The 136,672-nt window shown below is 50.9% G+C and overlaps 32 protein-coding genes across 32 annotated transcripts in view; 17 read left to right on the top strand and 15 right to left on the bottom strand.

Moving 5' to 3' along the window:
• Window positions 1-1,218, bottom strand: part of Triagg1_5090 (uncharacterized protein) — a gene marked incomplete at both ends in the record, with an annotated part of 1,728 nt that extends 510 nt beyond the window's left edge. The window contains 4 exons of the mRNA XM_062899566.1: window positions 1-99; window positions 196-483; window positions 553-866; window positions 1,026-1,218. The exon at window positions 1-99 is cut by the window's left edge and continues 510 nt beyond it. Coding sequence (XP_062755915.1) covers window positions 1-99; window positions 196-483; window positions 553-866; window positions 1,026-1,218 — 894 coding nt within the window. The remainder of the gene's footprint in view (window positions 100-195; window positions 484-552; window positions 867-1,025) is intronic.
• A 3,592-nt stretch (window positions 1,219-4,810) lies between these two features.
• On the top strand, window positions 4,811-5,807 carry Triagg1_5089 (uncharacterized protein; the record flags this gene model as incomplete). The annotated part of the gene is made up of 3 exons (XM_062899565.1): window positions 4,811-4,981; window positions 5,085-5,258; window positions 5,316-5,807. The coding sequence occupies 3 exons, from the start codon at window positions 4,811-4,813 to the stop codon at window positions 5,805-5,807; spliced, it is 837 nt and encodes a 278-aa protein (XP_062755914.1).
• A 907-nt stretch (window positions 5,808-6,714) lies between these two features.
• Triagg1_5088 (uncharacterized protein) lies at window positions 6,715-8,362 on the bottom strand (the record flags this gene model as incomplete). The annotated part of the gene is made up of 7 exons (XM_062899563.1): window positions 6,715-6,961; window positions 7,019-7,486; window positions 7,546-7,683; window positions 7,747-7,834; window positions 7,899-8,015; window positions 8,092-8,167; window positions 8,351-8,362. The coding sequence occupies 7 exons, from the start codon at window positions 8,360-8,362 to the stop codon at window positions 6,715-6,717; spliced, it is 1,146 nt and encodes a 381-aa protein (XP_062755913.1).
• Window positions 8,363-10,645: 2,283 nt separating this feature from the next.
• On the top strand, window positions 10,646-11,672 carry Triagg1_5087 (uncharacterized protein; the record flags this gene model as incomplete). The annotated part of the gene is made up of 2 exons (XM_062899562.1): window positions 10,646-10,714; window positions 10,776-11,672. The coding sequence occupies 2 exons, from the start codon at window positions 10,646-10,648 to the stop codon at window positions 11,670-11,672; spliced, it is 966 nt and encodes a 321-aa protein (XP_062755912.1).
• Window positions 11,673-11,817: 145 nt separating this feature from the next.
• Window positions 11,818-12,847, bottom strand: Triagg1_5086 (uncharacterized protein; the record flags this gene model as incomplete). The annotated part of the gene is made up of 2 exons (XM_062899561.1): window positions 11,818-12,730; window positions 12,792-12,847. The coding sequence occupies 2 exons, from the start codon at window positions 12,845-12,847 to the stop codon at window positions 11,818-11,820; spliced, it is 969 nt and encodes a 322-aa protein (XP_062755911.1).
• A 59-nt stretch (window positions 12,848-12,906) lies between these two features.
• Triagg1_5085 (uncharacterized protein) lies at window positions 12,907-15,383 on the top strand (the record flags this gene model as incomplete). The annotated part of the gene is made up of 7 exons (XM_062899560.1): window positions 12,907-13,151; window positions 13,201-13,260; window positions 13,337-13,854; window positions 13,919-14,310; window positions 14,368-14,461; window positions 14,521-15,158; window positions 15,231-15,383. The coding sequence occupies 7 exons, from the start codon at window positions 12,907-12,909 to the stop codon at window positions 15,381-15,383; spliced, it is 2,100 nt and encodes a 699-aa protein (XP_062755910.1).
• A 668-nt stretch (window positions 15,384-16,051) lies between these two features.
• Triagg1_5084 (uncharacterized protein) lies at window positions 16,052-18,388 on the bottom strand (the record flags this gene model as incomplete). The annotated part of the gene is made up of 3 exons (XM_062899559.1): window positions 16,052-16,392; window positions 16,472-18,082; window positions 18,130-18,388. 3 exons carry the CDS (start codon window positions 18,386-18,388, stop codon window positions 16,052-16,054), a joined length of 2,211 nt encoding a protein of 736 aa, XP_062755909.1.
• Window positions 18,389-20,164: 1,776 nt separating this feature from the next.
• Window positions 20,165-21,482, top strand: Triagg1_5083 (uncharacterized protein; the record flags this gene model as incomplete). The annotated part of the gene is made up of 4 exons (XM_062899558.1): window positions 20,165-20,236; window positions 20,335-20,401; window positions 20,466-20,475; window positions 20,543-21,482. 4 exons carry the CDS (start codon window positions 20,165-20,167, stop codon window positions 21,480-21,482), a joined length of 1,089 nt encoding a protein of 362 aa, XP_062755908.1.
• Window positions 21,483-22,094: 612 nt separating this feature from the next.
• Triagg1_5082 (uncharacterized protein) lies at window positions 22,095-23,872 on the top strand (the record flags this gene model as incomplete). The annotated part of the gene is made up of 5 exons (XM_062899557.1): window positions 22,095-22,188; window positions 22,238-22,457; window positions 22,537-22,652; window positions 22,719-23,341; window positions 23,462-23,872. 5 exons carry the CDS (start codon window positions 22,095-22,097, stop codon window positions 23,870-23,872), a joined length of 1,464 nt encoding a protein of 487 aa, XP_062755907.1.
• A 245-nt stretch (window positions 23,873-24,117) lies between these two features.
• Window positions 24,118-25,749, bottom strand: Triagg1_5081 (uncharacterized protein; the record flags this gene model as incomplete). The annotated part of the gene is made up of 1 exon (XM_062899556.1): window positions 24,118-25,749. One exon carries the CDS (start codon window positions 25,747-25,749, stop codon window positions 24,118-24,120), a length of 1,632 nt encoding a protein of 543 aa, XP_062755906.1.
• A 194-nt stretch (window positions 25,750-25,943) lies between these two features.
• On the top strand, window positions 25,944-27,599 carry Triagg1_5080 (uncharacterized protein; the record flags this gene model as incomplete). The annotated part of the gene is made up of 3 exons (XM_062899555.1): window positions 25,944-25,957; window positions 26,027-26,204; window positions 26,259-27,599. 3 exons carry the CDS (start codon window positions 25,944-25,946, stop codon window positions 27,597-27,599), a joined length of 1,533 nt encoding a protein of 510 aa, XP_062755905.1.
• Window positions 27,600-33,304: 5,705 nt separating this feature from the next.
• On the top strand, window positions 33,305-35,747 carry Triagg1_5079 (uncharacterized protein; the record flags this gene model as incomplete). The annotated part of the gene is made up of 3 exons (XM_062899554.1): window positions 33,305-33,519; window positions 33,600-34,940; window positions 35,000-35,747. 3 exons carry the CDS (start codon window positions 33,305-33,307, stop codon window positions 35,745-35,747), a joined length of 2,304 nt encoding a protein of 767 aa, XP_062755904.1.
• An 8,266-nt stretch (window positions 35,748-44,013) lies between these two features.
• Triagg1_5078 (uncharacterized protein) lies at window positions 44,014-45,912 on the bottom strand (the record flags this gene model as incomplete). The annotated part of the gene is made up of 3 exons (XM_062899552.1): window positions 44,014-44,530; window positions 44,588-45,334; window positions 45,584-45,912. The coding sequence occupies 3 exons, from the start codon at window positions 45,910-45,912 to the stop codon at window positions 44,014-44,016; spliced, it is 1,593 nt and encodes a 530-aa protein (XP_062755903.1).
• Window positions 45,913-47,048: 1,136 nt separating this feature from the next.
• On the top strand, window positions 47,049-50,910 carry Triagg1_5077 (uncharacterized protein; the record flags this gene model as incomplete). The annotated part of the gene is made up of 4 exons (XM_062899551.1): window positions 47,049-47,902; window positions 47,971-48,623; window positions 48,680-49,345; window positions 49,406-50,910. 4 exons carry the CDS (start codon window positions 47,049-47,051, stop codon window positions 50,908-50,910), a joined length of 3,678 nt encoding a protein of 1,225 aa, XP_062755902.1.
• Window positions 50,911-52,602: 1,692 nt separating this feature from the next.
• On the top strand, window positions 52,603-56,618 carry Triagg1_5076 (uncharacterized protein; the record flags this gene model as incomplete). The annotated part of the gene is made up of 5 exons (XM_062899550.1): window positions 52,603-53,579; window positions 53,644-54,185; window positions 54,248-54,907; window positions 54,970-55,101; window positions 55,156-56,618. The coding sequence occupies 5 exons, from the start codon at window positions 52,603-52,605 to the stop codon at window positions 56,616-56,618; spliced, it is 3,774 nt and encodes a 1,257-aa protein (XP_062755901.1).
• A 1,083-nt stretch (window positions 56,619-57,701) lies between these two features.
• On the top strand, window positions 57,702-59,058 carry Triagg1_5075 (uncharacterized protein; the record flags this gene model as incomplete). The annotated part of the gene is made up of 3 exons (XM_062899549.1): window positions 57,702-57,861; window positions 58,484-58,677; window positions 58,825-59,058. 3 exons carry the CDS (start codon window positions 57,702-57,704, stop codon window positions 59,056-59,058), a joined length of 588 nt encoding a protein of 195 aa, XP_062755900.1.
• Window positions 59,059-69,911: 10,853 nt separating this feature from the next.
• On the bottom strand, window positions 69,912-70,766 carry Triagg1_5074 (transcriptional regulator family: C2H2 zinc finger; the record flags this gene model as incomplete). Its single annotated transcript, XM_062899548.1, has 1 exon — window positions 69,912-70,766. One exon carries the CDS (start codon window positions 70,764-70,766, stop codon window positions 69,912-69,914), a length of 855 nt encoding a protein of 284 aa, XP_062755899.1.
• Window positions 70,767-83,753: 12,987 nt separating this feature from the next.
• Triagg1_5073 (transcriptional regulator family: Fungal Specific TF) lies at window positions 83,754-86,829 on the top strand (the record flags this gene model as incomplete). Its single annotated transcript, XM_062899547.1, has 5 exons — window positions 83,754-84,219; window positions 84,284-84,749; window positions 84,820-85,381; window positions 85,638-85,843; window positions 85,905-86,829. 5 exons carry the CDS (start codon window positions 83,754-83,756, stop codon window positions 86,827-86,829), a joined length of 2,625 nt encoding a protein of 874 aa, XP_062755898.1.
• A 4,600-nt stretch (window positions 86,830-91,429) lies between these two features.
• On the top strand, window positions 91,430-91,951 carry Triagg1_5072 (uncharacterized protein; the record flags this gene model as incomplete). Its single annotated transcript, XM_062899546.1, has 1 exon — window positions 91,430-91,951. The coding sequence occupies one exon, from the start codon at window positions 91,430-91,432 to the stop codon at window positions 91,949-91,951; it is 522 nt and encodes a 173-aa protein (XP_062755897.1).
• A 2,735-nt stretch (window positions 91,952-94,686) lies between these two features.
• Window positions 94,687-97,060, bottom strand: Triagg1_5071 (uncharacterized protein; the record flags this gene model as incomplete). The annotated part of the gene is made up of 3 exons (XM_062899545.1): window positions 94,687-96,374; window positions 96,468-96,962; window positions 97,021-97,060. 3 exons carry the CDS (start codon window positions 97,058-97,060, stop codon window positions 94,687-94,689), a joined length of 2,223 nt encoding a protein of 740 aa, XP_062755896.1.
• A 1,295-nt stretch (window positions 97,061-98,355) lies between these two features.
• On the top strand, window positions 98,356-100,486 carry Triagg1_5070 (uncharacterized protein; the record flags this gene model as incomplete). Its single annotated transcript, XM_062899544.1, has 2 exons — window positions 98,356-98,620; window positions 98,808-100,486. The coding sequence occupies 2 exons, from the start codon at window positions 98,356-98,358 to the stop codon at window positions 100,484-100,486; spliced, it is 1,944 nt and encodes a 647-aa protein (XP_062755895.1).
• A 278-nt stretch (window positions 100,487-100,764) lies between these two features.
• Triagg1_5069 (uncharacterized protein) lies at window positions 100,765-103,378 on the bottom strand (the record flags this gene model as incomplete). Its single annotated transcript, XM_062899543.1, has 3 exons — window positions 100,765-101,481; window positions 101,556-102,952; window positions 103,279-103,378. 3 exons carry the CDS (start codon window positions 103,376-103,378, stop codon window positions 100,765-100,767), a joined length of 2,214 nt encoding a protein of 737 aa, XP_062755894.1.
• A 1,346-nt stretch (window positions 103,379-104,724) lies between these two features.
• On the bottom strand, window positions 104,725-106,243 carry Triagg1_5068 (uncharacterized protein; the record flags this gene model as incomplete). The annotated part of the gene is made up of 3 exons (XM_062899541.1): window positions 104,725-105,547; window positions 105,626-105,931; window positions 105,996-106,243. 3 exons carry the CDS (start codon window positions 106,241-106,243, stop codon window positions 104,725-104,727), a joined length of 1,377 nt encoding a protein of 458 aa, XP_062755893.1.
• A 454-nt stretch (window positions 106,244-106,697) lies between these two features.
• On the bottom strand, window positions 106,698-107,688 carry Triagg1_5067 (uncharacterized protein; the record flags this gene model as incomplete). Its single annotated transcript, XM_062899540.1, has 3 exons — window positions 106,698-107,123; window positions 107,183-107,392; window positions 107,473-107,688. 3 exons carry the CDS (start codon window positions 107,686-107,688, stop codon window positions 106,698-106,700), a joined length of 852 nt encoding a protein of 283 aa, XP_062755892.1.
• A 495-nt stretch (window positions 107,689-108,183) lies between these two features.
• Triagg1_5066 (uncharacterized protein) lies at window positions 108,184-109,619 on the top strand (the record flags this gene model as incomplete). Its single annotated transcript, XM_062899539.1, has 2 exons — window positions 108,184-109,027; window positions 109,099-109,619. 2 exons carry the CDS (start codon window positions 108,184-108,186, stop codon window positions 109,617-109,619), a joined length of 1,365 nt encoding a protein of 454 aa, XP_062755891.1.
• Window positions 109,620-110,281: 662 nt separating this feature from the next.
• Window positions 110,282-114,034, top strand: Triagg1_5065 (uncharacterized protein; the record flags this gene model as incomplete). The annotated part of the gene is made up of 5 exons (XM_062899538.1): window positions 110,282-111,741; window positions 112,228-112,489; window positions 112,550-112,606; window positions 112,662-113,381; window positions 113,447-114,034. The coding sequence occupies 5 exons, from the start codon at window positions 110,282-110,284 to the stop codon at window positions 114,032-114,034; spliced, it is 3,087 nt and encodes a 1,028-aa protein (XP_062755890.1).
• Window positions 114,035-114,352: 318 nt separating this feature from the next.
• On the bottom strand, window positions 114,353-115,325 carry Triagg1_5064 (uncharacterized protein; the record flags this gene model as incomplete). The annotated part of the gene is made up of 2 exons (XM_062899537.1): window positions 114,353-115,056; window positions 115,229-115,325. The coding sequence occupies 2 exons, from the start codon at window positions 115,323-115,325 to the stop codon at window positions 114,353-114,355; spliced, it is 801 nt and encodes a 266-aa protein (XP_062755889.1).
• Window positions 115,326-117,556: 2,231 nt separating this feature from the next.
• Triagg1_5063 (uncharacterized protein) lies at window positions 117,557-118,682 on the top strand (the record flags this gene model as incomplete). The annotated part of the gene is made up of 2 exons (XM_062899536.1): window positions 117,557-118,130; window positions 118,198-118,682. 2 exons carry the CDS (start codon window positions 117,557-117,559, stop codon window positions 118,680-118,682), a joined length of 1,059 nt encoding a protein of 352 aa, XP_062755888.1.
• A 374-nt stretch (window positions 118,683-119,056) lies between these two features.
• Triagg1_5062 (uncharacterized protein) lies at window positions 119,057-120,229 on the bottom strand (the record flags this gene model as incomplete). The annotated part of the gene is made up of 3 exons (XM_062899535.1): window positions 119,057-119,812; window positions 119,891-120,076; window positions 120,164-120,229. The coding sequence occupies 3 exons, from the start codon at window positions 120,227-120,229 to the stop codon at window positions 119,057-119,059; spliced, it is 1,008 nt and encodes a 335-aa protein (XP_062755887.1).
• A 511-nt stretch (window positions 120,230-120,740) lies between these two features.
• On the top strand, window positions 120,741-121,336 carry Triagg1_5061 (uncharacterized protein; the record flags this gene model as incomplete). Its single annotated transcript, XM_062899534.1, has 2 exons — window positions 120,741-120,813; window positions 120,888-121,336. The coding sequence occupies 2 exons, from the start codon at window positions 120,741-120,743 to the stop codon at window positions 121,334-121,336; spliced, it is 522 nt and encodes a 173-aa protein (XP_062755886.1).
• A 794-nt stretch (window positions 121,337-122,130) lies between these two features.
• On the bottom strand, window positions 122,131-123,121 carry Triagg1_5060 (uncharacterized protein; the record flags this gene model as incomplete). Its single annotated transcript, XM_062899533.1, has 2 exons — window positions 122,131-122,448; window positions 122,552-123,121. The coding sequence occupies 2 exons, from the start codon at window positions 123,119-123,121 to the stop codon at window positions 122,131-122,133; spliced, it is 888 nt and encodes a 295-aa protein (XP_062755885.1).
• Window positions 123,122-131,040: 7,919 nt separating this feature from the next.
• On the bottom strand, window positions 131,041-132,286 carry Triagg1_5059 (uncharacterized protein; the record flags this gene model as incomplete). Its single annotated transcript, XM_062899532.1, has 3 exons — window positions 131,041-131,108; window positions 131,175-131,482; window positions 131,547-132,286. The coding sequence occupies 3 exons, from the start codon at window positions 132,284-132,286 to the stop codon at window positions 131,041-131,043; spliced, it is 1,116 nt and encodes a 371-aa protein (XP_062755884.1).
• Between the last annotated feature and the right edge of the window lie 4,386 nt (window positions 132,287-136,672).

Genomic DNA, 136,672 nt, shown 5'->3' with positions numbered 1-136,672 from the left:
GTAGAAGACGTGGCGTGCCACAAACCATGACACCATGAAGAGGGCAAAGACGTAGTCGCACAGCGTGGTGTAGCCGCAGTACTTGAGACACTTGGCCACCTAGATCATTTGTTGGGGTCAGCCATCACATCAAGAATCCCGAAAGCCTACAACCGAGGGCGGTCAGAAGAAAACGAGAGAGAGAAAAAGCCTTACAGGGAGGAACAGATCCACCACGTCCATGATGACCAAGATGAACATTCCAACGCGGGTGTGGTGGTAGCAGTAGCACGACGAAATCAGCGCCGTGGTGATGATGTGGTGGCTAAACATTTGCCAGTGGTCCTTTCGTCGATCCTCAATGTTGATGACAATAATCTGTTGCAGCCAAAACGCCCATTGAGCAATCATGTACCACTTCATGAGGCCACCCATCTCCCGGTTCGGCCAGTCGGTCCACAGCTCCCTCATGTTGAGCCAGGCGGGAGAGTTGTAGTACAGATACTAAGTAACGGCCAGTCAGTGAATTTGCGTCCTCTGCTTGGGACATGAATGTGTTTCAGAAGCACATACCACGCCCGTCGGCCAAAAGACGAGATAGTAGACCAGCAGCCAGGCCTGCTCCGTGAATCGGGTCAAGTCCTTCTTCTTGTTGATTTCGAAGAGTCGGCCAAACGGCGCCAGGATGTAGTCCATGGTGCCGGCTCGGAGGCCTGTGAAGAGGACAATGAAGAAGGCAATCAAACAGACATCGTCAAATCCGGCAGCATATTTGCCCGTCCTTGCGTTGTAGTACGAGAGATGGAAGAACTTGGTCGTGTGTACTCTGGCCTTGGGAATGCAGGCATGGGCCAGGAAGAGAAGAGCGAGCAGGTTGAGTGACAAGCCTAGGTAGTCGCGGCAAAGATTAGCAAGGTTTCACGCTGTGGCTGCTTAAAAAGAAGAAGCATAACTATCGCATTTATGCCAATGTTGCGACAGATGCCATGTTTCTACCGACGAGGGGACGTAACAACTTCAAATGGAAAGCAGCAAAAACAACGTACCAACCTGGTTCTCGACGAACCAGCGAGCGAGGGGCTTCCAGAGCCCTTCGTCCTTGCGCTTCAGGCGACGGACCAGCACGACGTTGCTGCCAGAGGTTTGCATGTACCGTGGCCCGCTGGTGGCCGGTCGAGAGCTCTTGGAGGAGCCGGCGACAGTCTTTTCGTCCGCCACGAAGCCGTGCGAGTCGCCCATGGTTGTCGAGAGCTGTTTGAGCAAAGCAGCGGTCGTGAACGAAACGAGGCACTTCGACTCGGTTTTTTTGGTAAAAAAAGGGATGAGACTTTGCGGAGGTGGTTAGCACAAAGACAAGAACGAGACAAGAACAAGCAATAATAGAATAGTATGAGTGGGTGGTGGGATGTCTCACTATCGCCGATGATTGGACCACTTGCTTTCGACCTCTTTTTTTTTTTCCAGGTTCCCGTCTTTTTTTCCCTCTTGCCCACGGCGTGCGGAGTGGCGCCCCCCAAGCTGCAGATTACAGCAGACTAGCTCCCCGAGGAAGAAGAGCTGCCGAGGAGGAGATGAAAAAGCGCTCTGCCAAGCTTCCGGGTCAATTGCTTGCAGATGGAGAGCTGTTCCACTTTGGAGGTTGGAGGGGAAGAGGGATTGGGAGCGTTTAAAGGGCGTATCGAGGCTGGTACACGCAAACTGCGTGGGGACGGGGCGGGACAAGGACAAGGGGAAAATGGACTGGACATGAGAAGAAAATGAAAAAGAAAAAACCTGGAAGAGCAAGCGAGGGATCAGCAGCAAGATGGACGCACTGCTTCAGCATGCGACTCAGTTGCATTGGGTGCTAAGCCTCGTACGGGGGGGCACAGGTACGGCACTGTACAGTGCAGTGCAGCGCAGCCGGTCGCCGCGGGCACACGGCCGGGAGAGAAGCTGTTGTGTGTGTGTCTTTGATTGATCCAATGGATGTTTACCTATTAATAGCTGGCATTACTCAGTTGCAAGCTGTGTGTGCTTGGTCGGTACCATGTATGCTTGGTATTACATATTGAGTGCTACATGTACTCAACTGCTCTGTGGGATTCCCACCTCACTCACTCACACAAGGCGAGCATGGACGGGCGAGTGCCTTTAGATAGACAGACTGACTGACCGACAAAACAGCCAAGCGGCAGCAGCGGCTTGTCAGGTGTCTGTCTGAGTACATGTAGGTACTCGTACAGCCTGCGTCTTGCAAAAGGTGAGCAGTCAACTGTACCTAGGAGGTAGGAAACTCGGCTGCCTCCCCCCGCGCACATCAAACAGAGATGGCTGGGATCAATTGCTCTGAGCCCTGGCCCGAGCTTTTCAACTTTTTGTCTCAAGCCCCGGCTCGAGTGACGTTTCAACGCTCTGCTCGTCCCACTCACTCACTATTGATTGATAGCTGGAGAACTCCCATAATATCCAATGACACAGCACTGGAGAGGGGGTTTAAGAATAGGCACTTGTCCTTGTTCTTTTGTACATTGTATGGATCATCTTGAATCAATTCATCCATGACGACTTGCAAGCGGTGAGAAGGAAGAGGCACGCACATGTACGAGCCGTGGATTGCTACAATACAGTGTGCATTCGCCCGCATTGGGCTCAACTAACCGTGCTAGCACCAATTGAACCCACTGCGGCGCACTTGCGCTACTACAGTCCCCGCTAGCGGCCTAGCAGCCACTGCTAAGGATTTGATGTGCTGAGGCGCTCGCTTGGGCCCCTGGCCTCAACAAATTGATTAGGTAGTTCGTGACGGAATGAATCTTGGGGGAAGCATTGAGTCCCAATCTCCTCAACTTTGCTAAACTACATGCACATGTACATGTAGATGCAGGGAGCAGTGGCTCCGCAGCTCCCCGCCTGTGCGACCTGCTTGGACTTGTGCTCAACTTGAACTATCATTGCCACCCATTCGTTTAACAAAAGACACCGAGGTGTTACTGCAGCTTTTTCCGTCCGAACAGCAACATGGTGTGCGCCACGATGGACAGCAACACACGTGGGCCGAGCAATAGGCTGTAGGATCTGGACTAAAGGCCAACCCTTGCTTGTTTCTTGGCCCATCCCATCCTACCCAGAGCCAGAGCATGCCAAAAGAGCAGCGCAGGTTTCGAGTCGGGGATGGATTTAGCGGCCACCTACCTGTCCAGGCAAGCTGAGCAGTGAATGGAGGTGTCGTACTCTCCAAAGTGAGGATAACGTCAGCTGTCATGGCGCTGCTGAAGCTGAAGCTGGGCATGGACATGTACAGGTATGCAGCAATTTTTCTCTTCTCTTGTAGTTGTAACGAGTATACTCGTTCAAGAAATATTGGGCCAAGAACAGTAACTGTCCTCTGGCCATTTGCAAGTAGAGTGCCATCCTCGCGATCCTCTTCACTTCCCCTCAATACAGTAACCGATTCAAGACTCTGCAGCCTATAACAATTCCGCAAAGGTCTTGTGATCGTATTCATAGCAATGGTCTCATACAAGTCTTTCTAACCAATAGTGCACCCAAAGATGCAAGCAAACAAACACAATTGGCATCTCAGTCGATAGTGTTGGACGAAGAATCTAATCTCAGATCGAGTGGGGGCGGGAGATTCAAGGCGTGGCGTCATGAGCAATTGGTGGACCCTCGACAGAGGCAGCAACCAAGCTTGTTTTGCCATGTTGTATAATTCTCATCAAGAGAGATGACGAGAGTTGATCTTGCCTAGGTAAAGTCAGCTATATGCAGGCCGCCAGTAGCAAGGAACAGCAGACGTAATAAGACGCAACATAGCAAAAGAAAAAAAACCCCCCCAACATGCATGTCGACAGTAACAGCAGTTGCTCGTCAAAGAGACATTTTACGCTCACCAGCTGATCGATTTTTCTCAGTCAACCCCAGCCGCAGGCAGACAGGGATCCCAGCCAAGGCCAATCACGGGGGCGCTTGTCACAACACCCTCTACAGCCGTCCCGTCGCTTGCCGGTTCTAGGCCTGGCTGTCTCTGAACCGTCAAGACAGAAATGGCCTCTTGTGCCTGTTGAAAAGAACGAGACTCTTTCCCAGTTGTGGGGGAGGAAATTCGAGCTGTAACCTCTTCCAATACGCCCTGGCCACTGTAGCAAGAACACCGCGGAGCCTAACTCTCAAAGAGATCAGATATTACTGACAGTCTCTTGCTCGGTGCCTCACTTATTCTCGTGCCTGATACAAATGCTAGTCAAGGTACTAAGCCAAGAGGCGGGGAACAAGCACATTCAATATTTGCACAACCCAGATGGATATGGATACAAAATCATCTAAAAGCTCCAGCTCCCTTGCTGCAAGTTTAGCGCTGCCGGACCGGTGCTGCTCCGTAAAATGCTCCATCCTGTAGTCCCGTCTTGCATGCTCGCGCCAAACAGGGCTCATCTGTTATTGCTCTGTGTTGCTGCTTGTGCCTGTAATTGTACTATTTTGAACGGTGGCAATAAGTGGCTTTTGGAGAAACCACAGCTTCTAGAGCTCTTCCTAGTACTCTTTAAGCTGCCATAACCAAGCCGGAGCTCTCGTTCGGGACCCTGTGCACAGCCACTCTCGCAATTCACCGTAATAGGCACCACTCGAGCTGGCCCCGCTCACCAGCCACGCCGCCCCCTCCTGACCCAGTAATTTATCGTCTACATCATCCTTTCCGCCACAGCGATCGCCTTTGTCCCTTTGATCTTTACGCTTCCCTTCCACCTCAAGCCCATCCGCAAATCCAACCACCACAACAACCCCGTCTCACTTCCCATCGCGACAGAGAAGAAATAAGAGAGAGACTGCGCGAAAAGGAAAACCAATCATGGCGTCCACCGCAAAATACCAGCCGGCTCCCCAGCAGGAACCCGACGACGACTACACGCAAGCTCCGCCCGCCTATGGCACCTCGGCGGCGGCGTCGTCGTCGCGCAACGATCCCGGCTTGTTCGCAGAGCCGCGCAGCAGCGACGACAACATTCCCGACGACTTCAAGGTAAGCTCTGGATGGAGCCTCCTCGTGCGCTCCTTTTGATACTCAAAATCTGGCGTCTGTACCTTCGTTAAATGGCCCCCCTGCTGACGTCACTTTACAACAGTTTGGAGGCTCCGTCGCCGAAGCCACGGTCGATATTCGCAACCAGTTCGTCCGCAAGGTCTACAGCATCCTCACCGTTCAGCTCATCGCCACCGCGGCCTTGAGCTCCATCAGCTTCTTCAGCAATGGATACAAGGCGTGGATCCAGAGCCATCCCGGTCTTGTCTGGGCATCTGTATGTCACCACCCATCTTTGTCCGCGAGAACTTGCTAGCTAACAGCATCTCTCCAGCTCTTCGGCGCCATGATCTTCATGGGTCTCACCTACTGGAAGCGCAAATCATACCCGACCAACCTTCTCTTCCTCTCCCTCTTCACCCTCACCGAAGCCTACTCCATCTCCGTCATCGTCTCTTTCTACCAGACCTCCATCGTCCTCAACGCCACCATCCTCACCGCGGGCATCTTCGTCTTCCTCACAGTCTTCGCCTGCCAGTCCAAGTACGACTTCACCTCATGGATGCCCTACCTCTTCGGCGCTCTGTGGGGCCTCGTCCTCTTCGGATTCATGGCCATGTTCCTTCCGTATAGCTCTACCGGCGAGCTCATCTACGGAGGCCTCGCCGCCCTCATCTTCAGCGGCTACATCCTCGTCGACACCCAGATGATCATGCGCCACCACCATGTTGAGGAGGAGATTGCCGCCGCAATCAGCCTCTACCTCGACATCATCAACCTTTTCCTCGCCATCCTGCGCATCCTCAACAGCCAGTCTAACAACTAAATGGCCAACGAGAATGAGTCGCACCGGTTGATACAGCCAACCGCCGTGGCACTACTTGTTCTTCGTACAGGGGCTTCAAGATTGTCATCATGGGCTCTGCCCTTTTATTTTTATTTTCCTTCTTCTTCTTCTTTCGCACTTTTGTAGGATAATGGGATAAAGCGGGTGGGACGCGGATAGGGCAGTTTGCTTTGGTTTTTCCTTGTTGCTTTTTCTTGCTATTTTTTCCCCCATTGTATCACTTGCATGGATTCCTTATTTCTCAATGCTCGTCTCCTTTGTGTTGAAACGCCAACGTACCAAAACAAAGGAAGAAAATAAAATTAGCTTGTCATAAAAAGAGATGGCCAATCCGCCTCATATCCTCTCTCGTGTCAAAGTCCGTCAAGGTTGTGAATGTATTTGATATCTGCATTAGAAGTCCACTACAGTAGCTAGAAAAAATAATAAGGACAGTTTAAAAAAACAGGGAGACCATTTGACAACAGATGGCTACTCTTGCGGCTAAAAAACAAGATATTATTATGCTGAGTAGCCGCATTGCTTTCCCACCTTTGCCGATCCGAGGCTTTCTCTCTTCGTCGGGGTATACGTCGTTTTGGTCCAACGGCATTCCCACCCTCTCCATGTATTCCACCATGAGGACTCCCTCCCCTTCGCCAGCCTCCACCGTTCCATCTCCGCACCAACAACCCCTGCGTCACTTCCGCGAGTTGTCGTAGGTTGCAATAAAATAAGTAAAGAAAAAACAGGGAGAAAATCAAACTCGATTCTGTAACGGCCGGGGGAATTGTTCTGATCTTCAGTGTAGGAGAGGTAAAACCCAACGCCGGCAGCGATAAATAGACCAACGTCGCAATTTACTTTTATAATGCCGAAGAAAGCCCTAGTAGTGATTTGAGATGATTTACTCCTCGCCGCCGTTGTTGCTGGTGTCCAGGGCGGGGGATGCCTGGGTCGTCTCGCGCTGCATGCGAGCCTCTATCTCGCGGAGCTGAGACTCGCGCGCCAGCAGCTCCTGTCGCTTCTCGTTGATCTCGCGCTGGACCTTGAGCTCGATCTCGCGGAGCTTCTCCTCCTCTCGTCGGAGCTGTTCCTCCTTGAGGCGGACAGACTGAGAAGCCAGGTCCTCGGGGTTCATGGAGGCATCGAGACTTTACACACAAATTAGTTGACTGTCATAACAAAGCAGGATCAAGTAGTATACTTACCCAGAGGCACCACCATCCACACTCTTAGACAGCTTCTCGGTACGGTAGTTCTCATACAAGAAATCGTGGGTGATTTCTTTCAGGTCAGCCAGGTGGCTGTGGAGGAGGGCTGATCGGATAGCCAAGAAGTCTGAGTGGCGAGGGTTCTCGACCTCGACAACACCCCACGGGTACTGGCGAGCGCGGACCTTGCGGCCACTAATCTCAACCACATCCTCCGAGCCAACAATGGCAAAGGGCATGAGTCCTCTGAGTTCTGCGTTTTCTTCGACGGTGTCCTCGTCGTCTTCCTCAATGTCGTAGGGGAAGTTATAAACGGGGATTCTATAGTGCTCAATGTCCTCCATGACCAGCTTCTTTGACTCGGCAAGCTCCTGGGGGGTCAGGGTGTCGGCTCGGCCAATAACGGGGATGACGTTGACACGGGGTGCAAGGCGCTTCATCAGTTCGATATCGAGCTCTCGGAGGCTTGTGGAGACGCGTCAGTACCAAAGGAGTAGCTCCATGGGCAGGAGAAGAAGGCTTACCCGTGACCGGTAGGGGTGATGAAGTAAAGCATGGCGTGGACACGGTTGTCCCTGAAGCGAGGGTTACGCTTGATACGAGACTCTTCGGCCAGGATATCGTCATATTGTCTCTCGAGGTAGCCGACGATTTCTGAGAAGCTATACGCGGCAGTTTAGCATGCGACAGGGCACAGACGAAGGAGCAGTCAATGCGGGGCTAACCTGGCCTCGTTGTCAATCTGGTCGCCAAATCCGGGGGTGTCGACAATGGTCAGCGAGATTCGGGTGCCTTCCTCGTCGAGTTCAAGCTCTAATCAGGTGGTGAGTGGATGTCAAAAGACGGATTGGGGCGTTTGCGGCTCGCCATCACGTACCAACGGTAAGGGGCTTGATCTTGACGCCCTCCTCAATGTGCGCGTTGGTAGCATCGTCGGCTTCCTTGTGCTCGAGGACAGACTTGCCGCAGAGGGTGTTGACAAAGGTGGTCCGGCCTGCAGCGACAATTGTGAGTATCAAGTTTTTATTTGGTTTGGAATTGCAGCGCAGTTGGAGAGGGCAGCGGCATACCAGTTCCCGAAGCACCACACACCATCAGGCAGAACTGAATGCCTTTCTTGACATTCTTCTTTCGGCGGATAACCTTCTGCACAGTCCAGAACAGTTAGTTTTTTTTGTCTCGCGTTTCAAACATGACAGGGCGTGGCTAGGCTTAGGGGCCAGAAAATCAAGAGGGAAATGGCATGTTTTTTAGGGAGTCGTGCATCATCGTCGTCGAATTGACACGTCCCAGAGAAGTGCGGGAAACGGATACGGAGGGGGCACGTACGGAGGACATCATGGAAGGCGACTGGTATGAGGATTAGCCCTAAAGACGGCGGTTCGAGGGTGCGTGAGCGAGAGCGAGAGCGAGGAGACGAGGAGACAGAGTTCGGCCAAGACGAAGCTCTTGATGGAGGAGAGAAGAAATCAAATTGGTCGCGGTGATAAGAGGCCAGGAGAAGTTCGGGTGCTAAAGGAGAAGATGAAGTACGGAGTAGGTAGGCGTCGTACTGGCAATTTGCTTCTTTCAGGGGCCACCAGCGCCAGCCTAGGCCTAGAAGAGCCAGACCGCCCCTGCCCCGGCTGTAGCTCCCCCTAAGTGAACCTGGTGCTACTCGACGGAGCTAAGCTAAATCATGCAATCCCAAAACGCCTGGTACCTGCAACGGATCAATTGTTTGCTGCAGTGTCCGTGCGCGCATCTCAATGGCAGAGGTACTGCGACTGGAGATGGATTTCCACCGGAAATTCGTCGGCAAACACAAGCATGGTGCCGCATGTACCCAAGGTTATTTTCGTTTGACCCTCCAGTCCAGCCAGTGAAGCAGAGCAGAGCAGCGCAGCAATACGAGCGTTGGTGGCACCTCGTGAAAACGTGATGGACGCTCCATACAGGTAGCTTTGAAGCCCTCGAATGTGGCCGAGAATGTGAACGAGGCTGACTTCTGGGGGAAATGATATTCAAATTTAATCCGTAATAAGAGAAGAAGCTACCCCTCACTTTGACGTTTGTTTTCTGCCAATGTAGGCATACGAGTATAAACGTGAACCCAAGATTCTGCCTTGTTACAAGTCCTACATGATGATACCCCAGATCCCCTGTCCAGTGGTGCAAAAACGTCCTCTGCCATTGTCCAATCTGACGTGCTGCACTTTGTTCTGACGACGTGTACTTTTCTTGAGCCTCGTATTACAGTTACCTACAGCACGGTACCCAACCATGATTCCAGGAAGATGCCAGATAGAGGTGATGTCGATGGCCAATAGTGCTCCATCACACTACAGTGAGGGAGTGTAGACGGTACTCAATGTTGACTCTATAGTAGTTCTTCAAACACTCGCTCCCATCACCGTCTTCTCTTACCTACTAGGTAGTAGTCTTACTGCCTTATCATTATTCACTATCTACCATTGTACAACACGGGATGCTGCATTGCCAACTTGGGTGCATGTACATGGCAAACTCCCCCATTATGTACCTGAATCATGACATCCTGCTATCTAAATGCATATTCACCATGCTCGCGCATGCTGACGGCAGATGCCAGACGGCAGGATATCAAGGTACATGAGATGTAGAGTAGAGTATTAGTAGAGACTCCAATGACTGCAAGGTGCAGCAGAGTGCATCGCATCTCGGCTTCAGTTGCCCTCGCCTCTGATTCTCCCAGCAACGTTGATAGGGGCAACGGCAACTCAGTTATAGCGCTGTCCCGCTACAAGGCAGCGGCCCCACGGCAAGCTTGAGACGCCAGATGCTGGGTCGCCTCCGCATTAAAGCGCCGGTTTAAAGCAACCACACCCTGTATCATCCATTCCACTCCCTGTCCACCACAGTTGGCAGTGCCCAAACACGGTATTTGACACATTGCAGCCTTTTTGGATCAAATCATCAACTATCGGCGTGCTGTTAAATGCAGCTCAACGGCTCAGGGCTCAAGACACCGCGTCCTTCTTGTTACATATTAATTCACCCCCTTGCTCTCTTTTGTTTTGCTGGTCCAGAAACCCCATGATCACTGCGCCAAAACGGGATAGCTGGCGGGACCCAGTCGCAGCCCACAGATTACCGAGCATCGCCATCAACTTCTAGACATCGATAGTTCGCGGCTCTCATCGCAAACGCCTTTTATTCCCAGGCCAGACACTGGACGCCGCTTCTTTCCTTTCAGTCTTGGTGATACTGGAACTCATCCAGGTGCCTCGTTTCGTCTTGTTGGTTCCATCTCTGCTTTCCTACTAGGCTCGGTGTGAAGCCGCCTCGCCGCCATGAATGTACGGCCACCTATAGAGTCGTCGTCTCCCACGGCGGTCCTGTCCGTGGCGTTCAACAAAGACTCGAGCTGCTTTTCCGTGGGCTTGGAATCAGGGATATGTGGTAGGTATCCCGCGAGAGATTGCTCGACCAAGCTCTTGACGGCTGGCTAATAACGAGGGTGCTCATGATAGTCTTTCATACTAAGTCATGTCTGCTCAAGGCATCAAGAGGTTGGTTCTTCATTTCTCAAGTCGAGATATGCCAGCAACGGACATGGTAGCTGACAGCTGATAAGACTTTAACGGTGGCATCGGCCTTGTTCGAATGATGGGCACAACAAATTACCTCGCCCTAGCTGGCGGCGGAAAATCACCCAAGTTCGCCATCAACAAGGTACCATCATTTATTTACCCTGGACCGATGATGGACAAATCATTGATTCGTATACATCTAGGCTATCATATGGGACGACATGAAGGGCAAAGTTGCTTTGGAAATCTCAGCCCTCACTCCCATTCGCGGCATGCAGCTAAGTAGAGATCGAATCGTCGTGGTGCTCCAGAACAGCGTCCGCGTCTACTCGTTCTCCAAGCCTCCCGAGCTGCTTCATGTGTACGAGACGGCCGACAATTTGCTCGGCCTATGCTGTCTCTCAGACAAGAAGCTTGCGTTCCCGGGCCGCACAACGGGACAGATCCAGATCGTCGAGATTGCCACTGGTAATGTCAGTATCATCCCGGCTCACTCGTCCGCCCTCAAGGCCATCCAGTTAAGCACCGATGGCGAACTTCTGGCAAGTGCTAGCGAAACGGGAACACTTATTCGCGTTTATGCTACTAGCAGCTGTGCCAGATTAGCAGAGCTCCGCAGAGGCATTGATCCGGCCACCATCTATTCCCTCGCCTTCTCGCCATCTGGATCACTGCTGGCCTGTACCTCTGACAAGTCTACGCTGCACATCTTCGACGTGCCTAACCCTAAGCGGCCGAATGCTCATCGTAGTCCACAGCCTGGTAATGCTGCTCAAGAGGCAGATGCTGGCAAATGGGGCATCCTCAGCAAAATCCCCCTTATGCCACGAGTCTTTTCCGATGTCTATTCCTTTGCTTCTGCACCCTTTGAGGCTGGAAACGAGTCCATGATTGGCGGCATCTCGTTCTCTGAGGGCACCGTCCTTGGTACAACAAGACCACCCAAAGGCGTTATTGGATGGATCAGCGAGGACAGCCTTGCCGTTATTGGCGCAGGCCAGGACGCAAGGTGGGAGAAGTTTACACTAGTTGATGGTGAGGACGGAAAGCGTCACTGCGTTCGTGAGGGCTGGAAGCGATATCTGGGAAACTCGTCATGAGGGATAACAAAGGGACTATACAGGGAAGATGATTCATTTCAGATGCAGCGAGGGCTTTTTGGGCGTTTCTTGGGTGGTTAATGCTGTTTAAACGAAGACGTGGGAATAATTCTATTTGGGTATTCATAGCTTGTCGGACCTAGTACTAATTCTGACGACGCCGAGGAGATCGGCTTCTACTCTTGCGCTGCGGCCTTCTCCTACTATCGTCGTCGTCGTCTTGTTCTCTCCGCCTCCTGTGTCTCTCGCGGTCATCGTCCCTTCTATGGGACCTCCTGTCGTCGTGTTCAGGTTTCTTCTCCCGCCGTCTTTCCCGTTCCCGTTCCCGTGAGCCCCCTCGGGGCGAGTCTCTGTGCCTCCTGTGACGCTCTCTGGAATCGTCTCGATGTCGGTATCGCCTTGACTCGCCATCTGACGGTCGCTTTTCTTTCTCTCCCGAGGCTTCATCCCGCCGCGATCTTTCGCGCCGACCATCATCTTCCTTATCTCGTCTTGACTTGTGATGTCTGTGATGCCTATGACTGTCCGACTTCTCTTTCCTGTCAGCTCTTCGCCGAGCCTCCTCCACCTCTTTCTTCTTCTCGTCAATCAAAAATCCCTTCATGGGATCATCGTCGTCATGGTCCCTCATTAGAAGAGCCAGCTCTCTCTCCTCGGGCAGCATCGGTCTCTGGATCTCTTCCGGGATGCTCTCGTCGTCGGACACGGCCTTGCCTTCCCTACGCTGGATGTCCTCCCAGCCGATTTTGAATTCATCTTGGTCTTCGTCGTCTCGTGCTTGGTATCGGGCGTGGTCGACCCGTAGTAATCTTCCGCCCACCTCGGTGCCGCCTAGGTTGTCCACTGCGAGGTCGGTGCTCCTTTGGTCTTCGTATTTCAGCCAGCCGAAGCCCTTTGATTTGCCCGTCTCCTTGTCGCGCACGAGTTTTAGAAAGACTGGCTCGCCGAATTGGGAGAAGATTGTGATGATGTCTCCTTCTGAGAGTTCGTATGGGAGGCCACCAAAGTAGACGAAAGCGGTGTCACGGTAGTCGACATGCCAGGACGCGTCTGGTGAACTTGCGGCAGGTCAGCCCGCCGGCTCAAAGATTGTTAAAGCATCAATGCAGTATGACTTACATTCCGTTTTCGATTTCTTTTTTATTTAGCGCTTGGATGGCGCGGATCTGGTTCATGTTGCTCTGTTCGGATGGCGGATCTTGCTGAGGAGCCGAGTCTGTGCTGTCTTGTCGAGATGCGAACCTTGAAAGATGATGCAAGGCTGAGCAGCTGCTTCAATTATTCGTACAAGGCTGTATGCGCACTGAGCTCCGGTGCAGTTGTAGTGACCAGTTACCCACTAAACGAGCTCCCACAGCACTGGACCGTAGCGCTGCGCTGCCTGGTTCTGGTTCGTCTCTCCCAGCCGACGATTACCCAGCCCGACCCCAATGCAGTGACCCTTGTTCCAATCGGGTTGATGAAGGAAATGCTTCTGCTGTAGCTATCTCGCCTCCAAGGCCTATGGCTTCCCAATCCTAATCCTCAGACCAGAGCTTGACGACACCCGCGGCGATTCCCCCGCAGGCGCAGCGCCTCTTCCCGCCACGTCGCATCGTTGTTGGCATCTTTGACCAAGATGCTCCGCCATCCCTAGGACCTTGCAACATCCCACCTTGATACAGCTACGACTCGAAGCGCGCAGCGTTTCCCCCCTATAAGAACCCGGCGACCTCACCTCATCAACGCGTGCGTTTCGGACGATTACAGCCTTATTTGCAAGGGCATATCTGGTTTTTAGCGACGCTGCCACCTCGGAGGTGCGGAGACGGCGACCATGGCAAACAGGATATCACAGTATACCATGACATCAAGGGACGGCGACAGTCAGAATGGCGAGCCCAAGAGGAACTTGTGGACTTCAATGCTAGAGTCAGTGGCCAGCGGCAAGAGATTACCGGAAAAGAACCTTTTGGTCTTGGGTATGGAGGCATCCTCGTGGCTGGAACATTTCCACCTTGTCGGCGGGATTCACTGACCGTTTCCCCTTCAGGAGGCACTCCGGAATCGCAACGGGAGTTTCTGGACTCGCTGTCAGGATCCGAACCGAGGCGCAACTTTGACCGGCAAAAGATTCCCCCGATTGCGAACAACTACGCCCTGGGCTATACTTATTATGATGTTCTCGACGCGGATCAAGATGGTTAGCAACCCCTCGAAGCGTTGGAGCTGCGGTATTGGCATTGGTGACTGATTGGTACAAATAGACACACTTGCTCGAGTTTCCCTCTATCTCCTTTCCCAGCCCTCGGGCGAGTTTTCGTCGCTCATCGCTCCCTTGCTTACGCCCGAGACGATACCAAACACTGCACTGGTAATACTGTTGGACTGGTCGCACCCGCATTTGTGGCTGCGTCAGATCTGGACATGGCTGCAGGTGTTCCAGGAAGTCCTAGAGCACATAAGCAGAGATGTGCAAACAGAGATGGAGGAGGTCATGAACAATTGGAAAGAGAGGGGAAGGGGAGGCTCGTCGGTCAACCTGGACGGCACTCCATCCGCCACCGTCGCCAATGGCGATAGCAATGGTTCATTACCGCTTGGGCCGGGCGAATGGACTGAGCCTCTTGGGCTGCCGTTGTGTGTTGTGTGTCAAAACGTGAGTTTGATTCCATCATCTGTTTTGCGCTCTCACGATTTCCTGACATATTTGTAGTCGCAAAAGATCGACTTTTTAGAGAAGAGCAAAGGGTGGAAAGAACCGGACTTTGACGGAGTGCTACAGAATTTGCGAACAGTCCTGCTGAGACGTAAGACCATTAACCTTTCTCTATTGAACATGATCTTGCGGCTGCTAATCATTGCTTAGACGGCGCTTCACTCATATACACATCACAAAGCGCCGCATCTCAACTCCCCATTCTTATACACTCAACTCTCGGCATCACTTCTCTTTTGAAACGCCAACCCCTGAAACACAACGTCATCGACCGAGATAAGATTGTCGTCCCCCCGAACTGGGATTCTTGGGGCAAGATTAGAGTTCTGGGCGGCTCGTTCGACACGGAAAAGGTGTCGCAGTACTGGTCCGAGGACATCAAGATTCCCCTCGGCGCCCCTCCCCCAACCCTAGCCCTGCCCGACCCCGAAGACGACGACGACAACGGCTCGAACCAGCTACCTCAAGTCGAGAGCGCCATCGCGCTCTACGAAGACTGGTGCAGAGATCCGAATAGTGGAGGACTCGCCCTCGTGGAGAGCGCCATGAACGACGGCACGGAGGTGGCTGTCGAAAGTGAAGACACGCAGGACTTTCTCGAACGACAGCTCAAGATTCTGGAGGCGTACAAGTCAAAAGCGCCGGAGAAATCGACGGACAGTGCCGCCTCTAGCTCGACGAGGAGAATCGACTATGATGAAAAGACTGTCAATGAGCATATCGGTCCCGTGCAGTTCAATATGGGCGGCATTCAAGTTGACGCTGACGATATGCTGCAGCGCCTTAAGGTATGGTTCATCCTCTTTTAACAAGAAAGAATAAAGACGAAGAGAAGAACTTGTAGCTAACATCCTGCACAGGACCGCAATGCACACATCGCGGCTGACGTTCCCTCCGTCGAGCCAGAAGGCGCAGTCAGCAACATGGCCAAGGACTTTGACAATGAACAGCTACATGATTTCTTCTCGGGCCTGATGAACAGGACGGCCGGGGCCGCTGACGGAGGGCGCTGATGAGTGATGGAGGTGTTTGTTATGGGGGGTATTTTTTTGTTGGTTGATGTTGTTTCGACTGACTGGCTGAGAATTATCGTCATTCTGATTAAGCAGGCGGCAGTTAGTTTTCTATGAGCGCACATTTGGAGACGATAGGAAATGAAGTATGGCTTATGTTAGTTCCTTTTTTTTTTCATCCGGGGGGAAGGGGGCTTGGAAAAATTAATTGGTCAAAGGGAGGAATAATCCGGGGGGGAGGGTAACACTCAGGGGTGTTTGGTTGGGGGCGTGAGGAGGCATCCAATCCGCTTGTAGAATAGATACCCTTGATGAGGATGAAAGAAAGAAAAAAAGGACATGAAATCACACTTTGTCAGATCGAACGTGTTTTGTATGTAGCTAGAAGTATACATACGTACACTTTCATGAATATCTGGTGACAAGACATGAAAAGGGATAAATCTCTATATATGACGGTGGTTCCCTAAACCTCTCTCCTGTCCCTTCGAGCCAGAAAAGCAAGACCATTCAAGCTAATCCTTTCAAAACCACCGAAAAGAAGAAACAAAATGGAAAAGGCCATAAATTGAAAACTCCCCAACCCAATCCGAAAAGAATTCCATTTCCGTAACCACAACACTTTTTTAAACAAAACGAAAAAAAAGGGGGGGGGGGGGGAAGGGTTTTTACGCTTTTTGCCTCGTCGCCTTGTACCTCACATCCACGGTCCTCGCCTCCAACCCCAGCCCTAATCTCGCCACGACAACGCCTCCCAGCAGGCCCGGGAACAGCCACGGGTGCTGCAGCATCTCCGCCTCAAAGGCGTTGATGGTTTCTCGCGCGAGGCCGGTGAACTTCTCGTCTCCCAGGAGCTCGCCGAGCCGGAACAGGTTGGAGACTGAAACGCCGTTGGTGGAAGGGAGGGACGTGTCCATGCCGTCTTTGAGGCGGAGGATGGTGTGGGGAGAGGACAGGGTGGTCGAGTAGAAGGCTCCAGCGGTATCGTAGAAGAGGGCGATTTGGGATTCTTTGGAATGGAAGTTAGTGAATTGAGGATATAGAGTACCTAGTAAAAGGTGGAAATGGAACAAGAAGAAACAACTTACTCTGCAGGTTGTCGGCAAATTCAACATAGCTTTCGTCCCCTGTAGCATCAAAGAGGTCCAAAACACCATGAATTAGGTACGCATAGTCGTCCGCAAAGCCCTCAGTGTCCCGTCCCTCGCTCCATATCCGGTACAGGGCTTTGTTCTTCTCATCCCACAGCTTCTCCTTGACAAAAGATACGCACGCCTTGGCCGCGGCCATATACTTTATGCTCTTCTCCGGATTTAGCACCTTGAGAGATGTTGCCGTCCGCGCCAAAGCCGATACTACTAATCCGTTCCACCCAGCAACGATTTTATCATCCACATCTGGGTGCGGCCGCTCTCTCTCTCGCCTCTTCTTGAGAGCCTCCCTAGCGGTCTGGATGTTCTTCTTCACCGTGGCGACGGGAACATTGAACTGCTTGCTCAGCTCATCGGGCGTCTTCCTGATCCTCAAAATGTTTTGGTTAATAAAGTCATCGTTCGGGTCGTGATCTTCGTCCACGTTTCCATCTTCCTGCACGTCCCAATAGGCCTCAACCATGGGACTAATATGGCTATCATCAGCACCGACTACAGAAGCAAACTCGCGCCGCGTCCACAGATAGTATGCGCCCTCCCTCTTGTCACCATCTCCTCGTTTCGCGTACGAGTCGGCAGCCTCGGATGAGGCAAAGCCACCGGTTGGAAGCGCAATGGGCGGGGATGTTAGATAGTCGGCAAGCTCAACGACGACATCGTAAAATTCGCTGTCCTCCCCCCCACCACTCTTTTTCCACGCCTCCAGGTACAACTGGAGAAGTGATGCATTATCGACGACCATCTTTTCAAAGTTGGGAATGCTCCAATCGGGTGTCACGGAGCACCGGGCAAATCCAGTGGCCCCAATGTGGTCATGAAGCGCCCCATCACGGATCTTGCGCAGAGTATCTAGAGCCATGTCCAGCGCATGTTTACACTCGGCATCTCCAACGACATCCTGCACCGGAGAGGGGAAGTTGACCAGGTTCAGCAAAAAGGCCAGCTTGGGGGGCGTCAGGAACTTCGGAGCCAGCCCAAACCCCCCGTATACTGGATCAAAGGTTCCCGCAATGTGCGTATAGGCCTCTTCGAGTTGATCGAGATCCAGCTCGCTGGACACGGCCGTGCTGTCGGTCGCTTTGGCAGCGGGTTGGTTGGGCACTGGAGCACCCCATCCAGCGGGAGCTATCGGCTGTGGAGCCGTAATGCTTCGTTTCCCAAGAGTGCCCTCGGCCGCAAATTCACGCAGTTGACCAATGACCTCGGTTGCCTCTTTACGGCATCTGGCCTGCTGATCCTTCCAGATGTTGCGCACCTTTTTCAGAATAACTAAAAAGTCCAGGGGCTCATCGCCGTGGTCCTCGGCGGCCCTCCTTGCCACGCTGGGGCCGGGCCAATACGTGCCCCCAAAGACGGGCTCCAGTTCAGGAGTGAGGAAGAGGTTGAGGGGCCAGCCTCCAGAGTTGCTCACGGCCTGGACGTAGTTCATGTAGATGGTGTCGATATCAGGGCGTACTTCGCGGTCAACGATGATGGGAACAAAGGAGTGGTTCAGGACGGCAGCGCAATCGGAATTCGAAAAGGACTCGAGGGCCATGAGGCGAGAGACTGGGACAGAGTCAGCGGAATCCAACGGGCCACAAAGACGAACTCACAGTGGCAGGCCCTGTATCCAATGTGCAGGAAGATGAGCTTGTTCTCCCTCCTCGCCCTCTCGACGGCCTCGTTGCCCAGCAGTTGCCAGGCCACGAGACTGTCTGCATAGGCCTCGACAAACGGCGACTTGCCATCCTTTGCGCGGTTCTGGAGGGGCAGCAGCTGGGCTTCTATGCTGCTGCTGCTGCTGTCGCCCCTGTCCGATGGTGGCGAGGACTTCATGGCAACGGCAGACGCCGTCAGCTCGGAGACGACCATGGCGAAGTCAAGTCGAGATTCTTGTTGTTTGATGGATCCGTCAGCTCCCCCGCCAAACACTAGAAGCTGCTTATTGTTTCGTCACCAGCCGAGGAAGAAGAGCGGCGGCGGCGTTGATATTCTATGCCAGAGTATTAGTTGGTATTTTTGACGTTGCGGCTCTCGACGCTTCACATGCATGAGAGAAGCAGGCGGCCGTACCTTGGCAGATAAGGCGTTGCGTCTTATCGCGCGTTAATCGGAAAAGACTGGAGGACTCGCAAATGTTCGGGAATCGGGAGGCGACGGTGTAACCAAAAAGCTGAAGTGCAGTGCAATGGATGCTGTGGGCAATGACGGAACAATAGCAATAGGTGGCTGCTGTAGCTTAGGCCGGTCGCTAAAACTGATGGAATAGAAAAGAGCTGGGCGAATGAACCCCGCCGAGGGGCTGACAAGTTTGGATGGCTTGGATACCCTAGACCGGATCCGGGAGAAGTGATGCGACGGGCGAGTTGAATGTAGATGGGATGAAACTGCACGGTTGATGCTGTTAAACTTAAGATGAAGCTGGATTGTGATGCTGTCGAGATGTGAGATTGTGGAAGCAATAGATGTGCTTTGTGGGTGCAAATTGTTGAGAAGATGATGGCGTTGACCCAAGTTGATGATGTCTCCAACAGCAAGTTGCTCTTGCCGCTTTTCTACTGTTGAAGCTTTTTTATGACAGCCGAGAGCGACGTTATCAAAGCTAAGAATATATACTTTCGCAGACTGGGATTGGATGGACCATGGGATTCTCGGTATATCGACGTTTTATTGGAGATGCCGTTTTCGGATGCGACTGCAGTAGTCCTACATGCTCGTGTCAAACGCCGTTGAACCTTGCGCCAGCTTTAGCTTACGCCAGCTGAATGTGGACTTGAGTCGTGAGGCTCTGCGCTGCCTGTTTTTGTTGTTGGTCGAATACATGTATTGTCTGTGACAGATTGTTTCGCATTTATAATGCGCACTTTGGGTGTCACAGCGTCGTTGCTTGACTGCACAAGGCGTCTCGGCGTGACTCAAAGAAGGGCATTGAAGACTGGGGTTTAATTGTTTCGATGATTGTTAATGAGTAACACCACCACCAGTTCGTCGCGCCATTACATCATCGGTGATGGCACAAGATAAGATTTAGAGGAACCACGGCATAGTAATGTATCTTGACAGCATGCATGTTCTCTGCTGGTGCATTATTGTGAGCAAAATTGAATAGTACAGATATGTTAAGTGAACAGATGGCATGCTTTATATCTGTGCTAATACGGGTATCCAGTTGTATTGATATCAATTATAGAAACCCAACACGTTTGACGATGCAGCTCCAAGTCCAAGGTTCCATTCCGAGGCACGCTCTTATCCATGGCAGCACGTCGCAGTGGCTGCAGCGCCTCCACGCGACCGGCCACAGCAAACTCGCCTCACTAGCACGACATTCAACGCCCCTGACGGCAATGGCCAGCAGGCACAGTCAGGCGTTCCTACAGCGCATGTGGGAGTGATGGAGGGGCTGCCTGGCGCTAATGCAGCCTTGACTCGGCACGCTGAGCCGCGTAACTCTTACTTTTACGGCGCCTCGGAGCTTCCAGGTCTTCTGATTCTGATTCGGAGCTCCATGTCCAGTTCATCCATGCCATGCCATGACCACGGTACAGCCACACCAAGCTTCATCTTCATCTTCCCTTCATCTTCCCATCTTATCTTTTATCATTCCGGGGCCCAACTTGCGTCCACACTCACCTGGGCGATATCGACATGGCAGAGCCGCAGTACACTGTCTTCATCAGGGTCCCCGTCCCTCGTCGGGGCTTCGTTGATCCACCTGCCGTACGTTGATGTGCCCATCCATGTCTCCCTTTATCTATCCAATAGCGCCATCCGCAGCAGTGACAACATTGACCTGCTAACATTGAACTCCCGCCTAGGTCAGTTGGGACACCGCCAAAGACGACGCTTTGTGGAAGATTCTCTCTCAGCACGGTGAAATAGACTGTATGATGCGACCCTCTGCGGAAACTGATGGACGAGAGAGCTTGAATTGCTAACCGATGCGCAGGGAACCTAGTGTATGCTGCGCCAGATGCCCTGCCGATCCTTTCCCCTGAGATGCCGACTGACCATTTACATCTCCAGAGCCGACCGATTCGAAGTCCCCGTCGAGTTTCTAGTCCAGCAGGTGGCCTACCTGAACGAACGACACCAATCGCACACTCTTGCCCAGGTTCGAAAAGCTGCCGCCGCGGCCAAGGGCTCAGCGGCGCAGTCACCCATACCTGGAGCCGATCTAGCTGGTGCAGGACATCTGAGGACGCCGTCGGCCTTGTCTATCCGTCGCGATGTGTCCATGCTACGGAATGAGAGCGGTAGCGCTGGGCCTGCCATGAATGCGCCGGCTCGTCCGGCCATGTCTCGCAACACCTCGGCGACGACGACGGTCATGAGGGATGGCGGCGGCGCTTCACCCAGGATTGGCAACAGACCCAATCCCCGAGGCGCTGGGCAATCTGGGGGGATACGACTATCATCACTGCCCACGCCGTCGCCGGTGCCGACCCCAAGATCTCCAAAGCTACCCGGGGCTGAAATCAACAGGATTGATTCACCTGGCCCGGCCGAGACGAGCTCGACAACCTCATCCGACGACGAATCGCTGCCTGTCCAGTCCCGCATCATCCGTCGACCGCCACGACCTCAACAACAAGACTCATCTCTTGGCTATCATGCGGATGAGGACGATGAGTCGGAACCTGCGTTTCAACCGTACAATGCGCCGTCTGCTGACGCATCGGCGCACGACCTGTCATCTACATTGAAGTTGAGGAACCAAGAGGGCCGCAATCAATCGAGGCGGACTACAAAGCCATTTGCAAAGGAGCTCCATCACTCGCAGACCTCTGACTCGTCAGCGAGCTCCCCTGCCGTGGTGGTGCGGCCAGGCAAGTCGCGAGAGCGCAACAGCGCAGGCCCCTCGTCTCCTCGCCGCAACACAGAGACTCGGAGCTCTCAAGAAAACAGCGAGGGCACGCCTAGCATCAGCAGCAGCTTCAGTGACTTGGACGGTATAGTTTTCTGAGATGTTAAGACATTGTACATTTCCCATGCTGACATGCTCGTCGATACAGATGCATCAGTTACACGCTCTGCCATGGAGGAAGTTCTGGCTAGTCGAATGGGTAGCACAAGTCGCTTTAGCTTTTCATTTCGACGTTGATGGGAGTTGGAACATTCCGACGTTGTTTATACCTGCTGTTTGGCTTCTTCTAAATGATTATTTTGCAAATGATTTCTAGTCTGGGCGGCGGTTTGGCGTTATATGGTTGCAAGATGGAAACTTGACGACATTCTAATGACATATATTGACAAATACAGTTTGTTTGTTCGCTCGCAGCAATGCGGCGAACTCTTTTGAGACACTAGGAATCTTTTTAATTACCTACCGAGCTCTATATACTTTCCCAAGTAGAGTAGCCAAGATACTTTTTATTCAACTTGTGTTGCTGTTGGATACCTACTTGTAATTTTACCACAATGGATCTTTACGCTGCCCTTTGAGGCATGTTTGTCCACCAGGTATTCATGTTTGTAATTGCTACTCGCACCTCTTCATTCTTCAATAGACAGAGTCCGCAAGTATTCAGTGCCAATGTTGCGGTCAGAGGTGCATCAGTAACTCAGTTGCGAGCACATGCCCTCGCTCTTATCGGCGGATGCGCGCAGCTGGCATGCGGCTATTCGCATCGAGTGCTTCAAGGGCTTCTACAGGAGTCTGAATGCTTCCGGTGCGTTTACAAGCTACATGGTGTTGGGGCAAATAAAATTCTCCATCAGCACGCCGCCTACCTCCTCCTCTTTTAAGCATCGTGGTGGCTCCCAACTTCCACATCTTGCACATCTCCATCAACAACAGAGCACCAAAGAACTTTCTTCTCTACTCCACATCAAGCAGATGGAAGAGCCAGAATCTTCTCATCGTCGTTGCCATGTTTCGTCGTCTGTGGTCCGGTCTCCCAAAGGATGCCTCTTTTCCGACCGATCTCAAAGGACTCGGGTTTGTCTCTTCACACTTTCTACTTGCACCTCTCTGAAACACAATTTTTGCTTATTTCTAACCTGCTGTCTTGAAATAGATACTTTGTCAACGATCAAGATGAAATCAGGTCCATCGAGGATCCTGATAACTACTTCAGATTCTTTATTGATAAAAACCCTCGGATTTGCGCTCGTCAGCGATTCGCATTCAACCGTGAGTAGGAATCACACATTTGACAACAAGCCTCTCCATTCCGTATATCTAACAGATAATTTACAGATGCCATGGAATCTGTAATCCACGAACGTCTAGAGAAAGAAGGCCTTCAGAAACTCCTCCTCCCTCTAGGAACATCCATCACCGAGCCTCACATGCCCATCTTTGTCACCCCAAACCTAGATACGAAACCTCGCATCGTCGTCATATTCGGTGAAGCTACGCAAGAACTAGGTCTCGTGGCCGGTCGTGTCGCCAATGGAGCTGGAGGCATCAATGAAGGAAGCATGGTCTCTGTGGTTCGTGCTCTAGCATCGCAGCGTTCGTCTCCGGATGATGCCTCTCCGCCAGGTATCGTGCTGGCAAACATGGGTGAGACGTACTTCTGGCCTCAGGGAAACCGTGCGATTACGGTTCTTGCGAGCTCGTTTCTGCCGCTGCCTAGCCTGCTGCATAAAGGCGTACGACATGTGCCGGCGCTCAACGACATTCCCGGCAATGAGGGTCCGGTGCAGCATGTCAAGTACATATTCGGCGAGGTGCTTCGCTCCATGGCAAATGACAAGGCATTGTTGGATGTTATAGCCATTGGAGATAGCTGTGAAATCGTCGAAAAGGTCTTGGATGGCCAAGAAGCCTGGGATACTTGGGGCAAGAGACTTAATTCCATGACCCTGTTGGGCCCGGTATGCGAAGCGGAGGGTTTGACAAACGCATCATTCAAAGACTTCATGGCAAAGGTTTGGCGATGAATCCTCTTCCATCAATCATAAGAATCTGTTGTCCTGCTAACATGGCACATTTAGCGAGCCCGTGGCTATCTCGTTTGTCCAGAATCCCTCGGTACTCCTCTGGCTCCCCCTGAAGGTAATTCAGAGCTTAGCATTCCGCCCCTGGGATTTCCGTGCATCTCTTCGTCCGAGCCAATGCATGCCGAGACTATTCTTATTCGAGCGCGATCTCATATCTTTGCGCATATTCAAGAAGTAGCTATGGATGTGGGCTATGAGAATCCAGCCATCACACCAGTGGATTGTCCACCACCGGCTATGACTGAGCAGCACTGGGATGATTTGCCCGAGGAGGATAAACCTGAGGTGACCAAGCTTGACCCGGCAGAGTTCAAGGCGCAGGTGAAGCAGGCTAAGCGCTGGAGAAAGTTTCAGGAGACCGGAAAGGCACCGGATACTGATTCGGAGTCGGAGTCGGAGGACTAATAGACGGGTGTTTGTTTTGCTGGGAACGTCGGCTTGGGAATTTGATGGCCCAGATAGTTTTAAAATGTGATGGGCAGACTTTGGAGCGGACATCGTCATAGAGATCAAGATCAAAGGAAATCAATTCTTTGCCGTTTCTGCTAGCTTATACTAATACATGGGATCCTGCGGCGTCCCCTATCGGACAATGCGTTTAATACAACGGGGCAAATAACCAACCAATAACTATAGCCTACTTGATACACTTATACCTTGAAAAACGACACAATGCCGGGCTTTGGCGCCTGAACATCCTCCAGCAACTCCCGCGTCCGCTTGACGCGGTCTTGAATCACCACCTCCTCAGCTTCCCAGCGGCCTTCCGTCGCTTGCGATGATCCGCTCCAGAAGGAGAACATGGATGTCTGAGATCCTGTCGCCTTCTTTTCCTTCTCCTCCTTTGCCAATCTTGATACCATGATGGACCAGTTACCCAATCCAGTAGACAGACAATTTCTGCACGTTGATTTCGTCTCGCGGGCGTCCTGGGGTAGCTTGGAATCTCGGAGTTGCTCCTCTGCCAAGTCCACTCCGTCTCTTGTCCATGCCAAGCCCTCATCTCTCGATCCCGTAGCGTAGAGAATCTCTCCGATGTAAAGATTTAGGGCGGCTTCCTGGCAGCGTTCTAGGGTGCTTCGCCAGGGAGGTTGTGTGCCGTCGGGAGGAGGTGGAGGATAGTCTGGTGGGGCGAAGAATTTGACTATCTGCTGAGTGAAGGATTCGACTTTGGGTTTAGAAGCTGTTGTGCGAGGGGGGTCGTCAGATAGAGAGCGGCGAGCTTTGAGGATGGAGAGGTAGATTGGTAGGGCGGAGGAGATGTCCCCCTTGCGAGCTATGTGGTTGGCCGTGGCTGTCAGGGCATCGAGGACGTTCATTGATGGTGGTCCGGCGCGCTCCTTGAGAGTCAGGGTCCTTGGGTCGTAGGGCGTTTTCTTTGGGTCGACGTCGGAGGTTGCTTCTGCGAGTGCTAGCTTGTAGAGAGATTCGGCACCATCAGAATTGCCCTTGAATTCCATGAAACTGGCGTATTCCAGGCACGCTTCCATCTTCTGGCGCGAGGTCAGGCCTCTGGTCGCAAGGATTTTGGTGTACCAGTTGTCGGCGGACGGATAGGCGGTTTCGCAGTCTTCCTCGCGGGGGGCTGACGGGTTGCCTGGCGGGATTGGGGTCGGGTGAGGATTCGACGGGCCGATGACGAATTCGGGGGGCGTTACGATGTTGCGTGTTATGTCTCTCTGCCAGCCGTCGACGTGCTCTGCGGCTTTGGCTGCCAACATGATGGCCTCGAAATATCCTCTTCGCCATTCCTCGGATTTCGCTGAAATGTCGCAGGCAATAAACTCTCCGGGCACCTCCAGCAGCGGGTCGACCACATCCGAGAGCTTGATTACGTCCTGTCCGCCAGTCTTGACGTCTTCCAACCGAATGACGACTCCTCGCGCCAGCTCCAGCGCCCTCGCCCAGTTGATCTCGCCATTCTTTGGATCCTTGAAGCCGTTTGCGTCCCGGAGAAACTTCCTCGTCAAGTAATGCCACTCGTGCGGCGTCGGAAACTCTCGCTCTACAATCTCCTCATTGACTGCAAAGAAGATGGTCAAGACGCATATGGCGGCTCCCCACAGCGTGAGAGTGTAGCGCACAACGAGCTTCGCCTCATGTTTCCACCATCTCTGTCGTTCGGATGTGAAGCGTCGTACTGAATTGGGACTTGATCTGGGGATGAAGAGGAATGGCAGGATGGGTCGTGATCGGGACTGGTTCGCAAAGCTCCGGAGGCATCGCGGGCGGGAACCTGCGGGGTGCAGGAGGATCCTCCGGGATATTAATCTTGGGGCCATGGCGGCGCTGGCCTGGGAGAGCCGGAGTCCCGGGCTGGGCGAATCGATTCAATGGCGGAGGAATAATCTTGTGTCGTCGAGATCGATGCAATTTAGAGGGTCGCATCGTCATCGTATCTTTTGCATCCCACCTTCGATAAGCCCGGCTAATGACTAAGCAGCTATCAAGCCCGCTAAAATTCCTGCACAATTCAATGGCACCATCGCAGTAACTCATGTAGCCAATCGCTTCTCTTTGGATGAAACTTATAAGGAATTTACATGATGTGATGATCAGCATGTCTTCTTTCTTATCAGAGACGATCTCCAATTCCCGGTTTCAGCTGCTCGCAACTGCGGCTGTGTCCGGTGCAGCAGTTGCGGGATTGATACTGGGGTTTCAGGCATTGGAACGAGAAGAGCGGCTTTCAGAGCTCAAAAACTCCATTCCGTTGCTGTCAACCGACAGAGGAAGAGTAAATGAGTCCTCAGCTTTTTACAATCAACTTGGAGGCTAACAATCTCTTTAGTTGAACAGCTTCGGTGCCTCATCAGAGTCAGGCCTGGATCTTGAAGATGTTCGCAACATAGCCCTGGCTAAGCGTGCGCAAGCTGGAGACTTTGACGAGGAACTTATTCTGGAGCAGCTTGCGCGCAACCAGGTCTTTCTTACACCAGAAGGCCTACAGAAGCTGCGGGACTCGTTTGTTATAATAGTTGGCTGTGGAGGCGTCGGTTCACATTGCGCTGCTACCTTGGCTCGGTCAGGTGTCTCCAAGATTCGACTCATTGACTTTGACCAAGTTACTCTCAGCTCATTGAACCGACATGCCGTTGCAACTCTGGCAGATGTTGGCACTCCCAAGGTGCAATGTCTGTTTCGGAGACTAATTGCCATCGCGCCCTGGATCAAGTTCGACCTCTGTCAAGAGAAGTTTGATGAATCTGTTGCCGAAACTATGTTAGCGCCCTGGAAAGAAGATGGCCGTAAGCCAGACTTTATCATCGACGCCATCGACAACATCGATACAAAGGTTGCTCTGTTAAAGTACTGCTATGACAACAACTTACCCGTCATCAGCTCAATGGGCGCAGGCTGTAAAGGAGACCCTACCAAAATAGTCATCGGTGATATTGGAACGAGTAAAGATGACGGACTATCACGAGCTACGAGACGACGACTTAAACTTCTCGGAATCACCAGCGGCATCCCGGTCGTGTATTCTACTGAGCAATCTGGAGAGGGAAAGGCTGAGCTGCTTCCTCTACCTGAAGAGGAGTTTCAGAAAGGCTCGGTCGGCGACCTTGGCGTCATGGCAAATTTTCGAGTACGAATTCTCCCCGTCCTCGGAACTATGCCAGCCATCTTTGGGTTGACGGCGGCCAACCATGTTATTCTCAAACTAACCGGATATCCCATCTCATACGTGCCCGGCAAGGCGCGAGAACGAATGTATGAAGGTATTCTGACGTATGTTCAGGGCTCGGAAGAAAAGCTCGCTCGAATGTTCGTCCCCGGCATCACAGGTCTCAAGACGCCTCTCACGCTGGGCGACGTGGCATTTATGACCGAAGAATTGTATCGTGGTCGCAGTATTCTAAGCGGAATTCCAACGAAGCTGGTACTCATTAGGTGGAGGAAGCCAGAGACGTGTAGTATGACGGTTATTGGAGAAGGCAAGGACGAACAAAAGTGTTCGACGATCAGGCTCAGAGACTTGGCGTGTATGACGAAAGAAGAGGCCACGAGGCATGAAAAGGAAATCTTCAAGGCAGACAAGCCCCTCGAGGAACTTTATGATGAAGAGACCATCAGGCGTGTTGAGGAACGAATGGCAGAAGCGGAAAACTATGAGTGGTTCCGCAGATAGAATGGGAATATCAACATTCTTGCAATTGCCTCTTCCGTGCAAACACCGAACATTCGATGTAAGGCTTTGTAATTCTATGGGTATAGAGGGGCAGTTGGGAGTCTCAGGAAGGCACCTCCAGAAAGGCACCTCCGTGAAGACACCCCCGCGAAGGAAACCTATACTAAGGACCTTTCAGTAAGGCAATAAGATCACATGAACTATTATTCCGCTGTTTTGTGGCGGTGAGGGCGTGAATACGCCTTCTGACCCCATATCTTTACAGACTCGGCGGCAGCATCGGTAAAGCCGTCTTAGATGTCATTCGTCACCTCTTGCACTTGTAAAACCCGAATCAAATGTTGGCAATTAACATCGATTCTTCACCGGTTGGCCACTTGCACTGTAATACGTGGGCCTCTTGTATTCGCGGGTATGCACGGAGTAGGTCTATGAGGATAAAGTGGTGAGATACAACATGCAGGGGGTATCCTAGACCTGAGAGACCCATGTTACCACATGATGTAACCCACGAGGTGCGACACCTCATCCAAGACTTCATTGACGCCTCACCTATAAATGAGATGAAGGCATTCGGTGCGTCTTATTTGTTAACTTCTTGCCAGACACGTTGTGTAATACGTAAGGAAGAGAAAGACAGCAGGCTCATAATGAAACAGGGTCATAATGAAACAGGGTCAGCATGGTACCAGAGCACTTCGCATAAAAGTATGCAATAAATCTGCATGAATTTTATCTTCAGGATGGTCACATTCAGAGAAGTCAGGCCATACGCCAACGAATGAAGTCTTTCTTCGATTGGTGCTTAATTCGAAGGCCGGTGACAGGATGCTCAGTAGCAAAGAGAAGGAGCGTGGTGTAGGATTAAGCCATCACGCAGGTCACAGATTAATGAACGAGTCTGCTCCAATAATGAGCTCAAGAGTGAATCCTGTTCAAAGCCGTCGACGTAATACATAGAGTCGCCAGCTGTAGTTTGAGCTTTACCTGTTCCTTTTTCTTTGCTTTTTTTATTTGTGTGACTATTACGACTTTAGCTCACTGCCTGCTTTGCAAGGATAAGAGCCTGCGTTGAAGGCGCCAAGATTTAAGGAGGGTTTCCTTGCTTTTTCTCTCTCCTCGTTTACGTTTATTGCGCCTTAAATAGGGAGGCACTCCTTGCTTGCCCTCCCTTCGCTTCATCAGACGGCATCTTGATTTGTTGCCTTATTTTAATGAGTTTTGCAGAGGGAAATAAGTACATTATTTGCTATCGTTTACTCCGTGTTCAATAATACGAGTACGGATAGGCGGAGTATCGTGAGACAAAGTTTGCCTTGATGCATTCCGCTTCGTGTAATTGCATCACAAGCGCGGTTCATAGTGGCTGCCTTGTAAAAGGGTTATTTATCTGAGCGTCAATAGGCGTTCAAATTGAAGGCAGAAGAAAATAAATAGATAACTATTGACTCTCGACCTGCAGTGTACATGAACTATTTGCGCCACCACATGCACGAAAAGTTTGCATATCCATGTTCACGGCAGAGCACCAATACACACCATCTTCTATTGAAAAACACGTGATATTAGAGAAATCAATCTGTTAATCACAACATTCATGTATAGCAGTTTAGATGCCTTGAGACATAATCACAATGGTAGAGTGATAGTGGCGATGTCAGTGGGCAACTAACGTGAACACCACGTTGTCGTCAGGCAGGATTGGATCACTTTGCCCCCTTTTCATCCAGTTAGCCTTTTCAGCCTTATTCTTTTATGTTTGTTTATAGTTCAATGTGGCCTCATTCTGAATCATTGGCCAGATGACTTTTGTAGGATTTAGCGTACGATGTTGATCATGACCTAGGAATGCCCAAAATCCGACGGCTATATAGTGATAAGGAAAGCTTCTATCTAATTGGCAAAGTAGAAACTGGGGTGCCCTGAAACATGTTGATCATTCATTTGATTATGGCGAAATTGGGGAAGAAAAAAGTGAGGCGAGAATGCTAGGCCGATTGACTTCAGCCTGGATATATGATTGGCGCTGTTGACGTTCTTTCTCAATGGATCTGCACTCTGCACATTGTTAAAATCAACTAACCAAACTAGGAAATCGTCATTGCAGTCAAGTATGTACTGTACGGAGTAGAAGCATTTATATTGTCAAGTTGTTAAACAATAGACGCTGTTACAGTTATCACATCTGCTCTTTAGAACTCTCGTAAACTTTCAAAACAAAAGAAAAAGATGGGAAAGGTTGGAAACGTAGACAGGTCGATAAAAAACTTGAATCCTAGCAACGTATAAAACTTTTGATGGAGACTATTGTGCATATGATTCGAAGTTGTCTCATTATTGTTAGAATTGCTCGTGCATACTGATTTGGTCATGGCTGTAAGAGGTACCCTTAATACACCTCACCGTAGGAAGTGGGTAGGCCCCACTTCTGACTTCAGTGTTCTAGCATAGAGTGGAGATGTACATTATAGTAAAAGGGGTGATGATGGTGCCATAAGAACACAGAGCAACCTGGAAGCGTAAACTGACGATGTTAGTAAGAGCAAAGAAATACGTGCATACTTAAGTACAGGTATGTGCCTGGCGTGTATCGCTGCTGTGAGTCTATTACTGGCTCTCTTGGCGCTGCAAGGGGCTTTGATTCACCATGGCTACGTGTAGGTTAGCCTGGCTGCCACGACTACAGGCTGCTGTTAATAATAAAAACTTACATGTACATAGCTTGATAGATACCACATGGACATACCACCTCGAATTATTTCAAATGCTGCTCCGTAGAAATACGAGAGCCGTAGCTTGGCGGGAAAAAAAAAGAGTCATACGCGGTTTTGTCACCGACCTACCTAATCTCTTGAGGCAGTAATGCATACCTACACAAGAGATGAGGCCCAAAGTGCGAAGCACTCCATATAATACTTCTTTTCATGATAACTGCCCAAAGTCATGCCTTTCAAATGCCCAATCAATTGATTTTGAACTGGGTAGGCAGATATCAGCTGGGTGAAAGCCTAACATGATTTATGTGGTTTAGGCTTCATTTCCAGTAGGTAGCAGGCTCAAAGCTCAGCGCGGCAAGCCAATTAGACGCCCAAAGAGAAACACACAGAGCTCATAAGAATGAGGGATCTTCAACTGCTGCCCGAGCGAGAAGAATGACCAACATGAGGGAAGCAATAACAGCCACTTGTTTTCACAGAGATTTCTCCCTGATTTGACCACAGAGTGTATGGTGTCTGTCGGGCCTTGGCACATAGTCCAAGATGGAACTACCCTACCCCTTGAAGTAAGGCGAACAGATCTAGGCCAGAGATTGCCGAACTGCTCTTTCGTCATTGATGTCTAAGGCGTCTGAGACCGCAATCTCGGGTTGGTGAGACAAAGAAGTATACCTGTTTACGGTTAATCTCGGTCTCAATTTTTCGAAAATGACTTACCTCAAGCGCTAACATCATCGTCACGCGCTTTGTGGAATCCTCCCTACCGCACAAAGCAACACAAGTAAAGCAAGGCACCATGACATTGCCTGCTTCTTGACGCTTCGAATCACCGTCTCGACGCCGATTAGTTTCGAGAGACAAGGCAGAACCTCGCGTATCATGTCCATTTAGACGGCAACACATGGACAGAGAGGCGTCATGTTACCCAAGGTCTCTGGAAGCAACACTGGAGCGCTGTGCAACAGAATTATATAACGTTGCATAGGATGAGGCTCTCGATGCCAGCAAATGCCTGCTTCGCGGATAGTATATTAGCGTTAATCCTGACGGTATCTTCTCAGATCAGCTCTCGCGAGTAAACAACCCATGTGATTACAATTGAGACCATGAAGCTTCACGATTGGTAGACGCGGATAAGAGCGTCGATGGCTGCCTGCTTTGAGGTGAATAGTTGAGAGCTGTTGTCACCCTTTTACAGCAGGCGGCCAACCGGGTCTTTCTGAAGAAATGGGGTGTGATTAATGTTCCCGTATAATAAGGGGGCTGGCTCGGGTGTAATTGGAACTTGTGTAAGGTAGTTGGTGTAGGCAGTGTGTCTTGAGTGGTGATTTGCGGAATGGATCCCAATGACACGGACGAGGCTTTTTTTTTTTTTTGGAGACATGAGATAAACGTGAATACATTTGGACAGAAAAAAAAAATACATGAAACTTCAGGCAGGGCCTTTCGGCGAAGGAAATGAGGCTCTGTAGGATTGCGAACTGGCACCCGAGGCAAATTGTTGTGGTTGGCCATCCACGGAGAAGCTTTCTACTATCATGGGCTGAAAAGCGGCGGGTTTACTAAACCCGTAGCCAGCCTCGTCACTGGGATGGATTCCTACGAAATGAATATCAGAAATCAGTTGACGGAAATAGAACATTAGGTTGACGAATTATGCTGTCATCTGCCTGAATTATAAGAGACGGAGGCTACATGTACGTTTGAAGTTGTTTATGTGCTTCTACACGCAAGTATGCGCTGTACGGCGCTGCGGCCCTGGAACACGAGTAATTCGAATACAGGGTCAGGTAAATTCATTTTCTGTGACATCACCACCGCATAAGACAGGCTCGAAATGTTATCATACAACTGAAGCTTGTTCAAGACGCCATGTTGAATGGCTTTTTAAAAAGATTTCCCTCAAAGGGGCATCTGTAGTATATGGTAAATATCCACGCCGGCTCTGAAGCATCCATTCATTCAAGGCCGCGCACCGCGACCAAGCCGCGCCCCGCCGCCTCGAACAAGGACCTTAGGTTGCACACCTCCCGTAGCATGGAACCTGGCAAATTGATGTCCATGGGGCTGGACTGAGGCTCGTAGTGCAGCCCGATGACTTTTCCGAGACAGCCCGGGTTACAAATTACTTATTCATAGCCTTAGTATATATAGTCCCTTAACCTCCTTGTCCCGTCATCATCGAATTACTCGTCAAGCTGGACCTCACTCTCGCCCTCAGTCTTTAAAGATGCTATACACTTTAATTTCGTGAGACTCGCAAAACTCTCTACACTGGCCCATGTCGCTAAAATTCTTTTTTACTGTTCAATTATTATTATTATTACTATGATTACCACTTTTCTTTATCTTTACCATCTCTCCAGCCCATCTGAGAGCTCATCGCCAAATAGTAGCTATTCTAGCGACTTCCCAAAGCTGTGCCCAATCAGCCCTGACAGGTTAGTGTGGAATGGACGGGAATAGTACTTGGCCAATTTTCAGCCGCATCATTCAAGGCAACTGGTTCGCGCCCCAAATTCTCATGTACAGTATTGATGTAGTGGGTACGGAGTACAAGGAGCCCTGCAGCTCAGGCCTTGTGTTCTGCAGCCACCCCCCAAATCAATTCAATTCAGGGTGGGAGTGTACTCCGTGCATTACTAAGAAATGTGGAGTGTCATCTTTCATATTCATCGCATCGCCGCTTTTTGGGCAATGCTTCGCTTCCATTCCGTTTTCTTCTGCGGGCATAAACATCTCAGGGTCGCTCCAGGCCGCGCAAACCATTGCAAATGCTGCATCTTCATTATGCCGTCAACTAATTCATGGCTGCTAGATCCGGTTCTCGCTCTCTGTCCCTGAGTGGCTGTTCGCTCCAGTTTCCCGCATCTGCCACGTCCCACCAGCATTCAGCCTTGCCATCAGGCTAGCCCCCAAATCTACTCGCACCGGGGTATGAATCTGTTTAGCTGCGTTGAGGCTCATCTCCGCCAATCAACAGACACCATGTCGTCGGTGCAACCTGATATCTCAAAGAAATTCGTCAACTATTTGCGGAATTCTCAGCAGCTGAGTTGCCCCATCTGCCAAGTGGACGTCAAACCGCCCACGCTCAATGGGTTCAAGCACCATGTCCAAAGCAGCGCCGAGAAGCACCCCACGGAGGAGAAGGCCATTCTAGACGCCTTCGAGCGGATGAAGCTCAGCTCATCCAAACCTCAGTGAGTGACCCCCGCCCGGACATGTGACTGCCTTGCCTTTGTTGCCTTGTGTGTTACCTTTGTCTGACGTGTGCACAAAGACCTCAGCCTACATCTGCCACAGAACAAGATCAGAGTAAACGGTCAAAGAAAAGATCCGCCTTTGATCAATCAGACGACCAACAGAATCCAGAGCGTACTTCTTTGAATGCAAAGGAGAGCTCGGATAATGGGGGTCGCAATAAGAAGGTTTGCTCGCCCAGTAGCTCTCCCCCGCCCTCTACAAGCACGCCAAATAGGCGAGGGCGAGGCAGGCAGCAAGCCGACGGCAACAAAGAGTTTGATCGCGGACCCAAAGGTTCAAGTACGCGTCAGCTCTGGAGCCCGGGCAACGGTGGTCCTCAACGACCTTCACCTCTCAAGACACAAACCCTCGGCCAGCGATCCAGGCCGTTGTCGCATGCCAAACCAAGCCAGCATAGAATGGAAGAGCCCGATCCGGAACCCGGCCCAGTGGCTGAGGCTGAGCCAGATGATTCCTATACCGAGGATCCTTCGGTGTCCCAGCTGATCCGGCAACCCGAAACCAGGCCGATATCGCAAGAACAGCTCGTTGCTGAAGTCAAAGGCATCTACGCCGGACTCGTCATGGTAGAAAGCAAGTGTATCGAGGTTGATAATGCTCAATCGGCGAACAAGGACTCACCCCAGCAACTTAACAACGAGCAGTGGCAGGCACTTATCGCTCTGCATCGTACGCTGCTTCACGAGCATCATGACTTTTTCCTGGCCAGTCAGCATCCCTCTGCTAGCCCGGCACTTCGACGGCTGGCCTCTAAGTACGCCATGCCGGCCAGAATGTGGAGGCACGGCATACATTCGTTCCTTGAACTCTTGAGACACAGGTTGCCTCAATCTCTGGAGCACATGCTCACTTTTATATACATTGCGTACAGTATGATGGCCCTTCTCTACGAGACTGTACCTGCATTCGAAGATACTTGGATTGAGTGTCTCGGAGACCTGGGCAGATACCGCATGGCAATTGAAGACGACGACATTCGAGACCGAGAAACTTGGACTGCTGTTTCTCGATACTGGTATTCAAAGGCATCGGATAAGCTACCGACCACTGGTCGACTCTACCATCACCTAGCTATTCTGGCGCGTCCCAACGCGCTTCAGCAGACATATTACTATACAAAGTCTCTTTGTGTCCCTATCCCATTCTTAAGTGCCAGGGAGAGTGTCATGACACTGTTTGACCCAGTCCTGAGTCAGGGACCCCCCCGGCTAGAGGCGATTGACCTCGCCTTTGTCCGCATACTCGCTATTTTCTTTTCTGGCAAGGAGAAAGACCTGCTAGGCTTTTCCGCCAGGCAGTTTCTGAGTCTTTTGGATGGACACATTGCTCGAATTACAAAAAGTTGGCTAGAAGCTGGGTAAGAATATCTCATCTTTGCATTCATCTAGTTGTGAATCACGGCTTACAAGTTTATAGATACTATATGGGCATATCGATTACCTGCTCTCTCCTTGGCTTCGGTAACGATTCCAATGTCCTGAAACATGTCATTGTCCCCAAGCGGTCCGATGACATGGACACTGCTGGAGAAATCGTTACTCAGGCGCCGATTCCGGCAGACACTTTTTACCAATCGCTCTCTTTGGCTGTACAAACACTGGAGATAGTAATTCAGCGATGGGGAGATATGAATATACTGCCATTTCTCCACACACAAATGGTGTTTATACACCATTTGTCTAAATTTCCGGCTGCGATGAGATTCATCGAGCATAAGTACCCCTGGAAGCTGGTTGCGACGATGCTCAACTACTTGAAGCAGTCCTGCAAGTTTGAACCTCGCATGGACAGTGCGGAATTCCCTGGAGCAGAAAACCAAGATCATTACCGACCACTCCCAGAAGATTACGCCATGCGTGGCCTGATCTACACTGAGGAGTACTTTCCCCTAAACTGGTTCTCCGGCGAGGCCGTTGAAGAAGATGAAAAATACTTTGAGCAGGCGTCCATGGTGGATGCTCGAAAGGAGAGAATTCTGTGGATTGGACGACAAATCTCTTCTTTTGGCCAGTGGCTTCTGTGGGATGAGGCCAACTCCCAGTTTACCGTGGCAGATGAATATGATGTTGACTTTACAGCCAAAACTCCCGAAGTCGGTGCCCGCGAGATTGTAACTCTCGGAGCCGGTTCACATAGCTTAGATGCTCCTTATCGAGCAAATTGAACCTTCAATTCAACATTCATAAGGTGCATACATGGGCGTTGGTGGCTTTTTGATTTTGAAAGGAGAGGTGCCCCGGGCACAGACGTAAAAAGCACATGACATAACTGGGCTTTTTTTCTTGTAATAATATTTTCATGCGTTTCTTTATTTTGTTTTACAGTGCACATTTTTGTTTCTTTTGTTTTACTACCGTGTACACTCGTCAACTCATTCTCAACAATGAGTATAATTACAACAAATGGACTAGGATAATCAAGAAATGAAAATAAACATAAGAGACTTTATAATTGCAGTGGCTATTTGTAGAATAGAGGTTTATTCTGGGGATTCAATCTCTTGTTTTTTTTTATAATAAATTGTATTTGTCTTTCTTACTAATATAAATATATAATTAGAAACTACATGGGGTTGATACTGGGAATTATATTGGGATACATTATTAATGGATAACATGTCCATATACAGATATAAGCACATTGAGATGGGGACACATCAAGTTGACGAACCAGTTTAGATAAGCACTATGAGATACAAACATGTTTAGATGCAGCCCAGGTCAATATGAGAAACGTAAGAATGTAAGTGGTGGGCTTCTATATACGAATTGCCAACTTCCGAAACTGCGGCTCAAAACATGGCGACGAACCGGTGGCTGCGGGCGGCTCTTCCCGCCTGCATGAAGGTCCGTGCTCACGTGCATGCCGGGCGCTTGTTCGAAGCCGGGCAAAACAGGCCGAGGATGGACTCGAAACCGGGCAAACCTGCCAAGAACGGTGTATGATCCAGACGGCTAGAGCAGATTGCACGTGGTTAAGGCGTGGCTATGGAGGAACCATTAGGGGAAGAAAGCGGTTGAAATTACTAATAGGTACCTAGGTACGGATTGTTGAAAGTGGGAATATTCTAGAATGAGTTATAGAGACTCTTCTTTTATTCTTAGACGATTACTCATACTCAGCTCATACATTGCGGGTGGAAAAATGATATCTGTTTATATTGATACACCTGTCTATATATTGGTTCACACACTTATATACTGGTACACACACGTATATATGTATATACATGCCATATATGTATATACGTGCGTAAATGTGCCTAGTATATATGAGAGATAAAGCGGCAGATACATATATCGTAGCTCCTTAAGGTTGATGGAGGGGAGGTGATGTATGCCTAGGTAAACACATGTCCGTCATGACATCATGGAAGCAACTGCGTTGTAATGTGTCTGCACCGAAAGGCGTCAGGTTGTCTATCACATGGACCCCCTTGTGATTCCACACACAATTACATATAAATTGTATAAGCACTTCCGCAGCTCCCATAGACTTGCCTGATATGCTCTCACCATCACAACATTTTGCTGTGAAAGTACAGTCCGATAGAGACCGTGTGCACTTACGTTTCAGTCACAGTTGAGTCGTTCCTTAGCAAGGCTCCCATGTCCAACCCGAAGAAAGCGCGCAGTTACTCAGTTACTCAACCCTTGCTAGTGGAGGGGTAAACTACCTAATAGAGAACGTACCTATATCCCCGCTCACTATAACATGCTTTACATTAATAAAGGGGCTACTCGCAAGGCAGCAGGCAAATTTAGGCAAACCTTTGTATATTAAGAGCCTGCACGACATCGCGTATGGCCTAATATAGATAGTCGGACAAAGGGACACAGGAATATGCTGATGAACGATGATTGGATTGTATCGGGATAGAAATTGCGTGATACATCAAAGCAAAAGACTCACCGCAGCAAGGGAATTTTCGGGCGAGGGGTCAAGCGGTCGGTGTGTCTTGGGCATGCTGGCAGCCTTGAGGGCATCAACAATGTCGGATCTACGTATTTAACTGGCGAGTAGGAGGCCGCATCTGAGGAGCGTTCGTCATAACACTTATGTTCATGCATGGACGGAGGTATAACAACTGACAGAAAAAAATGGGTCAAGAAGGCTGCGTGGGGGAATTTGTAGAGCCTGTGATAACACAATGCCCTGTTCTCCCGGGTTCCCCCATGTTCAAAACATGTAAGGCAGTCAGTGCCTTAGATGCACGTTGCTATATAATTGTGCTCGGTATTCGGAAATAACCGAGTTGGAACGTATGGAAGGCGTTTGATGCAGCCGTATTTGGGAACTCCGTCAACTGCAGCTGCAAGTCATCGCAAATAACAACCTATTCTCGTTTCACATCACGCAATGCTGCAGTTGTGACACTTGAACTGGGGCAATAATTGGCCCAAGCTTTCGGACGCGGATGCAGTGAGGCTCATCTGTCCTGCAAAACACGGACTCTGTAGCCTAGGTAGGAATCCTGTTGAGGGAACATCTTTTCTCTTATAACATACACCCCGCAACCATCTACTTTGTTTAGCTTGGTACTTTTCTTGATGCCATTAGCAAGTTGATGACGATCAGTACCAAGCTAACAAAATAGATGCTTGCGGGGTGTACTTGGAGCTCTCATAGAGGTTGCAAGAAACTCCGCCGTTCTGCCTATCACTTATAATTTTTACAGTGGTAGATCGGCGGTGTTTTTCTTAACCCTCTTGACTATCCCTTTGAGTGCCATAAGGTGCGCTCTATGTACCTTTAATACCTAAAACCAATCAGATAAACAGAAAGGAGAAAATCTCTACCCAGAGCAGAAAAAAGCGGATACGGTACGCAGAGCGCACCTTACGGCACTCAAAGGGATGTGTGCACACTAATCCAAATGTGGTCCAAGTGTTGAGAAGGGACCGATCTCTACGAATTCCTTGTCCTGGGGATTGTCCATAGCTCCACTTATGCGGTTGCCTTTTCTTAGCCTGCATATGCAATGAGTGGAGCATTTACCCTCATCTTTCGACTTCTACAAGTATGTTAGAATATTCCCAGAATTTGACCTGTCCTTTTGCAATACGCCCAACGTTCTCGTATCAGGGCAAAGTTCTACAAATGTTGCCTAACCGAGCTTCGTGCGGGGCTGAGGGGTTCTTTTTTCAATCACCCAGAACTTCTCCAGAACATTCCGTTCCATATTCTTCACATTCTAGTACTGTTCTTTGGTTTTTCCCAACTCCGTCTCCTCGCTAAGGAGTGTCTTGTATTCACTGGGACCCTGATATTACTGTAGTTATCCGCTTTATTGCTTCCACAAGCGCTGGTATGCAAGGAGCCGTACGTATTAGTGCCATGACTTGTAGCACCATACGGAGTACCCGGATGGCCTCCTCTCGTGAGCTGAACTACTGTAAGACGGGGAAATCATCTCACTTAGAGCTCTACCAGTAGCAAGGTCCATCCACTCCCCCGTTCCGCCACTATCCTGGCACTAGTAGGTCTCCAGGCAGCTGCAGCAGCTCCATATCCTTGGCCTTGAATGTTTGACCCTAAAATGGCTGGAAGCCTCATTAGCATCCTAGAGCTGAAGTTATTGGGGGGGAGGGGTTTAGCGACACCGAACGACGGTGTCTATTTGTTAATTTGGAGAGCTGGGCTTGTCCAACATAGATGCGTTCGGTAAACAACTTTCGGATCTGTTATACATGTATTCAGCTGGACATAGGCCTCCTACGTCATATATTGATCTAGAACGGACAAACTTCCGCATCACTTTTGCGGCTGAGCCGGAGGAGTGATGGCAAAGAGTCAATAAGCGGCGATATCTAAACAAGGCCGCTAGGTGTCACTGACGCTCGGGTACGGAGCATTGACATGGGGTATGCCTAAATACTACTGCAAGCTATGTCAACGCGAATTCTGTGGAATGCTCCACCATCATCGGGTCTCCAATCTACTGATGCACAGGCCCTTTTGTTGCCTCGCAGGAGCCTTGAACTTTCGTTTACGGCCGGCTTATTCCTTACTTCAAAACCCGCCGACGAGGATCCTGAGTAATGGCCCAGAGCAAAATTTGCTCATCTCTCGCCACTCAGCATCACCTCGGCGTATTTTTTCGTGTTGCCTTATTCAGGGTGAGAGGGTCGGCCAATTTTTCTTCATGGGAGTCGTAACCCTGGGGCTGAGTTCTTCGGGCCTCCAATAACCTTCAAATCGGCCCCAAGGACGAAAAGATGCCTTTTCTACACCCAATGTTCTCTGATTATTTCCTCCTTAGGCATTCATTCTACGGTCATGCGATCCAGATGACCTGCGGGTGATCTGGTAGCTAGTAGGTAGATCAGCCTTTTCTTAGGGCGCGGGTGTGTGTTCCGCGACGTGTCAGAAATGTAGGAGTGTCGGATGTGGTACTCAAGTGTCCGTATCACATATTAAGGTAGGGAGTAGCAGCGTAGAAAGCACATGTAACAAAATTAATATATATTACTACGTGTAGGGGGGTAAGACAAGGCTGCTAAGCTATGGCCACTTATGTTGCATATCAAGAACAGAATGACCACCAACAACTTGCTGACTCCATCGCTAGACAACGTCAGCCTCATCCATGGGAACAATCCATCATCCTTTGAACTCTTGAACAATTCCCCAACGTAATTATGCATCCACATACCTCTGGTTAGTGGATTTCATCATACAAACTGTAGCTGGTTAAGCTTCTGCAGCGGCGTATCGATGCCTCTATTTGGTCAAGTAGTAAATCAGTAAAATGGCTGCCTATGGAAGGCAACCAAACTAAGAACTTCATCCTTGATGAAGATCAGACTTGATAGAGCTACAGCTATTTAGCGGTGAGAAGCCTAGAGATGGAGAAGGGCTAACGGGCGTAAGCTGAAATCGCCACTAGCATACCCAGGACTTTTCCAGGTGAGATACTTTTCATGCCCAACCATCAGCCCAATCCATCAACTAAGCCATTGGTAAAAAGAAGGAAAAAACACTCCTTCTTTTTGGCTCTGAACGTATGTCCTGTAATGTTAGTCTAGTCTTGATCAAATTGAATGGTGGTCTATTTGAAGGAATCAGGGAGCAAGATGAAAAAGTGTTTTATCAGATCAGCTTAAATCGTGATGAGTTACACCCGTAAACTCTGCGCGTAGAAACTCTTGTTGAGTAGAAAAAGACAACAACTTTATGCTAATAACACGTGATAGAGAGAATGGAAAAGATCAACTAAACGTGACAGCAGTGTAGTATTTTAAAAGATTGTATTACTACCTACATCTCCTCCTAATATGAGAATAAATAAAGCTATGTTTATATAGCTTGGTGGCTTTATAATACATATAAAGTGCTCTTGTTTTATTTTTCGATTGTTTGGGCTATACTATCGGCTCAGAAATGTTTTATCTTCAGAGTTAAATACCTGATACACTCTTATATAACAAGTATTATTGTAGACTCAGAGTCGCTTAGATCGTGACTGATGGTGATTCAGCGTCTCCCAGTATCATCATTCTGTAGAAACGAATCCAGATATTTCTTTGGAAGAATGTCCACATATATCGAGTCTTACATGTGTCTCGATATATTGGAACTCAGATCATCGATGATATATTTTCAAATTACGATTGAACCTAGTGCTGTTATAGGTATTATGCTAACATCAACAAACGAACATACGTTGAAGCCGTCCAGACCAGATGTATACACCATTTCAATCTAACAAAATGCGACCCTATGTGACATTAATCAACATCCTACGCACGACCAACCTTCTATGTTGTTTTCATGTATGGCTAGGCTATAAGATTTTATCTCTTTTTCGATGAATCTCTTGATACTCCGTTTCCAGAACGGCGCTCCAGTCAGCATCTACATCCATTCTATATCGTGTACCCATTATGACCTACGACTACCACATTTCTTTTTATTTCCTTCTTTTTTCCGTTTACCATAATCTGGCTGCCAGTACTCTTCATGTACTCCAAATCCTTTATCCACTGAGAGCTTTTGTACATGTAGCCACTCATCCGGTAGACAACGAGCTCCCAATTGGTAGAGATATCGCATCAGCTCCGCATCTCCATCAAATGCATAACCAATCTATAACGATTGAACACGTATGTGTCTCCAAATCATCTTTGCCATCAAATTAGAGGTCCGGAACTATAGCATAAACACCGAAAATATGTAGGATACTTTCGGGGAGTATCCGATGGCACTTCAAGGCAACCGCATGATACTGATCCGAATGCGAAACCTTGCATGTTGAAGTGCCATCCGACGAGGCAACTGGACCAGAGCGGGGAGTCGGGTGATCACGAATATATATGTACTGTATGTTTCGGTAATGCTGGCTAGTCTACTGCGGTCCAATGCAAGAAGGCAATAGTTACATCATTTCTATGTAAGGATGTCAAAGGCTGGCATCGAAGAGAAAGTTACAGGTCACAATGCCAATGCTTGGGCCTTGACGCTTCTGTTTGAAACGACACGCCTCATCACATGTGGAAGAAGCTGCAAATGCAACATTCAGGTGAAGTGTTACAAGCGGCTTGTTCGCGTGAAGGATTGGACAAGACATGACCGAAAAGGAGAGGACGCGGGCGCAGCAAATGCAACAGCGGCTCGTTGGGGGCGGGCTTGAGCCCAGCGCGTGATAGGGTTTTGGCACCTACATTGGCTTGTGGAAGTAGGCAAGGAAGCCTATGATTTTGAGGTTCAGGCGCCGGGGAGTTATCACATATAAAAAATTGAGAATTAGTTCAAAAGTGGCAGCTGCAGGGGAAAGGTCTAGACCATTGCCGCAAGCTGATCTGCATCTTCACCGCAATGTGCCAGACAAGAAGGGATGCTGGGTTGGATGAGATGGCCTTTTACGCGCCTGACGGAAGTAATTGAAGGCGGATTCGAACAATGATCTAATTGGAGAGCAAGTGGACTAAGCTCCAAGTTTTACGGAGCACTAGAGCAGCTACTGCAATCATGCAGCTGCTGTATTGGCCGCTGTGCACGGTGAATCAAGCCTTTATAGAAAAATGTTGGATAGAGTAGGTATGAATAGGAACGTTTTTAAATGATGAAATATGGAGTAGAACAAGAGAAGTATATTTGATATTCACATATATGGACAATATCAAAGTTCTTCCCAAGCGCTCGATGTAGCATATCAACATCTCGAGAACATAGATCTCTAGAGGGCATAATGTAGATTGGTCCGAAATAAGCTATGCAAATGACTTGACCACGCAATTCTCCCTCGTGTATGGGAATGTTGAATTTAAGTGAAGTCCGGCAAATTTCCAATCCTAATGATTGCAGTCTTAGAATTGTTTACTAAAGTACGGAGAGATACACAAGAGGCCAGATAGTTTCTTCCTAAGACAAAAGAATTGTTATGGATGAATTCGCCAATGGATTAAGTCTCTTCATATTTCGGGTTTCTAGAGAAGAACTACGACGTAGATCTTTTTGCTTGCCTGCTCGAAACTTCTAGACACTCAGAGGCCCAGTAGCTACCATTTCTGCCCGATCAGCCAACCCCCGGATCATTGATGACATCAAACAGATAGGCTGTAGTATTTCGTTATATTCCCGTGACCATTCCGTTTCGATTGACATTGGTATGTAGATTTCGAAGAATTATTCTCCTATGTTTCTAAGATCTTTTCTTTTTCTTTTCACTTTGCGACCGAGCTGTTAGACAGGTGGCATGATAGACAGGCACTACTCTGACTAGTTTCTTACTGCATTTACCGTTGCCCACATACAACTCAAGATTTTAGCGGCATTGCTAAACCTGATAATAGAGTCCATCTAATAAAGATTGCTCTTTTTCATTGTACAGCGAGGGGCAGTATGGCTTTCTAGATAGGATTCTTAGGCAAAAAGGAATAATGGATTCTTATGGTTCATACCTTGAGTCATGATCTGGTTTGCTATTGGCCAGGTAATCGCCAAATGTAAGAGAAGTAATTATAACATGCCACCGGAAATGGAAATGATACATTCAAGAAAGTTCTCCAGATACAGAAGTATACTCCAAATTTCATCCTCAATTGCAATACAACGTGAGACGCAATCCTGATATCTCTGCTAACTGTCACATACTGAAACTTCTTTAGCATTTAGCTATAATTTCAATGTAAAAACTTCACTATTCATACTTATGTGAGAGTGATCTCTAAATTTTGTATCGCATATCCGGTTGTCATAATAATTACCGCGAAGAGCATTGTCGTTGATAATATGAATTCCTCCATGGTAGTAAAGAAACGTTCGCATTGAGGCAGATAAAACATGTTTCCCCTTCTTTATCTATAACTGAGCATGTGGAAATTTTCTTTAAAAACAACCCTTGTCTAAATAAGGGCTCGGGCAAATTGTAACACTTCGCATCTGATCATTCTTATATTCTGAATTCTGTACCGCTATATATCTATCCATCATAGTATTCGTCTCTCATCAAAGTGTTCATCTCTCACATGGTACATGCCACTTGGCGGTGGCAATTTCGGCCCGAGGACCTTTTTCATGCTCCTCCGCATATCCTTTACAATATTTCTACGTGTATAAGCTCCTTTTATGCTGGGTGTCACATCCTCAACCTTTTGTTGTGAGTTTATGTTCTCTGGCATGTCTTCTTCCCATTCGTCTCCCAAATCTTCCCCTGGTTGTAATCTTGTAACGTTAGCCTCAAACTGATTTATCAGGACCTCCATGGAAGCCGGGTGAATCAAGCCAAGAGGCTGGACAGGAATTGCGTGGCTAATTTCGTATGCGCGGCCGTAGTGGATACGAGCAGTGTTGGATAGAGCCAAAGAGGGATGATCGGGCTTCATCCGCACTGGAGACAGGATAACTTTCGTCTCATTGGGTGCAAGCGGTGGAGGGGATTTTTCAGAGCTGAGGACACCATGAAGTTCTTGATCTGACTGATTTCCACACCCCTGTTTCATATATCTTTGTCTTCAGTTAGCCGTAAGCACCTCGAACAGAAATCTACCTGGCTTCACTCACGTATGAATGCCCAGACATAAGCAACATTTGTTATCTTCACGGACCACAACAAATCGTTGGATCATGATGGGGCCGCCAACGTCCAAATAATATTGTTGCGAAATATCCCAACCTGAAAAATCCCAGTCTTCCTGGATAGGAACGTCTATTGTTATATCCTCCAATACTATCCACTTCTCTGCTGAAAACTCTGTACTTGTTGAATGAGGAAGCTTCTTGAGTTGTTTTTTCCATGGAATTACCTTGAGGTTCGCCGAATTCTCGTCTTGTTTCAACCCAAAGTAATATTCTTTGTGGCAAGCTCGAAAATGTTGCGTTGCCCAATAATCTTGCAAAATGCGAGAATTTTGACCACAAAGCAGACACTGCACACTCTTCCTATCACCTGGTATATCTCTGCAGTAGCGAGTCATTCTGTCAAGGGGGAGCTGCCGTATCTGGGTGAGGCGCTTGATCATGTCTTCGAGCTGCTCTCTGTCCGCGACGGCTTTCAACTTCGGGATTGGTGCCAATGGGAGATTTCCAAAGTCAACCTTTCGAAAAGCACGCTTGTTTTCGAAAGATAGACGAGAGGTGATTTGCGCAGCGAAAATCTGCCCTGGCCTGAAAAATGAGATTGGTTTTTTTTGCATTTCAAATTCTTTGATCCAGACTTGATCCAATGCAGTTGCTGTGCTATATATACTTCCGAAGGTTCGGATGTCCTTCCATTGGGTAGGCCGGCCCATCCTAGGACGTAGCTCGACGCTGCACCTGGCGTCATACCCAGTTCTGTATGTAGCATATGATCAGCTATTATCAATTAAGATGGCCACATGTAGTCTCGCCTACTCACTTATAGTAACAAGCAAGAGAGACGAGGCAATTTATAGAAGCAAGCATCCCGCATAACGAATCATGTAATTGTCTAACCTACATCATCATTAGCCCGAGAATACCTTTCAAGCCTGAGTCTTTATAGTAGCTCTCGCCTTTACGGGCATTTGGGTGGCCCACCTGCCCTTTATAAGCATGTCTTTGATCGGGTTTCCAGAACCTCCAGGTTTCAAGCTGCTGCTATACGCAGAGTGGCTATCCAAGAACGATCCGATTAATTCCCTCGTAGAGTTGACGGTGAATAGAAGAGCATTCACTGTGGCTTGAGAAAGCTGGTTGGATGCGCGTAGATCATTCACCTGGAGGAGAACTCGATGGACGACATCCAGTTCTGTAATAAGTGTGCGATACTCCTCAGCGGCACCTTTACTCTCGGAGAGCATCTTACTTAGCTGGTACGCCAGTTGCGCGACAGCAATAAAATCACCAAGAGAAAAGCCTAAAGACATTGTGGACTTGGTGCGCCTTTCAATCGTAAATTGATGAAGGTGTTAGTAACAATGCTGCGAAGTAGCCAACTGCGGCAAATGCCTAGGCTCTATACAATCCAATGGTACTGAGAGGTAAAAAGAACTGGTCTGCTCCAGACGCGCCGCCAACACGATTGCTTCGCGCGATAAAACTGCGGCTGTGCATGCATGCGCAAGGTACAAGTGCTCAATAGCATCCACGTATCCATACATGTAGCAGAGACATGACTGGGAGTTACATTAACACAAGAAAGTCGGGTACCAACAACGCGAGAGCCTACTTGTAAGCCTAAGACTTCTGGCCAAGAGCCGCAGCACACTGCATGTAGCTTGCCCAAAACGGACAATCCCAGCCTCACGAACACTTCTGCTCCCACCTCGAAACTCGGAAAACTGGCCTATATACTTCTGAGCTCTGAGATGAATTTTAGAGAAAGAAAGATCATATATAAAGTTGTTGCTAGTTCTGAGGATCACGACAATTCAAGCGCTGTTCAAACTGATTAGATTCCAACTTCGTGGCTCTTTGTGTACGTTATCATCAACATGAATGATACAACAGACCGTGAATGCTACACAAGCCTCAATCGGGAATGGCAGTGCATGCATGCTGCATTAGTAGGTAGTATTCGGAGTGGCTGTACATGTTTTCATCACCAACATGCTCCAAAGGCACTTCTTCCATCCTGTTCATCCATCAACCTCCTCAATCTGTTGTTTCCCGTCAATTCTTGGAGCACCATTTGTCTTGTCATCTTATTATACATGCGTTGGCTTCACGAACAATGACCTAGGCCGTGATTGACGAGTCGTCCGAGAACGCGACCCCTCGTGACCAGTTACCGAGGCCAGTTATCGAGGCCAAACCGTGACAATCGTTTCTAGATACCTGAGCACAACAAAAAGATCCCCCCCAAAAAATCCACAGTCATCTGTGTCTCGCTGTATCGAAAGCGACTTGACTTATCGACCCTCCTACCTATACACAATTTATGAGACGCACCTCACGAGAATCATCTTTCACCTTCTCTATGTTGGCGATCCATCTATACCTGCATTACAAGGAGAAAAGGCTACCAGTATAGGCATTTTCTCGACACCAGCGAACCCGAACGATGGAACAGCAGTTGGATTGGCAAGAGGGGGGGTCCCAGGGACCCACGACCCTGGACCTTGATCTGACACACATGGGATGTCAATTCGAGGAAACAGATATTGAGGGTAACACCAGTTCCAGCGAGTTGGCACATACGACGCCGCCAAACTATGCCCAAATGGAAGACAGCGAGTCTCGCGTTCAAATCGCCGACGGGTCGGTCGTGGAGATGTCATCGAGCCCCGAGTTACCAATAGATTCCTCTAGTGAAGGCGAGGGGGGAGCGAACACTTCTGCTAAAGAGCTTGAACTTCTCAAAGTTGACCGCGATTGGACTGTGCCAAAACCAAGTGACCCTTGGAGTCACCTTACGCCATGGCATCCGGAGTCTCTCAAGCATTTCCAGAAGTTGTACCGCCATTTGCCTTCAGCCCAAGTTCCCTCTAACAGCTCCGCGGATGCCGCAGGGATCGCCGCTACTCAGAGCGATTCTGGATATGCGTCTATTCCAAAGGATGCTCCGGGAGCTACCCCAAAGCTTCAGACGGAAGTGGCTGTTCTAGAATCTCGCAATATTCCATCAGCAGCGAGTATATCGGAACCCATCATTTTTCAGAGAGCCGAGGATACTGGGGAAAGTCAAACAGCTTACTCAGACCAAAATTCCGAGGATGCTAGGAGGGCTAAAGAGTACATTTGGGAGTTCACAAAATACCTTTACCAACGAATTGATCGGCAGCTCACATCGATGAATCTTGAGAAGGCGATCAAGGTGCTTCCAAAACTGTTGGGAGCATATGCTAAAAAGATGGGCCAGACGTCGCTCATACAAATAAATAGAGACATAATGTACTCTGTGTACAAACACCGAAAGTGAGGAATTGGAAATCTTTAATAATTCATCTCAGTTCTCAGACAGAGCTAACGCACAACTCACATAGACTGATACCCCAGTTGTTGAAGATCATCTATGAAGATGACCAAGCAGTGATACGAGAGCCTGACACGGAACTGATGTCAACAAATGATAAAATAGATCTACTCTGGAGCAAAGGATCCGACACAGACAACCCTTCAGATCCCGAAGGAGATCTGGATCTGGTTGCTAGAATTGACGACGATGATGACAGCGACAACAACGACTATCCACCAGAGGGCGACTTCTCCCAATACCGCGATGCGATTATTGAACACCCCTCCTTTGAATGGCTCATACAAAGGCTCTCCATTGTGCTGAGTATCTCTCCAACAGACTCATACGCCATGATGGCTATTAGTCAGCGTATTGAAGAAGCTCTGCATGATGATGATAGGATAAGCAGAACACGCGCGTTGAAGCCGTTCACGGTGATGTTCGAGGTCAACTGCGACATTCTTACATTTGTACGAGAGCAACAATATCATGAGCTTGCTGCCGACGTGATACCAAATGTGGTAGCTTTGACAGGGACTAACGCTACCAACGTACAAATTGCATCACCTGAACAATATCTTCGAAAGGTATGGCCAACTATAGGGTGTCATCTTTTGGAAACTACTCAGGGAGCGCTACGAGTGTATGATCCCGCTTTACCATTTCAAAACTCAGTAGCATGTGAGTGAATTCATACCCAGGAAGATGACGTAGCAATGTATTGACGGCGACTTTAGACACATACGCAGATCGCACAAAGATAAAGGTTTCAATTGGGGAAAGAAACTTCAGGGTTGAAACAGTCGGCACAGCTCATTCTATCGCAGAAATCGCAGAGCAGATTGGGTGGCTAGCAGCAACTCTTAGGTCCGGGGATAGCCATCCCCATATCTCGCTTTGTCGCCCGGAAATCATCGGCTTCAACGTCAAAAACAACCGGAATATGCATGCCGAGGAAGATGAGCTTGGAAAAACTTTTGTTTGTAAAGTGGAAGTTTTTATTGACGAGATTGTGCCCAACTTGCCGAGCGTCGACGGCCAATGCTGGATGGCAATGTTCAACAACCCAGTTATTGTAAAAGGCTATCCGATAAATCCAAGAGAAGGTTCTATGCCTATAACCGGATTGGAAATGGCTTGGGAAGATATGATAGCCTTCACGCATACCCCACACCACGCGATTGTTGGGGGGAAGATCGTGATGAAAGGGTTCTCGGAGGCATTAATCCCGACCGGAGTTCATGGAGATATCATCTCTTGGCACTACTTTGTTGACGAATCTGGTGCTCGTTTCCCATATGGAGATCCTCGTATACAGCAAGGGATGTTCGTTCCCTCAGATCAGCTCGGGGGTACATGTCGCCACGTTATCGGATGGTGTGCGAATGCGCAGAATAACATAGGTAAGTCATAACTTCGAAGGAATACATGAGCATTTTTTAACGTGTATTACAATATCCAAGGGTCCCCCAATGGAAATTATGACATTAAGGGATCCGGTCTTTCATCAGGCGGCGGAGGCCTTACCTGGGAGGGGCTTGATATCAATGTGGGTGTCCAAAACTGCGCAACGGTCACTTCGACCTTGAGGAGAGGCATGAAAGACATGCCGATCTGCGAGCCCTCACCGCTTTATCGATCCCTTGTTGAGCATGTCGGGCAGCATTATTTCATGTTGTACGATGTTGAAGAAAGACGTGGTTACTTGTCTAACGGTCTACCCGTACTCCTTCACCTCGTCCTCGCTTCCCTACGATGGGGGGAAAAATATAATTCGCATGACTTTTATACAGATGCTATCGAGCGACTTAAAAAGATACCTCTTTCTACCCAAGGCACACAGGCGGCAAAACAAATTCTATACGATAGTGCCAACTGGGTCATCAAGCTTCACTTGGACGATATAGACGACTCTACCACGAAAGATATTAATCATCTCTTGAAAGATAGAGTGAAGAGTATTTGTCACCTCTTAGAGGCGGCCATCGAGAAAGCGAATAAGGCGATTACTCAAGGTGCCTTGAAAGGTACGCCAAAGAATCTCTTAGGCGGATTCGACTTCATGGATATAGCGGTATGCAGACCATTGAAGCCCATCACAGAAAAGCTTCAAATTGCGAACCACGGCACTGGGTGGACAGATCTTGCCGACTGTCTTGGAGCACTTCCTCTTTTTGGTAACAACTTTGGAGATTTAATTAAACCAGAAGCAGGGAGTGTTGCAAAATCCTGCAATCAATGTGGATCTGAACCCAATTTACCGTCTGGGAAGAATTACGTGGCAGTATGTGTCGATGTCCTGAAAGAGATTCGCGAAAGGAATAATGGGTGCAAGAATACGACTCCGTGGCCGCTCATAGACGGCCTCCGCTGTCATATTGACAAAACTGATTTCGAACCCTGTCGGTGCATCAGCTCTAATAGGCCAGGCAGTAGCCATGATCGGGTTCAAGTGCTCTCATCCAAAGACAGCTTCCTGGATACAGCATCGGCCAATCCAAATGATATTGACAGTAACGGTGCGGTCATATTCGGCCACAAACCGATTGTCCACAAACGGAATAAGAACGGAGGCAATATATTCACCCGAAGTAGCCGGAAGACTACGACCATGAAGAAAGGCTGTTCTCCTGGCGACAGCATCCAATTGCAGGTAATGAATACAGCGGTCGGGGTGCCTTCGTTATCCGCAACAGAAGATGGGAATTCCGAGGCAAATGAGAACCAGTTGTCCGACACCGTGAGCTCTGCTACCCCCGATACTTTCACATCGTCAGGAGCCAGTGGAGTGGACTCAAATAATACTACTATGGAGCAGCAAAGTCAAACCTCAAACGCTGGGCCTCCAAAGCCAAAACCCGCTGTTGCGACACCACAAATTGCATCAGTTGCACCACCAATAATGTCTCTGAAAGGATATGGTAGGAAATTAAGAGACATCTGCCGAAGAGCTTGGGAGAAAAAATAAAACTACGTAAAGAGAAGGGGGTATCCGGATGGAAATAGTTTCTCTTTCTTTGACGACATTTTACGACAACGAATTATTCTATTATCGCAGCTGCTGTTTAAGTATAGTCTAATGAATAGGCTTTGTTTCTCCGAGTGCTTACTAGGCACATTCAATGATAAAATTATTCTTTTCCTCCCTCCTTCGTAGGATCAAGTCGGCTTGTAGCACATACTCTCTTTGCCAAATCGTCGATCGATATACACGTTAATACAACAGAAATAGTGCACTACGTACTAATCTAAATTTAATATATTTCCACATGTAGATAGAGTTAGAAACGAAGCTAAAGCCGGATTAGAGCTCAAAAATACAAAAATCTTCGATGCTTATGAATAAAATAGGCCACACGGTGTATACGACTTCACATTGACCAGCGACAGAGTGTTAAATTGGACGAAAGAGTACGCTAACAGCTCATTACTTTAACACTTGAAGACCATATCCTATTTCAATTCCAAAAAGGATGTAGCAATTTCATCAGCTACCATTTGAGATTGGGCTGCCATCGTCCGTTGATCATACCGATTATAAGTATTCTCACTCCCAAGTTTTCTGACGTTAAAAGGGCTATACTATATGTACACTTACTGGACATGTCGCCACCCAAAGTTCTTTACTTTTTCCACGCAATTTTAGAGCTAGTACGGCCGCCGTGTGTACATGTGGTGTCGGAACTTTCGAACCAATAGATCCAAACAATATTGCATACAGCTCAATCAGCTGAATGGGCGGTGCAGTGGCTATGCACCAAACTATCGACAATTCATTTTCAAAGACATCCTCTTCAATCTTCATTTAAAGAATGTTCACATTTCCACCATTTCGTTTTTCATATTCATGCTTTTCTGGGATCTATAATACGCATTCTGCCGCCAGCAGCATTCTTAAAGCCTACATCTACCTAATTGCTGTAAATTTAAAATTCCGATCACAGCTTTGCAACCATGCGGAGGGCGTTGTTGTAGCGATGGACAACGTTTCATACCATTGCCAAATAATCCCAGAAGCTTGACGAATCAATAGCCACCTGCTCTTCTCAACTATGCACGCCCCTGATAAACATTCGATGTCGAGCAGACAGAGGGAAAAGAGTAGAATCACGGGGCTGCATTCAGAAGGGGTTGGGCTTGATGGAGATGCGGTGCAACATCAAAATCCGCCTAACTCAGCTGTCGAATCTATTGAATATTTAGCTGGCACGAATGATAACGAAACATTGCCCCCGCTACAAGTATTCCCACCACGGCAGCAAGACGCAGACAGAGGTAAATTAACACCCACCAAAAGTTGCTTTTCTCACATGTCTTGCCAAAAGCTTATACGTTTGTAGGACAATCTTCAATTCTTAATATTGAGCAGAGGCGAGGGGAATTATCGCAATGGCCAGCGGACCACACACGGTTTCTTACAGCTCCGGGTGTGCAGAGTGCTTCGGGATATCCATCAGCGACAAATTCATCGAGTCAAAGGGATAACTTGCGGAAAGTAAGAAGACAGAGATCTCAGCTGGACTACAGTTTTCCTGCAGTCGCAGAGGAGGAGTCATCGGAGAGGTCGTTTGATCCTTGGTCCCTTGATTCGATTGACTTGGTACTAGCATCGCAACGAACGCAAAGGTTACAAGAGAGCCGTATTAGGCCGCCGATTTCGATGGGAACCCCCCTTAATGAGGAATACGAGGGTTGGAGTGGCGGTGGTGCTTCTCAGAATTCATCGCAACAGGATGGATATCGCTACGTGGAGAGGATGGAGAAGCGCCTCCGCGGAATACACCAACAGAGCCCGGATATATCAGCTGCGGTGAACCATACCGACGACGACGATGATGATTCCGTATCCCGAAACTCGTCTGCAAATTCAACAGTGGGAGAGTTGGTTTCGATAAATGAAGACACGCAGAGACGGAAATCGCTATCTGATATAACATTAGACTCGGAGGGCGCTGATACAACAAAAACAACCCGAAGTATCATTAGCTCTTCAACCCAGAGTACCAACAGGACCCTTTGGAGTGGCATCTCTGCCGGTGGTTACAGTGCAACAAGCACGTTTAGCATGCGCAGCAATAAAGGACATCAGCTTGGCTCGCCATTTACTACCGTACCTGACCACATTAGCCGTACCAACAGCTACGTTGGAGGTGGCAGCGGAAGTGGGCTTTCTGGGCCGATATCTCAGATTGGTAGTCGTGGATTTGTCCAGGGTCAAAGACTGAGAGGAAACCCCTTCAAGAGAATGCCCGACTCTCGTAGAGTACAAAATGACTATAATTATGCACGACCAAGTCAGAATACCGAAAAGAAAGCGGCGACCGGGCAGCTACTGGATATCACTAACAAAGGAAATATGACACGAATCCCTTCCGTCCGGGAAACGGAAGACACAGAAAGATTATACCCCAGTGATTATCGAAGCATACTAGGCACGGAAATAACGCAGTTGTATATCTTGCATTTTACAAAACATCTCTACAACCGACTGGAACAGCAACCATTTACAGAGGACAGCCTAGATGCCATAACGCGGTTGCTTCCAGAGCTACTAGTGGCATTCGCTCTGAAACTTGGCCAGACGTCACAATTACAAATCAAACGAGACGCAATGTATTTTATCTATACACATCGAAAGTAGGTCACGCTGAATGCCTCTATCCAAGTCGCTCCTTTCAGGTACACTAACGCAATCTTCCAGGCCGGTAATTCGATCAATAAGAGATCTTTTTAATTCCAACGATTCATCGCTCGAAAAGCTTTTGGTCGGCAATTTAGCTACCGAAGACGAAGATGAATTCTTAGCAGCAGACCTTGTCCGATATCTTGACACAGTCACAAAAGATCCGGCTTTTGAATGGCTTGTCGGAAAACTTGGCACTGAGTTGGATTTAACTGGAGTAGACTCTTCCGCTATGAAACTAATATCCAGTCACATTAAAGATCGTCTACCACCAATTCGAAATATTAGCAGGCATTCTCCGTCAAAGCCATACAGGGTTACGTTTCAGGTTGAGTGCGATATTCTTGGGTTTATACAGGAACAAGCATACGAAGGCAGTGCTGCTGAGGTACTGCCAAAAGTGATAACTCTAACTGGGTTTGTTCAAGACGTTCAAGCAACAACCTGCGAGCAGTATCTCATCCAGACGTGGCCAGTGGTAGGATGCAATCTGCTGCGGACTATCCAAGGCGCACTACGGGAGGGAAATGCCTCTGAGCCGTTTCGATCTTCGTGCAAATGTAGGTACTTCCGTTATGCTAAACGAACGGCGATTTCAGGCCAATTTTTAATAGAACATTAGGCAAGTTCGAGGATCGCACAGAGATCAAAGTCTCTGTAGGTCGATATATGGAAGTCGAGGCAGTGGGAACAATCCACTCTATCGCAGAAATCGGCGAGCAGATCGGATGGTTAGCAACGACATTCAGATCACAGTTGCAAGATTCACAGATCTTGTTTTGTCATCCCGAAATTACCGACTTCCGTGCTACTGATAGCGCACAGTCGCAGTCAATGGAAAACGAGATTGAGCAATCTTTCGTCTGTCGAATAAGTGTTGCCACAGACCAGATGAGGGCTAATTTGCCTGGTTTCAACGGCCAATGTTGGCAACAAATGTTCAACAACCCAGTAGTCGTCACGGGCTATCCAATAAAGCCTAGAAAAGATATCGACACAGGTGTTGGTCTAGAATTACCTTTTGACATGATGACAACCTTGGCAGACGCCCGATATTTAACAACATTCGAAGACAGGACTTTGGTGAAAGGATTTTCGACAGTGTTGATCCCAACCGCGATATACGGGAGTATCATCTTGTGGCATTTACTTGCAAACGAGTCTGGTGCTCGAATCTCATATCAAGATCCCCGCATAGAGCAGGCAATATTGATTGAACATGACAATTTTAATGGCGCGCGTCACATCTTGGGATGGTGCATGAACGCTCAAAATAACATAGGTAGGATAAAGATCATTCCAAGTGTATGAGAGACTAACTTCTAACATGTGGTATAATTTCAGGGTCGCTAAACGCAAGTTACGATATTACGTGGTCCGGCCTCTCCCATGGTCGAGCGGCCCTTACCTGCGAAGGAGTCGAGCTCAGCGTGGGCGCTGGCAATTACTTCAAGGTTGGAACAAACTTCAAGAGAGGTAAACGGGACAGATCAATCTGCAGTTTTGTCTCAGATGGTTATGTATCCGTAGTTGAACATATTGGTCAACACCATGTCGTGTTGTACGACGTTGATGAGAAACGCGCGTGCCTTTCTGATGGTCTGCCCGTGCTTCTTCATCTCGTCCGCACCTCTCTGAGAAGAGATGAGAAAGAGGATCCGGAATGCCTCTATATGAATCACATCGAAAGGTTGAATGAGCCGCCTTCGTCAGTTCAAGGTACTATTGCAGCAAAGGCAGTCTTATTCGACAGCGAGAACCGTCTATCCGCTTTGCGCTTGATTGACACCAAGGTTACTGAACAAATGATTGAGAGAATCATGGATGATAAAACTGTCAATGAGACTGTTAGGATAAAAGAGGAAACATATTACCGCTTCGAAAACAGGGTAGAGGAAATATGCCTTCTCCTTGAGAAGACCATTGACCAAACCACCAAGGCGATTAAAGAGGGCATTTTAAGAAACACACCGAAGAACATGCTAAACGGATTCGACTTTATGGGAGTAGCTACTCGTTCGAAACTCCGACATATAACAACTAAGATACCAATATCGGCCTACAGTTGTGGGTGGACGGATCTCGTGGATTCCATTGAAGCAATTACGCTTTTCGGCAACAACTTTGGAGAGCTTATCAGACCAAGAGGTGACGATCCCCCAAACCGATGCGATGGATGCGGGTACGAAGCCAGCCTACCCTCCGGGGAAAATCGCTTAGCAGTGTGTGTTGATATTTTGGAGAACATCATCGAAATGAATGGCAATAAAGATAAGACGGGCTGGAGACTGACAGACGACATCTACTGGCATTTAAACGAACCAGCTTTCAGACTCTGTTGCACCAACCTCAACGGACGGCGCGCCAATACACACACTAGTAGTGACCGGATTCAAATACTCTCTTCTAAGGATATCCGCCACTATCCTGAGTATCTCATTCCAACGAATGCTGTGGCAAACGGTGCGGTCATGTTCGGCCATGGAAGGCCACGGCTCGTCCCCATGAGCCGCAATATCAAGGCGCATCAGAAGGATTCACCATCAGGCAAACTACCTCAATCGACAACAGCTTTTAGAACCTCTGTATCATCTGTGGTTCAAGATGAGAGTTCTGAGTCAAGTGACAACCAGCTGTTTGATAGCGTGAGCTCTACTAACCCCTATTCCGCTTCGTCAAAAACAAACGGATCGGGCTTAAACAGTAATCGCAATCTGTCTGACACCATGAGCCCTATCACTCCTGATACATCCACTTCATTAGCAAGCGACGAACTAGTCTTGGGCAACACCGCTGCTGACCAGCAGAGCCCTGTCCTGGGCGTCGCACCTAAACCTCCAGAGATTATCGCAGAGATTATTGCTATCTCACGGATTCCATCAAATACACCACCGACACCCTCCCCTCAGAAGCCTTTCAGAAAGATAAAAGGCATTTGCTCTAGGGCTTGGACGAAACTAAATCCTCGGAAGAATGGCCGAGCAGAAAGTTAGCAATTAGTGATGAAGTTGAGATAGTGTTCCAGCCTTAACTCACGGTCCCTTTTGCATATTTTCATGTCCCGGAGATCAGTCACCAAAAGGCTGAGAAATAAAGGACAATACAACTGGTTTGTGGCTTGGGTAACGAGCATAGGTGACAATCCTGTTGCACAATTACATAGGGGCATTGCTTCTTACTTGTCTGGATACCTCCAGTGGTCAGCTTCCCGTCACCACTGGCCCTGCTGAGACCGAGACTATCTCGTCTACTCTAGTCCTCCAGCTGAGGCCTCTGGCCGTTCTTCCCCTGCCACCACTAGCGCTCCTTAGTATGGAATCTCTACCATCTTCACCATCGCAGTCCGGGCTATCACTCAGTGCCCTCCTGAGGTTACCAACTACCCCACTCGTCCTAAGACCGTGATCCGCAGATGCATGTCATGTATTCAAGAATTTCCTATTGTACGACCTGGAGAAGGCGCTGTTTACCGCTATCTCAGCGTTATAAGACGCCTCTACTTCGGTATCAACGACGATAGGCTCTCGGTTTTCGGGCATCAGCCAGCCACGACAAAATCCCGAGGCCTCTCAAATCCATCGTGGAGCTGTCACGTATTTGACGCTTCGGCAACTCTTTGGCCTAATATTGTAGCCAAACTTGAGGCGATTATATATGAGCCAAAGCCTCTGGTATACGGTGGCTTCCAAAAACCAAGCGTCGTTCTGTGGCCGGTGGGTAGTAAGGCTCAAGAGGAAAAGATTTAAGAGGTGAAGATTTATTTTCCTTTAGAGTCTCACAAGAAGCACCAGCGCTCGGAAGGCCAACTAGTAACGTCTAAAAATAAGAGGCAAAATGTTTTGATCAAACCTCGGGCTTCAAGCGAATTCTTCGAGCAGTCTCAGTGTAAGCGGGACCGTCCCGTCCAGCCACTAACGCTCTTTCTTTGGCAAATCTTCAACGCGGTGACTGTCGTAAGACATATTAACCTATATAAATCTTTCTCACCATATAGTGGTAGAATTATGATATCACCAGTACGTTGCAAGGAGGAGACTTAACGGGCAAGGGCATCGAACGGGACCGACGAGTTCGACATGTACGAGGTTGTCATTTTATATGCTGTCACAACAGCTATGGGCACGATTCCCGTCTCGTTGTTAACAGTCACCATGGCAGCTGGCACCAAGGAGGTGCTAGAAAGACATGTCATTGTTCGTAATCTATCTAGCCTGGAGGCTTTGGATGAAGTGACAGGTAAGCGTCATGTTTTGACTCTCAGATTTTGCCGCAGACACACCATTAGTTTTTAATAGGCATCTGCTCTCGCAAGAACGGAACAATTACTTAGGGTCGAATAATTGCATGCACAACATGGCATCCGGGGCATGGTACCTATTCTGTCGAAATGACAAATGAAGTGACCGACCCAACCGTCGGCTAAGTATCATTCAGTACCATGCAACCGAGAAGCGTAACCGAAATCGAAAAAGCAGTCATCAGAAGAACAGATTTATCATCTTGAAGAGGTAGCCAAGAAGTTCTTTAGATCAAGCCTCTGAACAGCGTCAGCTTAGACAACATGGAAGCTTTAGCAACTCAAGCCCTTTGTGTCCTCGCAGTCGCTCATAACCTTAATAGCCGATCAGTCTCGGCGTCCGATTTTACAGAAGAAGTCTCCCGCCCTCGCGAACGCTTCGAGTCCAGTCTTGCCTTCTACAGCCTTCACAGGAATATACGATCTCCCCGTCCTGAGTCCAAACACATCGTCCTCCCATGACTGCTGACGGTGTCAATGACAGTCCTTGAGCGTGCGGACATTGGCATCGCTATAGGTCAAGCTCAGAGGTCACCAAATAATCATCTAACATCGTCCTAGCCGGCGACAACTTCATTTTGGTCCTAATTGCCATTGAAGAAGGCCGCCGGATATTCGAAAACATCCGGAACTTCGTCCTTCATGTCCTAGCAGCCAACCTCGGTTTCATCTCCCCTCTCACACGCCTGGCTTTCGACATACAACACAAACGTCTCCGTGTTTCTATTAATCCCGTCAAATTCATCTCGGCACCGGTGCCTTTAGCGAGAAGGGTCTTGCATTTGAAACTGCCGTCCCAGACATTCTCAACCGCCCTCCCCAAAAACATAACGTTCACCCCCTGCCTTGCCACAGATCAACACCGTAACTGAAACCCCGGATACCAACCGTTTGCCACACAGCTCCGCTATGGCATCTTCACTCCCGAGTTTATGCTCGTCTTCGGCATCCTCGTGGCCGGTTGCGTGCTTGGCTCTTTCACCCCGCCATCTTCGGCTTTGGCGACGGCAATTGGGCCTCAGACGGCAACAACGCCTGTTCGCCCTCATGCCACGACGCCTTCTATGCCCACGGCCTACACCGCAATGACGTGGATCTCCCTGCTCTTCTCGCGGGAACTGAAAGACTTCCGCTGACCCTCTTTCGATATGCACAAGGGGGTCGGCCCGTGGGGGGATCATCTGTGGGGAAATTGGTTTCTATTCTTTGCCATCACGGCTGTCTTCTTCATGGTATTCCCGACGCTGTACGTCCCGCGGCTGAACACAATCGTCTTCATGCATACGGGGATTGGCTAGGAGTGGGGATTTGTGTTTGTTGCTGTCATGTCATTGCGTTTGTTGTCGGAGCCGAAGCCTAGAAGTGGGCAAAGAGATTCTATTTGCGGAAGTCACAGGGATCAGCTTCGACAAATGGAGACGCAGTTATGTGAGGGTTGGTTCTTATTCATTTGTTTAAGAGCATTTTTGCGACAAAGTGCAACGTTGTATTGCCCAGTAAATTTGTTCCCTTTGTCCTATGCGGCGGATAAGCTACACATAATATGTAGAAGTTGTGAACCATCATTGGACGTGTGTATCAGGAATCTTCTTGGCACAATGGCGAGACTCTTTTCCCTGTTTCCGGCTGCTGTACACGTTGTGCCAGTCAAGAAAGGCATTGGCCAGATCCCAGGAGCGGCCATCTTTCCAGAGTCTTTCGTAAAAACCCCATCGATAGTCCCCAGAGCTGCATCTCGACCTAGATCTGACTACATGGGTCGGATCCTTTCTGCCGTTAAGGATTCGCGGTGACTCGTATTGTGCATCCGGTACCCTAGAGGAAGCAGATAAGAAAATAAGCTCTGATCTTAGGCCGTGGCATGATCATCCAGCAGAATGCCTGAACAAGCACAGTGGACCCATTCAGAGCTCTCTTTCAACACAATGGAGTAAAGCCCTTCGTTATACTAATGCGACTCCGTACACTTGTCAGTATTGGGAGGGGAGATGAATCACGCGTCTTGAAGCTGTCAGGTCTCACTCCTAGGGGACGAAACATTTGCGAGAATGTGCATGGAACAGGCAAGGTATAGGGTCGGCGTTAAGGCGGCATGAAGCATCGCATCTCATCCATGCCTCGCCAAAAAGGAACTTGGCCAAGCGTTCAACAGACAGCACTTGGCTGGGAGGATTGCCACGGCGTGAGAGTCGGTCGTAAGGTGATATCGGAATGCTACAGTGACGGCGCCTCACGAAACACTCTTGACGTCCTCTGATTGAATACTCGTACGCCACAGCAGACAGACGAGATGACTTCGCTGGCACAGAGACCAGCTCATCGGCTACTCGGCTGCCCGCCAAGACATGCAATGGAGTCATGCACTCATCTTTGGCGTCGCTATCTCTTCAGGGTCGCATTGTCACATGGCGGGTATCTAGCCGCAGAGCTTCATGTGATGGGGTGCTGGATATGTGCGAAGTATGTACGCGCATGCCTGTACATCAGCTAATCGCATGGAATCAGCCGCCGCTACTTTCTCACTGTCTGCTTTTCAAAAGGGAAAAAGGATAGAGTGGGAAACATCCTCACGGATCTCACATGTTGGGCTGCGAATCGATTCTAACCCTTCCTCTCAGTTTCAACCTTGGCGGTATATTCACCGCAACTCGATCATGCTCATCACAACTGAGCATTGGTCCGCTTTCTGCATGTTGTGTCTGTTGGATTCGAGTCATGACCTCGACATGGATGCCGCATAGCTGTACCAACTTGTTTCGATCCTAGCGGATTGAGCTGAGGTGAACATTCAGCTGGGCGGCATATATACTTGTATATTCCTTGAATCCCTGCTCAATAGTCTCCCATCAAGAGTTTGACAACAAACGCACAGAATGACAACAATCATTCCCCGACAGTGCACAGTGCATGCCAAACAGGTACAGTGGCCGCATCTCTCCCTCAAGGACGAGTGAAGTAGAATAAAACGGTCCGCCCTTTTTGAGGTTATCCGTCCGTCAAAAGAAAGGCTCGTCTTATACCCTTTTAGGCAGCCGGTGCCGACCGTTTTCTCCAGCCCTGGGCGGCCAGTTATGCCTTGGAATGGGTGCTCTGTACGAGTACAAGTACGAGTAGTCTCCCCACTTGGTGGCAGATGAAGGCTTTAGACTCGCCTCAGCTAGCTGGATCTGTCAAAGTACATGTGCGGACACACGGCCGCCGCACGATACGGGTTATGGCTTCCTTTTTCTCAAGCAGAGCTAGGCCAACTTTCAGTGTGGCTCTGCCCACGGGACCGAGAGGGCGGAGCTTTGCTGATGCCTTCCTATTGATAGACGGAGAAGACGCTCTCCCACAGGGCCAATGCTCCCGGCTATGTATGATGAATGCCGCGGAGTGCTTGGCAGAGAGATCCTCTGGAGCCCAAACCGTTGGATGTCGGTACTTGTGAGCGAAACCGGACGCTCTCGGCCGGGCCGTAGACATGACGAGGAAAAAAAGGGAACATCTTGGCAGTCCATGATCTCCTTCAAGGACCAGGCGGGGCCCGTAATTTTGAGCGGAGTTTTCTTTGGCAACTCTGAAGGAAGATGTATCCACATCTTAACAAGGTCGCGAGAACAAGCACAAGGGTGAGAGGGTGTGGATTAAACAAATCACAAACGAACAGCAGGGGGTAAAGTACAAGGAGGGGGTCGATGATGATCATGGAGAACAGCCAGGGTCTTCTTTCAACGGCGGGTCTGGCCTTTCCCTGAAAGAGGCCTTGTCCTATAAACGAACGCGTGTCTTTGGCCATTCGGGTCCCGCCTCGGGGCTCCATGGATCCCCAATTCTGGCCACTTGATTTCCTCCCAATGGCTTGGTTGTGATCGCCCGGGCATGGGTTTTTAGCGGAGAGCGCTGGGGCAAAAGTCCCCTCGTTGCGGAATAGTCCCTTTTACCCGTCCCAAACAATCACAATGGCCCTCTCGTTCCTCCGGAGCATGTCCTTGCAGCACTAGGAAATGGCTGCCCCCTGCATGGCGGCAGGTAGAGGAGGATGAGCGGCAGCGTGCCAATTTCACAGGTACAGGCATGTTCTGATGTCTCTGGTACAAAGATGAAGGCGATGAGGTTTTGATAGGATGTCGGCCGGGGGTTGCTTGGGGCCAGACTTGAGGCTTTGAGGGCAGGGGTTGACGACGACGGGGACCGGGGAAACTGTGCCGAACAGGGGTAAAGCAAGACAGGCCAGGGTTAGCCAGGGCGTAGCTTGACGTCGGTGTAGGGGTGCGGGTCTTTTCCATATTCTTTGCTGGCTTCATGTCTGAAGGGTCTTGCTCCGTAATATCTGTAGCTTTGACATGGGAGCTGTTGAGAACAAACTCCCCGGTTCATTCACTGCCTGACCGCGGAGTTGCGTTTGTTAAATGCAGAGCCAGGGGAGGCGTGTCATTGTGGCGAGGCTTTGAGCCATGATGATGCTCAGACATCTGCTTTTCACGTCGAGCGAGGGTCGGAGAAGCACAACGAATGGACATTTGTTTCGATTACGGCCGAGCGCTTGGGCCTGTCTGCCGTCACGGTTCTCAATGCCGAATCCCGAAGTTGGCATACTGTGCTGTGCTCGCACAATCCAATGCAACACAAGCAGCTTAATGCTTGGCAGGACTGATGCCTCTGGCCCCCCATGTCGGCCCGACGAACTGGAAAACGGTTGAGCATCCTGAGCGATTGGCTTATGGAGGGTGCTGCATTGCATCGTAAAGCGTATGAGCAAGGTAAATACGCACGATACAACGGTACAATAGAGCGCACTGTCGTTGACTGGAGAGCACTGGCGAGAGGCGAGAGACGAGAGACGAGATGCGAGATGATATCTTGCCGCCTGGATTGTTGGAGATGACGGCATTTGAAGTCGGTTATCCCAACATTGGCTCATTACTAATCGCTGCAGTACAGACGTGATAAGCTATTCCGGCCTCAGGCATCCGCTATCGATAGACGACCTAGATACTTACCTTAGTCACCTCTCACGTATTTCTCGTACAGTACAGAAACTTGCTGATGCCTTCATCCGTCGGTCATGGCATGGCATGGCATACCAGGAGCGTTCCGACGGCGACAGGGCACAGACGCATCTTGCGTGCAGACTGCCACCGTTTCGCGTCTCGCCGTTTCCAGACTCCATTTGCCGTTCCCGGCCGGGCGGTTCAGGCGCACGCCCTCTCGCATCGACAGAGCAGACAACCCGTGCTAAGGCAGATTTAGGTACATGCTCCGCAGGGCTATTTCGTAGCGCGGCTCCAAGTACCGCCCCGACCGGCGAAGCGACTCGGGAGCCGCCGGCAACCACCGTTTGCTCCCATGAACTGCTCCTTCGCTCGGGCAAAGACTCGCGACTGGACTGGGCTATTTTGTGCGAAGGGGGTTGCTAGCGGCAGCAAACTAGTGTTACAGAGTGCCAGTTTTGATTGCTGTCTTGGTGGTTGAGATCGATCCTTGCTCCGCCCTGCTGATGTCTCGATTACTTATACACCCGAGCCGAGGAGTCGTTCGTTTCCACAAATGAATCAGAGAAGGCGTACGGAGTTCGTGCTATACATCTTCTTTTACGACCAAGGCGAACCAATGGGCTTTGCTTGGCATAGTGGCCAAGTGATTCTGTTCATATTGCTCAAGGGGGTAAGGAAGGAGGAGGCAGCAGAGGATATACATCCGCCGCATCGCTTGGAAAGAACCAGAGCAGAGCTCAACCGGCGGGCTGGAATACACAGATGTCGGAGTTCGTACCCGACGGAGTTGATGATCCTCGACTACAGAGTCCCAGGGGCAGACAAATTTCAAACTCCGGGTCTCTGGGCACTTCGCCGATTATCCACAATTTGCGGCTCACGATTTTGAGTCAAAAGTCAAACCGTGTAAGCGTTAGTCTCAAAGAAAAACTAGTTGAGCCCCAGAAGATGTGCTAACACCTCAAGATGAAGCCCGAGCACAAGAAATACTAATTGCAGCTGGGAAAAAATGGAGAAGAATGCCACGAGGATTCACGCGCGGCCCGCCGAGCGAGCACCGTCAGCACCGGGGCAAATCACCGTTTCTCCATCTTTGGCGTGCCAACTTGTCCTTGCTTTGGGAAAGGGGGCGTGTGATAATTCCGCTGTCTTGCGCGCTTGACCTGGTGGAGCTCTGGTTTAGGGCTGCATGGGTAAACGGCTGGGAAGGGGATGAGTCAATAAAGATCTTCAGCTAAGAGAACGCGAAGAGAGCGAGAGGAGGACAAACGAGCGCCCGCACAGAAGAGACGATGCGATGTGTCAGACGCTTTTTTCCTCGTCCTCCCCTGCTAGCTGTCTGTTTTGCAGCTGGAATTACCACTTTGAGAGCGGCGATGATGATGGCGGTTCGTGATTCGACGCTTCGTATTTTCACGCAAAAAAGCTACCACGGAGCAGGCCAGACACCCGACCAGCATCGATGACGCTGGGGAAGGCGCGCGCCCAAATACACCCGCTGAGTAATAAGGGCACTGAGAACTGCGGTGTAATATCCCAGTGATTCAGGTGGAATGCAGTGCCATTAAGACGGCCAGCATGGGGGGCTGTCATTTCAGGGCTGAACTTGAGAGGGGGTTCGTTCGTTCCAAGTTCCTGGGCATAGGCTATACGGAGACGATATTGTGTGCGGGACTGATCACCAATCGCCCTGCGCCTAAGTCCTCATTTCTTCTTTTTAACTCTATACTAATAGGTTGGGTCCCTTTCTTCTTCTTTTACCCCCGTCTCTTTCTCAGCTCGGATAGGAGGGGGGCGATCTTCCATGTCCAAGGCACCACGATGACTGCACCGCATGAGGGCTGACGCCGACATGCGACCGCCTGGACGAAATAGTTTGTCGACGGCATCCAGGCGGTTCAGCCGCACTCGATTGTCTCAGTCGGTGGCCCTCATTACCATCGGATCACGCTCCATATCGAGCCATCGGACTAGTACCAATATGCAGCGAAAATCCATCGAGAAAGGCGTCAAGCGTTCAGGCACACGCCCTCGGTGCCGAGCTCGACTGCCGGGTGTCTTTGGGAGAGCTGAACAGCTGAACAATACGCGAAATCAGCGCTGCCCTCGGAGTACGCAGAAACGAGCCGCCGTGAATCTAGCGAGCCATCCTATCCTGGGAGCACCGTATTAAATGCCACGGCTTGGACTTAGCTCGCCCCCTCCTCCATGGCGCTACCAGCCTGACGGTACGCCAGCATCCTCATCTAAACCTAAAACTGTCCCATCAATCTCGCTGGCACCACGTGCGAGACAGGCCCAAGCAGTCCGTCTCCGCGCCCCGCGACAACTCAGACGCCATCAGAGCTCCAAGGCGGTGTTCGAGTCAACGCCTCCTCGTGACTGGCGCGGCCCTGATTCATGGGACAATCACGACTTCTAGAAGTTCCGTCAGTTCCGGATGCGCGGCCTAGCTTTTGCGCCGGCGCGATCTCCTAGTCGTTCGGTTCGGAGCAAGTTTGCTAAGCGGCGCAGCTGGTGATGCGCCTTTGGGGAGAGCTACGGAGTAGAATGTGCGTACGAAGCAAAGCCAAGCAAAGCGAAGCAAAGCAGTAGGTACACAAGGCACTCAACGTACTGTACGGGACGGGACAAGACGTGTGGTGAAGCGAGACAAGCGACAGCAAGGGGGAGAGAGAGGTCTCGAAGAAGGGCGGCAGATGCAACCCGGCGGCACGCTCCGGGCTAGACTGGGCGTCGTCGTCGTCGTCGTCGTGAAGCAGCGATTATTCATAGCCACCAGGAGGGTGACAGTTCGCATTTTCTAACCGTCCTGATGAATGGATCCAACCACAGGAAACAGTTACCGGAATCAGCAACAGGAAAAGGAAGAGCCGGCTCCGGAAGGGAAGTCCTTAACACCGGGCGTCCGTGATGCTAGTCGTGGTCGTATTACCAACTGCTACTAGCATGTGCCACCACGCAGTCGTGCCAACAGCATCTCGACTCGCAGGATATCCCAACTTGCGAGCCTCTCTATTCGCCCGATGTGGCCTGATTTTCTTGGTGTCGCTTCCTTTCTTTTCGTGCTTGGTCCTTTTTTCATCCAATTAGCCCAGATTATCCTGCCGCTCCCTGGATGTGATTCGCCCCTTGTGCGTGCGTACGGCTGAAGTGACGCTTGCCTAGTCCCGCATCGATAGCCTACTCTTTCGTCGCATTACAACCACATCTCGCCGTCCATCCATCCATCCCATTTTCATTAGCCCAAGCACTTGAGCAATCCCGAGACCTCCTTTGGCGCCAACGCATGCACTCTGTCGATCTAAGGCGTAGCGCCTATCCGTGTCGCACATCAAAACTGGAGTCGTCTCGACCCCCCTCTCCCCTTGCCCTGCCCTTGTGTGGTTGGTTCCTGTGTATGCTTTCTTGTTTGCCTTGGGGCTTTGTTGGTGGAATATTGTGATATTGCTTGGCTCACAAATCGTAAAGCAAAACACCTCCTTACATATCACAGACGGCCTGGAACTCGCAAACTAGCAATAGCGAGCCGCACGAGCAGCGCCAAGTCGGACATAATACAAGGCCGGCGCCCTTTTCGCCTCCCTCCCTTTGATCGGGGACTTTACCAAGGTGTCCGTCTGATAATGCACGGTAATATATCTGCAAGGCCAACAGCAGCGGCGATGCGGATATTTGTCCGCACCCCCGAAGACAAATAGAGTTGCATCACAGCGTTACGACACGTATCATGGCAAATCATCAACTTGCTGCTGCAAACAACTAACAGCAATTCGGTGATAACACCCCGTTTAGCTCCCTTCTCAAGCGGGCTTAGCCCATCTGTCAGCTTCAACGCCGCACCATCTAACCAACTACGAGTAGCCATTCGGCCTCTCAAACATAACTTGTACAAGTAAGCTGATAGGCGTTGAATAGCAGGCACGCCGGCAAATGCAGCAACTAAGTCGAGGACCACCCTTCAAGCCGAAGGGCCGCGCATATGTACTCGCTCTTCCTTGTAGCGAGCCATTATATGTTACGGAGTAGTAGTGGCGGTCGGAGTTCCGCCTCCTGGTCTCTCTGCCCCCCCGCACACGGGTTTGACGCCGGTTGGTTTTTGGGGCTTGTCGACAAAAGTTGACGGATTCAAACTCGGCAGGCTTGCTTCCGCGGCTGTCTTTTGCGCTTTGGCGTCTTCTCCTTTGCTCGCTTGGAACGCCTTTTTTATTCTCCTTGGCCGGCTTTCTGCCTGCTGCCAGGCAAACCTCGATGCCGCTAGCTGTTCGTACAAGACGCAGTAGTACGTTGGGAAAAACGGGGTAATGCTCCGTAGCCCACGACTAGTCGGGGGCAGGCAATATAAACAACCAGCTGATGGAGTGCTGCTAAGTTTCCTTAGTAATGCATTGGGTAAGATTGTGCTAACAAAGCCATCGTGTTATCGTTGGGGCTGCAAATCCCCCGTTGGACTTCCAAGTGGTGGGATCTCGATGACCTCTCTCTCCTACCTAGGCTAAAAAGGCTTCACGGCAAAAGCAAAGCCCAGACAGAGGTCGAGATCATCGCTCTCCGCCTGCCACCCCTCCCCCCTACATACAGTACGCCCATTCAACCAAAACCACAAACCCCCCCGGTCTGGATATGCAGATCAGCGGTTTACGAACAATCGGGGAGCCTGAATCTCTGGATCCGCCTGCGGGCAAGGGGGAGACGACCCCGTCCAAGCAAGGCGTCACCCCATGCAAATCTCTCTGCTGGGTGCTTGCTTTTCGCTTTCTCCCCTCCAAGCCGCGCCCGCGCGGTTATTTCCTCGTTCGGAATGGTCGGGATTCCGGTTTCCCTTCTCGCCTCTTCGCGAAAGTCAGCAAGTTTGTGCGTTACAAGGTGTTGGGGGACCCTCTGGCCTCTTTTTTTTTTTTTTTTTTTTTTTTTAACCACACCCAATAATCCTCCCCTATCGCGAAGGATTTCTGACCCCTCTTTCATTGTAACTTCTGGTTGCCTTTTTCTTTTCTTTTTTTGCTTTTGCTTTTGCTTTGTTAACTTCTGATACTAGCTGCGTCTCCCAATGCTGCGCTGCCTAGCAAGCTTCGTTCGTGTTGTAGGATTCATCACAAACTAAGTCCCCTCCCAACGGCTCTAGCATAAGCCTTACGAATCAACGAGCTTGGAGCAACAAAAGACTGAAATTAAGCTTTTTAACTTTGCCGTTTAAAACCAGCAAACTACAGCAACACGCATCTCCCACAATTTGTCATGGCCGAACACCGTCATTCAAACCCCCCCAGTCGCCGGAGCTGAAGCATCTCATTATCGACGGCGCTCGGCGTTCGGCTCTTTCCATGGGACAAAAATAACAAGCCAATAGTCTCTCACCAATAGAACACCGACCATGGGAAAAGCCGAGCCTCTTTCTCCCTTGTTCCTTTTCTCTCATTATCGTACAGTAGCATTTTGTTCGTACAGTAACATTCGTTCGTTCATCATGCAGCAGTTGTCGTAATAACCCCCATAAAGTTAGTTACATACGGAGTACTCGTAACAAAAAAAAAAAGAAAAGAAAAGAAACACAAAAAACACCCCCCCCGTGAGCTTTGTCTTGTCTTGTTTTGTTTTCCAAGTCTGAATTGCCGAATTGTCTCGGCAGACGCTGGCTGGGGCTGGTTACAAGAGAAAAGGGACCTTTGCTGCTAAGAAAGAAACCCAATGCGAACTATTCCCTACCTGTAGATATTTTACAAATACATGTATTCGCTTCTCCTCCCAAAGGAGAAAGAAGAGCGTACCTAACAAAAAAAAAGAGAGTTGTCATTCAGACGTTTTGCCGCCCTCGGAAGCCCGCGTTTCAAGTGCCGTCGCACGGTCCAACGGATTTCCGGCTGGGGGGTTTCTCATTCATCTTTTTATTTTTGTTTCCATTATTCCCTTTCTTATTCCGTGTCACCTACGATTTACGGCAGCAAGCCCCCCCCCCTTCTTCCTTGGCACGGTAGCAGTTTTAAAAAAAAATAGAATAGATAAGAAGAAAAAATAAGATAAAAAAAGGGATCGACATGGGAAAACAATCTTGGTGGAACAGCTTCGGGGGGGCAACCCTCGCGTAAAAAGCCGATGCATGTACAGGTACTACCCTTTCGTCACAGGGCCTCTGGGGCTGGTGCTGTGGCCGTCTCACCACAGGAAAAAAGAAAAAAAGAAAAGAAAAAGAAATAAAGCGAGGGGAAGATCTTCGTCGGTGGGGATTGATTCCTTCGGGGGATACTGCAGCCCAACCGTTGTGAGGTTTTCGTCGACACACCAAAAAATCCCGGCTTGTCTTTCCCGCGGGGAGATAAATGTGAGACATGGCTGGCTGGGGTGGTACAGCCAGGAACAGAGGAGTACTGCAAAAAGCAACCTCACGTCAACAGGGGTTCATGTTTCTAAAGTAAAGAGAATAGAGTAGCAGTTTGAGTTGAAAGTTGAATATGAATTGGTCTCCGGCGAGATTTGATTGTGCATCTCTATGTACATGTAGGTAGCTATCTTCTTTTTTTTTTGTTCAATACTTCCCGCCTCCGAGTTTCCCTTGCCCGTTATAAAACGCCATACTGATGCACTTGCTCTGCAATTGTTTGCCTTGAGCCTTTCCAATGTCCCATAGACATAATACAAACTGGTTCCATAGGACGCGTTGATGCTCTTCCTAGGATAACCTCCCAAAAAAAATCCCTTATTTCATGACACGTCCGAATGTAACAAGACAAAAGTAGGATGAAATACTTTCCTCCGACGCCATGCGGTCCCAAAAAAAAACACGACAAAAGAAAATAAAAGAACAAGTCCTCCCAAAGATTGAAAAGACTTTCGCCAGTGTGACCATTTTGGCATCTCGTGTGCCTTCTAATTTCCCTAGCTCCCATTGATAGTATGGATGCTCTTGATCCAGTTTCCCACAGAATAAATTGTGTTGAAGAAAGAAAAATGAAGAGGAAAAGGGTGGTAGTCATCATGCCTTCATAATGATTAAATTCTCCGACACGCCCGGGTGCTTAGGAGAGAAGAATAGGCCCCTTGCCTACGTCAAAGCCGTGGCAGCCTCGCTCGTGTCGCTTCATGTTGCTTCGAACACTAAAGGCCTTGCCGCATCCGGTGTGAGGGCACTTGAAGGGCTTCTCGCCAGTGTGCGAGTGGCTGTGGATGCGCAGGCTGCTGGGCCGGCTAAAGGCCTTATTACAAGTTTGGCAGATGTATCGATCTTGGGTGGGAGGGAACGGGATCCCGTTGGACGGGTTGAGATAGTGGTGGTGTTGCCAGACATAGCCGCCAGACGGTGTTACGCTGAGGGGGCTAGGCGGCGGTGGGAATGACTGGGGCAGCGCACGCTGATACTGAAGACCAGCAGGAGAAGGTGGTGGCAGGTTCTGTACGGGATAGTAGCTGCCGACGGGCGACTGGGCAGATGCCATTGAAGGCTGCTGGGCAACCGAGGTTGAGATGGTAGGCCGAGAGGCGGCCATTCGATGCCGGTGTGCATCGTGGGCCTCTACGGGGGGGGTTGTCTCGTAATAGTGGCTGTGAGGAGCGTGGGAGATGCTGCTAGGCTTGCTTGATGGAGAGCGTCGAATGTCAAACGAGGCATCTGTGGACATGGGCGGTGTGGGTGGCAGTGCCCTGTGTCGTGAAGCTGGGCGGCTCTCAGTCTTGACATAAGGTCTGGGAGAGCTGTGCTGAGATTTGAATGACGCTTCGCTCGCCAGTGAGCCCGCGTCGGCTAGGCCCAGCAGGTTGGAGATGGAGGGCAGTGAGCACTTTGGCTCGTCCATGGGGGGCGATGGAGGCGGCCGGTAATATCCAGAGTACTGTGTGCCATAGGGAGGAGATTGGAATGACGAGACCAACGCCATTGTGTGTGTGTTGTTGAAAAGAGGCGAGAGAGGGAAAAGAGTCAAAAGGTATGTGGGAGACTCGGGTGTGGATGTCGACAGTCGAGAGGAAGAAATGGTTCGTGAGTTTATCGACAGTGGGTTTGATGGTATGTTGGTTGGATAGCAAGAGATGCACCAAAGGGCCCGTCGTCAAATCGTTCGATTCGAAAGAAACCAGACGGCTTGAGCCAAGATGGGGGCTGGAGATGGTATAAATATGTAATTTGAGCCGCTACAAGAACCAGAGCCAGAGCGAGCGGTTTGGGTGTGGAGCGGCATATCAGATCTGTCTTCCGTAGACATTTAAGTATCCCACACGACAGGCTAGGAAGTGCCCCCGGCCTTTGGAACATCGCAGATATTAGGAGTGGGCCACCCCCCCTCCCCTGGTCAGAGAGAGCCATCATTCCCAAGAAAAGTCTGGGACCAAAAAATCAATAAGCTCGGTCCTCTAACCCCCCCAGGGGGAGGGCTTGAATAACGGGGTGGAAACGGGCGTCCAGGTTCACTAAGAAGGGGTGTGTATGGAGGATGACATTGTGAAGCGCAGCCTCTTGGCACTGTACCTGCTCCAAGGGCGGGAACAAGCTGGGTCAAGGGAGGAGGGGAGTGTATACTCGTAAGTAGCGTAGCATCGCCGAAGGGGGGGTGTAGTGGCATATGAGGCGTGCGCCAGGTGGGGGCCTATTTTGGTCGCTCTCCTTGACCGGGACCGCGGATAGAGATCGTAGGCGTGGGTGGTATTGCATAGTGGTGGCTGAACGGAGCTCCAGGGATTGTCATCAAGGATCATTGTGTGGTCCAGGTCGTGGGAGAGGGTGGGCCGGTGGCCTGGACGCAACGGAGAGAAAACGTGAGCAACGAGCAACGAGCGCCGAAGATCCCTGGCCGCTAGACCACCGTCGACCTCGTTTGGGCAATTTCTTCTTTCTCAGCTTCTGTCCGTAACAGCCGCGCACCAAGCGGTACGCAGCCGCGGACATGTTCCTCTCTCTCCTCTCTCGTCTCTTGTTGCAAAGGGGAAACAAAAGAAGCGTATCGTATCAATGCGAAACCCCGAGCGCCCACCACTTGGTTGCGAGATGCATCAACCATGGCGGCCGCAGCCAGCTAAGGGCTTGCCTCGCATACATCTAGTTTGTTAGCATGCGTTTCCCTTTGCAGTAGGAGTACTAGTTCAAGGCGTCGTAACATTTCTAATTCGCCCGTAGCCCAGAAAACTGCAAAGGGGAGGTTGATTGAGGCGCCCCGAGAAGCCGCCCCGCGTCGGAAAATCCCCCCCTTTGGAGCTACCTGGCACGACTTGAGACGATCTACGACTCGCGGACCGTGGATCAGAGCCCGTAGTTCACATAGAATCGTCGAGCTGGATGATTAATGCTCGGCGGCCGCGATGAAGGTGACACGCAAGAACCGAGAAAGACCTGACTAGTAATAACGGCGCTCCTTGGGTTAATGCGACCAAAAATCGTCATTAGAGCGTCACGCCGACGGTCAATCTCGATCCATTACAATACGAATCGCTGCGAAAAAGACGGTCTGCATAGGGGGGAAGCGATGCTTCTATGATGCCGCTGATTTTCAGCCAAAGCATGCTCGTGCCTTTGCCTGTCGAAGAATCTTTCGAAATCAAGGCTCTCGCTCTTTTCTTTTTATCCTCGTGCTCTTTTCCACACATACTCGATCCAGGCTCAAGATGCGAGGGGGATTTTCCCTTCGGTGAAGTCTGCTGCTGTTGTGGCGGCCGAGAATGACATCGGCAAACTTTCTTCGTGGAGCTCGTGGCCGCGCCGGCGTTATCTGGAGCACAGCAGTATGGCTAGCTCCGTTCTAGGCCTTTCCCATGGAATTGGCCGCTAAGCAAACAGTCAATGCTAATGTCGTTGGTTTTCGAGCGGGCGAGCATCACCTCGTGGCGCGGCGTCCAGTCCGGAGTGCGCCTCGCTGCCATGGGACAGGCTAATAAATGATCGTCGTGCTAGTTGAGGCCCAGGGAGCAGCCAGTAGATTTTCATCGGGTTGCGTGATTCTCCCAGCTAGACATGGGAGATGCAGGCGCCACCGCTCGAGACCCTTGTTCTGCTAGCATGAGCACAAAGGTGTGTCATGATCTGCCAGTATCAAGGAGGGCTCATGGGGCCGGGGTTAATTTGTCTCTTGTTTCCAGCGGGCTTGAGCTTCTCGCCGCGGGCCTGCACCCTTTTGTCGCGTGAATCCTTCTTGTTGCGCCTCCCATCCGCTATCAGAGGGCTGATGCTACAGTATATGCGTCGTCATAACTAGGTTGCTTCCCTTGCTCGTCGAGTCGGTCGGGGTGCAGTTCGACTGTTAATGCATGCCAGCACCCGGCAGACTGCAAAACGGCAAAAAGCCACGGCGCTCCAGCTCAACTTGGCTTTTCTTTGTTTGTGCAACAACTCAACTCCGTATTCAGTCCGGTATACGAGTCCGCGATGCTCATGTGTCGGCGTATCAAGTGTGTGCTTGTACAGAGCAGCAGCCGCTTGTCAGCTCCTCTCAACTACCAGCCGGCCCATCTTCGTCCAGCGCGGGCCTCAAGCTCTCCAGCGCTCACTGTTCCGCATGGGGTAGTAGATGGCGATAGGCCCCCCCGCTAGAAGAAGGGAAAAAACCATGCAGCTTCCTCAAGCAGGGCTTCTGAAATTCCGGCGATCGTATTTCCCAAGTGTCGCACCCTTGACCAGGGGGTGTGAGTTCTCATAGTCATCACTTATTACGGGTCATTCCAAATTGCTAAGACACTGAAATGATCTGTCAAGATATTCTGGAAGGTTTAAGAACCTGCGCCCCCTCAAGCACGGAGTACGAGTAGCGTAGCTGTGTACTTTGTCAAGGCAGCTCATCAAAACGTTGGCCAACGGGAAGGACAGAAAGAGGATATTGTAGAACGTACAAGCAGGCAGGGCTTATCCAAGCTGCTTTCGTCAGCTCGTACAAGGCATCTCCTTCACGCAACCAAAGACTTGAGCCAACGACCAACAGCACATAAGTGCCAACTTGATTCTGCTGTGATCAACACGGTTAAATGCAGTACTGCGTCATGGATCTCAAACAGGCTCGCAGCCCATGCTTAACCAGCCCGCAGCCCTTGGAGAGGTCATTTACTCTGTAAATTAGCAGAGCCGCCGCCCATTCGTCGATTGCTAATCGCTCGTGGTATTTGGCCGAGAAGGTTGAGAGCTTTTTGTAGCCGCCGTCGTACCTGACGCACTCCGTATTGTGCTCCGTTCTCCGCACCAACTCCGCAAATCTGGCACACTCCGTTGAAGAGTTGCATAGCTTGCTCTCGGAGCTATTAGTCTACCGGCAATGTTGTGAAACAATGGCTGGAGAAAGCGCCCAGGTGCATGCTGCCCAAGATAGAACAGCGCCCCGTATTCGATGGCAATACCTATCGTATATACCGAAAGACCGGGGAGTTGACCGTTGGAGATATGGCTTGCTCCCCGGCTGATTTGCCTCGGCCCGCAAGCACCGCGGAATACGCAACAAACACAGTCTGGACCACAGGAACTGATCACCATCAAGTTTAGGCTTGAGGCATCGCTCCACTCCATCTGCCAATGGTTGATATCGCAACGCAGCAAGGCTGCACCGAGCGATCGTCGTCGATGAAACGGTACAGTACTGTAGAACGCCGAAAGCATGTATCGACGACGGTCACGAAGCAGCAGCGCAAGAGGAAGGAGCAGGATATGAGCCGTTCCAGAAGATCTGCCTCCATGACGACTGAATAGGCCCCCTGACGAGCTAGTGCCGGGGTAGACTTCCAGAATAGTTTAGGGGGCAGTTGGTTGGTTGCGTTGATCAGCAACGTGCAGGAAGATCCTCCCGCCCGCCAGAATCACCCTTGGACGCTATAGCTGTTGCACGGCTTGGAAGCACGATTAACGTCTGAACTCCATATCATCCAACCACGACGGACGGCAGCAAGGGAAAGCGACGTAGCATCACCAACAGCTTCATCGTCTGCAATAGGAAACATGATAAACCATGTGCCGCGGCTCACTTGTCCAATTCAGTCATAACCGGCCGAACTTTTTGAAGCGGTGGACCGCTCCGCCAATCCGACGGGAAAGCGCCGATGCTAGCTCAACGACCTTATGAGTGCACTGTCCAACGCTTCGCCCATGTACGAGTCGAATCCTAGAGCCAGTGGTCAAGGCGTTGCGCTCTGGGCGGACATGCCACATGATGGAACCAGGTGGTAGCACATGGATTGAAGTACTCGTACAGTAGTATCAATTATGCCCGCTAATGACCTACTGTAGATATTAGCCCGGCTTCGAGGATGGAGAGATACTGTAGCAGGCAACCCACAAAGAGCAGAACACGTAGCCACAGAGATTACATGTGCTGGGTTAACCCTGAAGCCCGTGTGAGCATGCCATCACGGAGTGGTCAACCGGAGCGGCCCGCATGCGGCCTGACCAAGCGTCTGACAAGCCAGAGACAGAGAGCGGTATGCAGTTGGTGATGCGGAGCCGCCTTGAGCTGTCGGGGAGTTAATGAAGATCTGATGCGAGCTTCGTCCACTCTCGTCAACTCTTGTCGGAGCCACTCTGTGGGACGATCGTTCTCTGCAGGCTAAGCAAACGCCACTATTTCCAGAGATATAGCATCAACCTGACACGATAATAGTCGTGGGAGCTCGCCAAAGAGAGATTTGAGCGAGTCGAATTGTGGAAACGGCAACGTTTTGGTTATGACGAGTTGGATGTTGAGAGAAGAAAACACAAGGTAGGAGGTAGGCAGATACTGCACATCGGGGGGGTCTTTTGCAAGCAGAAGTCACAGTGGTTAGGGTCGCTAAGCAAGGCGCTAGGAGGTACTATACTCGTAGGCAGCGCACAAAAGCTAGAGTACTTTGGAGTTACATGTGATGATGCAGTAGGCCAGTGCCTAGCACGGTCGCGACTATGTACTGGAACCCTACCCCATAGAAACTACATCTTATATGGTGAATGAACTACAACGTGCATCGGCATTTACAATTGGGTACGTGGATCGTCTTCAATTCATGCAATTCATTTCCAAGAGAGGAATAACGTATAAAAAAAAAAAAAGTAACGAGTTTAACGAGGCATAGAAGTCCAAGGTACTTATTAGGTAGGTGCAGGGCGTAAAGACACAAACGAGTGTTATAAACTACTATACCTATACTCTACTATACTACCTGGTAGTATCAACACCAAGGATTGAGGAATAGATGATGGAAAGCGTATTTGACACTTTGCTCACAACCAATCGGTCTTTCCGGCCGGACAGCGATGAAGAGCACGTAAGCTGCCTAGCCGGCGAGTTTATTCGGCCCAACCGCATAAATCATAATGAATCATACGTCATTATAACCTGCCCGTATTGGGGGCGTGTGCGTCGTGGGCATCGTCTTTGATACATGTAATGTACATGTACTGTAAGCCTGCCAGACACCGAGCTTGGGCCAACAGGACCCCTAGAATCCATGGGTGGCAACTCGGAATACAACGCTGTGCTGGGGATGAAAAAGTCAATTCAAGGAAGCCTTGTATTCCTGGGTGCCAGGTTAGGACCTAGTAAATGCAATGTTACTCGGACGGTTGAAGACATCAGTAAAGCATGTCCAGGGCAATCGTGGTTTTGCACTCATGTCTGTGTGCGAGATATCTCCGATAACCTTTGCCCGAGTCTTGTGCATGATTTCTCTTCCGGGTGGCACAACAACTGCTAGGATCTACGTCTGATCTTGACCAGCTTCTTTTCTTGGTTAGCATCAGATGGTTTCATAAGATGACTGCTATTGCATGTATGTACGGGAATTGCGGTCCATCGGATAATCCCGTTTCTCTGTCAGCCTTATGGCATCCTGGAATGGGCGATACTATTTCCTTTTCAGCAACACGGTTGTTTATATTCCGTATTTTCTTGGGCGGGACAATCATCGTTCCGGAACGCTTACCGTAACTCCATAAATGCGTTTATAAACGGTCCACGCGGACGTTTTCATCAACCGTGCGCTCCAATCTCACCCTCAGCACGGAGTAGCTTGTACTTTTTCCCAAAATGAACATCTGTTGCTTACTACCTAGGTACATGTAGTTCAGCATTACCTTATTTTATGCATCTCACCGACCTCGCATTACAGCGTACGCCTCGTTAACTGTCTACATACACAACGCTTTTTTACGACTGTAATGACTAATGTTGCAAATTCTATCAAGTGAAGCTTGGCAGCCTGCTACTTCCCATATTTTGTCATTACAAGTCCGCTTGGTTACTAAAACGTACCATACTGAGCCCAGCAGGTTAATCCTAGGCGGTAAGTCTGACAGGACAGTGTACAAGCCTCGACACTGGATGTAGACACTGGCTTTGTGATGCTGACCGACTTTATATATAGCATAATGAGCATGTCAGGAGTAGTAGTCACGAGTCAAATATCCGTTGGAGTATAAACATTATTGCCAACATTCCTCGGTGGAATTGAATGGCAGTCCTGGTTCCGGACTTCGGAGTTTTCCTCTAAAATAAGTATTGCATGGCATGACATCAGGGAGAAAAGGAAATCCCGCAAAGTCATCAAGGCCATCAATTCTTGACAAATATCAGACAACGCATCCAAACTGCGCTGATGAGATAAGCCCAGCCAGCCCTGTCCCCCGGTTTCAATGACAGTTGGGCGATTGCCATCATCAATAGCGAGTGGGGGTAGAAAAGCTTGTGTGTGTGTGGGCTTACCGGCTTGCATTCAGACATCGAATCATTACTTGGCAGAGACCCAGGTGCAGTTGTCCGTGATTGAGCAAGGAAATCAGTCAGGGATTTACCCCTGTTTTGAAAACGTACAAGTAAGAACTCCGTATATCAAACTCATTCTTCACTTACCTATAGCTAGGGGTGTCCTCCCTGCTCTACAAAAAGACTACCAGGTGCATGCAGATAGAAAATGTGCGATGTACGCGAAGGTGATGGAAGCCCCTTCAATGAAGAGCACTATCACCAGGCTACGGCATCCATTACCGAGTACGTGTGCACAGTCACGCAAGGTATGTTTGGAATCTTTAAGCTCGTTTTTTCTTAGAATGTGGCCTTGACACTTGATATTACTTCCAGCTCCAACAAGAACTCACCACGGGAAGAGTTTGTCCTACTTCAACATAACTGTCGTGTTGTTCGTTTGTACGTTCTTCCATCCACTTGCTCGTTGTAGGCTAAGTATGTACCCAGTGACCCAAATCTTACAAAGCAGATGGCGTCTGTCTAAATCTCTACGTCTGACATGTCCCTAATATCGGCGTGTCATACTGCGTCTCAACCTCGTGTTCTTCATTTCCCCTTCCAAGGACAGCTTAGCCGGCTGTTTCGGGAGCCCTCCGTTTGCGACTAAGATCCTCCCCGCCGTCTCGACGATCTCCCAGGATACTCCCTGCTCTACCCACGCGACAAGTGGAGAGTTTCACAGGCGTCCGGTGGCACGGACGGGGGCGCACAGCCTTTGCGCCGCTTGCATTCGCCAAGATTCCTCAGCCAATCCATTGGGTCGCGGATGTAAGCCTTTGCGTTGGTGGCTGTTTAATTTTTTGTTCCCATTGTTTAATCCGGGTTAATTTCTACTTACCAGACCGACGGAGGAGTGGACACCTGTAGACGCCGGTGTTTTCTACTGATGCTGGAGCTACGCCGCTAGTTTCTTCTCCGTGTTACAAAAGTCTAGATCCCTTCCATGTGGCCAGTTCCAAGAATCGGGTGCGCTATAACGCCCCCGATGACACTAGCTCTGCGAGTGTTCCGTAACGAACGCTCACAATAAACTATAACTAACGTCATTTTAACGGAGACTGTGCTCCAAGTACGTGTTCAGCTAGGCTGGGGCACGCGGCCATCATTAGACAGGACAGAGCTATGGTTTACCAGTACTGGATGTATGTGCTGTTTATCCATCAATCAATTACAAAACAAAAGAAGATCCCAGCGGCCTGCTTACTCCGTACATATACAGTGCAAAGGCGATGTCACCTTGAAGTTACATTGAGGACCACATCAAGTAAGGATGGACAATGTCGGGAGCAGCCTTTCAATCATAGCCTGGCACGGTGTGCCTCAAATCAAGCCTTTTTTTCTGCAGCATCACGACTCGAGATGCAGACCAGGCTCTTGTGCATGAAAAAGCCTTCTATTTGAAAGTCAATCAGCTTCAGTGTCAAACTTACATTCCTTGCTCAAGCAATCCTCCGGGTAAATAGACGGCTTACAAGCTCTAGTCCGTAAAAGACAAGTTGCATAGCGTAATCCATCCACCCTTGTTGGAGCAAACCACCAATAGCAAAGATCACCTAGACAGGAACAACTCCATGTCCTCAGGCCTCTTTCCACCTCCCTCCTACCAACCGTCGGCAACATCGATGGCAAATCGGCATATCCACCGAGGGACTTTGGTTTCGCTCAGTAAGTTTAGTCGTATTGGCAGATCATGGGTCTGCATACAGTAGTTTATGCAGCTGATCGAGTTTGTTGCCAAGAACGCCATCCAGCGCCCAGAAACATGAATCTTACTCCCCTGTATAGAATAGGACCTAGAGGTAGCTCCGAACCTCGCCCTATCATTCGCCACGATTAGTTGTGGTGAATGGCTTTACTTTGCTATTGTCACTAGTGCAGGAATGCCACGGAAACCTATTTTAACGCGTAAAACAAACAAGCATAAAGAACATTAACGGGTCTTGTTGGAGGGAGAATACCAGGTTGCCGCCTCCCTTGGGGTAGCCAAGGTAGCTTCATGTTGGCGGTGTCATAGTCAATCACTTCCAAAGAACAACGCAACACTCGAAGACCCAAGCCCATGCTCTCTCGGATGGGACAGTCAGGACAAGATGCAGAACCTCTTATACCAGTTACATCCTTTTGAAGACTAGGGCAAGTCATCGCCCCTAGTTACCACCAGCAATCACGGCGTAGGATCGATCAGGAGAGCTAAGATGGCAACCCAGTAGTGTTGCAGCCGGCATGACCCTATACAGTGGATAGTGGTATGGCACCCTCCCGTGGAATGAATCAAGCTTGAGGATGTCATCGTCGCCCGCAAGGCAGCATGGTTAAATGAGGGGTAGCACCGAGACCCAAGCAAGGCTGGCAATAATATTCCGAGGAGAAGGTTCCAATGTTACATATACCAAAGTCCGTACAGGCGGATATAAAGTGGGATGAATTATTGCCCATCAAATTATATCCCAGATGCATATCCGAGGTGGTGGGAATGGCAACCGAAGCGTCGGCACTCATCATTCCCATAATAATTTTTGACCGAGGTTAGCAAATTCCGGATGCCTGCGAAGAAGCTTCTGCTTGTGGACTTGGTGACAGAGCACCTCGTGTGCGCATGTACGAGTACTGGAGGCTGATTCCAAATACTCTATACAGGCACGCTATTATATGTGCATCCTTCAGGCTCGGTAATATTGCTTGTTAAGTTAATCCTTGCAACTTGCTAAGCAGATGACCACCTACTAACTAAAGAGTACAATAGTACTTGAATGTCAGCCACTCTTTCATCAAACCGGTCTCATTACTCTAAGCGGTCTTTGGTGGAGGGGGGTTTCCGGACGCAGTCGCAATAATCTGTAACCAAAAGACTACGTATGTACTCCGTAAATATATCACACCGCTGCTTACAACGAGGCTCGTTACCTCCATCCCAAACACACCGAGACTTTCAAAGGCCACGCCATAATGGCCGGAGAAGAACTGGTGTCGGTAGTGAGAGGCCGAGGGGCATCAAATGCCAGTACTTACTTACAAGCACTGGCCGCCCAACCGGCGCAAGTTTGTGCGGCTAGTCATGTCCCAGTATGGATGTCCTGTCATCCCAATGCGGCAAAAGGTACGCATGGGGTCAAAGAAGAATCCAACACTTCGAGATGGCTTCTCAAGATAAGCCCACAATAGGAACGCAGTGGAGCACAACCAGGGCCATCTCTTAGTGATGATGATACGAAGTACAAGGCGCAAATTGGCATCGCCAACGATATGGTGAGCGCGTACCTAAGCTGGGACAAGCCTACCCGAACCGGGTATGGCTGGTTTAAATCCTCCAAGTTGTTCTGTTGGCCGCCTGTGGTTGGCCTGACAAGGCATTTCTCCTCGGATCATCAAGGCAAAACGAGGCAAGGCGTCCGAAAGCAGGGATCAACGTCTATTACGGCAGCGCTTGATAGCCTTGATGTAAATCACTGGGGCCCATTCCCACGGTCTCGGCTGCACCCCGAGTTCAACTCTGCGAGGGGGGCGATATAGGGCCGTTTAGCGAATCCTGACAACTGGGTTCTTGGGACACGCTCGTCAGCCCGAATGCCGCGCTTGAGCAAATCCGTACCGACTAATAACAATAATTAATCCCGAACCCAGTACCGTTGGGGTTCTGGGCCACTCTTGCAGGGCTTGCCCCTTTTCTGGGATAGCCGTCAGCAGACATATCGCCGATGTCAGCGGCCATGTCCACTCCATGTCAGCAGGCACGCCTGCACCCGTACTGCATGTTGGCAGTGCCTCGTTCTGAGACATGATATCGCCCTTGAATTTCAGGTAAGAGTCGCCATCACAAAAGTGACATGATGAGGCGTCGGAATCATATTCGGGGCGACAATATGTAGTATCAAAATGCCGGGCAACTCCCCGTCCGGAAAGGATTGCCGCTTTGTCTAACCACATTTTTGTTTCTTTCACATGACAGCAAATGCTGAGATGCCAAACGCACATGTTCAAGGGGTGAGAGGGGGGCACCCATACAAACCGTTCGTACAACACATGTAGACCGACGGACAAGTAGCACCCGTGCTCGTTACTTCGGGCACTCCCCGGGGACCGTTTTCTGACAGATCGACTTGATTTCAGTTGTCATATGGAGCTGCGCCGCGCTTGTTTTCGGATTCAATCCCAACTGGCTGTTCCTGGGTGGCGTATCTGGAGCGATCCATTATTTCTCTCTCTCGCGGCTATCATCTCGCGTCAAGTTTCTTACCGCGAGATTTGCTCGGCGACCATATTTGACAAGTTGACAAGTCACCGTTCATTGGAATTGGGGGCGACTAAGAACCCTAAAGTTTAATGAAATTACTCATTGACAGCTGGTAGCGCCCAGGGGAATAGCCTGTTCGCATTGACTAGTGCATATCGTGTTCAAGCCATGGTTAGTTTGCATTGATTCGTCAGATTCTGGAGCGGGTGTGACGGCATTTGAGCAAGTTCCAGGTGCTGCTGTGGCTTGTTCTCGCACCGTCTCTCACACTGATATTGTCCCTTTGTTGTACGAGTACAGAGTACTTTGGAACATGAATGAATGCTATTTCCATGCACAGCAGCATATTTGCCTTAGTACTACAGCATACACGTTATCACTGTGTAGTACACATGTTAGTAGATAGACGTAGGCTTGTTGAAGAGCGTTAAGACACGTGGAGACCGGATGATGCGGGAAGTGAGATGGTTGGAACTTTTGGTTGACACCGAGTCAACAACATTTCAATTCGGTGATGGGTCAGAGATGCCAAACTCAACATGGCAAGGACTTCACAAGGGATAATCCGCCTACCAACATAAGTTGCAGAGTACAGGTGACGTAAGGGGAGTGTCGGGTGTAGTCTCGCCCTCGATGGCAATTTCAAGGGGTGAGAAGCCGGGGTGATATCTCATATTGACATCTCATATCAGTTCTCAACATCTTTGTGAAACCCGTTTTCGTCGTAATAAGAGACAACTGCCGGTGATGTCACTCGTGATCGTGATTCATCATCGGGCGTACAACAACCAACATTGATAACGGAATGATTATAAACCAAAATGTAATAAAATGTAATAATATGACGACTCCAATCTAAATTAACAAGAAGCTAGAGGAAATACGAGACTTTATTACTTATTGTGTGAGGATCATGTGAACTTGTTTTATTCTTTGAAGCGGAATCACTGAGGCAGATCTATCTGGTGAAGCGAGTGAAGCGAGGTCGAGGGGGGAGGCAAGCCCAGTCACCTCACGGGGGATTCGGCTAGACAGTTTAAAATCTGAATGTCAACATAATGAGAATGTGTAGAGAAACTAGATGAGAGCGTCTCTGAAAGATTTCTGGCTGTTTTGGAAGTAAATGAAGCATAGCAGAGTGTTGTAGGGACCATCACTTGACGCTGATATCACGATAAAAGCAATCATGAATCATGAAAATCAACGGCTTGCACTAGGGCTCGTACGACTCGGTTTCCCTTGAGACTATTTGAAGAAAACTCATCTCAAGAGTCACTATACTGCTTACATTGGATTTCTTATGTTGTTCTACATGGTTCAAGGCACGATGATGGCAAGATGCATGTATTTTAGGGTAGCATAATTACATGTAAGTACTTGCACTTACTAACCCACAAACGTATACCAGAAGTGGCATACGAGTGGGAGATTCCCGTCACGATGTAGACACGGATATCCTCACTTCTACCATAGCAAAACATGACTGATATTTCCAACCCTAATATATAGTTTTTCTCTTGGGCAAAGCAAGATCTGTCATCCAAATTTTATCGGTTATTCCCACTGCATCTACTGCTCATCTACGGAGTACGGCTTGCATCATTACTAAGCTAATGCAGAGTTGACGTGCAACGGATCGTTCAGCGGTTCAAGCTAGCGCACTAAGCGAGCAAATACAGTGAATGGAAGGCTTCCAGCAGCCTGTGGTTCAGAGCCTCGGAGAATCGGGACTCTGCTCCGGCGCTGCTTTCCCGCTCCCGCTAGCGCACCGGCTGAGCCTTGGCTGCCGGTCTCGGCCTAGCGGTCACTTGTCATCAAGATGGTGATATCTGGACATCCCAAACCACAGCGCCAGGAATGGCCATCCTCGTCCCATTCTGCTGCCATGCGTCTTTGCTCGCCAGACTGGCGGCCCCATCCAGACTCAACCAGGCGTCTGCAGCGTCACCGCCATCATGGGCTCAGTCCAACCACCCACGAAGCCATGTCACAACTGCCGTCGGCAGCGGCTCCGTTGTGACCGCTCGTATCCACACTGCAACAAGTGCGCCGCCTCGGGCAAGGAGTGTCTCGGATACGGCAAGCTGTTTCGGTGGACGGGAGCCATAGCCAGTCGCGGGAAGCTCGCCGGCCGGACCTCGAGCGCGCCGGTGGACGCGGACGCCGAAGATGCTGATGCCGACGCCGGTACGGACGGGGACGAGACGACACACGCCGGCGCTGTGTCACCCATTGTGCGCTCGCGGAGGAGCTCGCCGAACGGGTACTTTGCCAGACGATCGTCGACGGGTGCAGAAGCCTTGCAGGTCGTTTCCGTTTCCCAACCCGCGTCTCCAACCGCCGGGCTGGGCACCCCGTGGGTGTTGGTCGATCCTCTGTTTCAAGGCCTGGACCAGGCTCACCGGTTTTATCTCAACTACTGTGCGTCCAAGTCCGAATGTTTTCCATCTCCTCTGTGCTAATATCGCGTCGTATCTCTCGCCAGTCACCAGCCGTGTGTGCAAAGATCTGGTCTCCAATGACGGGCCAGAGTGCAATCCTTTCCGCAGTCTCATCCCGCTGACTCGTGCTCACCCGCTACTACAGCACATCATCGTTGCAGCCTCAGCCGCGCACATGTCCAATTTGATTAGAATGGGCCTACCCTACCCCGATGGCGGGTTTATACCCGCCAACCGAGACGCAGCATCGACTAGGGCGCTGAATGATGCATTGGTTTCCAAGCACACGGCGCTGAAGCTAATGTCTACCGCGATTCAAAATCTCGACACCATCAATGGTGACGTCGTGCTCGCTGCCTCGCTTTTCTTCATCAACGTGGAGTTGATTGAATCAGGAAAGCATGGATGGAGGGCACACCTCGAGGGAGCTGCAAAGATCATGTCCTTCTTGCGGCTTACCAAGGCCTGGGATAGCTCATTACGGGATTACCTTCTCTCAGATTGTTTCATGTAAGCTATTGTAACTTTTGCCTTTGTAACTGGATTGCTTTCCTTTTCCCTTACTGACTGCTTTGCTCAGTTACTTTATCCTGGCATCAGCATTTATGCCGGCACGATATGCGGCGTCGCTGAACTTTGAGTCCTCACAAATTCCATTTGTGCTTGGCAAGACGGTGGCAAACAGTTACTTGTGCTGCCCGCCAGAGCTGATGGAAATCTTACACGAGGCCTCCCAGCTTTCAAACAGTGTGATTGGGGATGAGTCCGACGAAGCCACTACCAGGGCTGCTCTGGACCTCATCGATCGTGCTCAAGCTTACGATATTTATGCATGGGCTCGCGACACTGCCAGAGCTCTTGATCTAGCAAATGATGTTATGCAAAGTCGCATGCACGCAGGGGCCAGTCATCGCCTAGCTGCCTGCATATATATCTTACAGGCCATCCCGTCCGCCGGAGAGAGGCTTGGTCCGGAGTTTGCCGCCTTCCTGACGGACGACCTACTAGCGCACCTGAACATGATGCCTGTAGAAGACCCCAATTTCAAGGCTACTACGTGGCCAACATTCATCATAGGTGCGGAGACGAGGGATCCAGCAAGGCAAAAATTCATCATGGAAAGACTACGCATAATGACCACGGTATGTCCGTGGGGCTTCATCCATACTGCCATGGAAACGCTTCAGGTTATTTGGAATCTAGCGGCTGAAGAAAGAGGATCCAAGAGTTGGGTGCAAACGCTGAAAGATCCAGAAATGAATTTCTTAATCGTCTGATGTGTCAACCGGCTACCAACTTGCTTGGAGCAGAGTCTGGCCACTGGGGCATTACGAGATTATTTGGAGGACTCTTGTTCAACACGAGTTTGGCTATACTATAACTACTTGCCATTTTAAGGGCTGTCTACATATGGCCAAAGTCTCCATTCTGCCTCAAACCAAGTCATGCTACATTGCTGAGACTAAAGCGACAAGGTCGGCGGCACCCCCACCTGGAGGCTTTCAGCTGCCACCGGATGACTCATCGCCAGGAGGCAGATTCAACATCCAGCTACATATGAAGTCTTCTGATTCGTGGAAGACATCTCTGCCCGACTACACATGGTGCTGTGATGGAACTGCTACTGCCTTGTTCGCCGTCGTGGCGGTGTCTTGACCGCTTCAGTCTTCTCGATGAAGAAGGTGAGGATGGACAGGTAGCATACTGGACGCTGCTCCAACAAATACTCCAGCAGCCTGTCAACACCCCTGCCCAGCTTATAGATGTTCTCGATACAATTGCTAATACGAGCCATGGCTCTTCTGGGGCAGCCGGCGATTTCGGAACACTCAGAGAAGCTGTGGAGCATCATCATGGTGACACATTCTTCTCGAGGCTGTGGCCCACTATCGTGCAGCTCTCGCTCAAGCTACCGGATCACTTCGCGACAGGTACTATCCCAGTACTACGACCGGGGGACAAGCTGAGTCTTACAAGAGACATGGTTGCATGCCTTGTGGCTCATCAGTTCCTCTGCACTCTCCAGCCCCCTCCCTGGCGTGAAGGAGATCACGACTTTGGTATTTGGTATGGCTCTGAACAGCGACACCCGCAGGCAGTGAAGATGTACCTCACGGCGCTCTTCCAATATTTTGAAGAGCTCAGTGCGGATCCCAGGCCAGCAAGTCCGGAAAATTCCGTTGATAGGGGAGTAGAATTCTCTTTACGCGCCTTCGGCGAGACGGGAAACTTTGTAAGGGGGAATTGGGATCAAATTCGGCTTAAAAATTTGACCGTTCTTCTTGTCCAGAAATTTAGCACAGAGTCACAGGAACTTGCTCATCAAGGCAACGATGGTGCGGTGGTTGTCTCTGCTAATAAAGACATTGGTTTCGGGCAATCAGCAACTCAGGAGGAGATCTTTATGGGAAATTGTCCAGAAGCCTGTCCCGCAGTGCTCTTCACCCCAACATTACAGGATGACCAGACTCTGACTGTCTGCGGAGCTCGCCCTATGCTGAGAATCTTGGGCCAGCGCCGTGACCTCTCCTGGGAGAAACCTGAGTCAGGAGCAAGCAAGGAGGTAGAATGCTGCTCATGGACGCACTAGAGCTCGATGAAGTGGATGAGTTGGGGCTATTGCCTGATTTGAAGCAAGAAAACATTCTGCGTGAGATACGAAAGGCGTATACGGCGTTTTCGTCCTGGACGGGCGGTGATGCTCCGACTGTCTCGACGGGGTTATGGGGCTGCGGCGCATTTAATGGCGATCCTGTCATCAAGGTGATTATCATGTGGATGGCGGCTTCGTTGGCAGGCAGGGAATTGCAGTTACTCTGTGATGCTTCCCAGAGTGACTTTGCTGCCAAATGTGGACGGTTTGTCGAGAAAGTTGTCTCGACTTGGACAGTGCGGGAGCTTGAAGATTGTTTGAAGGCCATGCCTCGGGGTATTAGGCGATTGGAAACGATGGATTGGTTGCTTGACAATGTACCTGGTTGTTGATAGAGATAACAAACCTGAACTATATACCTTGTTTTTGATGATTACATGATATGACTGTATTTTTGCCTCGCTAATATGGTCCTGAAGAATGCGCGAGAGCAAGCACTGTCAAACGCATAAAAGCAAAGCACTGTTCATACACAAGAGCAAAATTTGTCGAACGCATCGTTAAAAATAAGAGGTTTGTAATATCATGTGATGTTGAAAGATCATATTGAGATAGAAGCAAAAGACTCCCAAGTAGATCGATGCCATCAAGTGAATAAAAAAAAAAATACCATACGGCATTCATCGATTTGAAGTGTAAGATCGCAGGACAACTTCTTTTACAATAAGACGAGAACAACATTCTATTTATTAAGTAGATGTTAAGCTGTGATTTTATAACGAACTGTTCAACGTTGCTATTTTTTGTCATATGAAATGGAGGGCGAAGTATCGAATGCAGCTCGGCTACCAATTCCTCACCTCAAAACGCCGATCTACAGGGACGAATTAACCCAAGCAAGTTTGGCCAAAGGAAAAAGGTAAAAGAAGAGCACCAAAGCACTTTACTAGATCTCCGGAGCTTGAAATATTCTGATATGGAAACATCTCCTCAAGAGCACTAACGTATGGCCATTTCAAATAAAGCAGCGGCCTTACACCAACAAAAAGCGCTGAACACACTCCGAAACGCATCAAAACCGCCTCGGCAAAAGGCATTAGTCTCACACAGCGCTCTTGGCACGCATAAACGAGAAGCATTGGTGGTGTGTGTACTTGGTTGAACAGGCAATTAATTGGGCGGATGATGAAATATGCCTCAGCGTGAAACAAAGGGGAGAGACAGTCTCTCGACGGCATTGTAGTTTGGAACCCGTCGCCATAACACAAAACGCATAATAATGCCTTTAATAGGCGGAATTAGGATCCTAGTAACGCAGTATACCGATATATCATAGTCACATGCAGTGACGCCACCGTCGCACAACAGGGTCGCGAGGAATCGATCGATAGACTTCGGGCAGTCATTTGACTGGCTGCTGTTTGAGACGGAACGAGCAGCAGCATGACTACCATTGGCTGGATGTTCAAGTGCGCCCCCAAGAGGGTGCAATCAAGAAAGAGAGATGCAATTCCATGAATTTTGAGGCCGAAGAAGTTCCACGAAAAGAGGGTGTGAGGCCTTGTTCTGGAATGGCTCCAGGGAACAGGCGGGGCCGTAATTGACAAGATTCCCAAGTACGAAGGATCGATAAAAGAAGCGAGTTGGTTTAGTGGCACATTGACGTGCAGCTCTCTCAAACCATCAGTTCTGAGTGGTCGTGAGGGAACATCATTTACTTTGCCGGGCCTGTGGAAACGGTTCGTACTAGAGCCGACTGAGAGCTGTCATGAGGCTTACCCGTGGTTACATGGGGTTACCGAAGCATCAAGCTTCTGCACGCTGCTGCAAGCCGCGCAGCCGGCGCGGAGGGTGATTTGCATAAGGGCCGCTGCGGACGATCCCGCGCGCACATCGGATGCAAGGCGGGCCCGATATGGCTGCGAGGCTTGACGCAGTGCGACTTGTTGCACGAAGAGTAATGGCTCATGTCGAGAGATGCAAAGTCGGCACTTGACAAGGTATTGATAGCCGTTTGGTATCAGGGATATGTGTACCTAGGCGTACGTTCTCACGATAAAGAACGGGCGCACGTCTCTTTCACCCGAGGGACGGGAGACTGGTTCCATAAAATGGTAGGCGGGGATACGCAACCACGACGAGCTCATCAACGGCCAAAGGAGCACGCACGCTTATCTAGGCATGTCAGATGTGACGATCGCGCACAAACCAAGATCGCGTATGAGGGGGGAATCAGCAAGGCAGAGACGAGCCTCGGACAAATGGGAAGCAGGGCAGGATGCATCTCTAGACGGGCTCTTGCATGTGTCTGCGCATATCCGTCGCATCCAAGATTCTCCCGGGATGGGTCAAATCAGAGTGGCAGCCCGCAAGGCCATGTCAGGAACCGGGCGTTGGCCTTGTGGTGTAGTGAGTACGGAGGCATGAAATCGCAGCACCATGCCTTGGATGGGGCCTGTTCGTGTTACGGAGCGGGTAAATCCGCGGCGGGCGTGACCCTTCGGCGATGGAGGGAGAAAAGGGACGTTGAGAGCGTCGACGATGGCAGAGAGGGAGGTGAGGGGCGGTTTGGCGTCGGTGGCTGTGGGTAGGATAGATTGGATGGATGGTGGTTGGGTAGAGTCGCGTCGGACAAAAAGGGCTCTTTTCGTCTGTGTGTGTGTTTCTGGCATGGACAGACGACATGAAGTAGATTGATTGGCGATGATGGTGAAAGGTGAAAGTGAGGATGAGGGCAACGACGGAGGAGAAGAAGAAGAAGAAGATGCTGTTAATGCTGTTGATGCTGACGTCGATGGTGAATATGGATGAAGAAGGAAAATGTCGATAGTTCTAGGACAAGGGTCTTTTGGGGATATCTCGAGGTACCTGCAAGAGTACCTGCTCCTTCCCAGCCAAGGGGAGGGGCTTCAACCCCCCTCGTGATCGCCTCTCGTTTTTTCCCTTTTCCTCCTCTCCCTCCTCTCCCCTCCGTGACTCGCTATCCGTAATTAATTCGCGTTCTTTTTTCTTCTAGTCACCGTTAGGTGCTGACCGTCACACACCATCTTTTGGCCGTTTGGCTTCGTCCCGGCTCCCTTGTCTCGTCCAGCTTCCTATCCGGTCGACGCTGATCCGTATAACATCGCTTGCTCCGGCCAGTTCCGCTATTCTCCCTTCTGAGAGAGGGTGGTGGGCGTTTGCAGCGGCTGTCGTTGATCAAGAGCAGTGTTGCGTACTGCAGGCTCTCTGGTCTGATACCGCAACACTGTCGACCGTTACCTCGGCATCATCTCTCCGGCCGTCCGTCCGTCCGTTACTTTAGTAAAGAGCTTCTTCTTCCTCCCAGCTAGCAGCACAGCGTCTTGCAATCCTACCGTATGGACGGGCCGGCAAACGCGATGCCGCGACTTATGTATTCAGCCCTCGGATTCTTGCCCAGCTAGCTCGCCCCTCCTTGCTCAGCTTGTTATCGGCGAACAAGAAAACGAATGGCCAGCCAGACTAAATTCCATCTCGATGGGCGGAGCACAAATCAGCCCCCAAGACTTATTACCCGGCCTGCAGCGGTTACCCCTGCAGTGAATGCATGCTGGTAGCCGTCAAAGATCAAACGGCCTCGAGCTAGATATTCGACAATGGTTCTAGAGCCATGTGATTGGTAGCCATTCACAGCCTTTGAACTTTGAATTCTAGCGCAAAAACATGCGAAAAATAGCTCCCGGCAGAGCAGACCAGGCGTGCAAACAAGCGCGGAAGAGGCTCAAATTTGCGGCTGGCCTCCTTCGCAGGCTACTCCGGAATGGTTTGTCGGTCAGTTGCTTCGCAGGCTGGCTTGAGCTCTTGTTAGTGGAACGTGGGGTCATCGCAGGTACCTCACACTCGCCTGGACACTAATATCTGGCCGCCCGCACCGCTGGAATCGGGCAGCTTTCAAACAGACCATGGCCCTGTCCCATCGCTGGTGCCGGGCCATTCACAACCTCGGGCGCCTGTTTGAGCTCGAATGCTTTCTTTGCTTCTTCTTCCGCCGACGGATGTATCGACGACATCTTGTTCGCCGTTGCTGTTCACCATTGCTGTTCACTGGCTTCTGCGGCTTACAAAGGTGACAACGTCTACCAGCCGCCGGCCAGAAGCAACGACCGCCTTTCCCCCCACGATACCGATTCTCCAATCACAAGCTCCTGACTGCACAAAGATCCTGGGATAAGGCCTGCGCCAAAACCTGGCCACACCGGGGTTCGGTTTCAAACCACTTGCGCGCCGCCAGCTCTCAATCCAACCTGCGGTGTCATGCACATCACTGCCGTCATCACCCCGAGACCATGACCCTCTGTGCATTGACTTTGCCGGACCAGACGCCATCGTCACTCGAATATTCATGCACAGTACAGTCCTCGTTTCCCATCGCAAACCTAAGCCTCGTCGTCCCGTGGTATAATCGATCCGACGTCCTTTATCGTTTTCACCAACCGCCATTACCATCGCCGTACCCTCCACCATCCTCAACCTCGACGCCATAGCTATCCGTTTTGCTACACTGCTGGCCTCGCCACGGCCACGAGTGGCTCTCTCTGTCCCAGAGGCGCCGTAGCGCCTCGCACGACAGCCAGCCATGGCCACTTCCAATGCCGTGCCGGATACACAACTGGGACTCAGCGCCGAAGAGATTCAGCTGCTTCGGCAAGGCCAGGCGGCTTTGGGAGGCGGCGGAGGTTCGGCAAGCTCCAGGGCAGCCAGCAGAGCCAGCAGCCAAGGCCTCTTGATGCTGGATAGCTCATCGCTATCAGCCCTGGGGCGATATTTCGATCGATTGATGGCCGGCATCGAGCAGAACATCCGCCATCTCAGCGAACAAGCCCAGATGTTCACACAGGTTCAATACGACCGAGCCGGCAACATCATTGACGGCGCCGATGCCGAAATTGCACGATATATGGACATCTTGCGGCAGCTTGATGAACTCGAGGTCGATTTCGACAGGATAGCCCATATCAAGGAGATTGTCAAGGGATACAGATCAAGGGTCGAAACGCTAGAGAGAGATTTGGAGAGTAGCGGTGGCTCGTCAAGCCGACACAAACATTCACCTACACATCACCACAAGCACAAGCACAGTTCGTCTCGCCACAAATGATGCAGGGCGCCAATGCCACCGCGTTTCCTTTCCTTCTTTCTCTCTTTTCACTCTCCTCTTTCTCTTTCCTTTTTTTCATCTTCGCCCGGCTTGAGCGACCTGCGGCCAGCAGTCTTACGGGCCAATTTGTGCATAATATTTACACGCTGTACGAGGGAGACTTGGGAAGCTTGCCTAGGAGGCGAGCCCATCGACACAAAAAGATATCTCGCAGGATTATCAATGGAAAGGAAATATGATATTGCAAAAGGAAAGAAAAAAAAAGTTTGTCTTCTTCAGGCGCCCTAGCAGGCACGGTTTAGGGAGGAGTTGTATCATTCTCGAGGCTGCGGGATTACGGCAACGGAAGTTCCTTAAAGATGGGTGAGGCCTCGCGGCTAGGCAAGAAGGGAAAAAGCCTCACGGCTCGTCGATTTAGTTCATCAGTTTGGGTCATTGTTGGTTATGGCGTTGAATTTTTGTGGATTTGATTCATTTCACTGTTTTTACTTTTTACCTTTTCACTTTTTCTTGTCCTTTTTACCCAATTGTCCACTGCTCTGCAGCCCATGCTGCCACGGACGCAGTCTGTTTTGTTCTTTTTCCTCTGTGTTTTTCTTCTCTTCCATCTGGGATACGGGGGGAGCTGGGGATGCCAGGTTCATGTCTGTTGAAAACGAATTTGTTCACCAGGGAGCGAAGAAGAAACATGATTTGTTCTATTTCATGCGATACCGGGGATACGGCGTACGCGGTCACGTTGCGATTTGCTTTTTATACCCTTGAGAGAGACGCGGAAAGATGTTTGTTTGCCCGTCAGGCGTCGACAGAAGGAGAGGCGTCGACCTGCCTTGGTCAGGCAGCGAGCAGCCTGGACGGACGGTGTTTGGATTGCGCAAGCGAGAGCGCTTGGCTGCCTTGATGCAATGCATTCATCCCCTCCCGTGGAGAGGCGAGGCGAGGCGAGGCGAGGCGGTATGCATCAAGACGCAGCAGCGCCTTGTTAGTCAACTATTAGTATTATTTAAGACGTAATGTTGAGTTGGCGCATCTAACAAAGGCGCCAGCCATAATCAGCTTCCTCTTGTCTTGGTCTTTTGCCCCCCTCTCTCTTCTGCCGTCCTGTCAATTTCGGTGTAGACCGGGTTGCTGGTTGGTTGTGGAGAGGTCCCGTCACCGCATCAATGGCTGCATAATCACTTGAGCCGATCCAATCGATGGGGGAAAAAAAGATGATTTCATTCACCCCCGTTGGAACTGGAGCGAGTGGAGAGATATTCGGAGTCGTCTTGATTGGAGCACAAACGGGGCATATCAGAGCGTCGTGGTTCGTTTGTGAGTTTGTGCCTCTGCATGTTTGTCTTGGTTCCGAGATGTCGTGTCGTGATGCAGTGACTGAGAAGGGGCTTTTTCATCATTTATCGTATTCTTTTTTTCTTCTTCATGTGGTTTGCGGTTTTAATCTAACGGTGCTCCAGATCACGCATGCTCTCTATCTCGTCTGCTTCGAGTCCGAACACTGCATAAGTGGACCGAGACCAACGCACGTCGTCCAGTCGTCTTTCCGTGCATTATCGTACATGACGGGGAAAAGAAATCAATCTACTTGATACGTCGGTAAAAGTCTCGCGAGAGAACGAGTATGAATGTGCCTTTCTTCAAGTGCCCAATCGGATACGTCAAGCTCAAATCATAAACACGACATCACGAGCGACAACTCCGCAGTTCTGAAATATCGTTATTGGTCTTCTGGTTGGTTACATGTATCATCTCTCTCTCTCTCCATCTCCCCCAAAAACGCCTAAAACCAAAGGCCCAAAGCGAAAACAGCCAAAAAAAAGACCAAGACCAACCAAAAACAAAGATACCAGCCTACCCAGGCCAGCTAAATGAAAGATTCCTCATCCCACACGCCACATTTCTTCATAATAGTGAAACAATAAGAAAAAGAAAAACACAAAATACATGATAAGAAGGGAAGGGGGGGGGAAACGAGGGGTGAAAAAACGAGAGAGAGAAAGGGGGAAAATAACTCCATCTCGTCGGGGGTTGTGCTGTCTGCTGAATGATTTCCGCATCTATTGCTTCCCGCCGTAAAGAAAAAAGACGCAAGTTCAAGACCCCCAATTTGACCCAGGTCGTCTTTACGCTCTCCTCTCCCCTACTGAGCGAATGCCAAAAAAGAACATATCCGTCAATATGAACCAAAAAAAAAAGAGACAAAAAAAGGGGGGGGAGGACAAATATGATGATTAAACGAATACAACACACGAGCAACGCAACTCGTGCTGATGCTAATTTCTTAGCATGTTGAATGTGTCGTGCAAAGAAAAGAAAATAGAGCTGAAAAATGAGGCTCGCCCCAAAGTGTTGCTGCCCAGCCATGTTATCTGACAAGAAGGCGAAAAATACAACCAGAATCAAATGGTGGAAAAAGAGGTAAAATGTATGGTATCCATATGTATGTGGGCTTTTTGGTGGTATAATGTCGGTGATCAATCGATGCTATGCAATTCTGATGCCAACGCATGAATGAGGAAAAGTTGCACAGCAGCAGCAGCCCTCGAAAAGCAAAAAAAAGGGGGGTGAGGCTGCCGTTGCAAAGCATATTCTTAGAAAAGAGAGCCAAAACAATCCCAGTTTGCTCAACTCCCCAGAGGAAAGCAAGCTTCTTCCTTTTTTAAAACATGTCTTCTCTTTCTTCTTCTTCTCGCTTCTCCGTCTTCTCCTCCAAACTCTCACCGCCACAAGGCCTCCTAAACCCTCGCAATGCGGCGCCGGTCCAGGAACGGACTCGGCATCTCGTCCGTCTCCGGGTCCCACACGGCCACCGGCTCGTATCCGGAGCTGACCACGCGCTCCCGGTACGTCGAGGTTCTGGATCTCTTAGGACTCACGTTCTCGCCCACCGGCGCGCTCGAGACGCTCATGGGCCGCCCTCCTGCGCGCGCCTGCTGCAACTCGACGAGCGTCCGGCCCTTAAGGTTGCTCTTAGTCGCCTTGCTGAGCGTATCGGATGCGTCCTTCCTAGAGGACAACTTGCGGGAGTGGCCCAACGAAGACGACGACGATATCGGTGAGGGAGTGTTAGTCTCGCCGACCGTATTCTGCAGCCCCAGGTTGGCAACGGAGGGAATCTTTGTCAACCGGCTGGCTGGAGAGCGTGTGCGGCTGCTTGTCTGCGCCGGTGGCACAGCAGCCTTGGACACGAAACCGCTCGAGCTGGCGCCGCTGGTCCTAATGCGGGCGGCAACATTCGATGTCTTCTGCGAGCTCAGGCTGAGGATCGGCCGGTTCTTGCTGGTGAAGGGGTTCCTAGAGGACCGGTGCCGCGTCGGCGAGGGCGGCGTGATGTCTTCGTCGTCCGAATCCAAGCTGGCGCCCTCTCTCTCCCACTTCTCGGGATTGGATGTCGTCGTCGCGTTCGCAATAAAGATGTTACCTTGATGCGTCCGCGCCTTTGTGTTTCCGCGGCGGCGAGGGGATAGGGACAGCGTTGCGATGGCCATGGCGCCGGGCGAGGTCATCTCAATGTCCATGGGGGTGCTCACTTGGCCGGCGAACGTCTGCGCTCTGGTGTATGGCGTCCGTGCCGTCCGCTTGATTTCCTTGCTGGTGTCGGGGCTCTCGTTCGAGTAGGAGAGCTCGGTGATGTCGGTGGTGGAGGGGAACTCGTCGCCGCTTCCGTCGGCAGAAGATGTGTGCGCGTGCTCCGATTTCGCATGGGGAGAATCGACGACGGGAACTTGGACTTGAACCTGTCTTGTCGGCGGCGAAGGCGTCCTCTTACGGCGGCTCTCCAACTCTCTCTCCACGTGCTTCCTGACTTCTTCATCAAACTGCTTCTTGAGCTTCTCCACTTCGATGCTGATGTGGCGGTCGATTTCCAGCCGGGCCTTGACTTCCCACTCCCTTCGGATAGACGCATCAAGCTCCTCTCGTATCAGGTGCTTGTCCTTGTCCAGGTTCACCAGTCGCAGGTTCAGCTCCGTCTCCTTTTCGCGAAGAATCTCCTCGCGCGCCTTGAGCGCCTTGTTCAGGTCAACCACCTCCTTCTCCTTCCGCACGAGCCTCACAACCGGCAAGTTCAGCAGCTGCGCAGTGTCGGGTCTCCTATCCGGGTTGACTTTGAGGCAGTCCTTGATGACTTGGTTGAGCTCGGGAGAGTACATGTCCGGCAGGGGGTTGATTTTGCCGTCCTTGATCTTCTGGACCAGCTGGTAGTGCGACTTTGCGTTGAAGGGCGGCTCGCGAGCGCAGAGCTCGTAGATGATGCACCCCAGCGACCAAATGTCGGACTTGAGCGTGTATTTTTCGGCCGCGCAAATCTCGGGCGACATGTAGAACGGGGTGCCGACGTAGGTGGAAGCGAAATCTTGCGACTTGATCATCTTGGACAGGCCAAAGTCGCCTAGTTTAACGGAATTGTCCTCGCCGAGGAAGACTGTAGGGAGAGGGTCGGGTCAGCTTATTTCTCGCCAAAGCACAGCACCAGGCAACCCCCCCGGCGAGGATGCGCAATATGCAAAGTTCTCACCATTTTCGGGTTTCAAGTCTCGGTGTAGGATCGTCACGGCTCCGGCCGGCGTCTTGGGAGCCATTCCGGCCGCCGCGCCCAAGACATTGCCGCCGACCTCCGGAGGGTCGATGCCGTAGTGACAGCGATACAGGGCCAGGGCCAGCTGGCTAAAGATGCCCCAGACGAAGCTCTCCTGGGCTCTCTGGCCCTTGAGCTGCAGGTCCTTGATGACGCGGCCCAGGTCGCCGTTGCCGCAGTATTCCATGTACAGATGCAGGTCCTGGCTCGCCTTGAGGTGCTCGCGGTGGTAGTATGCGACGATGTGCGGGTGTCGGAGATGGGACAGGATCTGGAACTCGGCGTGGAGCTGCTCGCGCTCCTTTTGCGACATGCGAAGGTACGAGATTTCCTTGCGGCACATGATGAAGCCGTCGGCCTTGCGGCGGACTTTGCGGATGATGCCAAAGGAGCCATGGCCTGTGGGAGGGAGGAGGAGGCGCCGCCAATGTTTAGCTGGCAACGAACTCAAAAAAAAAAAAAAAAAAAAAAAAGCCGCTTCTGTTTAACTCACCAATCTTCTCCAGCGTCTCGTACTTGTCTTCGTACGACATGTTGAGGGGCTTTTCACGGCGGTACCAACGATGCTTGTCTGCTTCCGAGCCCCATAAAGGGAACCTGTTCCGACTTTGCAGCCAGGGAAGAGAAAGAGGACGAAGGAGGAGGGGAGGGAGAGGGGAGGGGCGTCAGACAAGGTCAGAGGATATTATAAAAGTCGACCAAAAAAAATAAGATGTATATGCTGTGTCTCCCCTCGGGGGCTTGTCAGAGTTTCGTACCAAAGCCAAAAAAAAGAAAACACTAAGGAGAAAAAAAAGCTTGTTCTGGTGATGCTGCTTCGGAGGAGGAGAAGAAGAAAAAAGTTGGAATGTCGGAAAGGTAATACAATGGAACAGAGAAGAGCAACCGGCTCAGCACCTAAATGGGGCGGGCCACTGATGGGCTTTGTTAGCAAAAAGGAATCCAAGCCCAAAGCAGTGGCGTGCGTTTCCACCTTTGTGCTGCTTGCTGGCTGCTGAAGTTGCTGCGATGCGGCCAAAAGGGACCCTTGCTCCGCCAATTAGCCAAAACGGGGGATGCTGGTGCCGGAGGGGATGTAAACAGTCGTGCGGCTGCCATGGCAACGGGCCCGAAAAGGGAAGTGCCGGGGTGTATCTTCTTATCGATAGAGTGGATTACTCAAATAGGCTTAGTTGTAGGTCGATATTTGGGGGCTCATTGACGTAGCGACGTTGGCTGTCAAACAAACGTTGCGGCGTGGCGTGTGATGCAAAAAGCCAATGTGTCATTTGCTGCCGTCTTTTCTTTTTCCTTTTTGTCTTTGTTTTTCTGGGGGGACAACTGACGTTTGATTGACATTTCTGCCGTTTGCCGTGGCGGTCAAGAACAAGAAAGCTGGGAAAATCAGCCCTGGGTTTAGGGTAGCAACTAGTGTACATGCTAATGTAAGAACAACACATGTCAAGAGGTTTCAATTGTTACTGTAGACGGCACTGTACGAGATGCACTTGGTAAGACGGAGTTTTTGCAAAACAGATAATCCGGGGCAATTCAAGGCAAAAAGAAGACATCTATGATATGGCATGCTCGAATATTGACGTTCTACATACAAAAAGCCCGGAGTAATAGCACGGGCGGGCCCGCGATGGCAAGTTCCGGTGACATGCTCAAAACCCGATAAGCGGCAAAGTTATCTCCGTAAGACGGCCTTTACATAATCCATCCATCCATCCATTTTTCTTCATTTCTTTGAATACATACCCTCATATGGCGAATCATTTTTCTAGTTTTTCTTTATTCTCTTCCGTCTTATTCTTGTCTTAGAGTTGGAACAATACATTCACATACAATGGTGCTGGGAAAGCATGAGCTCGAGGGCAAGCTGGGCGAGGAAAGCCTCCTGATCAAGAGCGGCGTGCTGCGGGACGAGAACCCGCTCGACACGAGTGCCGAGTTTCACGATTTCCTGCTGGCGTGCCGCCGGGGCGATTTGCGCAAGTGCCAGGAGCTCATTGGCATGGGCGTCAATATCAACGGCAAGGACAAGTTTGATTACACGCCCTTGATCATTGTGAGTGCTTTGCTTTGCTGTGGCGATGAGGGCAATGGCGGGGGTTGGGAGTTGACGAGAAATACCATGTAGGCCAGTTTGTGTGGGCATTATGAGCTGGTTCAGCTGTTGCTAGAATCCGGTATGCATCGTCTCTCACTTGCATCTTTTCTTATACATACCTGATTCATGAAAATTGGACGTTGCATAAAGAACACTCTATTAAGCCAAATACTTATGCCCGTGTATAGGCGCCCTCGCCGAGAGAAACACATTCCAGGGTGAGCGCTGCATATACAACGCCCTCAACGACAGAATCCGCAACCTGCTACTGCAGTATGACTTCTCCAAGAGCTCAGATCCCTACGTCTACTGGTCATCGCACATTTCCGCCCTCTTGGGCCGTCCGGCTCCCAACACGACGGACATTTCGCTTGATGCCGAGACCAAGTCTTTCAACCTGCACAAGTTCCTGCTGGCGTCTAGAACGCCCTACTTTCGCAGGAAACTCGAGGCAGCTCCGGAAACAGCATCATGGAAAGTATCGGCCACCATTCCCGTGGAGGCGTTCCAGATTGCCGTTCGGTACATCTATCTGGGTGAAGTACCGAGGGATCTTGCGCCTCCCGGCAGCGCCGCAACCGAGGAGGAGGTCGCCAAGGGCCTCGACAAGATCAGCAAGCTGCTCGAGATTGAACAACTATGGGAGGCCATCCTGGTGGGAAACGACCGTCGATTGGCACGGCAGCGGTACCAAGACGAGGTCGAGAGGGCGTTGAACCAAGTGGGAGATTTCTTCCAGGAGAGCGTCTTGGGGCACAAGATGGTCGTCGACACAGACCGCGTCGACCAAGTCCGGTGGAAGCACGACAACTCCATCTTCGCAGACGTCCTCCTGCGGGCAGACGAAGCCGCCGGCGAAGAATCCGATGGCGGCCCTGCCGACTCAGCCTCTGGATACGCCGCCGCCGGCATCCCCATCGGCCCCTCGTCTCACACCAACGGCGCAAAGAAGGCGAGGAAATCCGTCCTGTATCCCGCCCACAAGGCCATGCTCATCCGCAGCGAGTACTTTGACAAGATGTTCTCGGGCGACTTTGTCGAGTCGCAAAAGTCGGAGCACCTGCACGTCATCACCGTCGACTGCACGCCCGCCGTGCTCGAGCTCATCCTGTCCTTCCTCTACACCGAAAGCGCGCCCTGCCCGCTCGAGCACGCGCTCGACCTGCTCTACGCCGCCGACATGCTATTCCTCGACAGCCTCAAGAACAAGGCCGCCATCGCCATCAGCACTCTCGGCAGCGGCACCGCAAACGCCCTCATCGACCGCACACACAACAGCGGCGAGGGAAACACGGTGGAGGAAGCAGTACAGGTCGAAGTAGAGCCCATCAACATCTACGACGTCATCCACGCGGCCTGGGACCTGCGCGTCCAGCGCCTCGAAGAGTTCGCCGCCCGCTACCTCGCCCAGCGCCTCGAGGACTACATCGACGAGCCCGACTTCCACGAGCTCATCCGCGAGAGCGCCGACCGCATCACCAAGCGCGAGGAGACGGACACCATCGAGCTGCTCGACGACATCCGGTACTATCTTTCCGAGCGGTTCCGCCTGCGCTTCGAAGACGCCGGCCTGGAGGAGATGATGGACGAGGACGGCGAGATCAGCGCCCAGATGGTGGCTGCGCTGGCGAATGGCTCGGCGGACGTTGTTGATGACGATGTTGCTGCTGCTGTTGCTCAGATTGACTTGAAGGAGAGTCGGAACGGCGAGATGAATGGAGTCAAGAAGAGTGAAAATGGCGAGGAAGCGGTGCGGACGTTGGACGGGGAAACGGCCGAGGATGAATTTGCTTCGGATGCCATCAATTACCAGATTTTGCTGCAAAAGATTGATGCCATGTTGGAAAGCTTGAAACTGGATGCATGATTGGACGTGATATATCAGCATATACGGGTGAGTATATTGAGTTTAAAATATCGTTACATAAGGTACAAATACACACGGTATACAGGCAGCATACGAAAATAACCACTCATGGCATTTGAACAACAAATTTACACAGACGCGCTAGCTTACTCCTATTTGCTTCTCATCGTACAATTCCAGAATCTGCACACAACAAACGAGCCAAGTCAACTACAAAGCATCGGAAACAAAACAAAACAAAACACTAAACATTATAACGTATATCATGGCCGCAACGCTCAAAGGTACTTGACAATCTTGATCCTCGCCCGCAGTGCCTCCGGCAGCTCCTCCAGCTTGACAAGCCCCAGCTGCACAACATCTCCCCAGAAGAACATGGCCCTGTCCTGGGCATAGCTCAAGTAATCGAATTCGTCCGCGCCGGGCTCCTCCTCAGCAGGGGTCCCATCCAGACCCGGTACCTTGGCTTGCACGATGCCCCATGCAATCCACTGGGCGCTGTTTGCCGGTTGCCAGAGTCGGGCTTCCTCGATGAGCTCTCGCACTTGCTGCTCGGCCTGCTCCTCGCGCGCCTTTTCGACTGCGCCCCAGTCACCGCCAGGGTAGCGAGCATCCAGCATAAAGTCGACAATGGAGCTGCTGGACGTCGTCGGAAGAAGTGATGGCGTAGCTGCGGCGCTGGGGGTGTCGAGCGGCGTCAATCGGGGCGTCGAGCTGGACGGCGGGAACTGGGGCCGATGGTCCACGTACGCCCTGATGAAGCGCTTCTGCTCCTCGAGGCTCGGGTACCGATCGGCGTGGCAGGCAAAGGGAACCACTGGATCGTGATAGTTGTACATCCACTCTGTGAAATGGTTGGCAAACTCGAGTCCCGCGGTGTTGGGAGCTGCGTATTCAAAGTCAATGACGACAAGTTGCTTATGTTTGTTTGCAGGCTGCAGAAGTGGCGACTTCTCGTCATCAGGACGAATCCTAAGAATGTTGCCGTATTGAGTCTAGAAATAAAAAAAAAGTCAGCTTCCATCTACCAGGATGAAGAGCAAAAAAGGGGGGTATGGGAGGTGCTCACATCGTTGTGCGCAAACACGAGCCTGTCCTTGATGGCCCGGTGACCCTTGTAGCAGTTGTTCAGATGGGCCCTGTACTTGATCACCACCTCTTTAAATTGCTCCCAGGGAACACCGCACACATAGCCATTGATTTTCCAGGCCTGGGCGAGTGAGTTTCTCCTCTCGGCCTCGGGCGTCTTCTCCAGCTCCTTGTCCAAGAAACTAGTGATGCGGCCGACGTTATCCAGCCACTGATCCCAGTTCTTCCACACGCCAGGCCCATTCTCACGTTCGTGCAACAGCACTTGGACGCCGTCGTGCAGCTCCCTCATACGCTTGGCAATCTGTCTCGAGGTTTCAGGCTCTCGCAGGTTCAGCGGAGTGAGCGTGATGGCATTGAAGAACTGCTCGAAGCGTCCGTTCTTGAAGGTTCCCAGAAGTCGTGGGCCAATCTTCTTGCGTGCGAGTCGCTGCAGCACCTGGAGCTCGTTCTCTCGGTCAATGAGATGCTCCACCTGCGGTCCGTACACTCGAAGCAGCACCTTGGTCGGCGGCTTCCTGCCATCGGCCTGGGGTAGATCAGCCGGGGGAGTGACGACATATACGGCGTTCGTCAATGCGCCGCTCAATCGCTCAACAGCCATGAATTCGCCGCTGCCGAGGGGGATACGGCGCCACCCTTTAAGCCTCAAGGTGTGAGCTATGCGCAGAATCTCATTCTTGAAAACAGTCCATGCTTCTCTTTCCTTTTCGGCCTTGGTCGCCTGAGCCGATACATCATCTGTGCTGGTGCTGGCTCCACCAGTGTAGCTCATTGTCTTGGAATTGTCAAGCCAAGCATCGCAGCTAGGCACGATGGCGTCACCATCAACGTAATCGGTATCCGAAGAGGCGGTGCGATGAAGAGCCGAGCGCGAATTCTGTCGTCGGTGCTTGGGGCCCACTCGCGGGCTGTACTTGGGAAGCGTGACAAGTCCCATGGAAGCCATGGAACTCTCTAAGATATGCTGCAAGCCATCGAAGGAGATGTCGCTGGACTGCGAGCTTGTGGAGTTCGATCTTTCGCGCGTAGGGTGACTAGCAGCCGTAGAGGCTGCACCCTCGGCTTGCGCCTGGTCGGACGGGGGAGATTTGGACTTGCGCCGACGAGGCTTCTGTTTCCTAGCCATTGCCTTGTTGCGCTCTCGCTCCAGCCATTCTCCAACCTGGGCCAGAATCCTCTCGCTCTGGTGGTTTCGGCGGTGGCTATGATGGTGAGACGAGAGAGCCGTATCGTCCACAGGTCGAATCGCTGGCGAAGCAGTTGCAGACAGCTTGCCGCTCAATCGGCGAGCGGGAGCCGCTGGGCGGCGTTGCTTGCCATGGTGCGAATCGTCTTCGATATAGTCCTCGGGGACAGGATCGGCAATCTGCACAGCTGTGACGAGTGTAAGCCCAGATTCGGTAACCCATTCAACGTTTTCTTATCCCAGTATTTTACCTCATCGGCCGATGGCAACACGACGAGAAGCGCACGAAGGAGATCGAACGACCAGGACAGCAAAAGACGTCGACATGTCATTTCACCCCACCAGCTGAACCCCGCCACAACAGGCGAAATTATCGTCACCGAAGCAATATGGCAGACGCTCGATCATTGCGGAAGCATTGTCCAGTCCGCGGTGGGAGTTTCGCAGTCGTAGAGTCAAAGCGACACAGCCTCCTTCGGCGTCATTGGCTGGGGAACGATTCACTCATACGTACCTTTGAGAGTGCCGCTGGCGGGCGGAGTTCGCACCGCTTCGTCGTCCATCTTGAGTGCCGAGCGCAACGGCGCCGGAGGATGGGTTGGGGTTTCAGGCATTTGCGTCAGACAATGCGAGGCTTCTTGTTCGTGGTGGACAGGAATGCTGCAGTTGTCAAGTGTTGTGAACAGAGGCGCAAAAGAGTTGGCGTGGGGGTTCCAGGCGCTTCAAGACGGCTCAACCAAAAAAAGAAAAAGTCGCTAGTAGTAGAGAGTGTCTCGTGGAAACAAAACCCACTAATATTGTCGACAGAACGTTGATTAGCGACAGAAAGATGGGGGAAAGGTAAAAAAGAAAGATCCGCGTCCAAGTGATGGGTAAGAAAGACGAAGCGAAGGAACAAAGAAAAGAATGAGAAGCGTAGAAAAACAAGGGATCTGGGCAAGGACAAAAGAGCAGCCCTCGTGACCCCGGTCAAGACTCTGGGCTGTGACAAGGTGCTGCTAGTCCTGAGTGAACTGAACGCCACGCTGTTGTTTTCGTGCTAGCAACAGGCCCAGCCCAGGAGGAACAAAAAGGCCGTGCTGAGTTGTGTGATAAGGGATTTGATTTGATTTGAACTAGGCTGGCCTTTTGGAGGGATCGCACAAGGCTAACGAGAAAAAAAAGGACCGGGAGAGCAACGAAGAGGTGTCGACGGAACAGCCATTATGACGTAGCACCAGGAGGTGGCTTTGTAGCTCTACCTACAGTACTATAGTACCTAGACTGTGCTGATCCCATTTCGATTTCCATGTCTATTTTACTTTTTCTCATGCTGATACTGATACTGGACCCTTTCAAGGGGATTCACAAGGTTCAAGCCAAGGGGACTCGCGGCCCGTCGCGCTGCAGTAACAAGGTCTGGTGTCTTTTTGGCCCTGTCGTTGGCGGACATACATGGCCAGACATGTGATGGGCCTTTTATTCTCTCCACTGCAGCAAACTATCCAACACTAACACCGAACGAACGCTTCCCCCCTGTCTTATCCCATCCTCCTGTATCCCATCCCATCCTCGTTCTCTATCCCCTATTTGCTTGCCCACGTACTACATAAATACATGCAGTGCAGTACGAATCGCCCTGGATGTGGCTGAGAGCCCGCATGGTGCGCTGTATTGCCTCACACACGCATATAATCTGGATATGTCCCCCTGAGGAGCAGCCATCATCCCCTGTTCTCTCGGTCGCCGCATGAGGAAATCCCAAGCGTGCCTCAAAGGGCTGAGGCCTTTTCCCAGCCCGCTTTTCCCTTTGTCTGCTCGCGTGCGCACTTTACAAACCGTACTGTAGCATCCAATACGAAATCCGTTGGGTTGGCTCTATAGTGGCTCTATTGGCTCTATCCGACGCATCCTCTAGCCACTCAAGGTCGCTACCCGAAATGAAGTGAGACAATCTAAATAGATTGAACAAAGGAATCAATCACACCCAGTCCTCGCTCGCCAGCCATTCCCTCGTCACCTCCACTCCCTCGTTCCTCATGGCCCACGCAATCGCCTCAACCACGTCGTCCACAATCACCGCCGGCTTGTACCTCGGCTCTCTCTCCGCCGCCGTCTCTTTCCACACGCCCGTCTTGACCAATATCGAAATCCACTCCGTCCCGTCCGCCGGCACAAACTCGTTGGCGCCCCGGATGTCGCTCTCTGGGTTGTCGCCAATCATGTAAACCCGCCTCAGCGGCTTCTTCTTCCTCTCGTCCTTGCCGTGCGGCTCCTCGGGCGCGTGGTGAAGCAGCCGGTCGTGTGCGTACTCGTAAGTGTGTCTCGACGGCTTGCCCAGGGCGCTGAACTGCAGCTCGGCGCCGCCCGTCGATGCGGCCCACACGCCCTTTAGCGCCTCGACAAACGCGCCTGTTCCGAAGCGGTTGACGGGGTATTCCGTCTTCCACAGGAGGTCCAGGTTGGAGATCCAGAGCTGTGGCTGGCCGTCCTGCTGCCATCCGTTGTTGGGGAGCTGAGCGTTGCCGTTCTTGCCGGAAATCGTGCCTAGATAACCGCGATGCGAGATGAGCAGATCGTGGATCACCTGAATGTCCAGGGACCAATCCCTCGGGTCGTTCCAGACAAGGATCTGGTCAATCTTGAGCGCGTTCGCCGGCACCTCCTTGCTGTAGGGATCAATGGTGTTTGATACAATCTTGCCGTCGGGAAGCGGCCGTGACTCTCTGTGAAGGCTCTCTCGCAGGTTGTCAAACGGATACACCTTGTCGTTGGCTTCAATGATGTCTGCCGGTGTCACGGCCCTGGCAAATCCGTATCTTACTCGTACATCTCCATGTCAGTTTGTCTCGCCAAGACGTTGCAGAGGGCATGGGGTTTACACCGACTCGTTGGCTACCCTGCGAGCAATCTCTGGGTGAGATCCCGTAATCAGCACCGTTCCCTGCTTCTTGACGCTCTCGTCCCACCCTCGCATCGGCGTGTGCGAGAGAATGACCCTGTTGCGGATCACATCCTCGTTTTCCGAAAGTCCTAGACGCTTAGATAGTGATTTGAACTTGGCATCTTCGTGACTGCCGCCGCCGTTGGTCAGGAAGACGTAGCGGATGTCGTGCGATCTGATCCTCCTGAGCATCTCCTTGGCTCCCGGAATCGCCCTTTGGCCCTGATACAAGACTCCATCGATGCTGTGGGTTTCGGCGCTCTTAGTCATTGCATGCGCCCTCTTTGGATAGCTTCAACCAAACGTACTCAAAGGCAAAGGCAATCTCGGATAAAGCCTTGCGTGAGGTGTCGTCCACAGGACCCTGTTGAAAGGACCGAGAAGGCGAATTCACCTTTTCATGTAAAACTGTCGCCGCATGGAATCCCCGCCTGCCGGTGCTTGCTCGAGTTGCGCCGGCGCTGAAGCTGTTGAAAGCTGGCCATGGCCGAGTGATGAGGCCGAGTCGCGATACGGGCGCCGACCGGCATCGGCCCAAAACCCGTGCGCGCGACATGTGGCAAGCTGAAACCTTTCGGCCTTGGCCGTCGTGATACTGCCAACGTATCCCAGAGGCCTCACTGCGATTGCGCCAAAAGACGGCGCTGTGACTGTCGAGAATAAGTATGCGGGAGCAAGTTCATGTGGCCGAAGAGTCGCAGGGCGCCGATACTGGCCGGGATCCGTATCTCCACTATCTTAGGCGTCCTCCGCCACGACTGCGACTAGAAGGCGACCAAGTCAACTGCAACGTAAACTTGTAGTTTAGTCTTCAATGAATATTCAACTTTGTCACATGATAACGAATAACAAGGACGAATAGGACATGGCATAATGCGATGCGTTTACTATATCAAGATTGAGTGGTTCATTGCTTCTTGGGCACCCCTCCTTCTATGGCTTAATGGTACACTACTGTTACAAACAAGTCGTTTTACATTGCGCTTCTCGCCTCCGCAACAGAGACAAGCTCAGTGGCTGTTCTTCCAGTCCTTCAAGTGGTCAACAATCACCTGTGCCGCCTGTTCCGGCGAGTGTTGTCGCCCCAGTGCCTCTACAAAGTCGCCCTCTGGGTCCATCAGGTAAAAGTATATGCTGTGGTCAACCAAGTAATCCTGGCCGGGCTTCACATCTCGCGGCGTGCTGAAATACACCCTATACTTTTTGCAGAGATCCTTGATCTGATCGTATGTTCCCGTCAAGCCAATAAACTTGGGGTGGAACTCGGCGAGGTAGCTCTTAAGCGCTGGGGGGTCGTCGCGGGCGGGATCGCACGTCACAAAGATGGGCAGAAGTTCATTGTTGGGAATCTTGGCATCGACGATGTCCAGCATGCGGGCCATCTTGTCGAGCTCTTCGGGGCAGATGTCGGGGCAGCGAGTGAATCCGAAATAGACCTGGCCGAGTTAGATTATCCCCCATGACAAGTCATCGCCGGGTCCCAAAGCTTGCTTACCAATGAGTGCTTGCCCTTCATCATCGCGCTGGTAAATGTCTTGCCATTCTGATCCATCAGCTCAAAGGATCCTCCAACCTTGGGACGGCCGACGCCCTTGGTGGCCTCTGCTATTCTCTTTCGCTGCATGCGCTCCTTCTCATGCTCAAAGTACCACACGAGTCCACCGCATGTAGCCACAAACAAGACGGCCGCTTTCAAGGAGAAGGGCTACCCAACGAGTTAGCACAGCTCACGACTCTACAAAGCTGATCAAAAGAATCTAGCTAAATTCAAGAGTCCTTCCATACCCCTGTGCTATACCGGCTCTTGGCCTGCTCAATCGTCTTGTATTTCGTCCGCTTCTGTGTAATCGGCTGTCGGGACTGGACCGGCGATCGTGGGAGGACCGGCCGGAGCTGCTTCGGCTGGAATGCGCCGCTCGAGAAGCATCGCCGGCATTGCTGCGCGGGGAGATTCCGCAGGGCGCCCTGAAGGGCCCTTGATGATGCGATCGAGTGCGACATGGTTTCTGCGCCGCAATTGTTGTTCTTGTTCTTGCGCTATCTTGGTTGAAAGCAAGTTGAAGCTTGCCAAACAAATATCGACAGATGCTGCCCCACCATGCCGCCGTGAGCAAGTTATTGCTTTTTCTGTTTATTAACGCCACTAGCCAGATCCATGTCAAATCGCCGGATATCTGCCGACAGAACATCAATCCTCCCTTACAGCAGTCCTACATACCTGTGAAATGGCCACTGAGAGGCTTAGTCAGGTACAAATTCCGTCTCTCGGTATAAACGCCCCCCAAACGCAGCTCGACAGGACCAACTCAAAGGCTGTAATTGTGATATCTCGTTGTCCCAGAGTCTTGTATGCTGACCAGGGGGATGAATCGTCTTGTGTGGCCGTCTTAAATCTTTTCTGTATTGTGCCGAAGCTGGGGTAGCGCCGCATTTGCCTGTTGGCTGGGAGCAATTTCACTTGCAAGCCTTCATGCTCCTACTCTCAAAGCCTTAACAATGGATCCGACGCGGATAAGCACAGGCGCAGACACAGGGCCCTACATCATGGAGACGCGATTCGAAGTCATTGACGAGGAAATCAAAAGTGAGAGCGCGGTGAACTCGCCCGCTCCACTTCACTCCGATGCCCTCCCGGCCTTCAAATCCTCGACTCCCTTGCCCTCCACAGAAACTGCAGAGACCACAGATCCGGCACCCTCGATGGCGGGCTCAACATCCGCAGCGAAGAAGAAGAAGGGCACCGCCTCTACAATCAAAAAGACTTCAAAACGCCCAAAGTCTGTACGGGACTCCAAAAAGCTCAAGTCCGCCAGATCGACGGTGGGCAGTGAGGCTAACAGCACCGCGGCCGAGGATGCATCCGACGAAGATGACGAGTCTGACAATGGCCCATACTGCATCTGCAGAGGACCAGACGACCACCGCTGGATGATTTGCTGTGAGAGGTGCGAGGATTGGTTCCACGGAGAGTGCGTGCACCTCGCCAAGGATGTTGGAGAGAGCCTCATTGAAAAGTTCATCTGTCCAAACTGCACGACAGACAACTTGATGACGATTTACAAGAAAACTTGCACGCTGGGCTCGTGTCGAAAGGCGGCTCGCCTAACACACAGTCCGCCAAGCGTCTTCTGTTCGGATGAGCATGCTCAGATATGGTGGGAGCGCATGCTGAGCAAGTTGCCCAAGGCTAGGACAAAGGTTGCGCTGAGCGATGAACTGTCTCAGGAAGAGCTCATGGCACTGCTAAGTAGCGATCTTGCCACTATCGATGGGGATGGATCGTGGACTTTGAGGGCGCCATTTTCAGGCAAGCCGTCTGAGATGAATGGAGATGCAACAGGTAAATATTGATGCCCATGGCTTCTCGCTGGCTTTTTTTTTTATCTCTATCCCTGCTGACACCCCTCACAGCAGCTGAAGAGCGTCTCGCTCAGATACTCACAGAAGAAGAGAAGGAATATTTGGACAAAAAGGCAAGCGCTCGATTCAAATTAGCAGAAGAGACTCTTCTGTGCCAAAAGATGATGACGCTGGTCGAAATGGTCCAGGAACGCCGCCGAGCAGCCATCAGCGCCGGCCGAATCGGAGAAGACATATGCGGCTACGACCATAGGCTGGACTCTATTTGTGCGCGAGACGCCTTTGCTGCCTTTGTCAAGTCCCCCGAAGGCGAGACCATCTTCCAAGCATCAAAGGTCGACGACCCCCTGGGAGAAGGCGACGAGGTCAGGGGCATGTGCGAGCGGAAGCGGTGCAAGATCCACAGTGGCTGGCATAAGATGCTGCTCCTTGCTGTTAAGCACCAGATCAAGGAGATGGCGGATCAGGCGGCGGAAGTTGGGGAGGATGAGCGAATACTTCGGGAGGCTGCTGAGGAGAGGTGGAGGAGGAGACAGGCTGAGAGGAACTGGGTTGAGGTGATTGAGGATTGAAGATTTGGGTTCAGCTAGGGAACAATTTCTACGGAAGGGTATCAAATTGGGATATAGGAGTTTTGGGCGTTTCAAGCAAGGAGTTAACCAAGTTTAATGAATCATCTCCAGCTGTTTTCCGATCTGCTACTTGTAGGGCATAAGATGATCTCTTGGCGCTAGCTGATGCCATGTGCAGCTCTCCTACATTATCCATTGACATGCATTCATATTTACTGCAATATTATTCCAAGAGTTTGCACTATTCTTCCCTATTCATCTTGATCAAAGCAAAGAACCGGCCTTTTCAGCTGCCATGTAAAACAGCAACAAGCCTATAAAGCTGCTACTAGCGACCACCGAAGGCGAGCACTCACAATTTGGTGGGGTTCCAAGCCAATGGCGGGGGAGGGGTCAAAGGCAAAAAAAAAAAAAAAAAAAAAATCCTACCAGCATCAAGAAGCCCGAAGATTTTGCTTATCAAGCAGAAGTGACGTCTTGTTCCAGCTGAACAAACAGCTGATTCTTCTTCCGGAATCCGAGATTCTTCTGCTCGTTTTTCCTTCGCCATCAATTTCCTTTCTTTAATTATACCCTCTGTCGAAAGGCGACCGAGCTGTCCTCTCCTTTTGCATCTGTTCAAAACTCCCATTCTACCCTTGTCCACCCGTCGCATCGCAAAAATGTCTGCTTCTAACCGCCCCGAGGACGAGGTTGACGACGACCTCCTCGATGCTGAGGATGTGGGAGAAGAGGTCGCCGACGACGATGACCTCACCATGGACTCCGACAACGAGGAACTCATCCTCCATAACGACTCGATTGCCTTCTTCGACCTGCCCCAAGACTCTCTCTTCACCATTGCGCAACACCCAGTTCACCCTTCGCTCATCGCCGTTGGCGGTTCTGCCGGTGAAGCCGACAATGCGCCTGGAGCTGGCTGGCTCTTTGATGCTTCCGCTGCCCAGTCGCGCCCTGTGCTCCCCGCGAGCTACGCCAGCGATCCTTCTGCCCAGCCTCAGACAACCCAGCTCGAGAGCCTGTATTCTCTACAGGGCCACACAGACTCCATCAACGCCCTAGCCTGGACTCTTCCTCAGGGCGAGGTCCTTGTAAGTGCAGGCTTGGATGGCAGGGTTAAAGCCTGGAAGACGGACGTTCAGCCCTCTACGGGCGTCAAGGTCACTCTCCTCGGAGAGGCGCAAGAGGTCGAAGAGATCAACTGGGTTGCGCCCTGCCCTTCGCCTTCAAATCCCAACACCATCGCCCTCGGCGCCAACGACGGTTCCGTCTGGGTCTACACAATTGATCCCTCCGACTCCTCCAACCCCCTCCAGATCGTCCAGTCCTATTTCCTGCACACTGCTTCTTGCACAGCTGGAGCATGGACACCCGATGGCCAGCTTCTGGCGACCGTTTCCGAAGACGGCAGCTTATACGTCTGGGATGTGTGGGGGCTTGCTGCTGCACAGGGCCTTACCAACGACAACGGCATGACAGCTGTGTCACTGACGGCCGAGGATCAGCGATTCGAGGTTGAGGGCGGTCTATACTCCATTGCCATTGACCCCAAGGGCGCATTCCTCGCTACCGGCGGTGCTGGCGGCGCTATCAAGATCGTCTCTCTTCCCCGTCTTACAGCTGCCGCGCCAGCGAGGTCAGCTCGAGGTGGCAAGTCTGCCGCCGACCCAACCACTGGTGGGCAGATCCTGGCCTCACTTCACAGCCAGACCGACAGCGTCGAGACGATTGCCCTGTCAGTTGCATCAACGAACCCTCCCACTACTCTTCTGGCAGCCGGCTCTGTAGACGGCTCCATCACCGTGTTCGACGCAACCCGTCGCTTTGCTATCCGAAAGAACCTTGTCGGTGCTCATGAGGAGCACTCCGTCGTCAAGGTTGAGTTTGTGCCCAACTCATGGCTGCTCACAAGCTGCGGCATGGACGGTGTCGTTCGACGATGGGACTTGCGAGCCAGCGGCGCTACTGGCGGCGCCGAAGGAGGAAACTCTGGCTTGCTAAAGGAGTGGAGGGGCCACAGAGGCGACGGTGAGGGAGGCGGTGTTTTGGGTTTTGTGCAAGGACAAACTGGAGAGAGATTGGTGACGGCTGGTGACGATGGTGTTTCATTGGTTTTCGAGGCGTAAATGAGGTATAGATGCAATGGTAGAGGCGGAGAGGGTATGAATTAAAATGAACCTGCCCATCATCCTGGCGGCTTTGGATACCAGTTGTTATCCTTCTTTGTTTCGTCGTCTTTACACGGAAGTGACATTTATAAGTCCATGTCCCAAAGGTGTTTAAATACCTGTTTCAACCAACCCGAGTAATAAGCATCCAAATTAGCTTATTGAGGATCTCCGAGCGCCGAAATATGGGCATCGTTTTTTTGAAAAATCAAGAATCAAAGATGACCCATTTACATAATAACACCCTCCATCCAGCCAGCAGATTGATTGTACATGACTGCATCTGCTCTCATACTCTCCCAAAGCTTCCAAGAGCTGATGCTGCCTTATCGATTGTGTCCGGGGTTACTTTGTTCCCACAGCTCCAGAGTGGGGGCTGGCCCAGGCCGGGATTACATACGCTGAGGACGTCAGGCAGGTGCCTCTTGCGTTACCCACAGCAGCCTCGCCAATCACTATCAGACCAGACCAACCCTCCCACCCGAGTTCGAATCGTTTGCGAAGCATCATCGAGCCGAATTTGCATCTTCAATTCCCGACCGGCGACTCCCAGATCCCGAATACGACACGCTCCTCCAGCATCTCCTTCCAGCCGCCGAGTCGACGCCGCACGCCACAATGTCCGAGGCAACCCTCAAGCCCGAGAAGGACTTCTCCAAGGAGGTTGACCAGCAGCTCCCAGAGGCTGAGAGCCTGGCCAAGGTATGATTCTCCTTGCTGGACACGTACTTGTGGCTTGTATGAGTTAACGTGTTTGAGCAGACCAACCTCCAGGGCGCAATCGAGAAGCTCGCCGCTCTTGAGAAGCAAACCCGCCAAGTAAGCCAACTCACACCAGCTCTAGCTTCCAAAAGCTCCCCTGACACTTGGATAGGCCTCGGATCTTGCCTCGACATCCCGAATCCTCGTGGCAATTGTCACATTATGCAAAAATGCCGGCGACTGGAGCTTAATGAACGACCAAACGCTGGTCCTGTCGAAGAAGCACAGCCAGCTCAAGCAGGCCATCACCAAGATGGTCCAGACCGTTGTCGGATTCCTCGATGACACTCCCGATCTAAAGACGAAGCTCTCCGTCATCGAGACGCTGCGAACAGTCACTGAAGGAAAAATCTTTGTCGAAGTCGAGCGCGCTCGTGTCACCAAGATCCTCTCCGACATCAAGAAGCAGCAGGGCGACGTCAAGGCAGCCACCGAGATTCTGTGCGAGCTTCAGGTGGAAACATTTGGCTCCATGGACCGACGAGAGAAGACAGAGTTCATCCTGGCCCAAGTTGCGCTCTGCATTGAGAGTGGTGACTGGACACAGGCGGCCATTCTGGGCCGAAAGATCAGCACAAGGTACTTGGCGCGAAAGCCCAAGAAGACGGCCGAGCAGCTGGAAAAGGAACAGAAGGAGCGTGAGAAGAAGAAGGCCCGCGGAGAGGAGGTCCCAGAGGAAAAGGAGGATGACACAACGGATCTGAAGCTGCGCTACTATGAGCAGCAGATTACACTGGCGAAGCATGAAGACAAATACCTGGACGCATGCAAGAACTACCGCCAGGTTCTTGATACCGAGGCTGTCGAAGAAGACGCCGCCAAACTCCGCCCTGTAAGCCTGCGCCTTGATTCTATCATACCACTTTTGTTTCAGATGCTAATATCTTGTCGTGACAGGTTCTCCAACGCATCATCTACTTTGTAATCCTTGCTCCCTACGACAACGAACAACACGACCTCCTTCAGCGCATACACAGAGACTCCCGAAACTCTCAGGTTTCCGAGGATGCTGAGCTTCTCCGGCTCTTTACAGTCCACGAGCTGATGCGGTGGCCCGAAATCGCCAAGAGGTTCGGCCCGCATCTGTGCGGCACCGACGTCTTTGACGCTCAGCCCGGACAGTCTGCAGATGAAAAGGCCAACCAGCGGTGGGAGGACTTGCGCAAGCGCGTTATCGAGCACAACGTTCGGGTCATTGCCAAGTACTACACTCGCATCCAGTTGAGCCGCCTCACCGAGCTCCTTGACCTTGCGGAGGATGAGACAGAAAAGTACATTAGTGAATTAGTCACCTCCAAGACTGTGTACGCCAAGATCGACCGGCCGGCACGAATCGTCAGCTTCGCCAAGCCTAGAGACGCAGACGATGTCCTGAACGAGTGGAGCCACAACATGAAGAGCTTGCTGGGGCTCTTGGAGAGGATCGACCACCTCATTACCAAGGAGGAGATGATGGCACGCATCCAGCCAACGGGATCTAAATAGACGGCTGATTGGGAGGCAGGGGTCGGCATGGCGCATTGAAAAGGAGCAATATTACAATGAATACTTGCGGGCACGGCTTTGGTGGGGATTTTCACAGCTTGTAATGATACGGCTTAGATAGTCCTCGGAAGGAAATCTGAGGTTATGTAACGCTTATGCGATGCTTGTGTCGATTTCCTTTATATTTCCCCCGTGGCTCGCCTTGCTAAACTAAAACAAACAAATCACTCTAATAAGTCTAGGGTTCTAGTTTTGTGTCTATCGCTCAATGATTCCATCTCTTCTCGGTCGTCTTCTGCTTCTTTATAAACTTGCCCTCTACTCGGCGGCACTCGCGTGGTTCTTGATAAATCCAGCCAGGGGCATCACCCATTCCTTGGACACAGGGACGTGATGGCCACCAGGATGAACCACAACGAGAGGCTCCTCACACCGATCAACCAATCCCTGGCTTCGGCTCTCATCGACGACGGTGTCCAAGCTACCAAGGTAGTGAAGCGTCGGCGTCTTAATCTTGGGTTCATACAGCCACTCCAGGTCAGGAATGCCGGCGTAAAAGCCAGAATATGAAATGGCAAACTTGACAGGCCGGCTGCCATTCGCCTCTCGCAGCTTCCGAGCCCAGTCTCCTTTTGGGCCATCCAAGACAGTCCTCGAAGGCTCCAACGCGGCAGCAACAAAGGCTGCCATGGCACCGCCCTGACTGAACCCACAGACGCCGTCGATGCCGCCGGCCTCGCGAATGGAATCGGCAACGACGGCCATGCCCTCGTCGAAGAGGCGGTACGAGTTGGTGGCGTCGTCTTTGCGGAACCAGCCCCAGGTGTCGGGGAGGTCGTCGTCGGACAAGGGGGCGTCGCCACCCTGCGACTTGAAGCCGGGGATGTCGGAGGGGAGGAGGCGGTTGGGGCCGGTTGGGTAGAGGAGGACGGGGAGGAGGGAGATTGGGGCGAGGGTTTTGGCGAGGAGTTTTTCTAGGGCGCGGGTTTTTGCGCGGAAGAGGGCGCCGGATTGTGTGTAGCCTTTTTATTGTGTCGTGTTAGTGTTTTGGGGTTGATGTGAGATGAGATGAGATGAGATGGGATGGGAGTGAGTCAAGACTGTTGAGATAACGGGGTTGAAGATGGCATGATGAAAGTATGCTTTACTGAGAGAGAGAGAGAGAGAGAGAGAGAGAGATAAGGTCGTACATACCGTGAATCATTAATATCTTGACTTCCTTCTTTGCGCCATTCTTCTGAGCCTGCTGTTCAGGCCGAGGCGTGCCAATCGGCGTAGACGCTGAAGACATTGCGCGGGGAGTGAATGCTGATGTACGAGGGGTATACGAAGAACGAAACGTGAGAAAGAAAGACGGCGGTCTAGATTTGCAAGATTTGAACAAAAAAGAGTGCATCTAAAGGGGTGTAAGGGAGTGTGTGAGCGGAAAAGGATGTGAGTTGGATGACTGTATATCTTGAGTCGGGAGTTGACTTAGTAATCCGTGGCTGACGAGGGAAAAAACTAGAAGTTCTGTAGCCGTAGCGGAAGCCGAGATAAGCTTGGGGGGAGCGAAAGATATGCAATTGATTGGTTTGTATGGCTTTGGATGAAAGAGTGACGGAGAGCTCTATCGTCTTTCCCGTATATACCAGGTATGTATTTATTATTTTGATATACGAGAATCTAGCTTGCATTGCAGCTTACACATGAGCTTGGTGTACGAATGAAAAGTTGAAGCACATCCCAGGGTAGCCTTGATATCAAGGCAAGGCCTTTCACATATGCTTCCAAGCTGCCCAACACTCGTTTCTCTCTCGCAATACGTAAGGGCGCAGGTAAATAATGCTCTCACAGCTTCACAAATTTCCAGCACAATACCTGTAATTGTCACAGCTCATAGCACTTGTTGCTTGTTCATCACAAAGGTCTATTCAGCCCTGAACGCGAGTCTATGATACAGTGCAGCGACGACTATCGCGCTGCATGCTCTCGAGCCATCCGAGTATATAACCCTTCCTCCAACTTCCTTCGCAATCCATTTCCCCCCTTTTTATGCGATTTAGTGAGCCTTGTTGCCCGCCTTGGCGTTGGGGTTGCGAGGGTCGTTCTTCCACTCGTCGGCTGTGCAAATAGTGTCAGTCCATCAAGAAAGGTTCCAGCAGAAGAGGTTCGAGGAGGGGCGCATACAGGCCATCATGGCGTTCTGGGCAGAGTTGGCGCCATAAGCAATAACCAGGCCTGTGGAGTTTTTTTCCCATGTTAGTCAACGCTTCGTTTTTTCCCGCCCAAAACCACGATACCAGCAATGTCCCGGCGCATAGTCGACGCAGCCACCGTTTTCAAAACCGATCGAGGATATTGTTCGCCAAACAAATCACATACCGGCGGCAAAGAAAGGCCAGTAAGGTTTCACTGCAGGGCGGGATTGAATTGTCAGTTTTCCCAACATCGGTATTTCAGAGAGGAATTGTCGGCGCGGGGGACGTACGGAAAGGAGCCGGGAACTTCTTGAAGGGGACGACGCCGAACCAAGACATGATGGCGGTGTTGCGGAGGTCGTGCGAGGGCGGCGGGTTGAGTTGAACGGGGGAGTGGACGAGGTTGGCTGGTGAAGTTCTTCAAAACGAGCCTTTTTCCCTTTAGTCCAACCAGAGGCTTCGGAGCAGCGATTCCAACGGTAGCCGAACGAGGATGTGCTGCCTAAGGCATTCAATTCTCAATTCGACCGGCCGGTACCTGTTGCGATGTACCATAGTTCCCAGCAAAAGCACATGATATGTCACATGATATTCAGATTACATAACCTCTATTTTTCCTGGCTCCACAGCACCACTAGTGTGACATCATGTCCCCCAATCCTGCTTGTGCCTTTCTTCTCCGCACCGAAAAGCGGAGTGACGGCGTCTTTGTAGCTGGTACGGCGTCGAGCTCCATCTTCCCCAGGTTTCGACTTGGACTTGGATTTGTACAAGTTACTGCACTCATTCCTCATTCCTGCAAGCCTCAAGCCTCAAGCCTCAAGATCACAAACAAACACCAGCCATCAACCAAGAATCTCGCCTCGCCCAATTGCATCAATCCCCTCTTCTCTTCAATCTATTTGTCCGCCCGGCTGCACACACTCAACAGCCTCGCACCAATCGCCGCCGTCCAATTAACCCGAAGCGACCCCCATCGGGCATCTGGTAGTGCGGGGTGAGCTCCCTTGCTGCAACGTGCCTCTTCTTGGCTACTCGGAGCTCTTTCGTCTCTGCCTCTCCAACCGCGCCAAATTAACACAGTATCCAATCGGCCCTTACGCCTGCCCTCCATCACAGCTGCCTGTCTTGTGCTTCCCGCCACTCAAACTGCTCTCTGCTCTCTACTCCCTGCCTTGTCGCAAAGACCTTGCCGCTTCTTATCAGCAAAGCAAGACAGACTCGATCCTCTAGCCTGTGCCCTGAACGCTCTAGGCCTGCAGCTCTAGAGAGGTTTTGTCTTTGACTTTGGCCTTGTCTGAAGCTTCAACTTGTCGCCTTGCGTCTTGTCCACAACGTCATTATGCTTGCTCAGAGGTTGTCTCGCCGCGCCGCCGCCGCAGCTCCGCGTGCTGGCGTGCGCGCTCTGGCCACAACAGCCTCGAGGCAGACGCATACGCCGTCGATGGGCGACATCAACCCCACGGCGGGCGCGGTCGAAACCTTCAACGAGAAGCAGAGAGCATTCAGAGAGCAGCTGGTGGAAGCGCAGAAGGAACGGGGAGCTCGTGCGTTTGGATCCCAGAACTTGCCCGACCCCGCCACCCCTAACCAAAGCTCATCTCAAACCGCTGCAGGAGCTACGGCCTCGGCCCAGAGTGGCGAGCCTGATCGCAAGCAAGGGCCGCTGACGAACCTCATCTATGGCACTAAGGAAGGCAGAGAGATGGAGGCCCAGATGGAGGCCAGCTTCAGCCAGGTCCTGGCTAGAGGCAAATACGTCCACTCCATTGTGTTCCACGAGGTCCAGCCGGACAAGGTGGACGAGTATGTCAAGCTCACGGGCGAATTCTACCCCAAGATGGCCAATACGCCCGAGAACAAGGTTCACCTGGTCGGAAGTTGGCGAACAGAGGTTGGCGACTGCGACACCTTTGGTAAGGATGGCCCTACGCATGCTTTGCCCTCGTCGCAACTCTCTGCTAATCTTTTCCCCACTCACAGTGCACATTTGGGAGTACCAGCGGTACGAGGGCTACCACGAATCCCGACACTCCATCTCCCACCATCCCGACTTTGCCGATTTCAACAAGAAGCTCAGCAAGTTGATCACTTCCAAGAAGATTTCTCTGATGCAAGAGTTTTCCTTCTGGCCTACCACTCCCCCGCGCGAGCTGGGCGGTGTCTTTGAGCTTCGATCATATACTCTCCACCCCGGCAACCTGCTGGAGTGGGAGACTCACTGGAGAAGGGGCCTCAAGGCTCGAAGGGAGGTCATGGAAGGCGTTGGAGCCTGGTTCGTCCAGATTGGAGAGCTCAACACGGTCCACCACCTCTGGCAGTTTGCCAATCTTGAGGAGCGAAGGGCCCGCCGAGAGAAGAGCTGGTCGGTTGAGGGCTGGAGCGATACGGTGCACAAGACGGTGCCTCTGATCCAGTCCATGCAGTCCAGGATCCTCATCCCCATGCCCTGGTCGCCTGTCGCATAAGCCCCTGTTTCTCCTGCTTTGCAATCAGTTTTCGGTGCATTGGATTTCAAGATTGAGTTGTCTATTTTTGGCGGCGTCAAGGGTGACTTTCATGGAGGAGGAATTGTATATACTGTATATGCAAGAGAAAGGCATGAGGAGAGCATCATATATGTAAAGTTTACTTCTTTTTCTTTAAATTTATACAAATCATCTATAGCTCTTTTGCTTTTCCAATTGTGACTGTCAAGATCGAGCTAGGACAAAGATTTATTTTCGGGGGTATTTGCATGTATATGCTGCCAATCCAAACAGAGATGTCGTTAAAAATGACGGTTACGTATGTACAAATCATCGCAAACACCATCTATCATGATGCCCAAGAATACTGGCTACTACGTGTACGTCTTCAACTGCACACTCAGGACGGCATCCAAGTTCCGCCGCGCCTGGTCAAGCATAATGTTCAGGTATCCTAGTTTTGAATAGAGCGAGATGAGACTGGGATCCGCGCTCTCCACTCGGACCTTTTCCCGCACGTAGACTTCTTCCAGCTGAGAATTCGAAACCGTCCTCGTGATAGGAGGCTGAATGCTGTGATTGGCGGCCAACCGCCGGGTATCGGACATGTCGTCTCCGCCGGGCTTGTACTTGAACACAATGTCGGCCTCGTCGTGTTCGAGGCGTCGGTACGTGCCGATAGCGAGACCGAGCTTCGTGCCGAAATGGACGGGCGCGTCGACGGGCTCGAGGGCGCGCATGACGAGCACAATGCTGCATTCCTGGAGGGTGACGTAGAAGCTAAAGTTTTGCGTCAGGGGAGGCGAAAAGTGCGATGACGGACAGGACTGGGTGGTCCAATTCGTGTCTTGCTCGTTCAAGGGCGGTCCCTTGAGGAGGACGATGGAGTTGGAGATGGAGTCGGCGAGGAGACGCAGCCCTGAGGAGAGGGCTTGCGCCTGGTTGGCAGTAGATGATGAGGCGTCGGCTTCGGCGTCGGAGGACTTGCTGTTGGATAGTAAGAGGCCGAGGAGGTCGATGGATTCGGTTAGATGCGTGTGGAGGGTGTCGAGTGCGTGTATGTGGATGGGGAATGCTTGCGAGAGGGTGAGTGTCTGTTGCGCAACGGTTCGAAATTGGAGGCCGAGAGACTAAGAAGCGCAAATTGCGTGTATCAGTAAAGCCATTTCCACGCCACATTGTTTTTTTGCGACAAGTATCCCACTTACCCCCTTGACGATGCGCGTGCCGACCCGAGTGATGGTGCCCTTGACTCGCTCGTTGCGCGGCGTGCTCATGACCAGAGTGCTGCCAGGATCAACCGGCGCCAGCAGAGCGTAACAGTCCTCCAGGCCATGCTTGAGGTCCTCGCAGGTCTGGAGGGTCCTCGCGACGATCCAAGCCAGCTCGCGTTTCTTGAAAGATATCAGCATTCTTGCGTTTTTTCCCCTCCCCGTTTTTGCCTGTGCTGCTCAGCTTGCGCGCGCCATCAAACTACCGACCTGGGCTTCAGCGACTTTTATGCCGAGCTCCCCTGGGGACACGGGAGGCCAGATGTCCAGAGACATGGCTGTTCAGCGGTGGGTGAGAATGGTCGGAGCCTGGGATACAGGCAGCCATTCCCTCTGAGGAAGAGGCCAGTTTCGAGGGTTGGTGAAGCTGGGAAACGAGAGGTTCTAGCTACCTATGAGTCGGACGGGATGACGTTCCTGGCAGTGCTATGGCTGGTTCGCCGTGGTGGGGCGCAGAGCCGATAACAGGCGCCGATAAGAAAAAGCGGGCTGGCGAAGAACTAAGGTAGGAGCAAGTGCCAGGCAGTCATGATTTATGAAAGTCTTCCTCTCATATTACCTTTTTCTTTTTTTTTTTTTTTTTGCGCGACAGATATTGGCAACAGAGCCGCTTGTTGTCGCTTCGTTTGCGTCTCTATATTCACTCTTCTTTTACTCATTCGTCTCTTAATTAATATTGGCGGTTCTCATTGAATGGTTTTTTTTCTTCGCCATTACTGTTGAGCTAAACTCTTGGGAATCCGAAGAGGCTCCCTGAAGCCAATCACCACCCAGCGGCTGATTCGCCATGTCACAACAAGAAAACGCCTTGTCTGAGCTGATGCCTGGGGCGGCGAGCAAGATGGCCCCAATTCCCCAGGGTAGGCACATTACTATCACCGGCACTTGAGGACACGGTTAAATCTTTGAAACGTCTCTAACGGTCGGATTCTAGGCGCCAGGATTCAGAAGCGTCCCCTCACTCGACGCCAGCTCCCAGCGTCGTCCAAGACGCCGGTCATTTACGTGTCCTCAAATTCTCCCTTCATGTCCGTCGTGAAGCGGACCAGGAAGTTCTTGGACAAGGACCTGCGTAGTAATACTTCTGCTGCCAAGAATGTATCCTTGCACGCCCGCGTTGAGGCGCTGAAGAGAGGCGGTGCCGGTGGGACGGCCCGTGCAGCTGTGGTGACGGTGATGGGCACAGGTAAAGCTATTGAAAAGACTCTAAACGTCGCAAGCTGGTTCCAGCAGCAAGGGGACTGCGTTGTTGAGATTAAAACACGGACCATCGGGACAGTAGACGATGTGGTTACGGGGGATACAGACGACGCGTTTGGGGCCGACAACGAAAGCCGGTTGAGGAAGCTCAATTGCTTGGAAGTTGCCATCAGCCTGAAGTGAACGGCTCCCAGAACAGAAGCATTACGAGAAAGCACCAATGGCAAGATGGAGAAAGGGGGATCATCAGGTCTCGCTGCAGGATGACGTCTATTAGCGATACGCAAAGCAGTGAGCTCTTATGCAACCACTGCGAGAATCTCGCTGACCAAACAATTCCCCAGCAGACAAGCAACATCAATAAACAAACGAACAAACAGGAGCGAGGATGAACACACGCTTATTATAATAACGCCGAATGCGCCGCCATCAAACAGGGAACACCTCACAAGAACCAACCCCACAGATGTCTCGACAAAGCGTCAAATTAACAGGATTTCTTTCGCTTCAAACCTCCCCCATGCCCAGTTCCGTTACCGCCTCATTAGAGAAAAAAAAAGATGAAAGAGGCCCGTACTCCGATCCCGATGCAGGCCCATTACCGCCAAACCAAAAAGTAAACCGACGCCGAAAATAAAAATACTCCGGGAAGAATATAAAAAACTCCACGCTTCAAACTCCGCAAATCTGCCGTCACCCGGGCGAGTCATCGTGATTCCGCCATACCGTTGAGAAGAGAGAAAAGAAAAAGAAAAAAAAAGCAGTCCGCCGGCGCCGCCCTTCCCTATGCTTTGTGTCGTTGGTCTCGCAATAACAAATTTTTGTCCAGAGAAATTCGGGTTATGCTTGTGGCACAATACGTCTTTTCCCGATAGATGGCCTTATGCTGCCTGTCTTCAAGTGAGGCGATAGGCGCTTTGATCACTAGTTAGCCTTGCTTGGGAAGCAAATCACGACATGATTGGGTGATCATCTACTCACTCGATAACGAGCTCTTCACCTCGCCACACACCACTGGCGACCCAGAGCCCACAGTTGACGAACTCGGCATAGCGCTTGTCTGCCGTCTTGACTGTGGCAAAGGTCCGAAAGCCGTATTGACGGGGATCAATGTTCTCCTTTGACTCCCGGGCGCTGAGCAGGGTATCGAGTACGTCACATGGACCCGACAGCGACCCTCGCGTACGCATCTCCAGCATGGCCGGAGGTTGGTCGGTAGTCTGCAGGACGAATGCGCCCTCAACGATGCGAATCGGACGAAAACCCCGTGCCTGCCCGAGATCATATCCGCCGGCCTAACGATTTGTCAGCTGATTTTTTTCATCCTCGTTTTTTTTGGGTGCATGTCATGTCTGGCACGGGCCGGAAAGGGTTCGGAAACTCCAGGGTGCATCATACCATGACTCGACCGTTGCCAAATGATCCGGACCACCTGCCTCCCTTGATGGTGGTGATCTCCTTTTGGACACGGTTCTCAATTCTGGAGGGCTCCGGATTGAGTGCGACGGCGATGCGAAAGTCGAACTCGAGAGTAGGCATGGCGAAGGAGACGCCCGGACAAGGAAAGTGCTCCAGCGATCGCTTGCAAGCTTCCTCTACGCTCCTGTACGAGGACAAGAGGTTGGATGTTAGCCAGTAATCGGAGCTCGGCCTGCGCTTCAAGGGCCTATCGCACTCGTCGGGGTTAAGCTGCGCGACGTACTTGCCCGTCGCCGTGGCATCGCCTGCTTGATCCTGCTGCAGAGGCTGCTGTGTCTGGTGCGGAGGGCTCGTCGCGGAGTTGCTCGGGCCGCCTAGCTTGGCGGGAAAGCCAAAAGTCGCGGTGATGGTCGTGTCCCACTCATCGGTACACCATTCTCGCTTGGTGCCACGGAACTGATGCTCGTCTTGAGGCAGACATGTTGACGCCGCGACCTCTGTAGGGGCCGTGGTGGTCGGGAGAGAGAGCGTCTCGGTGTCGGTTGCCATTTATTCCAGTCGAAAGAGAGGGAGAGGGAGAGGGAGATGGAGAGCGTGTGGGTGTCCTTGTTTTTTGTCTCTTTAAGCTCTTGCGTCCGAGTACCGGATCGACCCTGGCGACTTGCAGAAATCTCCACTGTCACTGAAACCCGAGGCGGCCGCGGAGAGGATGTCGAGATTGAATCGAGCAATGGGCGACGTCAATCTACGTTTATCGGTTTCTTTGATGAAACAGGTTGGAGCGCATCAAGATCAAGACGATGGGATGTCGTCTGTTTTTGGTAGGGGAGGGGGCCCCGAAGGCTGGTCGGCAGCGGAGAGATGGGTATATGAATCTCACAATCAGGCTCCGCTTTTGGATAATCCCGGTGGGGTGTATGAGCAAATGTGTGTATGTGTATGTGTATGTGTATGTGTACTATATGTACGAGGGTATGTAACCGGTACGTCCCGGGGCAGACAATGTTTATACGGGCGGAGGAGGTGCTTTGCCGCAGTCGCTTGCTGAGTGAGCGTGTGGTTGGGTAATTGGTAATACTGGATTACTTGGAGGGGCAGCTGAGGACGTTTTTTGCTCTGATCGGACTGGATGGGACGGGGGGGCAAGGTTTAAGGTCCTATTACCGGATGTCCGCCAGACCCGGCCGAGAGAGAAGAGAGGGCTGGAGACTTTTGAGGCGGCGAGCGAGGGAAAGGCTGGGGCAGCGAAGGAGTTAAGCAGGAGAGAAGAAGAGAGAAGAGAGGAAAAAGGGACTGGTATTTGGTGGCGTGCCCCGTGTCTAAGTGGTAGCGCGTGTGAGGGTGTGAGTGTGAGTGTGTGTGTGTGTGTGTGCGTATGTTTTTGCGCTGGCAGCGAATGAAGAAATGACCAAGCAAGAACAGAGACAGAGCAGAGCAGAACAGAACAGACAAAGACAGCGAAGGCGAGGGAAAGGCGATGGCGAAAAGACAAGAGCTGAATGGGTAACAAAGTCCGAAGTAGGTAAGTGAGATAAGGTACAAGTACAGCAAGGCAAAGGGCCAGGCGGATGGAAGGCCGGAGTACCTGCGAGTACTTGGGCGTTATAAAATCCGAATGATTTCAAATGCGGGTCGCGGATTCGCGCAGGCAAGAATAAGCGAAACTAAGCGCTACTCGTGGGCAGGATTGGGCAAATTAGCGTTTCCGCAGCGAGGAAATTGGGGGAGAAGAGAAGAGAGACAGAGGATTGGGATTGGGATGGGAGGGGATGGAATCGGATCGGGATGCACGGTCATGATTACGGAGTGCAGATTTGATTTCACGGCGCGAGCAGCAGCATCTCGATGCGTCGATGGACGCTTGGGTAGCAATACTACACTGTACGGTACATACGGCTGAACAGGTATCTTAGTAACCTTATTAAAGTCCATGATAAACCTGAACCCGGGCCTGAACACGTAGGCCGTGTGGCTGCTGCGGCATGGACGAGTACTCGGACGGGTACTTGTACACTCGTACGAGTACGCACAGAGATGGATTCATTTCTTACGACCTGACTGATGATGCTACAAAACGGTTGGAGTGGGTACCCGTTGACTCTTTACTCGATTCGATGTCTTGCCTGGTGCCCGTTTTTCGCAAAAAGTACATGTGCGGTACATGCCATGCCATGCCATGCCATGCCACCTGGGGACGATAAGCTGGTGGTGCCAGAAAAACTGCCTGATGTGTCCGTACTCCGAGTGGGCTGCGGGTGCGGACTAACAGACAACTGCGAAACGGGCAGAAACAGTACAAGTACACACGGGCGGACGAAATGGAAAACAGGTGCGGAATTAGTAGTGCTGCGTACAAGCCATGTATGTACCTTGTCTTGTCCGGGTTCTGTTTCTGTTATAGACGAGAGCGAGAGAGAGAGAGAGGGGGGCACAAATTTTTATTTGATTTGGTTTATGCGGACACGGAACGGTAGGTACAAAGCGTAATATATACACACGCACCGGGCATTTGATTGTTTCTTTTCCAGGCGAGGGCCGGAATTAGAAATTAGAACTACTTTGCAGCCAGTGCGGCGAGAAGAGAAAAAAAAAAAGGCGCCGGGCTGAGCGGTGGCCGAATCGGCGGGCTGCGGACCGAGGAAGTCACGGTAATATGTGCCTCTGTAACCACGAGGGGAAAAAAAAAACACGAAAGGAGGGAGGGAAAGGGGATTGAAAGGTAAAAGGGAAAGGGGAAAAGATGGGCGATTTTTTTTTTATCTGCATTGACGGTGCTCATGTTATTATGTCTTTGTTCATCTTATTGACCCTATGCAGCTGTGTTATATGTGGTCTCTTCTTACGGCAGTTGCTAGGCACCTTTTACTCTTTTACCCCAATTTTGGCAAAATGAAAAATATGAAGGGTTTCCTTGATGTGGTGAGTTTGATTAGATTCCGCTGGATTTTAGGGAGATGGGCTGCCGGGGGGTTGGGGCTGGGCAGGTTTACAGTGGCCATGGCATTTCGCATTGGCATTGGATGGCATCAAGACGGAGTTGTGTGTGTGCGTAGGTACAGTACTGTACGAGCGCGGTACTTGCAGCATGAGTTTGAAGTGCTTTAGCCGCGGAAATCCAGCCAGCCAGCCAAGCCCGGCGTTGTTCACGTCAACGGACTACGGAGTACAGGTGCTTTGAATTGCTTTTGGTTTGCATGCGCCGGTGGCCCGGAGAACCAAGATTCCTGGCGCCCGTGGTCCATTGCAGTGGCTGTAGGTTTTTGTGAGTGGGTGGTTGGTTGGGCAGAAAGAAGAGAAGAGAAAAGAAAAGGGAACATGAAGAAATTGGGGGGGAGAGAAGTACCTCAGAAGTATCTCCCCTTTCGGAGCATTTCTTCTCTTCTTCTTTTTTTCGCTTGCTCGCGTTTCCTGCTGCAATTACTACAGGTACCTACGCTGCCGTGTACCTACAGTGCTGTTCTTCTTCTTCTTCGTCGGCGGGATTGTCGACCCGGAGTACCTGACGCTCTTGCTGGGGGGTGGTTGAGCTGGCGGATAATCCCCCGATGGGTCGGAGGGAGAGGTGTACACAGGGGGGTACTTGCAAGCTTCAGGTGCTACAGGCAAAGCTGTACTTGTACTGTATTGACTGCATTTTGCTTGGACTTTTGCCTTTTTTCTTTTCTCTTTTTTCCCTTTTCCGGAATTTCCCACTGTAGCATGGTGGTACGGGACGGGACATGGGTACAAGGACATGGGCAGTGTGGAATATTCGGTGTTCCGAAGGGGTGGTACATACTGCATCATGACGATGCGTTTACATGTGCTTCTCGGGGCATTGAATCGCTGGCGACGGAATGTTTCCTACGATATAGCTCTGGGCTTGGCTTGCTGGGCTTGTCTCCTTGTCGATTGCTCGTGTGCCTGGTTGTTTTCTTCTTCTTTCCTTCTGTAGAATTCCTCACTCGGGCATGGGTTCATTATTACTGCCGGTAGTGTTGCAAGGTACATGAAACCGTGTGGACTTGGGTCAGCCCCAAGAAGCCGGGATTAAAAAAAAAAGAGCCCAAAGCAAAAGGGTGCAGCAGTGACATTCATTTTTTCTTGGGGCTGGCTAATATTAACCAGACGAATTTCCATGGGAGGGTCGGAGAATGGGCGAAGTGGTTTTCTGGGGTGGGTTTGTTTTGTTATCTCCGTTGTTTTGCTAGCTCGATATAGGCGTGGTTGGCCGAAATGGTTTGATTTCTCTTTCGGCTTTTTTTCTTTTTCCTTTTCTTCTTTTTTTGTTCGTCGTTGGGGGGTTTTTTTTTTTTGTTAAGAGTTCGGAATCGATCCGATGTCGAAGACGGAATGCGTTTACTTTCTACTTTTCTTGGTGTTGTTGCCGTCTGGTTGGTTACCATCCTGTCCTCCACAATCCGGCGTTGATGATGCTGTTCTTGGTAATACTTCTGTCAACGAATCCATCCATGTAGAATCAAAGGAAATACTATTATTTGATGCTCCGTAATACGCATCATCGTACAGTAAACGCTGAGTGATGAGCTTGATTGAAGCTGCAAAGCTCAAGCTCAAGTACGTACAGCACACACGGCAGATGCCGCGTGGAGCCTCCCGAAACACGTCCCAGCCGTGACTCGAAAGTACCTCCCAGGTACCTACAATACCCCAAAAACCATCCGTCTGTTCAAAACTCCACCACGAAGTACCCAACGAGTAAAAGGAAGAGGCGCGCGCGACGGAAGACCGAGCATGTCCTTTTTTTTGCGTATTCCATCTTTTTGCTGTTGATGTTACCGCAATCCTTCGTTGCCGTTCGAGAAAACGGCCTGTATCGCTTTGCCGTGTCGGCCTTTCCACGCGTTCCGAAGAGCCATTTTTACCAAGAATACGGGAGATGAACCGATTCAATACTCCGTCCAAAATAATACATGATTTAGACATCAATGCTATCTGATACTGTATGGAATTCCTGTTGACATCGTATCGAGGCGGCCCCGGGATAGAGGGAAGAGACGTAGCATCTATCACCGAGTGCCGGGAAGCCCGCGCCACGTCTCACTCTCACTCTCTTGCCCCAGCGCCGGAATTACAGAATAATTACTTTGCCGCCGCGGGTCCTTGGCGCAGTGGGAAAAGCCCGACAGCGCGGCGGTGTTTGTGTTTGCTGTGTCTTTGCGGTGTTCTTTTACCACGAAAGTTCTTGGAGACTTTCGGGCTTTGGAGGGAAACCGGATTCGCGGGTCGTTGTCCGTCTCCTCCCCCGTTGAAATCTGAGGTGGCCCGTCTTGGAGCCGCTTCGGCGATGATGACATGGTAAAGTCCGTGTTTGTTTCTTTTTCCGCTGGGATTCTTTCTTTTCTTTTTCCTTTCTTCTTTTTTTTTGTGATTGTGTAAACCTGCTTACATACGTACATTCAAACCCCTGTGCTGTCTCGGCTCTTTTCTTCGTGTTCTTTCCAGCGATACCGGAAAGCATTGGCCTTTGCTTCTTCTTTCGTACTTTGTATCATGGACCTGTATATAATCGCGACTCGTCGGATTAATAAGCTGCAATCATCTGCCGCGTTTCCTTTTTCAAAAGTATTTGAAATAAAAGCAAGGCAGAAACAGTCACCAATTTCACTATTCCAATTTTGATTTCTACAGCACTACCTAGTAGTAGTAGGCACTCGACAAAGTGACACGCACACAAATAGGGCGGGAAGATTAGTTGGCCTGGTTATTGCCCTGTTGGGAGGGAGCAGCAGCACCCAGCCTTTATCGAGCCCGTGGCAAGGCTACCTGACATACCTACATACCTAGCCCTTGCTTTTTTAAGGCTTATTATCCCCTATCTTTTTGCTTGACGCCGCCCATGGTGCTAGAAAAGAAGGGCGAGTCAGTTGGGCTTGGCTATGGGAATTTGTGATCGTGGGTTTTGGGCGATTATTAATTCAATGAGGGCTTGTCGAGGTTTTTTTTTTTTTTTGCCGTTTACGGGAAATGGCTATGGAATCATGAGGATGAGCTGGACAAAAGGCCAAGAGAAGAGGGCAAAGAAAAAAAAAACACGCAGAAGACGAGAATCAAAGATGCTCATCGCTGAGCAATCCGGTTCGGGGATTTTGTCATTGACATTGTTGTCGGGAGTGGCGGGAAGCGCCTCTTTTCGACATCAATCCTCGCCCCAGTTGGGCGCGTATTCACGTACACACGCATCGTACACGTAGGTATCCGTACGAAGAATGCGTGTTATATAGTGAGTGAATGAGTAATGTAATGTAATGTAATGTAATGTACTCGTAATGGTACAGTGCAAACGCGTAACAGAACGCAGCGTGTTAGGAAGCAAATGCCAGAAGCGTTTATACGGTACAGCATGGCTGACGACGTCGGAGTTTCTAAGTTGCGAATGAAACTCCAAATGTCCGTCCGGTGGGATATGCGCAAAGCCCCCGATGCGCTCCCTTTTCTTTTCCCTCTGCGCTCCCTCCGTCTTGTATACTTGAGCAGGGGTCAGTTGATTGATTTACTGACTTACACAACACAGTATTCTCAATTAATTTACTGCATACAAAGAGAATAAGAGTAAACCTCAAGCTATAACATCACGACCGCCCGACGTCAACGTCTCTCCTCCTCCCCAATCTCCGAAATACCCCCCCAGACTAACCCTCGGCGCGGCATCTTCCGCAAACTCCTCCAAAGCTCGCACAGCTTACTTACTCGTGCATATTCCAACAATGTACACTCTTGTCTCTTTTCTCCCCTTCCTTCGATCTTGCTTTTACCCCTCAGGCTTTCTCCCTTCCAGTTAGTATCCCCCCCCCCTCCCTCCCCATCACCATCACCATCTTCTCCAAGAAAACGAGAAAAAGCTTTCCCTAGTAGCTTAGCTGGTTTCCCTTTCTCCTCTCTTTTTCGCGAAGCTCTGCATATGACAAGGTTTACAGCATCTCATCTAACCCACAATAAAACACATGGCTCCCCCTAATCCACTTGTTGCCAAAACCCTCGGCAAGGACTTTCGTCACGGAATCGGCAATCCGCTTCGATTTTCATCGCCGCTCCTCCGATGCGCTGAAACAAGCAACAGTGTTCCGATGACCAAAGTTTATGTCTCCCAGAAGGGAATTATACACACTCTTTTCATTACCTACTGTAGCCACAAAAAAAAAAAGAAAATCCATTACTTAATTCCCTCCAATATTCCCCGTATATAGAACTTCCACACTTCACAATGACATCCATCCGTCCTCACCACCATCCCGAATTCGTAGCCTACGTTCCCCAAAGAAGCAAGATACATTCACATACAGAAAGTGATAGCCTATTCCCCCTCTCAAACAAAACTCCTCATACCTCAATCCACAAGCGTCATCCTTCCTCCCCCCGCCCATCAACTGCCCTTCCTCGGCATAACGCAACCCCGAAGCCATACCATCCCCATGCAAGACATCCAGTTGGCACGGGGTTCCAAGACGCGCCGAACAATACACACGGCTTCATTGAAAACCGCACAAGGTACACGGCTGGTACTTTCCTCTCCTCTTAACAAACCCCCTTTCGGCGACAATTCTCCACGAGTGTCGAATAAGCATACATATATATCCCGGGTCGGCGTCTCGTGATATTCTCTGGTGCCAAGAGCAGAGTACAACCATCCAGTGCTCCATAGCATCTACCCGTACATGATTATTCACAGTCGGCAGCATTCACGTGGCTTGAGCCGGCATGGCCAGGTTCCTCCTTACATGAGCGTCATCCGAATACGGAGTAGCCAAATCTATCAACATCATGTAACAGAGTATCAACCCCATGGGGCACTCGAGGTCCGTCACCATCGTGTCACACTGGCAAGCAATTGTGAACATCATGGCATAAAACATATTCAGCTACGGTCGTGCAATAGTGTCTATGGTCGTTGCGTCTATTCACAGAAAATGAGCACCGCCGTGCCTCCATATGTAAAATGAACCAAGAAGAGAGTTCCCTAATGTCGGCGCCTGCGAGGGCCAGTCGACGCCATCAACACGTCAGCATCGACGCGTTTCGACAGTGTCCCGCAGCCGCAATAGAATCGAAATGCCCCCCGTTGTAAATCCAGCACATCATCGGGCATTGTGCCAGCCCCATAGCGCCCCTTTACCAGCCTGGATCCGTCTGTGTACTCATCATATCGACGCCATGCACGTTGAAAGTAGCCGAGAAGACCAATGAGAGAAGAAATCGAGAGCAGCCAAGGGAGCTGTCCCTTAAAGTTTGTGGGAAAAGAAGAAGTGAAGAAAATCAAGTCCAGATTGTCAAAATGACATCGCGTAAGATACAATGAGAAGCGAAAAAAAATTCGTTCAACGTTTCGAAAGTCCGAAACCCTAGCCACGCACATCTCAGCCTTCCTGGAGCCCGACCGCCATTGTGTGATGCTACGACCGAGTCCCTATAGAGTCTGCATGGGCAGGAGAAAGTGGCAAGTGCCGGATGGGGGTTTTCCCTGTTACTATTTAGATAGTAATACCGGGGTGGCCCAGGGCAGGGAGAACGTTCTCAGCGTACTCGCCACCAAAGTTTCCTGGAAACATGAGTGTCAGTTTCATGCCGCCATCAGAGGGTGGTTCGACTTCTCAGGGGGGCTTACCTGGGGGACCGTAGTTGCAGACAGTGTACCAAGATGGCATAGAGAGGACGGTGCCGGCAGGGCACTTGGCGGTGTAGCATCCGACCTTGGTGGATGACTTCCAGACAAGCTGGGTGAAGTGGCCCCAAGCATCCAGGTTGGAGCCGGAGGGAGGGTTGTCCAGGCCGAAGAAAGTCCAGTTCTCCATCTCATCATTGTACCACTGGTCGGTGATACCACGGCGAGCAGACTCGAGCTGGAGGTCATCGATGTCGCCAGTGGAGCCCCAGCTGGCAAGGTTCTGGCCGTAGCCACCACCGCCTTGGTTCCTATGACGAGGTTAGATCTTATATACCCTTTCTAAAAATGCCCATTCTCAAATCATTCACTTACATGTCGTGAGCGAAAACGCAGCCCTCGGCAATGGTCTTGGCATATCCGGCAAGAGTAGTATCCCAAGCCAGATCAGGAGCGGAGTGGTTGGCACGGTGAATGTTGTGCTCGTTGACAACGATGGAGCTGTAGTCGTTTCCAGAGGCGGGAGCCGAAGCGACAGGAGAGGAAGCAGCAGGCTTAGGAGAAGGAGAAGGAGAGGGCGCGGGCTTAGGCGAAGGAGAGGGCGAAGGCGCAGGCTTGGGAGAAGGCTTGGCGACAACCACCTCGGGGGTCGGTGATGGTGACGGCTTGGGAGCCGGGGCGGGAGACTCAGCGGGAACGATCACGGGCTTGGGGGCCACGGCCGGTGCCGACGAAGCAGGAGCCGGCTGAGGAGCTGCCTGGGGAACAGACTGTTGGGTCACCGCGGGCTTGGGAGACGGGGCGGCCGGCGGAGGAGGAGGAGGAGCATAGACGGGCTTGGGAGCCGGAGCTGCGGGCTTGGGAGCCGGAGCTGCGGGCTTGGGAGCCGGAGCTGCGGGCTGAGGAGAGGGAGTGGCGGCTGGCTGCTCAGAAACGTTCTGGACGAAGACTCCACCAGCGGTCGGCGTAGCAGAAGCGGCGCTCGCAGAGGGGTCGACGGTGACGGTGACAGTCACAATGTCGGTGACCCATTGGATGTCCAGAGCTCGCTTGTCGAGGGGCATGGCCGAGACCAAGAGGGCACCCGCGGCCAAAAGGACAGCGGACGACTTCATCTTGAACGACGGAATAGTCTTTGCTTGGAGTAGTAGATGTCAAGTTGAACTTGCTAAGGAAATGGAGTTAGCTTTTTCTGGATACTATACTCAACATGTGTTTCAAACGGGGATTATGGCTATTGAATATCTCGCAGAAGTTGAAAGCACCAAACTGGATATATAAGGAGCCGAAAGCAACAGCGATTCACGACGAGGCTGGTGAACGAGAGATAACCTTGTGCGTCACCCCCGCGGCAGTATAAGGCCAGAGGGCTGCCGATGTCCTCTGGAACGTGGCCTTGGGAAGGATGAGGAATGCAGATCCATGAGGCTGCTGATGGAAACGGAACAATACCCCGCAAACTCGACACAAGAGCTTAAAACAAATCTGAGGAATGGGCCAAGCAGGGCAGTGCTAGGACAAGGTGCAAATGGACACTTGCCCAGTTGCTCCGGAAACAAGGGAGCTCGATGGAGGTGGCCATGGGAGCTGTCACATGTATGACGAGAGATGCAACTTGAGAGAAGTGGTGACTTGGTAAAGCCAATCATGATTTGCGATGGATATATAGTATAACGAACAAGGAGTGAGAATAAAGTTGTCGATCACTGCCTTACCTTGATGGACTTGATGGTATGGCGATGCGGATGTGAGATCTGGACGGTGGTCGAAGAGGGTTTATATTGGCTTGCGTCAGAACCAGTCTGGTGCAGCACCGCTTTCAAGTTTTGAAGGAGAGTCGGGAAGCCGTGTGGTTGGACAACGGGCAGGGACTGAAGTCGTCTTGTTCGTTTGGGGGTCGACGAAGGAAAAGAGCGTGTTCAGTCGGCGGCTGGATGCACTCGACCTTGTGGATAGCGAACTCGAACTTGAAAGAAGAACCGGATACCAGGCCGATAAATAACGAAGTGAATCAATCGGGTCTCAGAAAAAGGAGTGGAATGTGCCGTCGAGGACACGGTAAGGAGAGTTTTTTGCAGAAAAGAGGGGAGGGAAGGGAATTGGCCAAGATTTCGCTCTCTGGGAGTGGAGGACAAGGAGAGGCGAGAAAGCCGCAGCGGCAGAAGGGCGACGTTAAAAAGGAAAAGGAACGACGGTGGTGGGAACCGGGTCGAATTGACAAGGAGTGGGCAAACGGGGGCAGCGTGTAGTGCGTAGAGAGTAGAGTAGAGTAGAGATGGCAAAGAGAGGTGGAGGAGGCTAGGCTAGGGGAGATGAAGCTGGGATTGCTCGAGTTTGCAGTGTTTCGAGATGCGCACGCCCCCTGCCGCGACCGGGGGGGTGCCTACATGCGAGTTGAGGGGACCCGTGGCGTAGCGAAAGGCAGCTGAGGCGCCCTGTAAATGGAGCTGCTGCAGGTGCTGAGTGAGTTGGGCTTGGGGGCACCTGGAAGCCCAAGACTGCCTGTAACTGACCTGTTGGTCACCTATCGATTCCTTATCGAAGCATTGATACTCGACCTCCTTGATGCTGATACTGCACTCTGCACCCCGATATCCATGTACCTACTCGTGCAAGCATATCCATACGCATTGATCACCCGGTTGGCTATACGAACATTTCCAAGACAAACAACAAAATACCCCATGCGTGCGGGTTCCTGGAATCATGGGGCTGTTCCTGTTCCTGACGCTACGAAACAAGCCAAGTTGCTTAGCACTGGACCTTATTGCCAGCTTAGCCTAGTTGGGCAGCGCGGGGGTGACGGCCATGGCGTGGCTGTAGTAAAGGGCATCAGATTGAACACAACAATTGAGGCTCTTGTACTGCATCAGCATCAAAGTCTCTGTACAGCAAGTATGTACAAGAACGAGAGAGCTGGTTTTCTGCAGATTGTTGGTGTAACCGCTAAATCTCCCAGTGGCGAAATCAACCGGCAGCAGCAGCAGCAGCCACAGCAGGTTTTGACTGCTAGGTATGTACCTACCAGCAACAGACGACTCCACGGATGACCATCGCGAACCAGACCCTGATGTGTCCTTACCTTGTCTACCTGGTACTCATACCTATTCTAAGCTGAGTCTTTTTTTTTTTCTTTTTCCAGCTCTCCATCAAACAAAGCCACCGCAAGGGCTGAAAAGAAGCATTCTAGACCGCTGTCTCCGGCCCCGCGCTCATCTTGCACTGACAAGGCTCAAAATTAAAGCCACCAGCAATTACCGCCTTGGCCACGGGCCCCAGCAGCCGGGATAGGGACAGGCCAAACCAACATAAGCCTTCTCTTGACATCATATTCTGCGTCTGTTTTGCTTTTTCCACCATTATAATATTTATTTTCCTTTCTTTTTTTATTATTACACATCACCCTCGACGTTGAGATGAGTAGCAGCATCCCGGGGCGTGGGCTCCTCGCCGATTACGCACATCGTCAATGGTGTGTCTGAGATCGGATGGCGCAGCCGCATTGGCGAGGAGACAGAAGAAGAAGAAAAAATTTCGTCAATGTCTCTGCCCGGGGGGGTCTCATGAGCCCCCCTCCAAGCCGACGCCATCATACCTCTGTGCAAGTGCAACTTCGTATTCCGTCCACGTATCGAGATTAGATGCGCCCAACTAGCTAGACCCGGATCGCTGCACGCAGTTGCTCCTTTTGTCGTTGGCCGAAGAATGCCTTCGAAACGCCTCAACGCGCCAACTCTTGACTTGATACGCGCTTTCGAAGAGCTTCAACCGTCTGCTGTCCCGAGGTTGCTCTGGGCAGGGAGGCAGGCCGATGATATGTATCAACCAATATTACATGTCAACTGCGACTACTACTGTATCATTCATTACATGTATTCACATACCACCTAACGCTGCTGCCCCTTGATTTCCGACCCGCCATCTGTGCTAAGTGCCGAACATTGTTCTAGTATTTCTTTTCCGTAATGTGATTTCTCTCTTTTTTCTCAGCCCTGAATCGACGCGATTATTCGCCGACTCCGTGTATCCCGAGCTTGGGTTGAAAAGCTTGGCAGCTTGAACTCTATGGACAATACATGTAGTCTCTCGGTATATGGATGCAACAGCGATTGAACGAATCTGAACTCAATTATACGAGAACATTGGCTTGCAGTTCACATTCACCGCTACATTTTTCTCTTTAGCTTCATCACATCACTATTATGCCTTTACTGTTGCTTATTACCTGCAGACAGGCCTCAACACTCATACAAGCAGCACCGCTACCAACACGCCCCTCCCCTGCAGCTCATCCTTTTTTCTTCCCATAAAATGTTTCCCGCCTCTCACGGCGCTGTGCCTTGCAGCAGCTTTGCTCTGGCGCTTGGCTGCTGCAGGCGTCTTTCAGCCTCCACCAACCAGCGCCGGCGTCTCCATCAAACAAGCTACAGGCGGCCTTGCGGGACTTTTATCCCTGAAACGGCACTAATCGCTCTGTATCACCCCCTACCTCATCTCCAGCGCTCTTTGTCAGCCTATCGAGGCCTTGCAATTGGGGGCTTTTGGTCACTGGGGACGGCTCTTCGTTCTCCATTTCTCGTAGATGCAGGAGGAGCGATGAATGTCACTCATTTCAAGCACCCTCGGCTCTCCTATACCGTGATTCCAGCTAGTAGTACTTGCAGCAGCTTTACGGGGAAATTCGAAAAATCAGATCATGGGATGATACACGCTGTGCCCAACGGCGTCTGGTGCAAGTGCAAGTACCTACCCCGTAAGGTGACGGGAGGTATTTGATTCAATAGGTAGACGGAACCAACATGGAATTCATCGCTCCCACGGCCCGCGTGTTCCGTATCAATACGACATGTAGAGTCGCATTTCATGCCCTACCAAGGAATCAATAGTGCCAGTCGCAGATCGCAATTGTCCAGATGCGGGGTTTGCCAAAGAGGCAAACACTGCGCTTGGCACTTTGAATCTGCCATTCAATCCTTGCCATGGCACATCACATCTCATGTTGTCACGGGTATTCCTTCTTTTTCGTCTTCCTTCTCTCAACTGTGTACTCGTACTTGTACTCTAGCGATCCGCCTCGTGCTCCGCAGTTCGTGCTGCGTCTCATCAAGCGCACGCTGTGGACGCTCACGAGGCCGACCGAGGCCCCAGCTCCGGATACACCAAACGGCCGCCCTTTTCCCCTTGACGGTGTTTGCGCACGTACCTGTAAGAAGAAACATTCGATGACATTTGATGTCGCCCTTTTGCCGCCGACACTAGCACTCCAAATAGGAGCAGTTATAAGTGATTCATTGGCGGGGCATCGAGCACATGGCCGGAATCCATCACGAGACACTTCATCCTTTGTTTCCCTTGCGCGTCTTCACGAAGCTCATTCCGGGCAACCCAACTCGAGCTTACCACTGCAATCCATGTATTCTTCTCACTGCCCTCATCATTTCGGTACGTCGGCTCATCTTCTCTCTTGATGGTCCCACAGCCTTGATCGTGTGTATCCGCTC

Source organism: Trichoderma aggressivum (genome assembly GCF_033847375.1).
Source record: "Trichoderma aggressivum f. europaeum strain CBS 100526 chromosome Unknown scaffold_017, whole genome shotgun sequence".
NCBI classification, from domain to species: domain Eukaryota; kingdom Fungi; phylum Ascomycota; class Sordariomycetes; order Hypocreales; family Hypocreaceae; genus Trichoderma; species Trichoderma aggressivum.
The sequence above is the reverse complement of the archived record's forward strand: the minus strand, read 5'-3'. Positions and strand labels throughout refer to the sequence as shown.